Source organism: Amphiura filiformis, chromosome 15, assembly GCF_039555335.1.
Source record: "Amphiura filiformis chromosome 15, Afil_fr2py, whole genome shotgun sequence".
Lineage (NCBI taxonomy): Eukaryota > Metazoa > Echinodermata > Ophiuroidea > Amphilepidida > Amphiuridae > Amphiura > Amphiura filiformis.
Window position 1 is genome coordinate 53,139,015 of NC_092642.1, and position 110,351 is coordinate 53,249,365.

General features: G+C 37.5%; 1 protein-coding gene and 2 long non-coding RNA genes across 3 annotated transcripts; 2 read left to right on the plus strand and 1 right to left on the minus strand.

Annotated features, from left to right (window-relative positions):
• The first annotated feature begins 8,712 nt into the window (after positions 1-8,712).
• Positions 8,713-71,230, plus strand: LOC140171041 (protocadherin-15-like). Its single transcript, XM_072194221.1, has 13 exons — positions 8,713-8,769; positions 9,787-9,897; positions 11,115-11,201; positions 11,500-11,616; positions 15,262-15,417; positions 20,237-20,462; positions 27,822-27,943; positions 30,846-31,043; positions 55,436-55,591; positions 67,070-67,225; positions 69,281-69,477; positions 70,670-70,832; positions 71,108-71,230. Exons 1-13 carry the CDS (start codon positions 8,713-8,715, stop codon positions 71,228-71,230), a joined length of 1,869 nt encoding a protein of 622 aa, XP_072050322.1.
• On the plus strand, positions 35,876-39,089 carry LOC140170660 (uncharacterized). The gene is made up of 3 exons (XR_011861559.1): positions 35,876-36,019; positions 38,173-38,285; positions 38,813-39,089. It is a non-coding gene; the product is annotated as an uncharacterized lncRNA (long non-coding RNA).
• Positions 44,615-50,381, minus strand: LOC140170661 (uncharacterized). Its single transcript, XR_011861560.1, has 3 exons — positions 50,224-50,381; positions 46,906-47,118; positions 44,615-46,049 (listed from the first exon to the last, which is right to left on the minus strand). It is a non-coding gene; the product is annotated as an uncharacterized lncRNA (long non-coding RNA).
• Positions 71,231-110,351: the final 39,121 nt, after the last annotated feature.

The following is a 110,351-nucleotide window of genomic DNA, read 5'->3' on the forward strand; positions in this document are numbered from 1 at the left end:
ATATGGGCCCCAGGGCCCCAAACTCTAAAACATAGGGCCGGCCGTTACTCTGTAAATAAAGCAGCTTTAGGGCTCAGAGTTAGTACACAGATTGCACCTGAAAATCACATTGTTATATGTACATGTGAGCCCCATATATTACATTATATGGGCCCCAGGGCCTAAAACGCTAAAACATAGGGCCGGCCGTTACTCAGTAAATAAAGCAGCTACAGTGCCCAGCTTGAGTCTACTGATAGCACTAGAGAATTAAACTTCAACATAATGTCCATGGGCCTCATAAGTCAAATATTATGGGCCCCATGGCCCCAAATGTTAAAACAAAGGGCCGGCCGTTTCTCATCAAATAAAGCAGCTTCCGGGCTCAGAATTTGTACACAGTAGCACTTGAGAGTTATATTGTTATTAACACCCACATACCCCCCACCCTACACATGTAGGACTAAACAGACATATCCGTATTATAATTATTAATATAATAATTAGAAATACCAGCGTGAAGCGTTAAGGCTGTTCCAGTTAAATTACATACCCATTGGCTGTTCCATTTAATTTACATACTCCCTCTGAAATGGCCCCAAAAAAGGCTGTTCCGTTTAATTTATATACTCCCTCTGAAATGGCTGTTCCGTTTAATTTACATACTCCCTCTGGAATAGTTTCCCCTAATCATATTGTATAGCCTTGCTGTGACTAAGAGAGACTGACAACAGCAACATATGGAGAGTAAGAGAGCGACTCCCTGGGAGGGACTTTTTACTATTTCTTTATTTTAAGTGCTACGACAGTGCAACCTACATTCAATTAAAGCTTGTGACTTGGACTTTCACTTTTTACACATTTTCTGCCCAATTGGGCGACTTTTTACAATTTCTTTATTTTAAGTCCTCAGCAAATAAGGACTGTAAGTTTGGGTACACCGATAACATGCGGGTATAGCCGTATTTGTGTACAAATATATAGCCTTCTAGTTCTTCTTGCCGCCCTTCTGCCACAGCTTTTTTCTTTAATAATTCTTCTTGCCGCCCCTTCATCTTCAGCCCCACCCTTCTTCGCCCGTTGCTTTTAACCCGGGGAGGGAGGCCCGCGCACCCAAAGCTCTCCCCAAAATATGTGCATGGTATGTATGTATAACTGTATTACTACATAGACATTACATTGTGTCAGAAATCCAGGTTGTGCCTACATGTACCATTGTTACAAATTATTCACTGTGTACATTGATTCTTGGAACAACCTATATGGGAATTAGATATTTAAAGCCATATTATAACATTTGCTGATGAGGACGCCCTCAATATTTTTCAAAATTCTGTTTTTTTAAACGATTTTTATGTACTATTAATGATTAACTATTAACATACCCTGCATAAATCAAGACTTTAGGTGCTGTAGTTTTGTCAAAATTCAAGATTTTGAATAAACCACATGCAGGAACCGTCATTTTATTATTACGATGGAAATATTAGTCGAACGCATACACGATGTGCATAACACCGTGCATACATGGTGTTCGGGCAGTCATGACATATCAAAAGAGTCAACACTACTCATGTTCGAATGAGTGGTTCATATTGGCGACATATGCGGTGGTATAATAGTGATTTTCTTTGTATTGCCTCGTGTTTGGGCCCAAATTAAAAGAGAACATATCTGACCTGACAGTGAAAACATTTTGTACCAATAAAATACATTGCTATTTCTTATGGAAATTTTATAATATGGCTTTAAATGTGATACTATATATGAAGAGCTTTGTTGCAAAACCCCTTACATCCACTTGAGTAATTTTGAGAATACATAAAAAAATCACCAAAAAAAGTACTGATACACGTATATGGGGGTTTGCAACAAAAGCAGTTTTGGGCGGAATGCTTGGGTAGGGTGAGAAAATGATGTTTTACGAGCAAAGCGAAAGGAAAACAAATTTACCCATGGCGAGAAATGGACGATCCCTATTGTGTTTGTCGATCCGGGTATGGTCATGCTAGCTCCCATGCTGTGTGTGTTGTGGTGTTGGCATGGGGATCAATAGGTGACATCGATTTTGTAAACATCAACATGTAGTGCGCGATTGAGTTTGTGAGTCATTTATGAATGTCTCTCCATCAAGTAAACATCGGAAAGAAATTTCCCCACCCACCACTCCCAATAAGGGTAGGGGGGCAATGAAAAGTATATATTATAAACCAAATTTAGTTTCTAAGGATTTAAATCATGTTTAAAGATTTTATTTTACTTTTAATATTCACTTGTATATATATTTATTTGTATGTTTTTATATGTATGTATGCCTTTTGCCCTTCAATGTATAAAGGACCCCTTCGGAAATAAGCCTTTGGGCTTAAAGGGCTATCCTGTGATATCTCCTTGCTTTGTTTTTTGTGTATTATATGTTATTTATCTTAATGCATTTTATATCTATTTACCTTGTATTGTTGTATGTGCAATATGGAGATACCGAATAAAATCAAATCAAATCAAATCAAATTAGTGAACACATAATTAAGAGTGATAATTCACTCTCATGAAGTAAAGGGAATAGAGAGAAGTTAACAGCTCAATAACAAACAAAGGAAATGTATTATGATATGTCAATTATGTTGCATTAGCAGGGTTATTTATAATTGTCCTTAGGTGATTTAAGGGCTTAAATCAGCACATGCGAAGAGGGAATCCTTTACAGAAATAGCTGCAAGTAAAGTAGTGAGGACATTATCGTTAAATGTTATATAAATTATGTTATTGCAATATAGAGAAATACTGGATAAGCAGAAAGTCTCAATAGATCAGTAGTACAAGCAAAATGGTACAAATTTTCAGAATGATATTTTAAATTAACCAGCCTGTAAGTTCCAAATGTGTTTATCACAGATGCCATAGGTAACAGAGAGAAAGGCTTTCAGAGATCTTCAAATAAGCACAAGATCTTCAAAGATAAGGGTCACAATATAATATTGTTCCCCTTCTATAAATTATATATATATCAGTTCTAGAAAATGGAGAGCTGTCAATAATCAGTACATGTTAAAAGAGTTATATGTGCAAAAATTTGGTTGTTGCTCGAGTATAGTACATTAGTAATTGTTGAAGATTGGGATTTTTAGATATTCTTTTTGTAAATTATAATGATACACATGCACAGGTAGACGAGTATGTCACAATAATCCTTTTATCCATTGTAACCTTCAGGTCAATTACACACCTGTTGGTGGAATCCCAGGGACAGCCACCCTCGGAGATCTTGAATTGTTGTATGCACCAGTAGTATATATACCTTGTGTGGGTCTCAGCCATGATATGTTATGTTAATCAACGGTTTCAGAGTTGTACACTCGGGAATTTAATTCTAGGGGGGTAGGTCTACCCTAGGATAGGTTTTGATCTGATTTCAATAGTACAAAGTGTAACACTTTACTCCAGTCGGGGTCACTGGGGTAAGGGAATTCGATGGCGGCTGTCGTGTTCCAAATGTGTCCAATAACGTTTTCTCTATGAGAATATTATATATTTTGTTAATTTTATTTTGGCTGAGATCAAAGGTAATTGGTGTGAATTCTGAAACAAATTCAAACGCTCAATAAAAGGCAACTTGATGGAGTGCCATCCATGATTAGCAAAATCTTTGTGTCCTTGTCCTTTTTGGCCTTCTCGGTCTGAGGGTAAATAACAATTGCTTGATTTATTGTTGTTAATGGGTTATGTACGTTTTACAAAAGTGTTGTTGTTTCAGCCCTCTTTACAACATAACTCAAGAACCACAGGACCTACAAAAGTATATATATGTGATATTTGAATTGTTCTACACACTCGCTATGAAATGATCAATGCAATTGTTGCCAAAGCTCACTACCCTCGCAAGATGCTGTCAAATACCAAACCGCAACAGTTTAAAATAGTTGCTAACCTTAAGCTCAGATCATACAATGTAACTGCATGGGTCCCTGAATTGTTTCCTTTAAATTTTTAATTGAAAAACATAATTAAGGTCAGAGTAATGGAGAACATGGACCTTTTCGAGCATCATTATGTCTTAATTGTATGTCCAAAATATATAAAACTATACATTTTTGGAAAGGAAATGAGCCAAGGAATCTCATGGTGACCTCAGATTTGTTCAAAAATCTTGAGTTTTTGAAAAAATCACAAAAATTCACTTTTTTACCCCAATTTTTTTGTGACAACTTAGAAAAAAATCCGTTCGAGTAAAAAAAAATTCAGTTAGCTTTTCATGAAGAAGAGATATGAACTTAGGGAAGGTTTTTTTAATTTTTTGAAATTTGTCTCTTTTTTAAAAATAAAAAAAAAAACATGTGAAAAAAGCAATTTTGTCACTCTATTAAGCTAAAAATTAGAGAATAAGCGATAGGAATTTTTATTTTGCCTATCCTCTACCGTGTGATAGGCGACAGGCAGGTCCAATATTTTGAGTAGTGGATGCCGGCGCAGCCGGTATCCACTACGATAAAAATATTGGACCTGCCTGTCGTCTATCACACGGTAGAGGATAGGCAAAATAAAAATTCCTATCTTTTATTCTCATTTAAATATTATTTTAATAACTGTAAACAATTTTTAAGCAAAAACTAAGTTACCGTCATAAAACTCCCTCATTATAAAATGAACGAAACTTGTTTACAACTTCACGTATTCTGTTGCACGTACTGCTAAGCGCGTTCGCGTATTCCGCACTAGTCTACGCATCCAGCGCGATACATACTCGCACCTCTACACGCGTGTTACGATTATCAAGACGCATGATGGCGTGGGGTCGTCTACGGCCTGATAGACGGCACCGAAATCATGCGATTGTCCAATCAGAAATGTGTCTACGAACTAGACCACTCCCACTGACTAAGAATTGCACATAATGGTGTATATTTTTGTTTAAAACAAATATTTTGAAAAAATGAGAAAACCTTCCCTAGACTTTGATGTACTCTAAACGATAGCACAATAAGATTATCTTTTGCTTGCATATTTTCGAGTTATCTTGTCACAAAAATCGTGCAATATTGTCAAAAGTGAACTCTGAGAAATTGATGTTTTAGTAAAAAAATGTCAAAATTATGCACAAAACGTCCTTATATTTTAAAACAGTAAGACTTTCACGCTTGTAAAAGCTGTATCTGGTTCATGGTCTAAATATGCATCTTTTTGCACCAATGAATCTATAATGTTTGCTTTCAGTGCGCCAAAATTCAAAATAATTAAAAAATCTAGGTGGCATTTTGACTGCAAATTTTTGTTTTGTTTACACCACATTTGCTGGCTTTAACAACATACCGAATGCGCCTGGACTGCGTTGGACATACGCGCAGAGTTGCATCACGTCACGTGACACGAATCGTGCGCGTAATCACAATATTTCGCAGTCGCGCATTTCTGACTCATTATTTCCGCCAATTTACTAAGCTGTCTTGAGCCATGTGACTTTTTAGAGTTGAAAAGAGTGAAATAAATCAAGCAAAAATACGAGTAAATATTAGCAAGTTGTATTTTATCAGTTTCAAGTGAAAGAATACATCTTAGTGTTGATAAATATCAAGAAATCTCAAATTCGGGCATGGACGAATGTGTCTTCCATTACTCTGGCCTTAAGGGAGCATTTAGTAGAGGGGTATCACTACTGCAAAATATACATTATGTGAAGGTTTTTGACCATTCAAATGGTTTCTTTGCCTACATGTAAAAGTAACTTCAACTTTGTTTTCTCTTGTTTTAATAGGTGAACCTCTCGTAAATATCAAACTTTATCCACCAGACAGCACACTAACTTATTCTTGCCAGACAGGTGATCCCAATCCAGAGATATGTCAGTATGCCATATTATCTGACATAGTAGATGTAGACGGCACAACAAGTTTGGTGCTAAAAAAAAAGATAAACATCGAGGCAAGTATTTCCACCTGTCTTTACTGACTGCCTGTTTACTGTGGTAATTATAATTCAAACTTTTGCTGACAACTTACAAAACTTTTAAAGGTGGGTGGTACAATTGCAACAAATCGAAGGTTGAGAGCCAGAAAGCCTTAACTCCCAATCACCTGCTCCCACAAAATGAGGATTTATTAAGTCACCAGGGCACTATAGAAGATACAGTTCATTAATCATGACAAAATTCTACAGAAAACAGAAGAACATTATGGAGGAAATATTGATTTTTGAAGACCAAAGTAAGAAGCCAACTTTATACTCATTTTGTGAGAGCTGGTCATAGTGAGTTACGACTTTTTGGTTCTGATCCCTCAAAATTATTGATGTTTTGTGCCACGCTCACATTTTCATTAAGCATTTTGCTGAAGGGGTATATTCATATTTGATTATTTGGGAAATTTTCTTTGTATAACACATTTCCCAGGGTATTAAAAAATTGTTTTTGAAGGCCTTTTTAACAATGTGTATCACAATAGTCATGTTCACATTTTCAGCCATTTAGTTTAGATTTGGGGTGCATTTTCAGCCATTTTGGTTTATTGATGATCCTTTTTTTCATGAAAAGAAAGGTTGTTTTTGTTTCAAAATTTGCTCAAAAAAGAGCCAATTTAACCAAATGTAGGGAAATCCTGCAAAAATCCCCCCCAAAAAAACCTTTGTATAATTTTGGGTCCTTTTGTCTTTAATTTTGGTTTAAATTCTGGGTAAGTTTCTATAGTCTCTGCAGAATCCCCACCAAAACCAAAGTTGAGACCGCTTCTCTGGGCATCAACTCTGCATTGGCAGTTCATTAAGGAATGGTGTATGAACGTTTGGACAGTATTTATTGTGGGACATTAGAGCACATCAGACATATATCGAATTGCATTCTGAATATGAAGAATGTGTTTCTGATATCACATAATTTTGATTTTTTTGATATCAGAAAGACATTCTTCGTATTCAGAATGCAATTCGATATGTCTGATGTGCTCTCATGTTCCACAAAAAATACTGTCTAAACGCTCAAAACGCTCATTCCAGATTCTTAAGCTTCTTTATTTGTTTTTTCCCCAGGGGCTGTTTCCCTGATCTCAGACTCTGTATTTGCACAATGGCCCATAGAGCAGTACATAACTTCTGGCTAAATCCCATCATGGAAATAGTATACAAATATATACTGCCATGAGAGGTTCTGGTTAAAACTATGGGCCCGAGGTGAGATCAATAGTACTATTGATCTCAGCGAGGGACCATAGTTTTAACCAGTACCTTGAATGAAGGCAGTATTTGTTTTATATCCTTCATTCATAGATTTTTTGTTCATTGATTGGTTAAAAGATTACATTAAATCTCCACCATGCTGCGAGAAAGGCCTAGGTAGGACCTATGCACGGTAGGCCGGTTTAGGCGGTCCAAGGACTCCCACTGTAATGTCATGCATGTTCATGTGTTCATGGTTTGTTAAGCTTACTCATTGTCAGTGAATATTTGTTCAAGTTGTATCTTCATTCCACTTTGCCTTCATTCATAGATTATTTGTACAAAGATTAGTGAAAAGATTTACATGTAAAAAGATTTACATGTAAACTCGAAAGCCATCATGCATCGGGATAGGCCTCCGTACGCACGGCACTAGGCCGGCGCCGGCGGTCCAAGACTGGTCTCGCACTGTCAGTGTTTGTTTTTAAGCTTACCGTGTCTGTATCGCTCTGAATATCACTGTGTTGGTCTGAAAACATATTCCTGCACTAGAATTGGTAACAATTCAAATTAAACAGCTGAAATCGTGAATCTTCTTCAGCAGTAGCAGCCCACTTCAGCTTGATTTAGTATTTCGCCATTTTTGTGTTGTTGTTTCTCGGCAGTGACAAAATACTCTCATAGTCAATGTCGACGTTCAATGTTATTGTCATGCTTTATGGACTGCGACGTAGGTAGGCCTATGCTGCTATTCGTAAATAGTAAATATCCAGAAGTACTATTTACGGCTTGGAGGTACTATTTACGGACGTAAATAGTACTTTTTGCACTTCCTCACAGAATAGTGTGTTTATTTTTGATCATGTGACACACTTTTAACCAATCAATGAACAAGAATCTATTAATGAAGGATATAATATCTATTATATACTTCATTAATATATTCTTGTTCATTGATTGGTTAAAAGTGGATCACATGACCAAAAATAGTTCTACCATCAGTACTCCTATCCGTAAATAGTACCTCTAAGCCGTAAATAGTATTTTCAATGTCCCGGATGAGCCGTAAATAGTACCTCCAAGCCGTAAATAGTATTTTTGACCATGCCTTCGCGCGTTGGCGCATTCGATGCGACGGAACGGTTCACGACGCCTTGAAACTGCCATAGCGTGATTTCGGCGCTGCTGTAATTGGTTAGCCCGATTTTAGCCTATTCGATTTTTTTGAAGGGCAAAATATAGGTTGTGCTTAAATTGGTCGTGCTGTTCACTCAGGATAGAAGCTGGAGAGTCCAAACGTCAAATAATTTTCTTTTAACCAATCAATAAACAAAGAATATATTAATGAAGTATATAAAACAAATATATACTGCCTTTATTCGAAGTTCTGGTTAAAACTATGGTCCTCGTTGAGATCAATTAATACTATTTTCCTTCTGGGCTGCGCCCTCAGGAAAATAGTACTATTGATCTCACCTCGGGCCCATAGTTTTAACAAGAACCTCTCATGGCAGTATATATTTGTATACTATTTCCATGATCCCATAGAGTTTTGCTATACTTTGCTGATGATAGAATGGTCATATCTGATACATGATCAAATTTTTTGAATTGATTGAATGTGTCTGCAAGTTCTTAGAATTAAAGGAGGTTGGTTCAGTAATCAAATTGGAGATGTGTATAACCATATTTGTCTCATTGAAAACTTGGGCTGAAAGATGATTTATTTGGATTTTTCTTAGCCAGGGGGGCATTCCAGTTGAAATCCATACACTCCCTATGGAAGACATGGGCTCTTTTACGCAAGGAGTGTGAAATTCAAACAGGGTTACCTGAATGGGTGACTCCATTTGAAATTGACACCCCTAGTGTGGGAGAGTCATATATTTTCTTCCATAGGGGTGGGTTGTAATTGGAATAGCCCACAATTAAGAATCCTGCCAAGGGGGTGGGGATCGTATAGCATGCCACACACCGACATCGCCCGGTTAATAATTACATTATACAGCCAGAGACACTGAAATGAATACCCGGGATCGATACACGTGAATGTGCTATGCACGATTGGTATTCAGACGATAAATCTTTGGATACCAGGGTAGAAAATGATGAATATCTCCCGTAAATGATTTCGTATAAAGAAACCAGATTTGGTTCCTTGCACTTGAACATATATGTTCAACGGATATTATCGTCGTTAGCTAGCGTCTTGAGAAAGAAGCGTGCGTCTTGAACTCAAAATCTGACAGAAATATTCTGATTTTCTGATGTGAGCGCTCGATCACTCTCATGGCGTATACACACAGAGGTCACACACAGCGTAGGCCTAGTGTGAGCACCCCTTCACATGGCATATACAAGCTAGGTCACTTACACACAGAGAAGTCAATTACCGAGCTATTGTCAGTAGCCTAGCTTAGTCGGGATGTCCCTCGGCTCATTATATGCGTCTCAAAGGTCGGAACAAAATGGCCATGCATGGCTGTGGATTCAACCTACCATGGCGATTTCTGCCATGAAGATATCGGGGCGATGACACTGTGTGCCACTATGTAGATCTGCCACTGGTGTTGCACATCACACTTCCTTTAAAATGAAACTGGTGGTATATATAAATGCTGCTGTCATCAGTTAATTGATAACAAATATTTTGTCTATATTTTACAGAGTCCTGAACTCAGTAATCCACTAAAAGATGATTATAAAGGTAGAGAGGGATTTATCATATATCAATTTTCAAGTTCAACTACAATTACCTGCCAGGACGGAAGTGACACGGTGAGTTCTTTTTTTATGATTTCTTCCTTTATAGAAAATGTAAATAAGGTATACTATAAAACACAGAAACAAAAATAACTAGACATTGTGCTCACAGAGCACGGCCCGTAATAGCCAGCAATCTATTGAAAACTATTTCAAAAGGGCCCATTTATGTCCATTTATGTCACTGGGACTTAGTGCAAAAGAGCCACAAAAAATCCCTTCTACTATAGGCCTATGGCAAAATGATTTTCTGCATGTAAAGAACTGTATAATGTCAATTAGTCTTAAATGCAAGTTCAGCTGGATATTCAATGTACACGACCTCACTTAGAAATGTAGTTATAAATGTACTATAAACTTCCAGTCCATATTGCAGAAAATTTCAATCGTGGACCGGTCACATTATATCTCCTACAAACACCCTAGTTAGCTTACATGTAGCATTAAAGAATTAAAGTAATAATCATGCTGTACATGCAGAGCAATGGTATAGTGCTACCAGTGAGAGTTATATTTATTAGTATGTGATATGTCAATAGTATTACAAAGTAGTATTTACTATTTGTCCTTGTAAAAGTTAAATGTGGATTGGGGAGACCAATTATTTACTTACTGCAAATACAGCAAGCAAAACATCATTTCCCAAAATCATGCAGACGCGCAGGACGTGAGACGCATCGTTGTTAATCGGTGATGTACAATGGTGAAACATGATTGAATCCGTAAACATATCGCGATTAGACAGCAAGTTGATAAGGATGCCAACAGTGGGCTGTTAGTTACTCTCTAGGTGAAGGTGATATAGGGGTGGGGTAGGGTGAGATTAGGGGTGGGTGGGTGGAGCAAGGGGTGTCAGAGAGGGCCAAGTGGTGTCAGGGTGGGGTCAAGAGGTGTTGTGGTGGGTCAAGGGGTGTCAGGGTAGGTAAAGGAGTGTCAATGTGGGTTAAGGGGTGTCATGGTGGGTCAAGGGGTGTCATGGTAGGACAAGGGGTGTCATGTTGGGTCAAGTGGTGTCAGGTTGGATCAACAGGTGTCAGTAAGGGTCAAGTGGAGGTGGAATAGGGTGAGACTAGGGGTTGGTGGAACAAGGGGTGTCAGGGAGGACCATGTGGTATTAGGGTGGGGTCAAGAGGTGTCATGGTGGGTTAAGGGGTGTTATGATGGGTCAAGGGTTGTCAGGGTTGGTCATTGTTTGTCAATATTATTTCACCCTATTGTATTATTTGTAACAGCAAACCCGTACAATTCTCGGACCAGTCATAGATAATATAAATGAGCCTATGACAATGCAAAGAGAGTTCACCACATCCATTGCTGAGGTAAGTTTGCTATCAATTGGTTTTTTTCAATATGGACACAAGAATGGCCCCTAATTTATTCAATTTTGGATTTTCAGTTAATTCTTATGATTTATATTGACTAATACAATTTTGCTTGTTTGCAGGAAAGACTTACTTAGTTTGTGTGAGAAGTAGCATTTAAAATTTGGTAAATGACCGGAAATGACCCCTTAAATGACCTTTGACCCCAAATTTAACTAAATTTCAGAGGTGATTTGAAGTTGTTTGCACCACAAATATTAATTGCAAGTTAATATTCATTTAATTTTTGTTTCAGCTTGCTTTAGCGTATACCGATGTTGTGTTCAATTATGACATCGTCACTAATGATCAAGATGCCAACGTGGATCGCAATCCAACTAAACAGGCTTTTACCTGTACTATCATTACCAAGGTAAGTAGACTTCTCCGTAGTCCACTTGCCCATTTTGCATACTCTGGCCATTACATTTAAGCATAAAACTCTGATTTATATTGATTTGTGTGCAACTGATAGATTTTCACATCTGTTTCTGATCTTTTCAGTCACCGCACTCCCTCTGTTTGTTAGCTTCCCAAGTAGACTACTGACTTTGCCTTGCGGCTAAGATTTTTGGCCCCCACATATATGTGGGGCTTATGTTATCATCCAGATGGTTGTTTGTTCCCTTGCCTGTTTGTTTGTTTCTTTATTTGTATCTTTGTTTGTTTGTCCGGGCGGAAGCAAATTCATTAATCCACTCTGCAGCTCAAACGCCATGGCTGATCAACTTCATTATTATGTCTTCAGAATCTTGCATCCTATACCTTTGTACATAACCTAGCTGTCCGATAAATTTGTGCATCGGTCGCCTGGAGATACAGGGTTTTTTCATATCTGTAGCCTCTTCATAGAGTGCATAGTTCATATACTTTATGTGCTAAAGGCACCATGTATGTCTCTTTTGGTGTGATTAAAATTTTTGTTGTTGTAAATATGACATGCCAATTGACAAAAATCACATTTTTGACCAAAAATTTTATTTTTGACCAAAAATAAGATTTTTGACCAAAAGTCACATTTTGACCAAAAATCACGCTTTTTGACTAAAAATCATGTTTTGACCAAAAATATCATTTTTGACCAAAAATCACAATTTCACATTTTTTACAAAAAAATCCCATTTGACCAAAATCAAATTTTGAGCAGAAATCACAATAAAGCAAAGTCACGTTTTTTACCAAAAATCATGTTTTCTACTAAAAATCATGTTTTTTTTACTTAAAATTATGTTATTGACCAAAAAAGATTCTGAAGACATAATGACAAAATTGGACCTATACTTTCGCATGATACCTGAATTTATCCATCTCGCTAGAGTTTTCAAATATCACGCTCGACTTTGTCTCGTGTGATATTTGAAAACTCAAGCTCGACCGATAAATTCAGGTATCACACATCAATCCGTTCAATTTTATATCAAACTTGGTACAGGGATAGGGTATGGTGGCCTCATGTGCTGTATAGTTTTGTGCCGCATTATTTGCATATTTATGAATATTAATGAGCTCATTAGCATATTTTGCCTACATTGTCATTAATCCACTCTGCAGCACAAACGCAATCACCGATCAATTTCATTATTAAGTTTTCAGGGTTATTAGGAGTTAAGAAAACCTAATAATGATAATATTGGATGGCTTATTTCGCATGATACCATAACATATCGGATTCGTCATACAAATATCGAACTCGCCGTTGGCTCGTCCGATATTTTTATGACTCATCCGATATGTTATGGTATCATGCTCAGCCATCCAATATTATATCAAACTTGGTTCGGTGATAGTATATGGTGGCCTCATGTGCTGTATACTTTTGTGTCGCATTAGTTGCATATTTATGAATATTAATGAGCTCATTAGTATATTTTGCCTACATTGTCATTAATCCACTCTGCTATGGTATCATGCTCAGCCATCCAATATTATATCAAACTTGGTATTGTGATAGTATATGCTGGCCTCATGTGGTGTATAGTTATGTGGGGGCCACCTTAATTACGAACCGCGTAATTCTAGTTAACACAGGACTCTAGATGGAGAGTTAGGCCAATTTCTGGCCTTACTAAAATTGGCCATGATGTAATGCATCTTTAAATGGATCTGTCTTGTGATTGGTCGCCCACATCTCGCTATGGTTTAAATCTTCCGGGCTCCAGCGCCATTACCATTAACTACACCGTACACAACTATCTGTGGTATTTTCGGCGATTTCGAAAGTTAATCTCTCATCAAACATCTAGCGCGTCTTGTACTATACCATGCTTAGTACTTGTGGTTAATGGACTGATAAACAAGTATGCTTGACAGTGTGTTTTTAGAGAGCAAAGTCCCGGGCAAAGTTCTGCTTAAAATTCAAAGTCCATAGTCGGATTTTCGTGGTTCGCTATCAATAAACTGGTAGATTCCAAAATCAGAATTGTTCAGTATTAAAGTGAGCCATTATAATTATGCAAGATAGTGTTGCCTTCAGTTACTTTTATTGTCACTAATTATCTGATATTTTTAACTCTTTATGACCATTTTACTATTGAATACTTTAATTTTAATAAACATCAGTATATAAATTTTGAGTTCAACGAAATGGGTTCATCATGACTAATAATAACATATTTTTAATAAAATTCGACTATGGCATAGTCTACCCGGTAAGGGACATTTTATCGATACCAAATTTGGGATTAGTGCAAAAAAGATGTATTTGCAGTTTTGTCATTTTGCAGGAGAAGTGTTTTGTGTTTTAGTTTATTGTTCTTAAACCTTTTAATTATTATATCAATAAAGTACAATTTTAACAAAGTTCTCACAACTTACATTGTCGAGGTTGGTGGCCTGCGACCAGCATCCACTGGTCGATCTTCAATGCCGACTGATGTTGGTTTTGATGGTAGCGGGAGGTTATCTGACTGGAAGTAGCAACGGATGTTGACCTCTGACGGTCAGATGAATGGATGACCGAGTCTTACATGAAAGCTTTGTGTGTAAATCAATATCATGATATGGCATGTAATAGAGCAAAACTGCAACTTTTTAATTTACATCTTCCTTGGGATTTGGATCATTATGGCTTTATTTCTTGACCAATTTTAACGAATGAGGTATAAATCCGAGCTAAAAGATGCAGCTGATGGCTTCTGGTTCTAATAACGACATATATGCCTTTGTTTAGGCTATAAAATAACTGGTACCTTAATTGTTTTGCAGACTGTATAAGTGCAGTCACTTTGCATGCATTGCGCTACAGATGCATCACCTTTAATTTGATCTCACTTATGAATTTCAGTAGGTCATAGGTCAAAAATCATAGGTCAAAGAAAAATGTTGTGATTGACTTTTTTGATCTAAACATTAATAAATTGATACACTTTCCCACTTTCCATGACACTGGGTAAGTCATGTTTCAAAAATTTCCCTTGTAAAAATTACTTTTTTGGGTCCAAACTGTAAAGCCACGATTTCTCTGTGTTACAAAATTTAAAATCTGTGTTACAAATTGTATGATTTCTGTGATTTTCCGTTTTTCACTATAAAGCACTGAAAAGTGAAAACAAACATGTAAAAGACTTAGTGTACTTTGTCTTACATGCACTTTTTTACTGTAGTCTCCCCTCAACATTGCCATTAAAATTGAGCATCATTAATGGTTGATTACTGCTAAATAATCACTTTTCTTTGTTTTATGTTGCAAATCAACACTCCACACGGAGCAACCGTTTAAACAAACAGTTCGACATTTTACACAGTTTTTCACTATTTTGTGGCATTTTCAAATTTCCGTGAGCAAACCCTGAATTCTGTGAATTTTTCTGTTTTTTTGTATCACGGAGCGGAGAAATCGTGGCTTTACCAAACTGCACAAAAACCACCAAAAATTTTACATACTTTTTTGATGTACCTTTTTCCTGTTACAGTCATTTGTTACTCTGTACGTTGTAAGTACATGTGTTCAAAACAATGTGAATTGAATTTTTGTTTGTACACGTTTTCTCTCCACTTATCTTATTTCCTATATGACAAGGATGTGCCATTCTGTGTGTCTTCGTGTGTAACAACATACGGTGCAGTCCCGCCATATACTGCCTCGAACACAGCTAGAATTCAGGTTAGCCCACCACCTGCTGAAACACTAGATTATGAAAGAGAGAACTTCTACGAAATCACTCTACAAATTAGTGTAAGTACTGATGAGGTCTGCATTGCAGTTGTTCCTAATTAAAGCAATCCAGTTTGGTGGGAGAAATATTTTTTTTATTAAATCTATTTTTTAAGGTCATTTAATAGAAATTAGGGGTTTGAATCACAATGTATCTTTGGGCAAATCAAACTATAATATAGCAGCTGTTCCTCACCCATTGTTTGGGAAGGGGTGTGACCTGATCAACAGCCTCATCCCCCATTTTCCATTACAAGAAAACTCATATTTTGCTCATAACGCCAATAAGATATGTTTCATTTAGAAAGTGTGAACAAAAACATGGGAAATTGTGGTAACCAATGTACAGTACTATCCTATGGGGCATTGTTATTCACATTTTTGCTTCACATATCAAAACCCCTGGAGCAATACTATTTACACTATGAAATTTTTACACTGAAAATCACACTGATATCTGTAATGGACACTGAAAATTTAACACAATGAACAGCACCACTGAAAATAACACTGAAATAGTTCTTTTGTTATTCTGTATGCAAATAACCATTGTCCAAACACACTGAAAAATGGACTGAAACACCTCTGAAAATCATTGGCCAGTCATTAATCCCACTGAAATTTATTTAATCCCACTGAAATTTATTTAATCCCACTAAAATGGATTTAATCACACTGAAATGAGCTGGCCTGTTCTATTGTTATGGAAATTAGTGCCCTAGATCATTGCTCATTATAGCAGACAATAACCACTTGATATACCACTGAAAAATACACTGAAATACCACTGAAAACAATTTCAGTCTTTTGTTCTGATGATTTTCAGTGATACCCTGTCATTTTCAGTGTGATTTTCAGTGTAAAAGTTTCATAGTGTTAGAGGTTAATAACTGCGCATCGGTTATTTGGAGGGCATTGTGAAAAATCTAAATATTTTGCCTTTGAGCCGAGGAATATCCCTAGGGCGCAGGCCCGAGGGATATTCAAGGTCCAAAGCAAAATGTTTAGATTTTTCACAATGCCCGACATATTACCGATGCAAAGTTATTTAACCTCATTCATAACCGTCACTTTAATCTCTTCACCTTACAAAATAACACAAAATTTTGCTCAAAAGTTTATAAAAATAGATGATTTTTACATCTTCCCTTTCCAAAAATCGATTAGGCTAAAACAGGACGACCAATAACAAAAGTGCGTATCACAATCTGTGCAAATATGGTAGCGCATAATCCAAATACAGCAGCCAGCGCCAGCAGACAGTTTTTTTTTTTGATGCACAACAACATAAACGCCGGTCAATTGTGTGCGACATTGGAACAATTACGCATTTTGCGGTCAATTGTGAGATATTAATGACCTCGATTTGCGTTCGCGTTCTCACAAATAACTAAATTTAATTGGATTGCACGCATCGCGTTTATTAATGAGGTTATGAATTAGAGGTTAATAACTGCGCATCGGTTATTTGGAGGGCATTGTGAAAAATCTAAACATTTTGCCTTTGGAACCGAGGAATATCCCGAGGGCCTCGGGGCTACATTCCGAGGTCCAAAGCAAAATGTTTAGATTTTTCACAATGCCCGACATATTACCGATGCAAAGTTATTAACCTCATTCATAACCGCTACTTTAATCTCTTCACCTTACAAAATAACACAAAATTTTGCTCAAAAGTTTATAAAAATAGATGATTTTTACATCTTCCCTTTCCCAAAATCGATCAGGCTAAAACATGACGACCAATAACAAAAAAGTGCGTATCACAATCTGTGCAAATATGGTAGCGCGCAATCCAAATACGGCAGCCAGCGCGCACGCAGTTTGTTTGACGCACAACAACACGCAAACGCCGGTCAATTGTGTGCAACATTGGAACAATTACGCATTTTGCGGTCAATTGTGAGATATTAACGCTGCTGTGTACTCTAGACATTGTTTCTTTCGCGAAATTTAGTTTTTTTGATATGTTTGTACTTTGTTATGTTTTTTATAAATACAAGGAATGAAAATCCAGATTTGTAAACTCCAACTGCAATATTTTAAGGATTTTATTTCACTATTCCACTCATGTTTGAAATTGAAAAGGAAAGAAAATCTTTGTTGTACCAGCAGGGTACACGCGCGCAACAACGCATTGCGTTGCGTATTGCGCAATTTGTTAACGCACAAATACGCTACGCATACATGACGCTTATCTGCATGCGCGGCGCATCTTATGGAAAAGCACTAATTTCACAAAAACCTGGTGGTTAAATGGCTCTGTTTTAGCTGATAAAATGTGGGTTTTTTCAAGTTCTTTCCCCCGATTTAAATATCAAGTTATGAATGGATTTCGCTCAAACTTCTCAAGGGGCCGTGGATTTACCCGATGTTCATGTAATGTAAGGTAGAAAACGAAAACTGCCGATTCTCCTGTGAGATTCGATGAAAGTGCAAAATGTGACCACTTTAAACTTCAACGGCCATTATTTCAATGTTCATTTTCTCGGTAAAATGACGATTTAGGTACGATAACTCAATAAATACATCCTCTATATGTAAGCAAATATGATCATCGTAAGAAGCATGATCGACTCGAGAAACGGTTTTCCCATTTTTTATATTTTGGTCTATTTCGATTTTAGGCATCATTTTGTGCAAATAGGCGTTTGTGAATTTTAAAAGTTCATTTTGATGCCTTATATGGTCAATTTCTCAAAAAATAAGGCCAATATCAAAAAACTAAAAAAACCGTTTCTGGAATGGAGCCTCAAGATTAAGATAAAAACAAAATAAAATATTTTGGAAAGAGTGTTTTTTTGTTATAATGTACCAAACAAATATTGCCACAAACTCACTTTTTTGTGATTTTCTTCATAATTTTTGTTTTTACACCAAATCTATATTTATATTAAGATTCATTGATGTCTTCCCTTTATAAAAATGTATACTTTTATATGTCTTGCGCGAATAATTACAACGTTATTGCACTTTTACTACATGCATGTCTGAGAGTACACAGCTGCCTTAATGACCTCGATTTGCGTTCGCGTTTTCACAAATAACTAAATGTAATTGGATCGCACACATCGCGTTTATCGCGGTTATGAATAGTTATTAGGTGAGGTTTGGGGGTGATACAGACTCCGAGACTAGATATAATCCATATCACCCCTAAACCGAACCTAATAACGATTTTTTCATACCGTATAGATAATCTCACATAATAAAAAAAATATTCACGGGCGTAATTCTTGGCTGGAACAATTTTACTCAAACCCGTCTGCACGATAATCTTCGTAAAGTGGGCCTAATTCTCAACCAGCACTGTCATCTTCCACACCAACTCAACTCTGCTGAGACCACTGAAACCCACTTTTCACTGCAAATTTTGTTCAGAAAAGCTCTCTGTATTATTTGGAGTGGCAAATTTCAGTGAAATCTGTGTTTCAATACGGACACACCGGCTTTGTAGCAAATTATTGAAGCGACATGATTGTTATGAAACAATTGTTGCTGTGCGAGTTGTCATGCAGAGTTGCGCATGCATATGTCCTTACTAACATGATACGGTGCGTCGATACGCGCATGTGACGCACTAACTATGCATGCGCTGTTTTCTATTGACCTGATACAGCGCATTTGGACGCACTCAGGAGGTATGATACAAGAAGTATCATGTCAGTAAATTGGGTACTTATCTAATGAAAACATGGGAAACTACTTGATGGTATGATAAAACTCAAAATTTGGACACATATTAGGGTACAATTGCGGAATACCCACCGCGCTGTCTGTAAAAGAGAGAACCATATGGGTGTGATGCCTCGTAACTATTGGGTACAGCGGACAGTGCGGAGGGTAATCCGTAATTATGCCACATACTGATTAAATATAGTAGGCCTCAATGTAAGATAGAAAGCTGGACATGACAAGGACGGACCCGCTCCTTTGTAAAGCCACCATGTTTGTTTTTCACCTTTTTTTTAAATATAGCTAGACCAAAATAATGTATGTACATTGTACTGCCTGCATCTATCAGCAAAACCCAACATTAAACGATAATTTGCGTCTCTAACCTTTATAGTATTACAAAGAATTGTCCACATGTACAGCACTTAACCCTAACCCTCCTGAATACTACAAAATACTGCTTGATATATGCGCTGTTCGTGCATGCATCCCACGTGGTGTGATGACGCAATCGCCCTATAAAGTGATATATAGGCACGGTTTCGCTGGCCAGCGAAGCCCAAGACCCGTGGCAAAGTGTCGCCGATCGAGTGCTTGGCATGCGAGGGGTCTCGGTTCAATCCCACCCAGAGCAAACAACTTCTTTCCTTCTTTTCTCTCTTTATTCTTTCCTTCTTTCCCTTCCGTCGCCAAAAAGCCCTTAGGCGGTTAGGGTTAATGTGCATTATCAGCACAATGCATTACTATAGTTTTCAGCACAGTTCTTCAGGGGTCTGACAATTTGGCGCAATTTATGGCGTATATTGAAGTCATGGAAGTAGGGTTTTGATTGGCTAATAATTTGAATCAAGTCATCATCACATTGGCACCTCATTCGCTGGTCAAGCCGCGTGACCTAGTTCTTTTTTACACAGTAATCAAACAGAGCAGACAGACACACTGCTGAAGTAATTTGCTGAATAGTATAGCAGAACACAAAATTAAACATGCTCTTTAAATTAAATAATACCATGGTGAAATTATCTCAAGGTACACAATAATTTGACCTCTTTGAGCAGCATGCAAACATTGCAGAACAGGTTCTCTTTTAAAAAGTCTATTTTCTTTGGTTTCAACTTCTATCAATGCATTTTTGTTGTTGTTTTTTGGGTTTTTTTTTTTTCAGGACGAGCCAGCTGCAGACATCTATGGAGGGTTTAATACTATTACAACTTCCTTGCTCATATCCATTGATGATTTAGATGATCAAGACCCATTGTTTACATGTAATTGCATGTCATATACTGCAGAAGTGAATGAAACTGACTTCACAGGAATAATATCAGTCAAACCACCTATTGTAGCTGTAGATCAAGATACAATGAAAGAAGTAATAGCATATGAACTCGTGGGTAAGTCTATGATATACTCTGTTCGACTTGAAAGTGGCAAGACTCATAACATCATTGCACTCTTGGCTGGTACTCTGCATAGCGTCATCATTATAGGCCTGTTATCGACTGTCGTATGTGTCGTATTTTCGTCGATATCGCTCATTCTACAAAATCCGGTGCCAATCCACAATAAAAATTGAAAATATAAAAGTTGTTCAAAAAGACCTGCTTTTTGTGTTTTTTAAGAGTAAATGTATCACTACTTTCAGATGTAAAAAATTGCCAACACCACTTGCATATTTTTCTTTCAGGAAGTCATGATGTTTTTTAACACTAAAACTCAATGTAATGTGAGCTACGTTACCGACTACAAAATGGGCTGGTTTTACTCAATCCAAGGTCATAAAAAGCAAACTTAAGATCACTTGAGTGAAATGTAAAACAGATTTCACCATTTCATAGAAGTTTTGAAGATGCGTAAATGAGTGTGTAATAACGTAGCTCACAGTAACGTAGTTCACTGGTTTTTAATGTTTTTAATGTGATTTGCAAACGTTAGAATGTTATGTCGGTTAATTCTAATATAAATGGGGTTCGACCACTGGTAGCTTTCACATATTATTAGGAAGTACATGTAATACAAGTGCATACTATAGAATCCTGGTAACGTAGCTCACCAATCTTAACATGGTCGGTCGAAATTTCAATGTTTTCAACATTTCTATGCCAAAAATGCTACAGCATCACAATTTTTACTGTGATTTAAAAAAAATTACATTGATACCTCTGTTTTACTTCTTTCCAATAACGTGTGTTAAAAGGGGTAACGTAGCTCACAGCGTTTTGGTGGAAAGTGCAATTTATTTTAGAATTACACAAAGACGCTTTTAATCACTAAAAAATAATGTTGATAAACAATATGATGGTGCGTTATCTAATTAAAAAACAACAAATATGTAAAGAAATCACATTTATTCAAAAAAAATATTCAGGGTTATACATGTGACACTTGAGCAGTGGAAACGCATTTTTAGCAATTTTTGAGCCTTTAATTGCAAGGGTTAATCAGGCTGAAGAAAGCATTTAAAGTATGGAAAACTATATATGTCCGTGTAGATCTCGTTGAGTTCTACCAGAAAAACAACATATTATGCCCTATATGCTCGGCAAAGTGTTTGTGGACCAAAGAATGGAAAAAAGGCTATTGGCACCGGATTTTGTAGAATGAGCGATATGACCCTAAATTCGACATGTCAAAATAAATTGTCCTTTTTCGACACTTTACGACACATATCAAAAAGAAAAAAAAGAAATTTCCATGCTATTTGGTCAGAATGAGCTTACCGTACGATCATGTTTTCATTGGAAAGTCGAAAATTACCTCCCCAAGTTGACCTGAGCCTGGAAGTAGAAGCGATCCAGGAAGTAATCAGGATCGATACAAAGGATGGGCATCCTAGTATTACGAACAAACCGGAAGATGTAGTTTAAGTCTAGACAATAGGCGGATTAGCGGCCATTTTGTCTTCGACATGATTTTATTCACGTGTCCTTATACTTTAGTACACAAATATATAAGTTAACATGTTTACAGTATTAAAATTATATTTTGAATAATCAATTATATTCTGTAGTAAATCGATCAAATGACGGTGATTGTTTAGGTATTTTCTGCTTGATAAAATTAAACTGTCTGACCAGCTAGTATTCTCCTCCGCCGTCAGTGTGATTCCAGACATTCCAATACCATGTTGAGAAGGTGGAGGAGACTAAAGCTGTATTAACGAACACGCATGCGTTAAAAATGATGTAGTTTAAGTCGAACAATAGAGTGACGTAGTTTTCGGCATTGTTCCTATGCACTTTCACCCTCCTGAAGTAATATGTTTACACCGGAAGTTGGCAATCGTAACTCATATCGTGATTTTAAGCTTATCTATTGACTTTTTTCAGCATTTTAAAATCTCATTACGAGTTTCGACACGTGTTGATTGTTGTATTTTTTCCCCAGATGAAGTGTTGAATTAGAAATCATGTGTCGATAACAGGCCTAGTCATCATCCCTATATCTTCGTGTCAAAAATTGCTGTGTACGGCGAATCTTTTCATTTTTCAACAGCTACGCATGGCGATTTTGTTCGAGATAGGCCAAGCGACTCAGGCTAAGCATACCATTTACAGATATGAGATACCGCCACAGAGTTTCTATTCTACGTTTTTACGATTCGCGCGGCCTGATCAGTACCTCATATGATATTGCCATATACAAGAAAATTTGATTTGTTGTCAGGTAAAATCCAGGTTTTGTTTCCAATACACTAACTGAAAATGCAATACACTAAATTGCTGTTTGCTGCGGATATATTTTACTGCATTTTATCCGTAACGATTTTCAAATCGTTCATCAAAATTGTGATATATTTTTTTTTGAGAATTACAATTATATAAAGGAACATGTGTAGGTGCTGTATAGAATATTAAATCAGAAGTCTATAACACATAATGTACATATATATAGACACACTATGCCACTTTCTTTATCTGTGTCAATAATAGAATATTGATTTGGTCTATTGCCATTTGGTCTAATACCATTTGGTCTAATTCCCGTTTAGTCTATATTCAATTGGTCTATTACCAGAATTACCAAATGGCTATTAGACCTATTGGTTATAGACCAAATGAGTATTAGACTAAATGGTTGTTAGACTAAATGGTTTTAGACTTATTGGTTATTAGACTAAATGGTTATCGGACCAAATGGTTATCGGACCAAATGGTTAACGGACCAAATGATTATTGGACGTAGTGGATATAGACCTAATGGGTTTAGATGAAATGGATGTAGACGAAATGGATATTAGACCAAATGGTATTAGACCAAATGGCAAATCCCCATTGATTTCAATCGAATTGAATACATCTCTCCATTTTGAGTTTGTACTTTACCACTGAGCGATCTAGCGATCGATTTCTAGCCAATCAGATAGGACTCCTTTTCTTGCGTTCAGTGAAATACCAATCGCCCGTCGCTCACCAACGGAGTATTAAGTTTATATTTATAATACAGGGTGTCGACACTGTGCTCTGGGTAATGTGTGACTGGCGCACGTTTTTGTGAAGTTTGCCATTTGTAAGTTGAGAAAAAGTATAGTGATGTATTTAGCAAAAGTATAGTGATGTATAGAGCATACAGGGGGATTACAGGGTATATGTTACCCTGTGGTTTCTTCTTCTTTTTCTCCTCCTCCTTATTCAATCTCCATCAAACACATCATTCTTTCAAGGCTAGCACTAAAACTACAAAGCCCCTATAGTCCGGCTGCAAACACCATATTTTAGGGGTTGGCAGTTAAAGTTTGTTTTTTGCTGATTATTGATCTTTGAGATGTGTAGAAACCCTAGCAGAAATTCTATACAGCAAGAAGTGTATCAAAAGTGTATCAAAGTGTATTAAAACTGTATCAAACGGCAATTTGATACAGTTTTGATATACAAAGCGCATGTATTGAAAATGTATCAACTGAAAATATAGGGTATCAAAACTGTATCAAATACCACCTAACTGTATCAAAATGTATCAAAAGTGTATCAATTTGAACTTAGTTAATTTTGGCCATGCTTGTGGTGTATCAAGTGTATCAAATTGGACTTTGCAGTTTTTTAGTGTATGTAAAGTGTATCAAAATGAATTTGTTGGTGCTAGATGTATATCAAAAGTGTATCAAATTGGACTTAGTCAAATTCTGGCTGCATACAGTGTATCAAAAGTGTATTAAATTGGACTTTGCCTGTTTTTTAGTGTATGTAAAGTGTATCAAATTGAACTTAGTTAATTTTTGGTGGCTAGAGGTATATCAAAAGTGTATCAAATTGGACTTAGTCAAATTCTGGCTGCCTACAGTGTATCAAAAGCGTATTAAATTGGACTTGGTTTATATTGGGTGGCTAGAGGTATATCAAAAGTGTATCAAATTGGGCTTTCATAAACTGACCTTTTGTAGTGTATCAAAACTGTATCAATAACTGATCATATGTCTAGATAATGACTCATCATTTTCAAATTTGCCCATGTGGCATGCATGCAGTTAACACCAGGATTTGCATTTGGAAATGTACTGTATTTTAGAGCAAATTATGGTGTGTTTTTTTATCATGATGAAGTTACAAACATGCTTGTAGACTGCACATTAGGTTACAATGTAGTTGTAATCAGGGACTGTGATTAAAGAGGATATTTGATTGACTTTGTTCTGATAAGGTAAGCTTATATTAGAGATGTATATGTATTAGCATGAATATAGCACATGCCTGTATAGTAAAAAACCCTGCTGAATCTTTTTGTTATTGGTAGCCTTTTTGTCTCTTTATTGAGGGTAACAACTTCAGTGACAAGCACTGCTTTCCAAGCAGGCCCTCTGATGTATGTATGTTCCATTTTGGTTGGGTTTTGCTTCTTTTTTGCAATACTTTCTCACACATTTGTCCTATTGCGTTATAATTTTGAACGTTGATAGGGGAAAGTGCATTGAGCTGCTCCGTGATGGGGGAAAGTGCTAGAGGTCAGCATTGGCAGTAGAGGGCAGTGTTGAATTTGAACTTGATTAGACTAATTTCAAAATTTGACCTTTGACCCTTCACTTTGAGCTTTGGGGTTATTAATGTTTGCAAATATGTTTAGATCATGTAAGGATAATTATTGTTGAATTTGAGTATCAAAAGTTTTTAAAAAAAAACTGTATCAAAAGTGTATAAAAACTGTATCAAAAGTGTATAAAAAACTGTATCAAAAGTGTATCAAAAAAACTATCAAAAGTGTATCAACAAAACTATCAAAAGTGTATCAAAAAAACTGTATCAAAAGTGTATCAAAAAACTATATCAAAAGTGTATCAAATGGCATGTATCAAAAATAGGGAGGTCCCGCTGGCCAGCATTAGAATTGGAACCCTGATTTGATACAGTGACATATTTGATACACTTTTGATATAATTATGTATAAAATATGTATAAAATGAAAGGATAAGAATTTCAATGCTAATTTGATACAGTTTAAATTGGAACGCTGATTTGATACAGTAACATATTCGATACACTTTTGATATAAATTATGTATGAAATGAAAGGATAAAAATTTCAACGCTAATTTGATACAGTTTAAATTGGAACCCTGATTTGATACAGTAACATATTTCATACACTTTTGATATAATTATGTATGAAATGTGTATGAAATGAAAGGATACAATTTGAACGCTAATTTGATACAGTTTAAATTGGAACCCTGATTTGATACAGTTACATATTTCATACACTTTTGATATAATTATGTATGAAATATGTATGAAACGAAAGGATAAAAATTTCAATGCTAATTTGATACAATTTAAATTGGAACACTGATTTGATACAGTAACATATTCGATACACTTTTGATATAATTATGTATGAAATGTGTATGAAATGAAAGGATAAAAATTTCAACGCTAATTTGATACAGTTTAAATTGGAACCCTGATTTGATACAGTAACATATTTCATACACTTTTGATATAATTATTTATGAAATGTGTCTGAAATGAAAGGATAAAATTTGAATGCTAATTTGATACAGTTTAAATTGGAACGCTGATTTGATACAGTAACATATTCGATACACTTTTGATATAAATTATGTATGAAATGTGTATGAAATGAAAGGATAAAAATTTCAATGCTAATTTGATACAGTTTAAATTGGAACCCTGATTTGATACAGTTACATATTTCATACACTTTTGATATGATTATGTATGAAATGTGTATGAAATGAAAGGATAAAATTTGAACGCTAATTTGATACAGTTTAAATTGGAACCCTGATTTGATACAGTTACATATTTCATACACTTTTGATATAATTATGTATGAAATGTGTATGAAATGAAAGGATAAAAATTTCAATGCTAATTTGATACAGTTTAAATTGGAACCCTCATTTGATACAGTTACATATTTGATACACTTTTGATATAATTATGTATCAAATATGTATGAAATGAAAGGATACATTTCATTTGATACTTTTTTGATACATTATCTTGGCATTTGATACACTTTTGATATGTATAAAATGTGTATGCAATGTTAATTTGATACAGTTTTGATACATAAAAGTGTATGAAATGAGGGTTCCAATTCAAATACTTTTTATTTCATACATTTTTCATACGTATCAAAAGTGGTGTATCAAAAGTGTATCAAATTTCAGCCAGGGAAAAGATTCTGTGGGGTGTAAGATCGTCACCCTTTGGCAATCCGAGATATTCAAGATCCAAATAACAAATCCTGTTGAAGGGGATAAGCTTAAAATTTAAAAAACTGTATTTTGATTGATTACTCAGATGATTATATCATGTAATTAGTTTGCTTCATTCCATAGTGGCGTAAAGTGATTTTTGGTCATATTTTTTTTAATTGGCAAATATGTTTTCAATGATGTTCTCTCTCATTTTTCTAAGTATCAGCAGCCAAAATTAGCTGATTAATAAATAACTAAGTGAAAGTGTGTGTTTCTTAAAGTGGGCTATCTACCTTACACTATTTTTATATACGTTTTATAATAGTAAAGAAACTAAGAACAAGCCTTGAAACAAGCAGACTGGAACCAGGAGCAATTTGTTTTTGAATATTGCTCCTGGTTCACTGCAATCACAGGGATTTTACAAGAACCAGGAGCAATTTGAAGAACGAGGAGCAATTTTCAAATAGTGAATGCTGTTCTGCATATACAATACAGCATATCTGCATCAAGTACAAAAGTGGAACCAGGAGCAATTTGTTTTAGAAAATTGCTCCTGGTTCATGTGAATTTTACAAGGACCAGAAGCAATTGGTGGCTTTATGAGGGCAAATTTGCTCCCCGCACCTGCTTATTTCAAGACTTTGCTATTAAAAAATATTGGTAAAATGATAAACATTGCACTGCATACTGGCATATCACCTTACGCCACTATGGAATGAAGTTGGCGTAAAGTAACGTCATAGGGATAACACGGTGCCGAAGTGGCGCTAGGTGGACATGTGTTTTGTGTGTTTTCCATACTGATGTACTTATTGTTTTCAATTTGCCAGTAATAATGTCTATTTATCTTACTACAGAAATTTTGCATCAAGTACAAAATATAGGCCCCTAATGAATGTCTGATTTACACAACTCAATTTTATATTGATGTTTCTTCAAACCCGATTTTCTCGAAAAGTTGTTTATTCACTGTGCCCCATCTTACGCCACTATGGAATGAAGCCAACAAATTAACCTATCAGAGGCACTGTAAAAAATGCAGTAATGCTCAAGGGGTTAACTCATTCTGTTTCACTGTTTATTTTGCTTTTCAGAGGACATACAAAATCATACGTGTTTTCATCATCTGAGCATTGATACTAACTCAGGAAATGTTTCAGTAGTTAAACCCTTTGATAGAGAAAACCATGGGGATGAGTGCGAGGTGGTGGTTAAGGTAAGTGTAAGGATTTGTATGGACGTCGTGTCTTGTTAATTCTCTTATCACGTCTCGCCTTGATTTCTGTAATTCTGCTTTGGTTGGTATCACTTCTGATCAAATTCTTCGCCTCCAGATGATCCAAAACTCTGCCGCCCGGCTCATTGTTAAAAAACGTAAATATGATCATATCACCCCCATACTTTATGAGCTTCATTGGCTACCCATAAAATTCCGGATTCAGTTTAAATTATGTGTGTTTGCTTACCGGCACTTTGAGGGTACCCTTCCATCTTACCTCTCCTCGGTACTCTGTACTTATGTTCCTCAACGCTCCCTCAGTTCATCATCTGAAAAACTTCTCAGGACCCCACATGTTAATTTATCATCTGCCGGTATGCATTCCTTTCGTTACGCTGCCCCTGTAGCTTGGAATTCCCTTCCCAACACCATCCGCAATATCACTTCTCTCGCTCAATTCAAATGTAGTCTTAAAACTCATTTTTTCCAACATGCTTTCCCTGATTCTTAAGGTTTTTTGTGTTTCACTGTGTGTCCTTGTTTTTTGTTTTCGCGCCCTGAGATCTTTTTTGATGATTTTTGCGCGGTAGAAATACGCTCCATTATTATTATTATCAGATCCTGTATGTAAACTTTTTTGCAGGAGTGTGGCATTTCCAAAATATGAACCTTTTTCCCCCAAAGAAATTGACTTTTGGGACAGTGGCAGCACCAGGGGGTCATGGGGGGGGAATGCCCCCTGTCAGAACTCTTGCCTGCGGGATTCACTTGTATACTTAGGTGGTACCCATGCTTGTCACAGCATCTCAAAATTTGACCCTAAATGGCATATTCAGGGGTAGCAAATTTCACCAATTATTGGTGTAAGATATTAGACATTTTACCCCCTAAATGGTGTAAGACACTAAAACGGACCCCTAAATGGCGTAATGTGTAATGACAATTTTCTCACTTAATTAAAAGAGAATACAGTGGAACTACATTGATTCACTCTTTTTGTTTTGGTTTATTACTTGTGTACCTGAGTACCATCTCCTCCAGAATCATCTATTTCACCAGATGACAAACGTTCTGCAAATAAGTGACCCTTAAAGTGAAGATGGGTTGAAATTACAACCCTAAATGTGGAACATTACCCTCAAAAGTACCCCTTTTCCTAAAGACGTCGTTGACGCCAGCAGGTCAAAATTCAACCCTTTTTTGATGTTTTTTGTAACAAGCATGCGTACCAAATAATATCCCAAGTGAACCCCCCGGGTTGCCCCCCAGTTGCCTGCCCAGTAAAAACCCAAAATTACGAAAATTTCCACTTTCTGCGGCAATTTTGAGCAAAACTTGTTGATTTTTCCCCACCTGAAATTCTCTTTGCCCCCCCATGCCCCCCTGAAAAGTAAAATCAATTGAAAAAATCAGAAGAAAAAGTGTCAAAAAATTATTTTTATGTGGTAAGATTCTGCAAACATACTAATGATAAAATTGGATGGATTCTCTTTGCACAATGTATTGAACTAGAGTTTAAAAAATATTGGGTATGCGACTTTTGTAAAAACTCATGGGTGGATCAATATATCGGTGCATTGTACTCAATACATCCAATTTTATATCAAACTAGGTCATATTATATTAGCTGCATGCAATATGTATTCACTCTTCTGACTAGTTTCCACCCCAGAGAGGGCACTCAAGTTTGCTTTGAGTAGGGGTGTGCCGGTGAAAATTTCAAAGTGGACCATCAATATACCAATTTTTCAAGAAATTTTGACCCATCGATAAACAAAATTTTTGGCCAAATTTAAAATTAAATTGTTTTAATTTTTACAACTTTTCCCCAAATTTTGGGGAAATTTCAAAAATTTTGGCTACAGCACAACTTCCAACAAGGTTTTCAATATTAATGGATGTAAGCTTACCTTTATAACTTTCATGGCTACATGTATCATTCAAATGTGCCCATGGACCAGTTTCTCATAATACCGCTTGTGCGTGGTAAAAATATTCACACTGTGAAAATTGTTGTGCTGTACAGCAATGCTAAACTCTATAATACCGGTGCATGGGTTTTCGATCCAGGAGTTCATCCCAGAGGTCAATCATGTTCCCGGATCCAACATTTTCAACCTTTGTTATAATTGTTGCGAAACCCCTTACATGTATATCCACTTGAGCATTTTTGAGAACACATAAAAAAATCATCAAAAAAATCACTGATATAAGGGGTTTTCAACAAAAGCAGTTTTTGGCGGGATGCTCATCCTACCCAAGCATCCCATCAAAACTATTTTTGTTGCAAACCCCCATATATCAGTACTTTTTTTGATGATTTTTTGATGTTTTCTCAAAATTGCTCAAGTGGATATAAGGGGTTTTGCAACAAACAGTGCCGCCGAGAGTCATTACGGGCCCGGGGATAAAATGAACGTCAGGGCCCCCTTTTTAACGGTCCCCCAGAGGTCTCTTTTCTTAGGTTTTATGAACCCATTAAGGTATGTTTTCTTTATTTTTAGGGGCCCCTAGGACTCCAGGCCTGGGGGTAATGCACCCCCTTAACCCCCCTTGTCGACGGCACTGGCAACAAAGCTCTTTATATAGACTTTACATAGTCATCCTTTTAGCCAATCATTGGCAGACTGTTTGTGTGGAAGGAGTGGAACTAAACTCCCAAACAAGTGGAACCCATTTGGGACTGCTGTACCTTCTTTCATTATGCAAGTAGCCTTCCAAATTGTATGTGGTGAGGCAGCTAGTTTACATACATAAGACTATATACATATATAATTATAATAGCATTAAAGTATAATTTTAGTGCCTGTTTTGCAAAAAAAAACAGCTGGCCAGCTAGTGAAGGGGACCATTTCCTACACTGCTTATAAATGATTTTACTTTTGTGTAATTTGTCTAGGCATATCAGAGGTTCAATCCTGTACGGTTTTCGACAGCACCATTGGTTATTAACATCATCGATATAAATGATCACTGCCCAACATTTGGTAAAGATAAATACAGCGGTATCATCAGCGTGGAGGATTTATATGTGATGAGTACTGAAACTGGCCAGGAGAGGTTGGCCATTAATGTTACAGATGAGGACGTAGCATTGGTAAGGCAAAAACCCTGTTGAATTCTGCACCTTAAAGATGAATCTTTAGCAATTCACGGTCGAAGTGACGTAATAATCGGATTAATTCATAGCAATAGATGAATACAACATTCACACGCTACCCATGCATTGAACCATGGATGTTAAAGAATTAATGCTAATCACTCGCACCTGTAAGTTAAGTATCTTTGAAAAGAGCGGTATTGTATTCAATCTATGATTGCAGACATACACAGGTATTGAGTGCAACCTGCTTGTAGTACAGGGCAATCTATTAAAAAACTGTATTCATCTATTAATGGTACTTAATCTGATTATTACATCACTTCAACGGCGAATAGATGAAATGACATGGAGGTATTTTAATTGTATCCAAAAGGTGTAGAAGCATTAGAAATGAAGTAAAACTAGGCATAAATAAAGTAACAATGCTGGTGGAAAATAACTACCACCACTGTAAAGAACACACTTGCCGAAACTCAAAACAGTTTAAATTTTTCAAATCGGCCGAGTCATTTTGATGTAGTGGTTGACTTTGTGACGCAAATGTGGCCAAAAATGGGGAACGATTTTGAAAATAATTTCTTACAAGCCGACGTCAAACGTCGGCTTGTGCTGTCTCTTTCCAATTCTTCTTTCTTCTTCTTTCTTCTGGCAACCGCAATCAACTGCATCTAGCTTCGCAAGGGATTGACAGATTTCAACCACTGACATCAAAAGACCACTGGGCTAGGCCAAACCTTCCAGTTGACTTTGACCTTGCTGTGACGTTAAACCTAGCTATAATGGTCAAAAATGTGATTTCACAAAAAATGCTACTCCTTCCACAAATTTCATGCGATGAGGACATGGTTATATCATGTGACTCGACTTTAGTCGGTGTCTATAGGGTGTGCTCAGATAAGGGGTCAAAGGTCATTAAGGGGTCATTTCCGGTCAAAGTCTAAAAATATTCAAAAAATCACTGTCTTTACAAATTACATAGCAGAGAGTCGCCATTAGCACACATGCATCGCTACTAGCCAGGGTCTTTAGGATGCCTACAGTTTTGGGGTCAAAGGTCATTAAAGGGTTACTTCCGGTCAAAAACCAAAATTATCAAAAATGTTCAAAAATTTTTATCTCAAAATGTAAACAGACCAGAATAATATAACCATCATACATGAATCAGTGTTCCCTGATGTATGCATGGTATTTTTAATTAAAACTGGAACAATGCATTTTGTCAGTGTACATAAGGTTTTTTTTTCCATTGAGGTCAAAGGTCATTAAGGGGGTCAAAAGGTCAATCAAAAATTTTAAAAAATCACAATCCATTTTTAAGTTCCGATTAAGCTGAAATTCACCAGGAATATTTCTTATGACATCCTAAGCACAATGTAAGAGCAGTTGACCCCATCCGTGACCCAGGGGTCAAGTTATAGGGGTCAAAGGTCAAATTGCGGCTTGTACTCAGCGTCTGTTGACTCTAGTTTTTATTTTCTTTATTTTCTAATGGCACCATCAAACTGATAGAAAAATTCAAAGGTTTATTTTTTTTCTAATTTAATAAACAAATTATCATGCCATAGTATATATCAATATGTTCAATCTTTTCCAACATTTTTTTAAGTAGTGTTTTAATTAGCTAATTTTGCATAATTAACCCCAGACAAAATAATGAAATTGGAAGCAATGATTTGCGTCTTTGTCAGACGTTCAACAGACGTATATGATTTATTTGCAATAAGTATGTAACACAAATATATAGCATGCATATAAGGAATCAGCACCCAAAACCTGGACTTATTAGCAAAACGATATTTAGATTTACAAAGGACCCTGATGAACTATCAAAAGTCACCACCCCAGTGACCTACACAGTAAGGGCTTATAAATATCTTAAAATAAACAAGAATATTTTAGAGGACCTAGATGAAACCTATCTTAAGTCACCACCCTCGTGACCCCTACAGAGGAGCTGAATAATATCTTGTTAATAGAAAATATAAATATAAAATAAGGAATATTTAATATAGCACCCCAGATGACCTATCTGAAATCACATCCCCAGTGAACTACAAAAGGGAGATTATAAATATCCAAAACAAAGAGCACAGCCAGTAATATAAAATGATATGTGCTGAAACCTTTAACAATATTTGTGCATGCAAAATATATAATATATATTCCTGTAAGATGGTTTCCAGGAATCGTACATTCATATATATAGGGAAATCCCTGACAGGTTAAATTGGATACTTGATCCATACTAAAATGTCTACATACTTTAATTTGTGTGCATTTCTTATCCATACTTAAATAGATATATGTTTCAAATTAGAAAATCTCTGCCAAAGAAGTTAATGGATCATGCAAGAACTGAATGAGAAATAAACTTCCCAATCCCCCCCCCCCAGATTTTTAAACATATTCTATTTATTCTTTAATTTTCATCAGTTAAGCCTGGGGGATATGGGAAGCTCTCTGGATGTTCTTTTGCCTGATATATAGGGGACCAAACGGTGACTGTGAGTGTAATCCCCTACCCATAGTGGTTTTGTCAATATTACGCATATCTGGATGAACTATATCTGTGGGTAATGACACGATAACTCTGCTCTACTAATTTTGTGTGCCACTTGTTTATATTTCTGGTACATCTAAGCCCCGCACCATGTTTGTTATCATCAAACGAGAAGTGTGCCATGCTATAAAAGTGTACAGAGAACTAGGATAACATGCCTATTCTATAATACAATAGGTCAACACACTTCTTGAATCAACGTGATAACTAGGCGGCTGCGCAACCTCACGAAAAAACTTGAACACAATTTTTTGATTTTGAATTTTGTTGAACAAGAAAAATTTGAGGGCATAGTACTTGGCCCCTGCCTAGGCTATCCCATGCCAACCTGGAGTTGATTCCTTCCTTAGTATTAACAAACTTAATCGATCAAATCCCACATGCTAGACCGGCTTTCAATAAATATTTATTAAATAAAATACAATAGGGCAATTCATGGTTCTGAACAAGATGATCGTTTAAAACAATACAAAACAAAACAAAAAACAAACATTCATGCTTCTGAAGCAGAGCTTCTGAAGCAGCAACTTGACACGTTCCTTGCTTATTAACTTATACCAATCTGACAACCTAACAACTGAAAGTATAATTGATGACGCTGTACAAGTGTACATACCTGTCAAATGTTCAGAATGTCAGAAGATTGATTGCAGCAACTGCAGGACTTTGGGGACAGAGGTCTATTGGTCAGATGACATTCAAAAGCCAAATAGACTGTCCCTTGTGAATGCTCAACATGCAACATCTTGGATTGGACAGGCAGAGTTGAAACATCACTCTTACAATCACAATACCAGGTCAGTCATATTACTTATGACCCACAAGACAACGACGACGTACAATTGTATGTGATTTGTGATTCTTACCATTGTACACCATTTTATGTTTTTCAAAGCACTTGACATGATTCTTCCATTTTACGTAGTTTGTAGATAAAAAGCAACGTGCAACATTCAGTGTTAATTCAAAATGTGCAAATATAAGTCATTGATTGCTGCAATGTAGCTGCTACGTGGCTCCATGTCTAACTGAAGTAAACCCATTATCATGATTATAGGTAAATGCTTGATGAAGAGATCACCGTCAAATATTATTGTGGTCATAAACAAATCTCCAGTCTCACGACAAGCAAGTTGAAACAACACGTATTCCCTCCTGTTACCCAGGATATAATCTGCAATGAAGAAAACAGAAAAGGGAAGCAAATTGTGCAAGCAAAGGCTTTTGCATATATACAAGCCTGATTATTAATAAAACTTCCTTACTATATACTAAGGAGTTGAAAATTGAATTGATCTTGAACATGATTATTTTTCCATTTATTTTGTTTATTTATTTACCTCTTTATTTACTTTTCAACTTTTTAAATATGCCAGAAGGTCCAAGTGGAAAGGCAGTGTGCTCTGTTCCCACTATCTAGGCGAGCTTCACAAAGATGCTGCCAAGTAGAGTAAAACCAAATCTAGTAAAAACTATGCCGAAGTTAATTTGGGCAAGTAAAAAGGAATCGCACCAAGATCTACCAAACTTGTTTTACATCAGATGACTCTACAATTTTGCTTTCCTGATGATACATCTTCTATGAATTCCTTAAATGCCAACACCTATGCATATGTCAGAAAACCCATAAAACGATCTTCCAATTGTTAAATTATAGGGCTGCTACTCACTGTTAATATTTTCTGTAATTTACGTACGAAGGACTCTTAACTTTGACCTTCACCGATTGCCTTGAATGACCAAAATCCAACAACCTTTGCATATGTCCGAAAAACGACCTCCAAAATTGTTAAATTATAATGCTGCCCTTCGATGTTAGTATTTTATGCCAGAAAGGAAATCTGTTCACATATCCTAACCCTTACCGATTGCTTAAACAATTTTCCAGGAATTTTCATGAAAATCCAACCAAAATTTGACTTCCAGTAATTCAAGCTTTTCCAAGAGCCACTAACATTCTTTAATCAGACTAAATGATTCACGAATATATCCCACTTGTAATATCAGGATATCATATACCGCGCATCACTAATGCACCGCAAGCGATGTTACTATATTGCATATCGCCCAACACTTGTTTACGATCTCTTCACAGACGTTAAAAGATCACAGACGTTAAAAGATCTAGACTGCCCTCAAGCGTTAGAGTTCGACGAGCTAGCTGGCGGAATGGCGGCTGTAAGGTCATCGCGCACGCGCAACAGATGCCATAATTACCAGCCACCAGCTCAACAGATGGAGATGGCGCGAGATCAATTGACACTTCAAACTTTTTATCCTGTATACTACTTCATATTATTTAAAACCAATATCCCTTGTAACTTTCACTAAAAAACTGCAGACAATATTGCAGAATGCATGAATATCGAATGGCAACTCCACCGTCACTGCCAATGCAACGCCGCCGCCGGTGAGTATCTCACGTCGATAAGCTTATAAAAACTTATTATTTTTTACATGTTTATATTTGTTTACATGGTTTATCATGTTCATTAATGTTTATTAGTGCTAGCATTCCGAACATGAGTTCGCCTACATGTAATAGCTTCAAGCTTATAAACTATTCAGAAGCAGAAGTAAATCGTCATCGTGTCAGTTAATAGCCTATGATGAGTCATTGTCAGGTTCGTTTCAGTTGATTTAGTGGCTGGGCGAGGGAAAAAAAGGAACAAAAATTGCTTCTTTAAATTTTGGTATCGGCAGTGCAGTCAGTGAGTGGCAGTAGAATTCATGTGAATTCATTGGAATTAGGTAGTCTTTGTTTGTATAATTGCACACGAAAGTCATGAAAGTGGCGATTCAAGCTAGGGTTTACAGCCATCAAATGTGTGTCACTCGACTGCGCCCATGGAACGGTCCCAAAATCTTGATGTATTCACCTAAAGTTTGGTACCGGTAGTCATGGTAGTGATGTTCATGTAGGCCTGTAATAAATTACAGTGATATCTGACCAGCTCGTAACAGAATCGCATTAATACCGAATGGCCTACACAGTTTATACACAGCCTGGGTGCAGCACATACACCTACGTGAACTGTGCTTTGCGTACAAAAACCAAATAAGTCTTGCCTTTTCGCCGATATCCGATCGCACTGTCATCTCAAAACTATATTCTACCCACAAAGTATGTGCTGTGTGTGCCTATGCGTGTCACCGCGTACACTTTGCAAAAGCCTTCTGGTACCAGCGTTGAATTTACAACATGGATTTGCATTGCAATAAAAAATGCTCCACACTTTCAAATATTTGCTAATTAATCATTTCGCTAATACATGGGTGCAGGGCGTTAGTCCGACATGCCGCTACTCCGACAATGCTGCTAGTCCGAATCTAGATAAGCATATACACTCTGCCAGTCCAACACGCCTCTAGTCCGAAACTGAAAACCACTGCGCTAGTCCGAAACTGAAAACCACTGCGCTAGTCCGAATCTGGAAAACACTCCTTCAGTCTGACATTGCGCTAGTCCAAATCTAAAAAATACCGCGCTAGTCTGAAACTGAAAACCGGCTGAAAACCATTGCGCTAGTTCGAATTTGCTTTTGCGCATGCTTTTTCAAACTAGCACAGTGTTTTTCATTTTTCGGACCGACACACCCCTGAGTAAAGGGAATTTGTGTAGTCAGACTAGCGGCGTGTCAGACTAGAGGCAGGTAAGATTAACAGCCAGCGATCGAATTCAACGGTATCGCATCGCAAAATGCGATGCAATTTCCATCAACTGCTATGCACTTTTCCAAAATGATGGCAGATCTGTGCAAAGAGTACATTACGAGCTGAGAAAAGCAGCTCCCTGGTTGCAAGTAAAAAGAGTGATTTATAGCTCACACCAAAAGCCAGCTCTCCTCAAAGCAAAAGACCTGCCCGATTGACAGTCTCGTCTCCCATTTTTCTTCACAAAATTGAGATTTTTGAACAAAGCTTCTGATGGTGTTAAAATTTATCTACACACTATGATTTTAACATTTTACCCGGGATATTTGTAAATAATTTACCTTGAAACTAAATTAAAGGTAGAAAGTGATCACTGATCAGATTTTTCCGTAAATATTGTGTTTTGTACCTCGCATTGAGGCCACTTCAAATTTTGAGGCAAAGTGCAATAGCCGTTTTGATGTTAACAGTTCAAATGTGTTTCACAACAGCCCATTGTGTGGTACATGTAGTAGCTGGTAGTATACCACAATTGGGGATGAGGCTATCACTTTTCCGTTCATAACATCTAAACGGAATATATTTCTGGCCTAAAATTTCACTGGGATTATGAGAAAAATATGAGCTTTCTTCTGATGCCAAAATCTCAATTTTGATAGGAAAAAAGTGGGGGATGATACTGTCGATCAGGTCACCTAAGTATGAAATTTTATTTGCTATGGAGAATACATGTCACATGTATGTACATTCAATATTTGTTAATCAAAAAATTGAATCGTTATATCTTGGTGAAATATTAGGGAGGAAATTAGGTATTTTGGTGATTTTGTTCAATTTTGTTCATTTGATATTTATAACTGATTAATGATTATGCTAATTATGTTTTTTTTGTGTATGTTTGATTTGCAGTTGACCCAGCTTATCAATGTATGGAGATGTAAATGGATTGATTAAATCTATGAAGAGTCTGTTACTGGGGTCTTTGAAGACACAATTGATCTGTTGTTGGGTACTCGGCGACGGTAAGTAGAGTCATGACAACAACACAACTGTTATCATGCATCATGAATTGGGGGCAAAATATGTTACATACTCAAAATTAGAAATACATATGGCCATGCATCACCATGGTTCAAAAATATAGTTTTATTCCTCTCTAATTTACTAACTTTCCAGATGTGCTAATAAATTATTGCAGCCGATCAAAAAAAGCAAACCTGTTTTATGACATTATCAATCAAAAAATTTTCCTTCATGTCCTACATCAAATTTCCTCATCAAATTTTCATTAAATGATTTTGAACTTTTACAACAGTAGGGTAAATCCTTCAAGAAATCTGACCTTTGGAACATTTTGGAGCATAAATGAATTAATGCTTAGTACATTTTAAACATACCGTATAGGAAAAGCCTAGACCCATGGCACAGAATACAGTGACACTTGCAACAAATCCATCAGTGCATTGCATAAAATAACATATTGATCATACATCAAATTGTTTTTTTAATTCAAGCTTTTTAAACATGTTCTTATTGTCTTGTTTCACAGGGGCATGATGATTTGAAAAAGGGACCTCACTCACCTCTGGACATCAATCTACAATGTACTTCATGAGAGCTGCCATCGTTACAGGAAAAAAACATGCTTTTAGAATGGAGCGCACATATTCTTGTTGTTTATTCAACCTTCACATTTGTCACACAATTCTATAAAGTACCGTAGCAGCATTCAGCAAAAATCAGTTGTGCTGAATTAAATCACCTTTGGTAGTAAGTGACATTAATCAGACTATCTTTAAAGATCTGAAGATGGACTAAGATGGACTTTACATACTGAATGACACTTTATGTGTCGTGGTTGAAAACTTGTGGAAGAGGTAGCTCAGTCAAATTAAGGTAACTAAGGGCTTGACCCATCACTAATTGCAAGTTTGCAACACCTCTCAAACTTGAGACGAGACATGATATAGCTGTTATCTTCAGTAGATGGCACTATGCACTGAATAAGGCCAAGAAAAAATGTTTGCTTGCCCTCCAGTGGGACTTTTATGTGGGTTGGTCAGTTGGAAAAATATTTTTATTTTTTAATGACTCGCTACTGTATAGGCCTGTAGGCAATGAACATTGGTCATGTGGAAAGATTACATCAATACTTTAGTCTCAGATATTGAAGGTCTGAAGTGATTTTTAAAATCACTTCAGACCTTCAATATGCAAGATACACCATAGAAATTGATTCAATTAGAGCGACTGCACATTGATGCATGAATGGATAGTTATTAAATTATCAGTAGATAGTACTATACACTGTAATCAGCAGATCAGTTATCTTCAGTAGATAGCACTATGCACTGTAATCAGTTATCTTCAGTCGATGGCACTAATATGCACTGTATGATCAGCTGTGCGAGTTTAAAGTAATGATTTTCTTGTCTTCAATAGATGGCACTATGCACTGTAATAATTTGATCTGTTATCTTCAGTAGATAGCACTATCCACTGTAATCAGTGGATCTGTTATCTTCAGTAGATAGCACTATGCACTGCATAATCAGTATAGTATTTGAGTGTTACTTTCAATAGATAGTACTTTACACTGCATGATTAGTGGTGTATTTGTCTCCTATCATCAGTTGATTGGTTCCATTTTTGTATCGCCTGAACTTCAGGATGGGACTTAGTAATCACTATTTCTGTCTGTCCGTGTGGATGGATTGATGGATGTGGGGGGGTGTGTGTGTATGTCCGAGCTGTATCTAGGGAACCGTAAGACCTACGGGGACGCTACTAGGTGAGAGGAAGGACATCTGAGTTTGCTCCGCAACATATGTTTTCGGTAAAAATATGCAAATTAACATAGCTAATTTGCATCATTTATGCGAAAATCAGCGTAAATTGATAGCGGCGTTTAGGACAGACTACTTCAAGATCTGTCGGGTAACGTAAACCTGGTGACAGAAATGATACACACCTGTTAATCGCATGATTAGTTTTTCGGCGGAAAGTATGTGTATTTAGTTGTTAATTTACATAATTTATGCGGAACGCTTTTACAAATATGGTAGGATATCTGAAGAAATTCGCCTTCTGGAGCTGTATCTGGGGATCCGTAAGAACCCTAAGCGCTATGATGATGAAACTTGGTAGGGGGTAGCATGACCAGAGGATCTTGACCTGATTCGGTTTTCTGCACAAAATATGGTAATTAAGTGCCTAATTAGCATAATTTATGCGTACAATGCAAAAACCTATTTTCTCCGAGACTAAGTGTCGCACATTCTTCAAACTTGGTGGGTGGGTGCATCTTGACCCCAGAAAAAACAAGTTTGTATTGGTTAGTGGGTCAAGGTCACCCAAGGTCATCCAGGGGTTATCCGAGGTCAAATTACTAAAAACTGTCGTATGGGCACGAAACTTGGTGGGTAGTCAACATTTATGGACCGTGCATTCACAAACACTTGTAAGGGGGGCCTGATGCAAAAAAGGGGGCCCTGAAAATTTTTGACTCTCCTAAGGGGGGGCCCTGAAAAAAATGACCACAAATTTTCCTGGAAAATTGAGTTTATATGCTTTTCTATGGGGGTGACCCATAATTTTCATGTCAAAAAGGGGGCCCTGAAATTTTTGAGGTCTGAATTGAAAAGGGGGGCCCCCAAAAAAATTTTCGCAATGAATTTTTTTTGCATCAGGCCCCCTTACAAGTGTTTGAATGGTCCCTTATAGTCAAATTTTTAAAGGTAATTTCAGGGTCATCCCAGGGGTCATGTGAGGTCAAATTACTAAAAACTTGTATGGGCATGAAACTTGGTGGGTACAGTCAACATTTAGAGCAAAATTTTCAAAAGGTCATTCCGAGGTCATCCAAGGTCACCCAGGGGTCACCTGAGGTCAAATTACTACAAACTGTTGTATCATGGGCATGAAACTTGGTGGGTTCAGTCAACATCTAGAGCCAAATTTTTGGAAGGTCATTTCGGGTCATCTAAGGTCATGCATGGGTCATCTGAGGTCAAATTAATAAAAAATGTTGTATGGGCATGAAACTTGGTGGGTACAGTCAACATTTAGAGTCAAATTTTGGAAGGTCATTTCAGGGTCATTTGAGGTCACCCAGGGGTCATCTGAGGTCAAATTACCAAAAACTCATATGGCCATGAAACTTGGTGGGTACAGTCAACATTTAGAGCCAAATTTTTGGAAGGTCATTTCAGGGTCATCTGTGGTCAAATTAGTAAAAACTGTCAAATGGGCATGAGACTTTGTTGGTACAGTCACCATCAGCCAGGTAATTGTGCCCAACTGAGAACCACCAAAATTTAGGTGTCAAAGGTCAAATTTCAATATTGGTCCAATCAAGCTCATATTGAACAGGCCAATACCAAAAGTAATCGCAAAGGCAGGTGGACGCGAAAGCAGGCGAGACTTGTGGTTCGAGAACCGCCTTGTTTTCTATGCCCCTGTGGTATCCACGAGGGGTCGAAGGTCACAGTGGGACCAAAACTGAAAAACAGTCCCATCATGTTGTAATGTATCTCATATTGTTCCTCTTATCACCAATGATCACGGGGAATAAAAAATTGTATTGTCATATTTTTCTACAGTGCTTAGTTCAGAAGTTAAATAGGTCAAATGTCAAAACTTTTTTCAGTGTTGCTAGTCTTCAGGAAATTTCCTGATTACAGGAAATTTTACTTGGGTGATCCTGTAAAAATGTATAGGCAATGCACATTTTCAGGATATTTTTGCCATTTCAGGATTTTTGACATCACTGACTGGCACAGAGGTCAAATTTTAAAAATGGTCAGATTTCATCGAAACTGGTGTCATATTACTCCCCTTAACAGAAGAAATCTAAAGTCAAACATGTACTTAAGTTACAATTTTGGTGTAATTTGTATTGTTCTGTCCCCTTGGCCTTGAGAGTTAATGTAGCCAAAGTCCAATATAGAAATGTGTACTGAATATGCATAACCTTTGACCCATGATTTCATCCGATTCTGAGATTATAAATATTTCTCAAACAAATTATTTTCCAATTTCGGTTGTAGAGAGGAGTAATTTGAGACAAAACACGATTGAATCGGTGCATTTTGAAAATTTGACCACTATGCAATGAGGTATTTGATATTTGACCTAATACCACATGAACTAAACACCAAGACTACTCTCTAAATTCCTAGGATTTAAAAATAAGTCTAAGAGACTTGTTAAATGACAAAACTTTTGACAGACTTGAAATTCAAATCTTTATTAGAGTATAATTTAAATCCATTAAATTTGAATTTTAAGTCTTTTCAAGGTTTTGTCATTTTAAGTCCCTGGAATTTAGAGAGTACTAAAATTAGAATAATTGTATCTCGCTGGCACATAACTAATAGTAAGTAACCTTCATGTAGATAGGTCAAAGCCTGGGATATTAAAATTATTTTGAAGATGTTAATTGTGTGTACTGTGTATGCAAAAGTCAAAATGTTGTGTATGCAATAAATAAAATGACTCCCCAAATTTGCTTATGTTTTGAAACTGTGCTTTTGTTTGATGTATTTAGTGGTTTTTCTTATAAGGCTGTATCAAAATGATTGTTACCTAACAGTTTCCAGTACAAGTATATAATATTATGTACAAGACTGCAACACAAAATCACATATTAAATTTGGGGATTAATATATAATTTTTTGACATTTCAAGAGAATTCTATGTGGCTAATGTCACAACTAATGTGTATCAATCACTTTGATGCAGCCTGTAATATAGCCTCCCATATATTTTTTGTGTGCCAGAAATTAATTCTTGCTCAATTTTACCCTCCCCCAGGACACATGAATACTGTAAAAGTGGATATTTTCACAGAATATTAATTATGCTTTTCCTGCTTAACTCAGATACCACAAAAATAATAATGCTCAATTGAGAATTATATTCTTTCATGTTTAGGACTGTGAAAATACTCACAAATTTAAAGAACCAGAGTTGATAATTGGCAAAGCACACAAAATTACATACTGCGTGAAATTTCCACTTTTCATATCAAAATTTTTTGTCACAGGCCAGAGGTTTGGGAAATTTGGTAAATATCTGCTGTGCAACGAAGACCGATAATTCTCTGGCCATGGTTAGTGATGGCTGGCAAAAGGAGGGAAACAGTGCTATACCCTTAGGTGACGTAAAAAGAAACCCCTGTTCTACCTGCCCGACCGACCCTGATTTTCCAAAATTTGGGAAACAAATTTTTCCTGTACAAATGATGAAATGAATGCCGAATATATCAGGAAAAATTGTATTTTTGTATTTCCCCAAATTGCAAAATATTACAGATTTTGTTGATTTTTAGGCCCAACTTTAAAAGGTATGTCCGCCCGTAGAACAAGGTTTTTTTTGTCGCCTTTAATATCTACATGTATGAGGCTAAATCAATTCACACCAAAAACCAGATTCTTGTTCAGCAACTTATTTCTTATATTATTTAATAAATAAACTTTGTAAAGAAGTGAAGCTCAGACAAACTGGCACTCTAATAGAGAAGAGAATATATTATATATCAGACAGGTCGATTCGATTGATAGTACTTTACACTGCATGATCAACAGTTTCCATGCCCCTTCAGTGAACATTTACCTATCTTCAGTAGATACCACAATATACTGTGTATAATCAGCTCCAACAAAATATTTTACAGGGTCCTATGGGTTTGGGATTTTCTTTTGCTACATTAGTGGAACTATCACGATCACACATTGAGGGAAAATGCATTAGTTCGGTGATTTTGTTTAATTTTGACCAAAACAGGTGAATTTTACATGAAAAAAAACTAAAATTTAAGATATTGGAAATAAAAAGTATACCAATGTATTGATATGAATGTGCACATCAAAGAAGTGAATTATGGCAACTTCCTAAAAAGGAAGGTTTTTGACCTATGACCTCTTGAAAATCATAGGTAAGCATAAAATGCTTGTTTTTGGCTTAAAAAATGCAATTTTGTGCTAAAAAATGGTAATTTTTTTCAAAATTTTTATTGTTTACTTGCTATACACAAGTTTTTATTGCAACTAATATTATTTATATGAACTAGTACCACAATTTTAGGATAGTTGCAGGAGTCACGGGTTGGTCAGTTATCATAGCAACCATATTTCTCGCCATTTTCAGTCGATTTTGGTGGCAAAACTGTCAAAAAACGATCATTTTATGTTGATCTTCGATTTTCAAGAGGTCACCTTGGTAAAAAACCTCTGGTTTCAGGAAGCTCTTATGATTGACTTTTTTGATGTGCACATTCATATCACTGCTTTGGTATACTTTTTTATTTCAAATATTTTACATTTTAAAAAAAAAATTTATTTTTTACAATGTAAAATTAACTTTTTTTGGTCAAAATTGAACAAAATCATCAAAATAAGGGCACAAACCAAAAGATCGATGACGTCCTATAAACGTAACTAGTTTCGTTTCTCAGCCGACCCCCTCCCTCCCTGCCAGAAACGTAATAATGAAATGTTGAAAATTTCGACATAATAATAATAATGACACATTCTTCACACCGATGTTTTTATACAAACGTAATCGAGTATTTTTACCCCCTCCCCCCTAAACGAAACTAGTTTTGTTTATAGGACGTCATCAATCTTTTGGTTTGTTCCCTAATGCATTTCACCCAAAATATTGCATGAAGATATAAAGACAAAATTGTTTGTCAACAAATATTTAATACACATGTGACATGTATTCTCCACAGCAAATATGAAGTTCATACCATATTTACTTTCAAAGTTATATCTGTTTTAGTAATTGGCATTTTCGGTAAAAAAAGGGAAAAAAATCACAAAAACTGCACTTTCAACCCAAATAATTCAGCTCACATCACTTTTTAGAAATGCCAGCCGGGTTAATCAGAAAGACGAGACTCTTATGGTTAAGGTTTACCCGACTGGCACCTTTGTCCAAAAATTGAGCACGAAATGGTGCCCGAAAACCTGAACTAGAGTTTGAAGTTGATCGGTTATTGCGCTGAAGCTGCACAGTGGATTTATGAATTTGCTTCCACCCAGACAGCCAAACAACCAGACAGGCAACCATCTGGATGATAACATAAGCCCCACATATGTGTGTGTGTCCCCCACACAATAAAATACAATAAAAATAAAATAATGAAATAAATATTAGAATTTCTGTGAGGTGAGCCAAATCCACAGACATTTTTCAGGAATATCTTGGGGATGGCAAAGAGTAAAATGACAATAAAATGACTAAAAACATAAAATTGACAAATGTGGTCAAAAATTGGGCTTTGCCCCCACTAAAATTCTGGCTATGCCACTGGATTAGGATTAGTGCTGTATTTTTATGGAATTGGGAGTAATTCCAACAGGATCCATTTCACATGCATCCATCCCACAAAAGCTAGCTCACATGAAAACATCAAAAGTCTATGAAATTCCGAGGTTGACAGATTTTGAGTTTCCACTGTTTTTCCCAATAACACTGGCTCAGTTCCTGGACTGGGGTAGGGCAATTGGTTAGTGCTAGGGAGGGTCCGTGTCTGTGACATCAGCACTGGACAGGTCTACTTCATCAGCATCAGAAGCTTCCTTCCAAATCATTGATGGCCAACATGATCAAAAGGCTCTGCATTTTAAGTCATCCTGGCTGATGTTGAAAAGAATGCAGCAAACAACAATGCATCACAGGACTTCTCCGTACCATCATAGCAGGGGAACTTGCTCTTGAGCTGGCCATTCGGGTGTTCAATCAGAACTTAGATGGATATCCGGGTAGATCTATGAGCTCTGAAAAACAGTGAGAGAGAAAGAGATCAAGAGAGAAAATTATAATCTATGTGCAGAATGTATTGATTTTTTTTCAAATTTTCAGTTAAAACATTCATGTAATTATTTCGTGTAATCTAATCCTAACTCTAACCCTAATCCTAACCCTAAGCCTAATCCTAATCATAACCCTAATGCTAACCCTAACCCTAATCCTAACCCTAAACTAACCCTAACTCTAACCCTAACCCTAATTTTGTGTAAAATTACATGAAGGAATAACCAAAAATGCACAAACAAGTTGACCATCAAGTAGTGCATTTTCTGATTCACAACTAGCTTCCCATAACTTCAAATACTGACCTATCTCAGCTACACCTATAAGGAACAACAAAAAAGGCAGTGACATACATATGAATGTATTGCATGGTTTGGAGCCCACAAAAGAGGGTCTGGACTCACAACGACTCACTGCTGAAAACCCCCCAAGTTTTATACCCCTAAAAAAGTTGTTCAATTTTTTCAATGACTATTCATGGCCATCTTTTTGCAACATGTTGCCAGTACTTGTAACAAACAAGGTGGTTCTAAAACAGTTAAATATAGTGGGTGATGCTAAGGAGTTGGAGGTACCGCTTGGGGGGGTTAACATAGCAAATAAGTCCTCATCGAGGCCTATTCTAAAACAGTCAAATACAGTTGTGTTCACATTTTGAGTTACACCCAGTGTAAACTTATGCTAACATTGATGAAAATTCAACAAAATCAACAAAGGTTCAAACTTACACCAGTTCTGCTGGGTGTACGTCGAACAATGTGAACACAACTGTCATGCCTGCATGCTCCCTTTCAAAAAAATCATAAATAAATAAATTACCTGTTACATTGTATTCTTCCTCTGCTTCTGTGCTTAAATGTCATCATTCAAAGTTTTAAAGCATAGCCAGAATCTCTGAGAAGTCCCTGCAGCTGTTCATTCTCAAAAGCCCAGCTGAGATGCAATATATATACAACTGTCATCATGTTGCTTGATCAAGATTGTGCCATTAATTTGAGGATTCTGCACCTGGCGTTGATGATACTAAGTTACCTGTATTCATGAAATTAACAGGAGATTAAATATTAAACACATGATGGAAGTACACTGCATTGTTATAATTAAATATAATTATAAATGCATGATCAACTGTGATGAGTTTAAAAACCTGAATATCAATTTTGGGTTTTTACACCTAAAATACACAGCAGACGGTACAAAAACTCAACTGGTAATGATAGTAGAATACTATTCCATAAAAAAAAATTCAGTAGTACATGAAGTGCCTATTTAAAAATAGATAATAATTTGTACATATTCCACCATGCCTATTTCATACTTGCAACACATTTTCAAATGTTTATAATGGCTTTCCAAGCATCAACTGGCATTCAATTTCAATCTCGCTTGTTAAACATGGTGGTGTGTATAAAAATACAAATAAATAATGGATGAATGAGCCTTGCAGTTAAATATGCTTGGACCTGGCCCAAGAATCATTCCAGTCCTGCTCCTGATACCTGATAATTCGAGGGCTGATCATAGTATAGTGACATACCGTATTTCGTCAAATAGTCCCCCCTCAAATAATTCCCCACCACTTTTTTTCAATCAAGATGTTTCAAAATTCGATATTTCCATGCTATCTTGTGTAGTAAGCTTACCAAGTTGCTCACATGGTCGGTAATAGCAGCAATAAATGGCGAAAATCTACACATGTGCACGCTGGTTTTACAATAATTGTGCTTTTTGCCCCGGTATGATATCAGCCTGACAAAGAGAAGAGCATAGACATGCACCACCACAAAAATAAATTGACATCAATACCAAAGTTGAGGTAGACCAAAGGTATAGGCCTAGTTATAGTATAGCTGTAGCATAATTAATTTATGCAAGCTGATTGTTTAGGCCTTGCATGACCATCTGCATTTACAATAAAATAGGTCTACAGTACATGTACATGTATATAGCCAGGGGCGATTAAGTTATGCCGGTGAAAAGAATCAAATCCTTGTGAAAATGATATGCACAAATCAATTTAAAAAAACTACTGCACATTGTGTCGACTACTGCGCATCATGTGTGTGATACCTACGCTGAATGCGTGCATGGAATATTTTTATTTTGACTCACTTGTTACTAGAGAATTTAGCTTAATTTGTTGCTAAGCACCCGGATGTCCGCGCCCACATGTACAGTCTGTCCACTTAGAAGTACAAAGTAAATAGACTTCGGCAACTGCAGGTATGAGAATATATTCTTCAGTGCAATGCGCCTGCTTCTTTGGCGCGCCAACTGTTGCGCGATTTGTACTTGCCGAGCGCACCACGCGTCACGTTTTGCAAAGCATCGACCCCAGGTGCCACAAATTTGGTTTGTACTTCTATGTGGACAGTCACTGTAGTCATGTACAGAGCTAGATTGCAAGTACGGTACATGCTAAATGCAATGTTCAAAAGATGACCGAAAAAATATGGAAATGAGTAGGCCTAATTAAAATCAAAATTGTAAGTAATTTTGTTCCAAACAAGTTTACCAAGTCAACAACAGCCCGTTCTTGAAGAAAATGATAATACATTGTTGTACTTCTAAATCTAAGCCAAGCCAGTGGTGTAGCGTGGGTCATCACATTCACCATGATTGGGGGGCACAAGCCGTTTTCCGGCAATTTTCCTATGGGATTTTTTTAATTTTCAGATCGATTGGGTCAGATCGATTGCCCCCATGCTCCTATGAAGCTACGCCACTGAACAAAGCAATCGATTTAAATCATTATTTATGATAATCGATCAATGCACTGACTTCATAGCACATAAAAATAAGTATGCCGACATATCATGCGAGCCTTGCTCGATAAGCCTAGCCACGAAATTTGCTCACCGATAGCTTCACATTTGAGGTTAGAGACCTTTGCATTTAAAATCTAGTCGGATTTGCTGAAGCATGACACCGAATAGCAATGGAAGTTCAGAACACAGCTGATGGCGATGGGCGATCGCATCAAAAATGTTGCTTGTTCAAAATACATGAATAGGCAAATTTTAAAAGATACCGTACAGTTGACGGATCAAAATAACTTTAATCCAAATTTCAACATTAACAGAATAAAAATGTCAACGATGTCTGACTGAAAAACGATAGCAACATACTCTATATATCCAACTCGAGTCACCGGCACTAGCTTTGAAGTTCATCGTGTTCTTCATTTACAGCGTTACTTGCAGTGCGTGTACATTATACTTTTACGTGTGTAATCAATGTGCCGCAGAAATGTACACGCAAGAAACCACGCTAAGCCAACGCTATAGTACAGGGATATGATGATTTTTATTTTTGGGTGGATCATTATAGGCAAATGATGTAGAAAATACATGTCACCCAATGCACCACGCAATTGAATAGCAGACCGGCTCTGCACAGTACCAGCTTTTGGCTGGTTACCAGTTGTACTTGTCTATGTAATCCACAATGAATCGGCAATCAGAGCCTACAAAACGTGGCGCATATATCATGACATTGGGAATTGACGCAAATTTTACGGTACAATCAGTCATACCTAGAAAGGATCAAATTCAAATTATTCCAAAATATTCTATAGTGGGAATTCCAATTGAATGAACGCAGCTTTCGATAGCGTGACGATTTTTTTTTTTTTTGCGCGATGCACGCCAGCGTGGGCGACTGTGCGTGAGTAACGCGGAAGTGAATCCAACCATGCCAACGCACTCGTGATTGGATAGCATTGTATCCAAGGTCGTGCGTTCGCGTTATAGTTTGAAATACGCAATATACGATCGCGGTTGATCGAGTGCAGCTGTTAAAAGCTGCGCTCATTCAATTGGAATTCTTACTATAGGTATGACTTGTTGTACTAACGCAGCACGCTCACGCTGAACTTCCATGACTTCAAAGTCAAACCTTTTGCCGGCCGAGGTAGATATACAGACTATATAGCCTCGAATGCGTGTCATGATTGTGTGCAAATTCAAAGCTGGAGTTCTCGAGTGAGGCACAGTGCAGTACATGCAGTAAATAGTCGGCAATTCGGCACAGTACAGAGTATCAGTATACTCATGTACTGAGTATACATACAGACTCAGTTGACTGCCACTGCATGACTGTGACCGTGCCGGACTGGCCCTTAAAGCTTAAACTTACCGCTGAAAACTTAATTTGTGGACTTGATGTTCCATGTCGTTTAGTCTCTAATGGAGCAGAACAATTCTGCACCATTCTGGCGTGCCTTTGTTTACTTTTTAATGAATTATAATCAAAAGATCAGCTCGCACCACAGTGGCTCGCATGCAATCAGTTGAAATTTGTAACCGGAAGCAGCCGGAAGTTGATGCGAACGTCGTGACCTTTAAAGACATCATAAATAGTACACATGGTTCACTCTTCTTCGCTACAAGTGAACTTCGACGTAGGAGACTGCGAAAATTACCTGCCACCAGTCGCCAAGTTTTGTGACGGTGATTCCCGATTCTTCTGATCATGTGCTTAAGCAATGGTAGAGCGGTAATTAAACACGGCACCATGGCACTCGCTTAACCGGCTTGGATCTCTTGGCCATATCTTGGCTAGATTTTATGTTATTTTATTATTATTTTCCACTTCGGATGGGAATACAAACTGCTTGTAAATTTTCCCAACACTAATTACCGAAAATACGCCAACGCCCCAAAAGCACGGCCTGTGAATGACTCCTGTCCCACGATTGGACAAAGCAGGGGCATATTATGCAAAGCAGGAGTCACAGCACATCTCGCTAAATCAGTGATGCCAACGCCGCGCCTTAGGCGCACAATTGGGCTACTTGGCGATCACTTGCCGCTACTCAAAAAAGCATGCCGCTACTTGTCTAAAATTGGGCTACTTTTGCCAGTCTCAGGCCGCGGCACTAATTTGATGTATTTTCCTTTCAATTTAGCCGATTTATAAAGGTTTTGAGTCTTTGAAGCTCCAAATTGAAATTACAATGGCTTTTGTGACCATTTATTGATCGGTCAGTAACTTCTCAGTAAGTACCGGAAGTTTCAAAGTCAAGTGCTTTTCCGCCCAATTGGGTGTTTTGCGTTCTAAATTCGGGTAAATCCGCCCAAATATCCAGTATTGGGCGCTTTTTTGGAAGCTTAAAAAATTGGGCTACTTGAGAATCCTTTACCGCGGCCTAGCGAGTCAATGCGCCGCGCCTTGACGCTGAAAAGTTTTGGCAACACTGGATGTGATAAACATTTTAATCATAACTGCTCCTTATTGGCACTCAAATTTCGTTCCCTTTCGTTTCGGACACAACTTGATATCGCAATTTCAACAATGTAAATATCTTTGTTTTATATGTGATACATGTTCGAATGACGTCATATCATTAATAAATAGCTTATGTAATTTCTCGTAAATGGGTTGATCAATAATCTGTTGATAGCAGGCCACAGAAATTGGCTATTTGCAAAATCCCCAGGACTGATTGACGGTAAACAATTTACGCAATCATCGAGACCGCCATTTAGTATTGCCAAACCCGCGATTTGGTAGCCCAAATGGGCGAATTTCGATTTTTATTTATTTATTATTATTTTATTTTTTTGCGACTTTTGACAATTTCCTGGCCTCAAAAAACCAATGATTAGGCCTAAGGAAAATTTTTGCGACTTTTTAACATTTGGCTCCCATAAAGTTAAACCAAATTAAAACATTTTTGGAGACTTTTTGATTATTTGGCCAGCACTTCAAGCATAAATTTTTTGGCAACCTGGTTTTGCGTTCTGCTTGTGTGAATATCACAGTTTGAAAAACTTAAAAACCGTGTCAAGTGAATATAAAATAAATCGCACTCGACCCAATGTTATTTATACTTCCAATGCCCATTTTTTACAAATGTGTTCTACCTTTAGGCCTAGGCCTGCTACTAAAACCCGGGATTGATTATAAAAGCAAATTTCTCACCGAATCAACTCATCATCTTGACTGCTCTCAACACCGCTGCCGGATAACGCCCGACGCTGGGTGACCCGTTCACGTAAAATTGCCACATTCCGCATTTAAAATACCAGCAACTTCGCTCTCTATCATCACTCGGGTTAGTTTTGTCCAACTATTTGTATTATTATATAAAAATATTTAAGAGAATCCCAGACAATGTCACAATTTCCACTTGCCGCAGTACCATCACTATGATAATATTGACGACTTTACTTGATTGCTGCAGCTAGTTGGTTCGTGCGTAAATTCAACAACGATTTTCCGTTTCATGTAAAAAAAGACTTTGGAATCGTAAGGGAACCAAACTGGACTATATCATTAGCCTATGATCGCACTTGTACTTTCATAACTGATGAATTATCAGCCATGCACCTGGCGAGATGCTCTCGGTGATAGCGCAAATAGACATAAAATTCAATCCAGCTGGTGGTAGGCCTATAGGCTCCTTTTCTCCCAATGTTCCACTCAAAGTTCTTGAAATTCCAAACCGCCGCACATATTTTGTTGTATTTTTCCGACGAAAACCATCAATGAAAACACGGTCCACGCCACGAAATATTGTTGTAAATACACTTCCAAATTAATATATAAAGCTACTGGGATTACTACTTATGAACGATAAATTGTAAAATATGCAAACTAAAAAACTTCCGAAAGAAAATTTTTTAAACACAACCTAGTCTTGTTGAATCTGACAAAATAATGACGAAACAAGAAATGATCGGAATGCAAAACATCGCCTGTGTACCACGTGACTTGGCAACAGTACACAAATTCACACAATAGGCCTTACCAACGGGGACCACAGCATTTATTCTGCAGGGGTTAAATTGGTTTTCAATTGATGGGATTGAAAACGTTATTATTACTGTAAATTTGACGAGAATTCGCCATTTAGATATTTCTTATCATTTCTACCATTTTCTTTCAAAATTCAAACTGGATTTAGACAGAAAACAAAATTAAAAGCATGAAATTACATTAATATGCATTTATTAAGAAAATAAAAATGCAAATTGGCAACACTGGTCATGCTTTGGGCCCAAAGTACACTGCAAAAAAGAAGTTTCTTTCAATTGGAGAGCTATCCTCTGATGAATTGTCTTCAATTTTTGGTATTTAAATATTAAACTATATACTAACAATGATATTTATTTATACTGCAAAGCTTTCATTTATAAAATTCCGGTGCAAATTTGGATCTGGTAATATCTTTGGATCCTAATATCCGATTTCCAAATATCAAATATCTCAGTAAAGCTTGTTATTCCCTCTCTCATAAAATCAATGACTAAAAGTAACATTTCTCCCCAGAGCTGACCTGTTTAGCTAAAATAATGAATGCAGTACTGGTTTTATGGCAACACTGAGCTACACTGCTCAGTGCTGTGGTCAATGGAGTAGCTTTTTCCCCCAAGGTCATAATAGGACTGAAGTGCCTAGTAAAACAGTTAATTTAAGAAAGAAATTAACTTAAATTGATCAAAAATAGTAAATATTGAAAAAGTTGATTTAAATCAGTGATTAAAAAAACCGATTTGATTTAAATCATGATTTAAATTGTGATTTAAATCATGATTTTTGATTTAAATCATGTGAACCCTGAATATAATGTAGAAATGATGATGATATTGTCCAAATCAGCATTTAGTAATTTGGCGAATTTGTAACACTACAAACTTTTACTGTCTACAATTAATTTGGGAAATGGTTTTTGTGATGTGAATAATTGCGTTGTCCACACCCCAATAAAACTGATTTGTTTTTGTTTACGTTAAGGGTGTCAAACTAAGTTAATTAGTTTCAAAAGCACTGAAAAGTCCCTGCGTGCTAAACACTGAGTAAACAGTCACAATACACTACAATGCAACAATCTGTCTGAGAATCACAGCCTGTAGTCTAGTATCCAGGCATATTTATTTGTTTCAGCATGACTACTGGAAAAGTGTGAATGTTCTTTTTGGAGATCCAGACTCAGGGTTGCCAAAATGTTTTAGTCAGAATCGTGTTTCAAATCATCGGAAGTCACCCAATTTTTCTCTTATAAAGCAGCCCTCTCACTAAATGACCTGTGGGAGCCAATGTGGAAAAGTGGCCCAATTTTTGTTTTCTTAACAATTATATAGTATGCCTAAGGGGGGGATGCAATTTTTGGCAGGTCAAAGGGGGGGGGGGGCAAATAATTTTTGCCGCACATTCTTGGGGGCCCCTTTTAAATAAACGCTCTTCAAAGGCTTCGGAAAGGAGTACAGAAACTTAATTTCCTGCCCACTACGCATGCATTATAATTATATATCTACATCATTTTAAAGCCATAATGTACAATCTTATAATATGAAATTGGTTAATTTTTTTCAAACCTGATTTTTTTGCATATTTGTAATGTTTACACATGTCCCAACTTGCACCTAAATGGAATCAGCCAAATTTATGGTGTCTTAGTAGGTCAACAGAGCAAAGTTCGACATATTATTATAATTTAAAAATTATGATAATATATCCTCCCATAGAACTGCATGTCAAATGGCCAAAATAACCAGTGGGGTTTCTTTCACTTTACCTTGTTATTTCAACTTAAAATGGATAGCAACCCTTCCCAGCAGTTATTACTAATATTATTTCAACATTTTGAATGAAGAATAAAAAAATTAAAATTTGATGAAAATCGTACATTAAAGGAGGATTTCGTGATCCTAGCATCCTCTTTTTATGACATGTTTCAGTACATATCCACGAAAAAAGCCTATTCCCAAAATTTCAGTTGATTCCGATTTTATGCTTGTGAGTTATGCATGATTATGTGTATTACACTGCTCCATAGACAATGCGTTGTAATTTTGTTCTGGTGCACCAGAACGAAATTCAAATTTCACGATATCTTAGCTAAACTAATTAATCTGCAAGAGAAATTTTGTACATAAACATTATGTAGCCAGAGGTTTCCAGCGATATAAAAATCTCAACTTTTTTTGAGAAAAGTGGGGGGATGAGGCTGTGGATCACGAAATGCCCCTTTAAGGCTTTAAGGTTTGCAAATTGGGTGTTTGGAAATGTGGATTAAAGCTGAGTGTACAATCCACCTCTCAAAGTACAATTCATTACATAACATTTACCAACCACGAAAGACGGTGACCATGAAACACTCAAATTTGAATTTTGCTACTGGTTGTTGTTACACATGGCTGCATGCTATACACAGTCAAGCCTATGGCTGTTTGAACCATTCCGATTGAGTTTTATCCCCGGTTGAAAAAATGACCGCATTAGATTTTTAACATCAGAAGAGCTTTGAGTAAAAGGATTAATTTTGTTTGGTCTTGGTGTAAAACAACATTTTGTAAGGTGTATTATTTTGGTAACATATTTTATTTATGTTGCTCTATTTCAGCCATTTGATGGGGAATTCACATATGATTATGGTGATGCTACAGGTATATTTAAGGCAACAGAAGAACTAATAATGCCAGGGAATAATACCAAGGAGATATACATCATGCTATCATCTCCAGGATCACTGGACATGTCTAAAATATACAGTATAAAGGTAATATGACAATCATATCAATACAAGTTGATAAAAGGTTATTTAAGGCACAATCAGGGGCGGCGGAACGATTTTTAAAGTGTGGGGGCCAGTCAGGGTGATGTAAAATCAAAATAATGGCCGCTGAAAGCGCTCATCGTCAAGGCTTTGCTCGATTTAGGGGTGTCTGAGGGGATGTGCCCCCCCTCATAAGTGAGAAACTTGTGCAAAATGAAGGCCCAATTTAAGCCATTTGGTGGACCATTCTGGCACTATTATTGTGTACAATTTTAGTTTGAAAAATCCGAAAATGGGTTAAATGAAGGCCCAAATTGAAGCCATTCGTGGATAAGTTTTCACTATAATTGTATAAATTATTGCTTTTAGTGTTGGGTGTCCTAATACAGGGGAGTTGGAAAATTTTGCAAAATGAAGGTCCAATTGAAGCCATTTTGTGCATAATTTTTACACTTTCTTTAAGCATGTTAAGGTCTAGAATAGAGATTTGATTATTTATGTTCACCCAGACATGTTACACACAGCACATTATGGGTTAAAAGTGGGGAGGTCCCCCCAGTCAAAAAAGTGGAGGGGCCACTGGCCCCCCTGGCCCCCCGGTTCCGCCGCCCTTGGGCACAATTCATGACTGCTGCACACCGACATTGCCTGGTTAATAATTACATTGTACAGCAGAGACACTAAAATCAATACCCGGGATCGATACATATGTGAATATGCTATGCACGATTTGATATTCGGACGATAAATCTTTGTATACCGGGGTAGAAAATAATGAATATCTCCCGTAATTTTTTTATTCTAAAGAAGCCATATTTTTGTGCTTGCACTTGAATATATGTGTTGAAAGGATATGATAGTCATTAGCTTGTGTATTGAGAAAGAACTGTGCTTATTGAGCCCAAAAACTGACAAAAATGCTGATTTTATATGTGCCGAACTATAGCGCAGCGTAGGCCACTCGTGGAGGCAGTCTAAAAGCAGATGACCTCATGTCGTATACCATGCTCACTGACCATACAGAGGCTATTGTCAATAGCCTTAGTCGGGTGTCACTCGGCCCATTATGCGTCTCACAACTATTAACCAGGTCGGAACAAAATGGCCATGTGTGGCTGTGGATTCAACCTACCATGGCGATTTCTGCCATGAAGATATCGGGGCGATGACACTGTGTGCTGGCTCCACGCATGATGTTGTATGTACTTCCCAATCAAATTGCTTGATAGTTGATCACACACGAACAAATGCAAAATTTGATATCCAACAATGTGAAGTAGTGAGGGATTACACGGTACACCGAATTCTGTGTGCATTCACCATTCATCCTTATAATGGTTATTGTAGCTCTCAGTCTCACTGGCCATCCCAGGAGCCTACCAGTAAAAAAACATAAAAAACATCTAAAAACTTTTACTTTGTTTATTTTTATGTTTGAAATCCAATAAAAATGAATGGTTTGCCCCTGAAATTTTATACTAGAATGTGAGGAAGTTTATGCTCATTTGATATAATCCGGTTTAATCTACCTGTTTGTTTAACAATTGGAATCCTTCACATATGTCATCATCATCATCATCATCATCATCATCAGTCGTATTCAGCCCACTGCAGGGCGAAAGCATCCCCAAGTTGGCACCAAAGATTCCTGTCATTTGCTTTGGCCATCCACCTGATCCCTATGAAACTGGATGCTTCCAGATTAAGTACAGGTATATGAACCACAATGAGGAGATTGATGTCCCCTTGGAAGCTAACAGTTGTGACCTTTTGGAGCTGAGATCAATGAATTGTGACGAAGTGGCTGATCTTATTAAAAAACTGTCAAATAAGTCGTGCCTTCTTGATCAAATACCGACTTGGCTTCTTAAGGAGAACTCAACTCTCTTCATTCCGGTTCTGACTAATATGATTAATGTGTCTTTTACGGCTGGAGTGTTTCCGACTTCCCTTAACGTGGCTGTGTACTCTAGACATTGTTTCTTTTCGCGAAATTGAGTTTTTTGATATGTTTGTACTTTGTTATGTTTTTTATAAATACAAGGAATGAAAATCCAGATTTGTAAACTCCAACTGCAATATTTTAAGGATTTTATTTCACTATTCCACTCGTGCTTGAAATTGAAAAGGAAAGAAAATATTTGTTGTATCAGCAGGGTACACGCGCGAAACAACGCATCGCGTCGCGTATCACGCAATTTGTTAACGCACAAACGCTACGCACACGCGACGCTTATCTGCATGCGCGTGGCGCATCTTATGGAAACACCACGGAAGCGCTGATTTCACAAAAACCTAGTGGTCAAATGGCTCCGTTTTAGCTGATAAAATGTGGGTTTTTTAAAGTTCTTTCTCCCGATTTAAATATCAAGTTATGAATGGATTTCGCTCAAACTTCTCAAGGGGCCGTGGATTTACCCGATGTTCATGTAATGTAAGGTAGAAAAACGGAAACTGCCGCATTCTCCTGTGAGATTTGATGAAAGTGCAAAATGTGACCACTTTAAACTTCAACGGACATTATTTCAATGTTCATTTTCTCGGTAAAACGACGATTTAGGTACACGATAACTCAATAAATACAGCATCTATAGGTAAGCACATATGATCATCATAAAAAGCATGATCGACTTAAGAAACGGTTTTCTCATTTTTTTATATTTTGGTCTATTTCCGATTTTAGGCATCATTTTGTGCAAATAGGCGTTTATGAATTTAAAAAGTTCATTTTGATGCCTTATATGGTCAATATCTCAAAAATAAGGCCAATATCAAAAACTAAAAAAAACGTTTTTGGAATGGAGCCTCAAGATTGAGATAAAAACAAAATAAAATATTTTGGAAAGAGTGTTTTTTTGTTATGATGTACCAAACAAATATTGCCAAAAACTTACTTTTTTGTGATTTTCTTCATAACTGTTGTTTTTACACCAAATCTATATTTATATTAAGATTCATTGATGTCTTGCCTTTATAAAATGTATACTTTTATATGTCTTATGCGAATAATTACAAAGTTATTGCACTTTTACTACATGCATGTCTGAGAGTACACAGCTACCTTAAACAGGCGATTATTTCTCCAATAATAAAGAAACCAACATTGGACGCAAATACATTACAGAACTATCGGCCAGTGTCGAACATAAAAGCTGTGGCAAAAATCATGGAAACGGCAGCGGCAACTCGCTTAAGGTGGCACACAGGATCACTAATTATCCATTATCACCTCATAACTCGAAATCTATTTATGTAAAGTATATAAAAGTATACATTTTTTGAAAGGAAATGAGCTCATAAATCCATTTAAAATGTCAGTTTTTGGTCAAAAAGTACAATTTTCGAAAAAATCCAAGAAAGCTTTTTTGACCAACATTTTTTGGTCCGCCATAAAAAATTTATTTGAAAATCAAAAACTGTAAAACATGAATTTTATTAATTTGGATAAATAAATCTAGAAAGTGTTTTTTTATTTTTTCAAAATTTTGCTTAGTTTTTAAAATATAGGCAAAAAATTAGTAAAAACGTGAGACCCGTGTTCAAATTTTTGAATCATGGGTGATGAAAAAAGTTCTAGGCCCTAATTTAAAAAAATGAAAAAACACTATCTAGAATTTGGCCATATCTAAACGTTTGACTTAAAAACTTACCTCAGTGATGCTTCATTCAGACGCTATGACGGACCAAAAATGGTTAAAAGTGGTCAAAAATGAACTTGTCGAAAATCGCGATTTAGAAAAACTAGCGGGAGATGGGAGCGTTCACCATAACAGGAATAATTACTGAACAGGTAGAATCATTGAAAAGGTACATTTTATTTTTCTAAACCTGTCTCTTCTTACACTTTCTTTTTTAGTTTCTTTTGCTTAGCTTGTGATTTTCCGCTTCCATGTTATTTATTTATTTAACCTCGTTCCCATTATTTTCTAAATCTGTTCTTTCTTACATTTCCTTTAGCTTCTTCTGCTGCAGTTTATTTGCTGCTTGTGATTTCCGCTTCCATGTTTTTTATTTAATTCTGTTCTCATTATTTTAGCTTCTTTTTTCTTAGATTTCCTGATTAGTTTTTTTCTTTTTTTTTTTTGTTCTCGTATCATTTATTTATTTTAACCTGTTGGCCTATTATTCGTATTTTTTTTGTCCTCATTTTAATTTTATTTTTCTTTATAGTACGCTTCATGTTGTTTATACAACAAACATCTTTTTCCCTTATTTATTACGTCTTCTCATATAACGTGTCTGCTGACGTGTTTACCCGTTATCATAATCCCGTGACCCGTCCATATGTACCTTTTTGTCCTTTATTTTTCCTTCTTTCCGTATTATCATGTCCACTGGTCTCTGGCTCGCAGTCGCGTGGGTTCTGCGCCGTTACTGCGCCCATTGGCGTAGTGCGTTACGCATGACGATGCGCCGACGCCGCTGCCGGCCAGCTGCATTGACGCGTGAGGCTGACAACCGATTTTCATAACAAAAACCCGTTTTACCCATATTTTCACTGTTTTTGCAGCCAATTCTTGACCGCTTTCAACCAAATAAAGTTTAAACACGTTCTCGTATATTCATCGATCTCCGTATGAATTTGGCAACATTTGGATCGAAACTGACGGAGCCTTTATAGCGATACATACATAGATAGATACATACAACATTCCCCTATTTATAGTAAGACTAGCGGGACACCAGGCTTACGCTGGTCCCCGCTAGATGAGTAAATGGGAGCGTTCACTAAAACAGGAGGAATTACTGAACAGGTAGAATCATTGAAAAGGTAAATTTTATTTATCTGAACCTGACCATCTTTAAGCCTACGTTTCCATTTTAACTTCTTTTCTTTCTTTTTAGTTTTTTCTACATGGGCCAATTTTGTTCCATTAAAAAAAAAAATCTGCTGCTAAGCTTCCGATTTTCCGCTACCATGTTTTTTTATTTCCGCTCCCGTTATTTTCTAAATCTGTCCTTTTACATTTCCATTTTAGCTTCTATTTTATTTGCTGCATAGCTTGTGATTTCCGCTTTCATGTTATTTATTTAATTCTGTCCTCAGTTTAATAGCTTTTTTATTTAAACTTCCTGATTTTATTATAGCTTTTTTTCCCCTTACATTTCCTGAAGAGTTTCTTTCTTTCCTTCTTTAGCCTATTTTTTTCCCGGTTTCATTTTGTGACTTAGTATAATAACCCACATACTCGTACAGCCTGTGTGTGTATCCTCATTTTGTTTTCTTTTTTATTTATAGTAGGCCTACCTCTTCATGTTGTTTGTACTTTTTAACACACATCTGTTTCCCGTATTTATTACGCTACGGTCGTTCACCCGTAATATCATTCATTACGTGACTCTGCGCCGCTTACGCTGTCATGGCGTAGTGCTGCGTTATTCGCTGGGTATCGCAGAGCTTACGCGAGCAAGCTTGGCATTAGATACGCCTGCGCGACGTGCAGGCCTAGCTTAGTAACTGACCTCTTTTGTTTACCTTGAATAGCAACGGACCACATTTTCACTGATTTTGAGGCCAATTCTTGACCGCTTTCAACCAAATAAAGTTTAAACACGTTCCCGTATATTCCTCGATCTCCCGTATGAATTTGGCGACATTTGGATCGAAACTGACGGAGCCTTTATAGCGATACATACATAGATACATACAACATTCCCTATTTATAGTAAGACTAGCGGGATACCAAGCGCTTCGCTGGGTCCCCGCTAGATGAGTAAATGGGAGCGCTCACTATAACAGGAAAAATTACTAAACAGGTAGAATCATTGAAAAGGTACATTTTTATTTATCTAAATCTGTCTCTTCTTACATTTTCTTTTTTTAGTTTCTTCTGCTTAGCTTGTGATTTTCCGTTTCCATATTATTTATTTATTTATTTATTTATTTATTTATTTATTTATTTATTTATTTATTTATTTATTTATTTAACTCTGTTCTCATTATTTTAGCTTCTTTTTTCTTACATTTCCTGATTAGTTTCTTTCCTTCTTTGTTTCGTCCCCGCTTTCATTTAGTTACTTTTAACCCGCTGGCCTATTGGGCCTACTCATACCTTTTTTGTCCTCTTTTTAATTTTATTTTTCTTTATAGTACCGCTTCATGTTGTTTATACAACACACATCTTTTTCCCGTATTTATTACGTCCTCATAGCGTGTCTATGTCTGCGGACGTGTTCACTATGTTTACCCGTTACCCCGTGACCAGTCCATGCAACTTTTTGTCCTTTATTTTTCCTTCTTCCCGTATTATCATGTCCACTGGTCTCTGGCTCGCAAGTCGCGTGGCTCTGCGCCGCTTATCGCAAGCATTGGCGTAATCCGCGATACAGACGCTGGGCCGACGACGCTGCCGCCAGCTGCAGTGACGCGTAGGCTGGTAACTGATTTTCATAACAAAACCCCGCTTTTTACCCATATTTTCACTGTTTTTGCAGCCAATTTTGACCGCTTTTCAACCAAATAAAGTTTAAACACGCTCCCAGATATTCCCCGATCTCCGTATGAATTTGGCGACATTTGGATCGAAACTGACGGAGCCTATACACGATACATAGATAGATACATACAACATTCCCCTATTTATAGTAAGATATAGCAGATTTTAGGTCCATTTTTGAAGATTATTCCATACATATATAATCCGGTGATTTGTGGTCAAGTTAGAAAATGAGAAGGGGCATTTTTTTGGTGATTTAGAAGGTAAAATATACAATATGACAAAATTATCCGTGCACATTCGGCAGATGTTTATCCACATGGAGTAGCCATTTTATTTACTGCAGTCTTGTTTCCATGGTGCAGCAGAGCTGTCCGCAAGGCCGCTGAGCGTGCAAGGTCGGCGCTTGAGGAGCGACTGGGCGCATGGACAGACAGACAGGTTACGCGAATACGCTGTACAGTGCATGGTCGTGTTGCCGCGAACTAAACCATGTTTATTTAAGCACAATTTGGTCCTGTTCCGTATAAAAAAAGATCATGCTCTGTATTAAAATTTGCGGACATCATTAAAAATAGCATAGAATAACTGACAAGCAATTATTTTATGTCCATTGTCCTTTTCTGAACCGCAAACATGATGTTGTTACTAGGCCTACTCGTTGCTTTTTCTTTTTAATAATAAACTTTCTTAAATGGCTTTTTTTGCATTGGTGCTTGAGAGGCACCACAGCGGCCCGTCCGCGCTAAAGTTTGGCATTTTAACGCCTCGTTAGGCCTACACCTTTTACGGAATATCAAACACGCATAAAAAAAGTCATAGGCCTATTATAGGCCTAAAGCCACAATAAAGTTGTAAAATATTTTGTACCGCATAAAAAGTGAATAAAAATACAACAAAAAAAATCAAAAAAGTGTGTCTGTTGTTGTTTTTAATCAAATAAACGTGTAAAAAGTGGGGTAAAAGTTGTAATATGTCTTGAATAAACGTCTTGTAAAATGGACAAAAAGTATGCCTAGGCCTATATGTTACACGGGCAAAACACGGAGAGGTCACAAGAAAACAAAAAAAAACACGGAAATTGACATATAGCCTAACAAAACCGAATTTCAAAAGTAGAAAACAGAAAACTTCTGGAAAATTTATGGCTTTAAATTAGAGTGTGGTTTTCAACGACCCTGTATGATTCGGGTATGATTATGCAGTAGGCCTATATATAGGCATCATGCTGTAAAGAGCGTTTTAAAACACTGCATGAAAACATTCACGAAAAATGCTTTAAAGCAGTTTACCTTTTAAAGTAGGCCTATGCAGAAAACATTATAAACGTGAAAGTTAAAGCCAGACAAACATTGCAAATAAAAAGGCATTCGGCCAAAACATTCGCAAAAAGTGTTGTAAAACCAAAAGCTTTTATCGCAATCATGGCATGGTAGACCTAATAGGCCTACTAATAGAAATGTAGTTGAAATGGGTTATGAAAAAGCATGAATTTGCGCTTTTCAATTATATTTTCGCTTGAAATTAATTAGCATTAAAACATTCACGAAAATGCTTTCATAAACGCGTGCTCGCTATGCCGATCAAATATCGACATTTTTGACATAGAGTTGTAGGCCTGTGCCCAGATGGTCGATATGATTGTATTGAAATGTCAACGTTTTTGACATTGCATTAACGGTCAATCAGGAGTAGAGATCGTTTGAAAACGAATCTAAAATCCGTGTTTTAATAACACTTTGAAACATTATTCAGGGCCTTAGGTATCTAATATAGGCCTACCAGTAGTAACTGCTTTTTTTATGGTCTTCAAAATTAAGACGAGACTGAACGACCGCAGAGGCCCCCTAACCAAGGCTGGGACTGCATAAAATATATAGCTAGGCCTATCGTTTCTTGTCCAACTACACCAACTTGGTAAATCAAATAATAACAATGAAATGAATGAATGAAATGAATGAATGAATGAATGAATGAATGAATGAATGAATGAATGAAATAAAACAAATTTTTTAAACATAAAATAATAAGCCTAATGATGTATTAGGCCAAAAAAAAAGGTTTGTCTCAAAGCTCACGAGAAATTTAAAAACAAATGCGAAATGCGATTTTTTTTTTTTTTTTTTTGTATTTTGAGAAAAAGTCTGATTTTCAAGCCATTTTTTCTGAAAAAACTAAAATTTTTTTTTTTTTTTTTAAATAAAAAAATTTCAAGATTTGTTTTTTTGTCAAATCGTTGGGATTTTACAAACGCGCTTGCGAGCTTTGAGACTTAACCTTTTATTTTTTGGCCTCATACGGGCTATAAGTCTAGCCTACTAGCAAAATATTTAGGGCCTACGTTTTCTATCGTATCTACCAGATTGCATCATCATTACAGGGCTTCTTTACGGGTAACTACTTCTTACAGAAAAATTTCATCTTTTCAAGTTCAGAATGAAACTTGAAAAAAAACCAAAAAAACACATTCACTATTTATGTTCATATAAAAAAGACTGTAAAATTTATACCACTACCACAGCACTTTTTTTTTTGGCGAAATTTATCGACTAGGCCTACTGATTCTGGGCCGGGGACGGTGGTGGTCTGTCGGCACGCAGTTTCGTAATGCAATGGTGCAAGCTTTACCAATATCTTGGAAGAGATCAATACGATAAAATACGGTAGTGATCGCGATTGGCGACTCCAGCGCCTCAATTAGCAATCACCCCGCCCATCCAGTTTACCATGTGTGCATGTTTTTGCTAGCTGTACGTCGCAGTACGTGTTACGCGAATGCGATCTATTGCGGGAAAACAATGATTTATTTGCTTTTGCATTTTGACGAATTTTTAAGATTTCTTTAAAATCTATTAATGACAAGATAAAATAGGGTTTGAAGATGACATTAGTGATGAAAACTCAATTTTGGCCATGTAACACTTCAGTGATCCTGTGTGCCTCCTTAAATGAACATATCAACAGAAACAATCTTTCTGAAAAGTTTCAGTCGGCTTATAAACCAACTCATTCAACTGAAACCGCTCTCCTCCGGTAAAAAGCGACATAGCGTCTGCTATTGACAAACAGCATGCCGTTCTTCTTGTAATGCTCGACCTTTCGGCGGCGTTTGACACGCTTGATCATGTCATTTTTATCAATAGACTTCGTGAGACCTTTCATATCAAAGGTAACGCCTTGAACTGGTTTGATACATATCTCAGGAATCGCTCAAGCAGAGTTTGCTTATCTGGTACATTTTCTGACAATCATATCATGGAATTTGGAGTGCCACAGGATCCATATTGGGACCGTTGGGATACAATGCCTACACTCACCCGATTGGAAAACTTTTTCGTGCAAACGGTGTCTGCTTTCACATTTACGCCGACGACACACAAATTTACATAAGCTTTGATCCGAGAGTAGACGGAGCGTGTCAACTTGCCTTGAAGACACTACAATCCTGCGTTTCTGAAATCAAACAGTGGATGACTTTAAACAAATTGCAGCTAAACGAGGCTAAAACCGAGTTCTTTGTTGCTGTTTCTTCAGGGTTTGCTGCCCGACTCAATAACATCACTCTGACTCTTGGTAATGTAACAATAACACCTACTAAGTCTCTGCGGAACCTTGGCATCGTATTCGATCCTCCGTTGAGTATGAAAATCCAAATTTCTTCCATCATTAAATGTGTTAGCTATCATCTCAGGAATTTGTCACGCATCCGCCGTTACTTAACACAAGATGCTTGTAAACTTGCTGTTCAGTCGCTCATTTTCTCCCGGATTGACTATGGTAATGCTTTGCTCTATGGTGCCAATGAAGGTGACTTAACGCGTTTGCAACGCCTTCAGAACAGGGCCGCCAGATTGATTATGCTTGTTGGCCGAGACCATCCCAGTGCTCCTTTACTACGTCTCCTTCATTGGCTACCAATTCGTGAACGTATCAAGTTTAAACTACTGGTCTACGTGTTCAAATGCCTCCATTCACAGTCTCCATCATATCTTCAAGAACTGATCTCGGTTAAAACATCTGTTTATGCCACTCGTTCGTCAAAGGACAAAACACTTCTATCTCAACCAAAAACCAAGACACGTGCCGGTGATCATTCATTTGAATCATGTGCACCCCGGATATGGAACACTCTACCTTGTGACATCAGGGAAGCTGGTACACTCCAGCTTTTCAAAGCAAATCTGAAAACCTACCTGTTCAAGTAGTTTTTATCATGCTCTTATCCAATTGTCATGACATATAGTATGCTTTGTATTGTTTGTATTAATTAGTTTATGGTTCATGTAGCTGTATATATTCTTTTGTAAAGCGCTCCGTTCTTTGTGGGGCGCTCAATAAATGCCTATTATGTTATATCTCATCCCTCCATCTGACTTTCTGTCTGCCTTGGTGTCTTGAGCCCAGCCAAGGCCTCCATTATGACATTCTTTGTCCATCTATTATCTGTTGATCTTGCAAGATGGCCAGCCCAATGCCACTTCTTCATCTTTATTGTGTGGATTATGTCTGTAACTTCGATTCTGTTTGGCTCCTGATCCATGCCACTGTTTTCCTGTCCCTTTTGGTGTAGCCCAGCATACATCTTTCCATGCTATGCCGTGCAGTTTTCAGTTTTTGCTCCAATATCCTCTTAGTAAGTGACCATGTTTCAGCTCCATAGGTCATGGCTGGTAGTACACATCGGTTGAAAACCTTTCGTTTCAGACAAGTTGGCATCTTACTTCTCATGATGTCACATATGTAAACACATCAATACTATGCTAATGTATATGATCACTAATATGTGAGTTGTGTGTTCCTGCGCATAACTTGCCATTGCAGTGTTGCGTCTCTCACATTGTAAATCACAGTCGCCTTGACAACATGTTGAGTAGTTCTGGTCAAACTCTTCTTTTTGTCTGATAGAACATGGCTCAGACAGAATCCAATCAGGTTGGCAAGATTATTTATAATAGCTGTTTAAGAATAACTTGTAAAATTGGCACCATTTTGGCAGAGTTTGTATTAATCGCCATATATAATCCTTTCCTTTTATTTTGTATAGGCCTCGGTCACTGATGACACTATAACATGTGAAACAGGTAGGCACTATCAAACTACTATTGACATCAAACCAAAGGACCTGTCACCCATATTTCAACCAGCTGTTTACAACGTCAGCATTCCAGAAGGGACTAAAGCGGGGACCATTGTCATCACGGTAAGATTTGTGTTTTTTTTTGTTTGTGATATTGAAATCGGACCATTAGTCAGATGAAAATGAAAATTGCCTCACAGATGAGTAAAAATATGGCACTGAAGGCGGTGAAAAAAAAAAATTCTGCCTGACTCAAATTCCAATACCACCCCTGAGAATCTAATGGTTTTTCCCTAAATGGTACCAACTTATATGCCCTAAAAACATTGAGGTAATGGGTAGGGTAATTTTGACCTTCACTTTCTACTTTTAAGGGAATCTTGTCACATAAAGATAATATATTGTAAAACAACAAACTTACGCTCCTCGCGACACATTTATGATTTATATACTAATCATAAATGTATAAATGGTATCAACTTTGAACTTTAATGTCTCAAACTCCTGTGGCGCGAGGGGCATAAGTTTGTTATTTTACAATATATTACCTATAAGGGGTACTACACGCCTGTGATAAATTTGTGACTATTTTTGTATTTTTTTCAAAAAATAATAACACAATGGTAACAAAAGTTATGTATATTATTGGGGCAAGGAATCCAATTACTAGACTGAAATTTCAGTGACTCAAGACAAGCGGTTCAGTATATATGATAGGAAGCGAGGTACATCCTAGCGGTACCTTATTTCTTATCATAAATAACGAACCACTTGTCTTGGGTCACTGAAATTCCAGTGTAGTAATTGGATTCCTTGTCCCTATAATATAATTAACTTTTGTTACCACTTTGGGTGCAGTACCCCTTTAATGTGACAAGATTCCCTTAAAAGTAGAAAGTGAAGGTCAAAATTACCCTACCCCCATTGTATGTCGTTTTTGGCCAACACCAACTAATTTTCCAACCAATTTGTTTTTAAAAGGTGTCAAATGCTCAGGAGAATCAGCTGCTTCAAATAAGACCCTCCCCTAAACTACTGCAACATCAACATTTTATAGCCTACCACTATTATTAAGGATACGATACATGATTTACTGACAAGTGACTCATTTCGGAATGCGATCATGAATTAAAAAAAAAAGTTTCCACAGGCTTCGTTGGGACTCGAACCAGCGATTCTAAACTTCCTTCGATTACGCGTCTAGCGCTTTACCGATCGGCCACCGTGGCAGTTGAGCGGATGAGTGTAATGATAAAAGATAAATCTCATAATGCCATCTTTAGCCTTTTGTTTACTAAAAAAAAGATGCGTTTTGTAAAGATAGATTAGCCGTTTTATGCATAAATAGCACCGAACGTTTGGGAAAGGTTTCAAACAAATAATAAAGACACTGATGTGATGATGAAATTGCGTAAGTCGGGAATTATCTGCGTCGCAATGTTTTGTTTTGGTTTTAGGAATTTGACCTTGAAATTTACGACTTCATGACATTATAATTCGAAATCAACAATAGATATTTCAACACTATATATCCTCATTCTTTCTCTAGAATGTTTTGTACATGTATGTGAAATAGCTTCAACAATGGTTCGTTGCATAATGGTAAAAATAGCCTTGACCTAAAAAAGGGCCAGAGGTACCATATTTACGGATTCAGGCTAAATTTAAAATTGATATAAAACGTTTGTTTTTGATCAATTACAAAATTAATTTTTGTCGTATAAAGAAATTGTATCTGGCGTGAATTACACTACAGTTTTTATTCCTAGGGCTCTTTGACTTCTTCAAATAATTTTTTTAATGATAGAGTGAATCCCCTGGCCCTCTATAATTACGCACAAAAGATCGAGTCCCCTTAAAAGGACAATCTGAGCAACTTGAATTTGCCTATCCATCTACCATAAGGTGATGATAAAAAAACTCCTGTTCTACATGGTGGACAGACCTTTCATGTAGGGTCGATTGGGCCTGTTGAACAGGACTTTTTTTTGTTGCCTAGGAGTTTCATTCAAAACAGTATCTTGTATATTTATATTTCAATCCTCTCAAACTCATCAACAGTAAGTTGGGAGAGTCAAATATTGTTCCTTTGGCATGTTTTAAAATTTAAAATTGTATATTAATGCAGAGAATACTTTTAATATGATTATTGTTATTATCATTTAATTACATTCATAGGTGTCGGCAACAACACATGACGGAGAAGAGGGCATCATGTATCTGTTGATAAATGCCACCAAAAATGGGACAGAATTCTTTACAGTGAATGACGAGAATGGGAAAGTCACAGTGATATCAGAAATAACAGATGCTGTTAGAACACCAGAATATATCCTGTTTGTTGAAGCTCAGGATAGGAGGAGTCAACCAACGAGGTATTAACCCCCATGGGTACTACTGCTTTTCTTACAAGGCCCCTGATTGGTTAATTATATGATATAATCATCTGACTAACCAATCAAAATAGAGTGTTTAGATCTCTTGGCACTTTTAACTCCTTCAGCCCTACTGATTATACTTAAGATGTCTCTGATTGGCTCAATACATGATATAGCCCTATTGGTAACCAATCAAAATTGTTCTTAGATGCTGATAATTCAGCCGATAGTACTCATGGGGTAAAACTGTTCACCAAAATAGTATTATACTAGAAATTTGGGCATGGTGGTACATTGGTAAATGTGTTGACTCATAATCAGGGACAGGCGATTTGTGTGGAAAAAATAGCAAATTGCACGGAATTGCGCGGAACTTTTTTTTCAGTGCAAATCATGTATCCCTGCCCATAGGAAAAAAAATAGCCAATTGCGGCGAATTGCGCGGAAAAAAAGTTCCGCGCAAATCGCCTGTCCCTGCTCATAATGGTGAACCAGCATGTGGTTGTGGGTTCCAATCCCTGCAGCTTAAACAGTTGTCTACTTGGGCAAGGTGCTTCACCTTGCTTGTCTCATATACCCCACCCAGGTGCAGGCCGTATGGAGAGCAGTGCCTTAACATGTAGCTGGTAGTCACTTTCAAAAAGAGTAGGGTGTTAAACCCTGGCTGCCCTAATCCTCTTGGTTATGGGGAGAGCGTGGCGCAATGGTTAGAGTACTTGCCTTTAGTGCATGAGGTCCCGGGTTCAATTCCCGGTGGTGGCAATTTGCTGGGATATTGACTTTGAAAAAAGTCTGAAATTATTTGGCAACCTCTGTAGATTAAGTTCAGACTTCCGCTCTCCCCATGGTTCATTTAGAATTGGGTAAATGAATCATGAAAGTACTCTGTCCTTCGGAGGGGACGTTAAGCCGTCTTTCCCGTGTACAGAGAGTCATACCTGTACATGTATCTCGCAGCCAGTTTCGAAAAGAGTAGGGTGTTAACCCCTGACTGTTCCCAACCCGTCCCAGTGTTCAAATGGACCCCAATGGAAATACGCTTCAATAGAGGCTTTCTTGGGTTATCCAGGGTTGTCAAAACCCGAACAAATCAAAACAAATCAAATAAAAAAATCCATTGTTTGTAGCTTAGCAATCCAAGAAAACTTAATTAAAACTAAACTTAATTACACAATTTTTTCTGTTGCAGGACTCGCCATACTGTTGTCACCATATCTGTCACTGATACCAATAATCAATGTCCAGAATTCACCAAGAAGAACTATACTGGTGAGATCTCGGCATCAGATCTGTATGCAGTGGAATTGGGCACACTTACTCAGCTATTTATTGTTGCCATTGATACTGACTTGGTAAGTCTAGTCAAATAGCTTTAGACTATGATCGATTGGAAATCACACTATACTTTGATTCACTTCAAGTTTGGCAGTAATGTAAATGCTTTTTTGCGGTTGCGCCGCAAGCGTACTGACAAATTGCCCTTGTACGCGTGGGAGTACGCTCTGTACAATTAACTTTACGTTCCCCATTCTAAACTGCTACAGCGAAATATGCACATACGTCACTACCGACTTTGAGGTGAATCAAATTATATCAAATTCATTTTTGGTGACTTACCTTGTTATAGTTTTATGCTACTACACAGCACTTCATCATGCAGACTGGCAACCTTGCTTCTTCTTTCCTGAAGGTGCTGCCGTTGGCATTGATAGAAGATGAAAGACAATTTGGATCAGGTGAACAGAGATGAAGGGAACTATTTCTTGCCAAATATTTCAACCAGCTTAAGTGCACCCAACTTCAGCAACTTCAGGAAAGAAAAAGAAGCAAGGTTGCCATTCTAATGAAGTGCTGCATCTACAATCCTCATCAAAATGTGTTGGGACACCTACAGGGTGTCCCAATAAAAACAGAACCCTCATTGCTTCCTCTTTTTCTCCTATTTCTGAAAAAGTTGATCAAAGGTATTTTGGGATGCAAAGAAACCCTAAATCGTTATCATATCATTTTGGAAGATATGCCCTCTTTAAGAAATGTACACGTTTTTCACTCTGTCCACGGATGAGGTTTGGCTAAATCAAAGATTAAAACGAAACACACGGTTAATGACATGGATAGATAATAGCATTAGGCTTTGGAACGCAATGATTATGAGCGAGGATCACCAGCTAGCCTCCAACATCTTCGCAACCGTATTACTGCTGCATTCGCAAGTATACGGTGTTCAAGGAGGGTACGCAATGCATTTGATGCAATGAGGACCAGGGCTGAAACCTGTATTCGTCAAGGAGGCAACCTTGTAGAGGGAAAAGCTGCACAGTAAACTCACTTCAGAAGAACCAAGGACATACCAAACAGCCCTTTTCAGGCTACATTTTATTCGTAAAAGAGAAAATGACATGTTGTAAGTAAAAAGAAAGCAAGAAACATCAAAGTAAGAAAGTAAGAAAGTAAGAAACGTAATAAAACAAAGAGGCATAAATAACCAAAAAAAAAATAAGTTTAATTAAGTCGGTCGCAACACATGGTGGCGACGTGCAGGAAAAACGCATAAAATACATTTCCGAGAAAAACGCGTTTGAAGGATAGGCTACTAATAACATAGTCAGTACTCCAGTGAATAGATTCATCAGGTTTGTAAGACATATCAATTAGAAATTTTCGCTTGACAAAACCAGTAAGTTTTTACTTACTCTCTAATATTTCGTCCTACACGTCGGAGGACTTCTTCAGATGTGAAACATCTGATCCACTTTCCGGAAACTGACTTCCGGTTGTGATTGGTTTGGTTCCAGTCTTCAAAAGTGGGTCATATACGTGACTTAGGAAATAAGTGCCTTCCTCTCTATTCATGGTCTTTGTCCCCCTCTTTCTGATCTCCATCGCTTCTCGTACTTCTCTGGATCTTCTGATATGTTCTTTGCCAAGTATCTTGGAGCTCAATTTCGCGGTAAGTTGCGATCATATTCCCAATGAAGAATTTATTGTTGCCACGGAAAAAGCTTGCAGTTTCATCCCTGCCGATGAAAGACCGGCGCTTAGAGCTGAAATAGTAGGTGTACTGAGAAATGCAAAGCCTCCTCAGTCTAATATCACGAAAGAGGAGAGGCTAGCCATCAATTCCCTCAAGAAAAATGACTCGATCTTGATAATGGGCGCAGACAAGGGTAGGTCAACTGTAGTCTTAGATAAAGGAAATTATGAAGAGAAGGTGCATGAAATGCTGAAAGATGAAAGAACTTATGAAAAACTGGGGGCTGACCCCACCCCAAAGTACAAGCGAGAGTTAACTGCCATCCTCGCTAGACTTAAGAAAGAGAACAAAATTGATGAGAAGCAATATAAGCTTCTGTACCCTACTACAGCAAATACTCCTAGACTTTATTGCACTTTAAAATCCACAAGCAAGGCAACCCTATACGACCAATCCTCGACTATACCGATTCCCTCCGCTATGAGACATCAAAAGCCCTTGCCGATTTGCTCAATCCATTGGTCGGTACCACGGAACACCACGTGAAAAATTCAAAAGAATTAGCGGAGGACTTAAGTGGAGTATGTATCGAGGAAAATGAAATATTTAACTCGCACAACGTGGTATCCTTGTTTACCAATACCCCAATAAACGAGGCTTTAGATGTGGTTAAACAAAGACTGGTAGATGACAAAGATCTCAAAAAGCGCACCAAACTTGAAGTTGAAGATATTATCGAACTCCTTGAATTTATTCTCACCACCACATATTTTGAATTTAGAGGTGCCATATATAGGCAACGGTTTGGCGCAGCGATGGGCAGCCCAGTCAGCCCCATAATAGCGAATTTATTTATGGAATTCCTGGAACGGCAAGCAATCGCGATTGATTGTAAGCCACGGTATTGGCGTCGTTATGTGGATGACGTGCTTGAAATCATAAAACAGGTGAAGTCCAGAATTTAACTGATCACTTAAACCAAGTTGACAAAACGGACAGTGTAAAATTCACGTACGAGGAAGAGAAAGAAGGGCAAATACCATTTCTCGACACGCTTATTGTTCGGAAACCTGATGGTACAGTAAAGCTCCTGGTATATAGGAAACCAACCCACACTGACCAATATCTCAGTTTTAAGTCAGAACACCCTCTCCATCAGAAAATGGGTGTGGTCCGAACTCTATTTGACCGTATGTACAGCGTGGTCACGGAAGAAACGGATAGAGAAAATGAAGAAAAACATGTGCGTGGAGCCCTTAAGAACTGTGGCTATCCTAAATGGGCAGTAGACCAAGTCAAAGAAAAAATGAAACAAAAATCTAAAGCGACTGTGAAACCTAGCGCTAAGAAAGATCAAAAGTTTGAGGACAAAAGCAAGGGGATGGTAGTGCTCCCTTATGTCAATGGAATCTCTGAACGAGTTCAAAGAATTTTCAAAAAACACAAAGTAGACACTGCAATGAAGCCCCACCAAACCCTCAAAAAGATTTTGGTCCATCCAAAGGACAAGAGAGACAAACTTAAGACAGGCAATTGTATTTATGAGATCGGCTGCCAAAATTGTGATCTTAGTTACGTTGGTGAAACCTCTCGGTTGTTCGGGATTAGGCTCGCAGAACATCAAGCGGAGGTTAAGAAAGCGAATGACAAAAGGTTCACTCGGTCAGAGCGAAGGACATCGGAGCAAGAACAAACGAAGTCAGCCATATCTGATCATGTCGCTAGAGCAAATCACGTTGTCAACTGGGAGGACTCCAAGATACTTGGCAAAGAACATATCAGAAGATCCAGAGAAGTACGAGAAGCGATGGAGATCAGAAAGAGGGGACAAAGACCATGAATAGAGAGGAAGGCACTTATTTCCTAAGTCACGTATATGACCCACTTTTGAAGACTGGAAACAAGACCAATCACAACCGGAAGTCAGTTTCGGGAAAGTGGATCAGATGTTTCACATCTGAAGAAGTCCTCCGACGTGTAGGACGAAATATTAGAGAGTAAGTAAAAACTTACTGGTTTTGTCAAGCGAAAATTTCTAATTGATAGTCAGTACTTCTCCAATATTATCTCTCAGTGGGCCGATTACATTTGAAATTGAAGTTAAAGGATTAAACTATTAAACTGTAACTTAAATAGTTAAAAAGGAATACCTTTTACATGATATATCTAGCTCTAAACTTATACGCCACTATGTGAAACGGAAGATTTGGGGGTTTCGGCGGATTTTTGAAGCGTAAGTCGCATCGCACGCCACTATGTGAAACGGAAGATTTGGGGGTTTCAGCAGGTTTTTGAAGCGTAAGTCGCACGCACGCCACTATGTGAAACGGAAGATTTGGGGTTTTCGGGTTGGTTTCTGAAGCGCACGCCACATTATTGACGGATGATGTACCTAAATGTCATCAAATCCGATTTTCGCCGTTTCACATAATGGCGTATGTTGATCGTACGTCAGTTTGTGAAACGGAAGATATTGGATTCTTACGGGATTGTTAACGTAAGTCAATTAATGAATTAACGTTATTACTAAGTATAGTTGAGCTTTCTTACTTGGTATACTTGAAGAACTTGATATATAAAACCCTTGGGCCAAATTTCATAAAATTGACCCAAATCACCGTACGCCACTATGTGTTGCGACCGACGAATTGCAAGTATAGCAAGAGAAGTCCCATCCCTTATCAATTTTGCCGACAAGTTAATGACACTTAACACAATCCATAGCCCATAGGCCCACCGGTAAAGCCCATTCCCTAAAAAAAGTTTGTTATTTTATAAAATTATCATTGAAAAATGCTTAATATTCATGCATGGTAGTTGTATTCCTTTTTTATCTTTGAAATAACCAAACCTCCTCCGTGGACAGAGTGAAAAACGGGTACATTTCTTTAGAAGAGCATATCTTCAAAGGTTGTAAGCCGATTGAAATATTTCTTTTGGTTTATTAAAGCTAACGATTAAAGGTTTCTTTACATATATTTGATTAACTTTTCAGAAATAGGAGAAAAAGAGGGTGCAATGAGGGTTCTGTTTTTTATTGGGACACCCTGTATGAAACAATCATAGCCTACTTTCCAATATTTTAATTTGTAACTGAAACTGAAATGCCACCTTTTTGGTGTCAAGCCTAAACCCCTCCTTAATGTCCCAAACATCTAGGCATGTATCAGCAACATTGCATAATTCAAAATTGTTGGGGGTAATGGGGTGGGGGATAGGCTCATTTACATTACCCCGGGACATTACCCTTTTGCAAGTGTCCCCACACATTCGGCGAGCATTGTAGGTATCAATTTACATTTACTCCTCATTTCTTGCAGACATTTGAATATACTGGTATATCAATATCCTTTGGAGATGATGACAACATATTTGCATTGGATCCATCAGACACATCTAATCCCCAATCAAACCAGTGGTCCATCAAGCTGGAGAAACCTTCGTTAATCAAAGATGGCCAGACATACGACCTAGAGGTAAGATTGATAGCTGTGTTCAGATGATTGTAGGTAATCCACATTCAGACCACTGTGTTCAGGTTATTGTAGGTAATCCACATTCAGGCCAGTGGTCCATCAAGCTAGTGGAACCTTGGTTAATCAAAGATGGCCAGACATACGACCTAGAGGTAAGATTGATAGTGCTGTAATCGATAAGCTTTCTGGGTATCGATATGTCGGGAGGCAAACATCCGACATGTCGATACTATTATCGATACTCACGCAGTTTGAAACACGGATTTGAGTTTACCAATTTTATTATCAGTAAGTTCCAGAAACAAGTTAACAACAAGTGTATTGAAGCCTAACAGCTAAAACTACATGGATCATGCATGGGAGACGGTAATTTGAGTATTTGACGGTAATTTGAGACCTGATTTGAGATAATCTAAGCATGAGGGCCATGTTGTTTGTGTATCGATACTGACATTGAGTGTTTCGACATGTCGGAAGTCTATGTATTTTCCGACTATCGATACTTTTACGACAATCGATTACAGCACTAAAGATTGATAGCTGTGTTCAGATGAATGTAGGTAATCCACATTCAGACCACTGTGTTCAGGTTATTGTAGGTAATCCACATTCAGGCCAGTGGTCCATCAAGCTAGTGGAACCTTGGTTAATCAAAGATGGCCAGACATACGACATAAGATTGATAGCTGTGTTCAGATGAATGTAGGTAATCCACATTCAGACCACTGTGTTCAGGTTATTGTAGGTAATCCACATTCAGGCCAGTGGTCCATCAAGCTAGTGGAACCTTGGTTAATCAAAGATGGCCAGACATACGACCTAGAGGTAAGATTGATAGTGCTGTAATCGATAAGCTTTCTGGGTATCGATATGTCGGGAGGCAAACATCCGACATGTCGATACTATTATCGATACTCACGCAGTTTGAAACACGGATTTGAGTTTACCAATTTTATTATCAGTAAGTTCCAGAAACAAGTTAACAACAAGTGTATTGAAGCCTAACAGCTAAAACTACATGGATCATGCATGGGAGACGGTAATTTGAGTATTTGACGGTAATTTGAGACCTGATTTGAGATAATCTAAGCATGAGGGCCATGTTGTTTGTGTATCGATACTGACATTGAGTGTTTCGACATGTCGGAAGTCTATGTATTTTCCGACTATCGATACTTACGACAATCGATTACAGCACTAAAGATTGATAGCTGTGTTCAGATGAATGTAGGTAATCCACATTCAGACCACTGTGTTCAGGTTATTGTAGGTAATCCACATTCAGGCCAGTGGTCCATCAAGCTAGTGGAACCTTGGTTAATCAAAGATGGCCAGACATACGACATAAGATTGATAGCTGTGTTCAGATGAATGTAGGTAATCCACATTCAGACCACTGTGTTCAGGTTATTGTAGGTAATCCACATTCAGGCCAGTGGTCCATCAAGCTAGTGGAACCTTGGTTAATCAAAGATGGCCAGACATACGACCTAGAGGTAAGATTGATAGCTGTGTTCAGATGAATGTAGGTAATCCACATTCAGACCACTGTGTTCAGGTTATTGTAGGTAATCCACATTCAGGCCAGTGGTCCATCAAGCTAGTGGAACCTTGGTTAATCAAAGATGGCCAGACATACGACATAAGATTGATAGCTGTGTTCAGATGAATGTAGGTAATCCACATTCAGACCACTGTATTCAGGTTATTGTAGGTAATCCACATTCAGGCCAGTGGTCCATCAAGCTAGTGGAACCTTCGTTAATCAAAGATGGCCAGACATACGACATAAGATTGATAGATGTGTTCAGATGATTGTAGGTAATCCACATTCAGACCAGTGGTCCATTAACCTTTGCTAATCCAAGATGGCCAGACATACAACCTAACGATAACATTGACAGCTGTGCTCAGATGATTGTAGGTAATCCACATTCAGACCAGTGGTCCATCAACCTTTGCTATAAATCCAAGATGGCCAGACATACGACCTAACAGCAAGATCAATTTCTAGTACAGTCCAACCACACTTATTCAACCATGATGGGACCAAATAACCCTTAAAAATCACCAAAATCTGTAAAAAAAGTTCCACATTCAAACTCAATCCACAGCAAAAAAAAAGAAGAAAAAAACCCATCCAAACAGAAAATCTTGGTCGGTCGGGCCTATAGAATAAACAAATTAATAAAACAACTTTTATGTAGTGCAAATTCCCAATGCAGTAAAACAATAATAACCGACTTACAAAATACAGAACTAAAACAATGAAAAACTGAAAACCTAAACTACAGTACAAATAAGGTCATATAAAATGCATGAGAAATTATCAATAACATAGTTGGAAAAAATTGTATTTTTTTACATTATATACATTAATTATTTGTTTGTTTGTTGCATATTTTGAATGCATTTACAGGTGACCATGAAAGATAACATAACAACTGGGCCTTGTACACCACAAGAAGTTGATGTGACCATCACAGCTGCAGATTTGTCTCCAATATTTCATTTACCTGAATACACAGCAGCTATCTATGAGAGGGCTGATATTGGTACATTTGTTGTTCAGGTAAGTCCTATTCAGCCCTCACAGCAGATATTGATGAGAGGGTTGGTATTGCTACATTCGTATTCCCTGGGCCTCAAGGAAGAACAGATGATAATTGGGGTTTCAACTGATTGAGTGTCCCAGGTTAAAGAAAAATTTAAACACCCAATCAAGCACACATTTGTTGTGCAGGTATTTCGGCCAGGGAAAACTTGCCCCCCCCCACCGTTTCCTGGTCAATAGGCCTATAAAGTATCTCATTTGTTAATAACTTGCAGAATGTGATATTTTTCTGATTCAAATACTGTATTTCCTGTAATAAATGCCCTCATAATTTTTTCCATGGAAAAGTGACTGAAAAGCATGACCATGCCATATCATGTGAGCTTAAATTCCATTACAATAGTGGAATTGCATGGACAAAACCTTGTAAACTTCAACTTCCATCTAGTTCATTGCCAAATTATAATAGTTCATTTTAGTGAAAAAAGTACGAGATGTTGAAATCCTTTCCTGTGTACCATTAGTTTAATATTTGCTATGCAATTAAATTATTGACACAGGATATTTTGCTTGGACTATATTCTTTATTCTATTACCTCCACGATCCATTATTCAAAATCGCGCACTGTGATTAGTTGAACCGCGTCACGTGAAAGCCCATTAATTAGCAATAAAGTGGCCAGGGCAACAAACTTTATGTTCTTCTCGCATCACAGCGCACAGCAAAGCGTGATGCAGTATATTAGCGTCGTTACGCATTCTTCGCAAAGCATTACGCTGGGTTACACGTTCTGCAGTACTCGCTATCACTTACGCTTTGGCTACGCGTAGGCTCTCCACCTTGAGGTAAACAACTTGAAATATTTGGGCAAAAAATGTGATATTTTCTCTTTAAATCGCACTATTTTGTGGTAATAGAATAGAAATAAAGGGTGCAGCATTATCCTTTACGCAAATAATGTGTCCTCGGCAGTAAAACATTTAAATAATGGGTTCGGCTGCGCCTCACCCATTATTTACGCTTTTACTGTCTCGACACATTATTTTCGTGATAAAGGATAATGCATTACCCTTTATTTCTTAATCATTTGTTTGCAGCCTATTTGTTTACTCTCTCATGGAAATCAGTAGTGTATAAATGGTACAGACTTTGAACTTGCATGTCTCAAGCCCCTGTGTCTTGATGAGGGGTGTAATTTTTTTTTAACGTTCTTACTTTCATGTGACATTTACACCCTTAAATAATGCACAAAAGAGACTGAATTCAATTATTATTTTTAACAGAGTCGTTTATAAAATGCATATGCCTGATGTTTCAGAAAGGTTAGGGGAGGGTCTTATTTTTAAGCAGCTCATCCTGAGCATTTTGACACCTTGATTGAAAAAGGAAATGGTGCGGGTCAAAAATAACATAAAGGGGTTTGTGTTGAGCCCACCAACGGGGTTCACTGTCCAAAATGACAACGTCGTCAATGTCAAAGCTGTGACCACTGCCCTCGGTGTATTTGTAGACAGCTGAATCGTTGCCACTTGAACTAGCGCATCTATGTTGGGACATGCGATTCTGCAGTGGTTGGCAATGGCGAAACCGGCCAACCTACGTTGTCATTTTGGACCGTGAACCCTGTTGGTTTGAACGGGGAGTCAAAGAAGCAGTGTGGGTACGAGCTGAACAACCATCCCTCAACAGGAGCGGGGGGTGTTAGAGTTAATCTGTCACATGGTTAGGATCGGGTCATCAAGCAACTTCCTCATCGATTGACCTCGGATGACCCTAAATCATCCACCCAGCTGAAAGCCAAAGGTTTTGTCCGAAATGTCGGTGATTCCATCTAATCAAAAGTGAGTTTTTCTGGTTGACCAGATTTAATTATCAACTTATCAACAATTATTATACACAGTGTTATCAAACCTGGTACAGTGATTAGATATGGTAGCCTGATGTGCTGTATAGTTTTGTGTCATGTTATTTGCATATTTCTGAATATTAATGAGCTTATTTGTTTATTGCATATTATTTGTATTTACAAACCTTTGTTATTTACACCTTTTGTGGGGGCCACCTTAATTACAAACTGTATAATTCTAGTTCAACCAATTTGTGTGTCAAAATGCTCAATAGGATCAGCTGCTTCAAATAAGACCCTCCCCAAAAGCTATCTGGAAAATCAACATTTTATAGCCTTTATCTAACCTGGTCTCTCTAATATTCAGGCGATATCGCACTGAATCACATTCGATATTCAGTCTGTATCTCACTGAATATACTGCATAAATAGCACCCTCTATTGATACCTAGAGTGGTTTACCGCACCATAGCTTCAGCATAGGTTCAGCTGTTGGTCAATGTTACATTAAGGTTACACTTGCTTTGTTGCCCTGCGGGCCCTTATATTGGGGTCCTGCTTGGAGTGTTGAGTCGTCGTATGGGAGTCGCCGGCCTCTGGTCTGCCGGCCCTGATGCATTTTGTTGATACTGGGCCCAAGTATTAACAAAAAAACATGCAGGGCTGACAGGCCCAAGGCGGCGACTCCCATACGACGTCTAAACACTCCTGGGCGGACCCCAATAGGGAATTGCTCTAGGTATAAACAGAGGGCGCTATTTATGCTGTATATTCAGTGCAATATCAAATGTGATTCAGTGTGATTATAGACTGAATATGACAGGTTGAACTTATCACTATTATTAAAAGCAAAATCTGAGCAACTTGAATTTGCATATCAATCCACCATAAGAGTTGTTCCTTTTAAAACAGTAGCTCATCAACACTAAGCTGTGAGAGTCAAATATTGTTCCTTTGGCATGTTTTAAAGTTGTATACTAATGCAGACAATAATTTGATATGATTTTGTCATTTAATTATGTTGATAGGTGTCAGCAACAACACATGACGGTAAAGAGGACATTGTGTACCTGTTGACAAAGGCCACTGAAGATGGAGACAAAATCTTTAAAGTGAATGACAAGAGTGGGGTTATTACAGTGATATCTGACAAAACTGATGCTGTAACAACACCAGTGTATGTCGTGTTCGTTGAAGCACAGGATAGGAGGTTTCAACCAACAAGGTATTCTCATGGGCACTACTCTCTTTCTTACAGAGCCCCTGATTGGTTAATTTACATGAGATAATCATCTGATCAACCAATCAAAATAGAGTGTTTAGATCTCTCGGCACTTTTAAGTCCTTCAGCCCTACTGATTATACTTAACATGTCTCTGATTGGCTCAATACATGATATAGCCCTATTGGTAACCAATCAAAATTGTTCTTAGATGCTGATAATTCAGCCGGTAGTACCCAAGGGTACTGCTCACAAATATATTAGGGCCTGTGCAATAATTATGAGCCCCCAGGGGGGTAAAATTTCCAAATGGCTTACCAAAAATTGCTTGTCCCCCTCCTTTGCACATCCCAATTTGCAAACTTTAAATGGTCTAGATATATATTGTGTGCAGCAAGCAGGAGAATCTGCATATTTAAGTGTTTCTGTACTGTTTTCCTAAGCCTTTTTAGAGCGTTTTATTTAAAAGGCACCCCATGAATGTGTGCCAAACATTGCTTGCCCCCCAGCTTGCCAAAAATTGCTTGCACCCTCTTTTGGCTTGCCAAATATATCTTTCCCCCCCCCCCCCAATTTTACCTTCCCCAGGGATCATAATTATTACATAGCCCTTTATTATACATGAAAGGGAGAGACAATTCAATTGTTAACATCTGTAGATTAAATCCAGAATTCTTCTTTCCCCATGGTACATTTAGAATCCAGTGAATAGACTATGCGAGTATTCTTTGGAAGAGGCATGAAGCTGTCGGTCTGCAGTATGTAGAACAGTGCCTTAACATGTAGCTGGTATGCCTTAACATGTAGCTGGTAGTCACTTAAAAAAAAGTAGGGTGTTAAACCCTGGTTGTCCCAGTCCATCCCTGCTGTTTGGATTCTTATATCCATATTATACAAATTATCATGGATCCCAAAGGAAAGAAGATCAGCCACAATTTTAAGACTTCTTTGTTTATCCAGGGTTTGTAGCTTAGCATTACCACTTAAATTAATAGAACACACTATAATACTTTACACAACCAATTTTTTTTCCTGTTGCAGGACAGGCAATACTGTTGTCACCATTTATATCAATGACACCAATAATCAATGTCCAGAGTTCAGCAAGGACACATATTCTGGTGACATCTCCGCATCAGATCTGTATGCAGTGGAATCAGGCACAGGTGCTCAGCTATTAATTGTCGCCAATGATGATGACTTGGTTAGTCTAATCAAATAGTTACAATCTACGAAAAAAGTTCTTGGAACGCTTGGCACACTCTGTCGAAATTCCGTCCTGAATTTATTATGATCATGGAAATGAGGTATATTGTGTTTGGGAACAAACATGACATCTACAACAATGATTTACCCTTCCCCTCTCTCCATCAATCAATGTTGGAACATCGGGAAACCGCTGAACACATTGGCATTTTTCAACATTGCACGGGGGAGAGGGGGTGTCAGTTTTCTGTTATTTACAAGCAAGCGTTCCAAGACTTTTTTGATGATTGTAGTACCAGGCTCGTAACCAGGATTTATTTGGGGGGGGGGGCTGATTTTGAAAAAGTTGACCTTTTTTTCAAAATTTTGACCTTTTTGGACTGGGGGGATTTTAAAAAGTGGACTTTTTTCCAAATTTTTGACCTTTTTTGGACCAAAAAGGCATAAAAAAACCCTATTTTTTCACTCGCTTTTAGGGCATGGGAGGGGGGGTGCCAGGCTAGTACTGAAGTTTTGTTTTGGTAGGGTTGTGCCTTGAAGAATCTGAAAGCGAACCCATATGCAAAATTTTACCCATTTTTATAACCAAGCCCCAAATTGTGACAAATTTAACACAATTGTCAGAAATTTCACTAAAATAAAAAAAAACCAAATTGTTCTCCAATTAGGTGAAAATTTATGTAGTTATGTAATTTTATGTAAATTACCCATTTTAATGACAAAATTAACCTAACAAAGGGGCCATTCTGCAAATCATTTCATCAAGTGCTTTTTTCAGTGAAAAAATGGCAATATTTGATGAGTAATGTTATAATCCTTATTTTGTAATCAAATTCAGGTCAAGTCAAGTCACATTTTATTTCCACAATTAGAAACAGTCAGAATACATAAATTCACTTATCATGCATAGCTATTATAACAAATTCATACATTCTTAGATAGCGAGAACCAATCAGAGGAAACATTAGAAAAATGTGAACCATTCATTGATTGTGTATAATGTGTCCATTTTTCTTACGGGTTGATGCATTTTTATTTGCTTGTATTTTTCAACATTTTTAGTTACAATTTTGTTATAAAAGAATCATGGAATTTTTTCTTGTGTATGAAATAGGTAAGTAAATGCATATCACTTGTTACTCGAGAAATTGTACAAAACAGTGCACTTGTACTGAGATGTTGATGCGTCTAATGCACTCCCCCTGCAGCGCTACAAAACAGTGCACTTGTACTGAGATGTTGATGCGTCTAATGCATTCCCCCTGCAGCGCTACAAAACAGTGCACTTGTACTGAGATGTTGATGCGTCTAATGCACTCCCCCCTGCAGCGCTACAAAACAGTGCACTTGTACTGAGATGTTGATGCATCTAATGCACTCCCCCTGCAGCGCTACAAAACTGTGCACTTGTACTGAGATGTTGATGTGTCTAATGCACTCCCCCCTGCAGTGCTACAAAACAGTGCACTTGTACTGAGATATTGATGCATCTAATGCACTCCCCCCTGCAGTGCTACAAAACAGTGCACTTGTACTGAGATGTTGATGTGTCTAATGCACTCCCCCTGCAGTGCTACAAAACAGTGCACTTGTACTGAGATGTTGATGGCGTCTAATGCACTCCCCCCTGCAGTGCTACAAAACAGTGCACTTGTACTGAGATGTTGATACGTCTAATACACTCTCCCCTGCAGTGCTACAAAACAGTGCACTTGTACTGAGATGTTGATGCGTCTAATGCACTCCCCCCTGCAGTGCTACAAAACAGTGCACTTGTACTGAGATATTGATGTGTCTAATGCACTCCCCTCTGCAGCGCTACAAAACAGTGCACTTGTACTGAGATGTTGATGCGTCTAATGCACTCCCCCCTGCAGTGCTACAAAACTGCACTTGTACTGAGATGTTGATGCGTCTAGTGCACTCCCCCTGCAGCGCTACAAAACAGTGCACTTGTACTGAGATGTTGACGCATCTAATGCACTCCCCCCGCAGTGCTACAAAACAGTGCACTTGTACTGAGATGTTGATGCGTCTAATGCACTCCCCCCTGCAGTGCTACAAAACAGTGCACTTGTACTGAGATGTTGATGCGTCTAATGCACTCCCCCCTGCAGTGCTACAAAACAGTGCACTTGCACTGAAATGATGATGTGTCTAATGCACTCCCCCTGCAGTGCTACAAAACAGTGCACTTGTACTGAGATGTTGATGCGTCTAATGCACTCCCCCTGCAGTGCTACAAAACAGTGCACTTGTACTGAGATGTTGATGCGTCTAATGCACTCCCCCTGCAGCGCTACAAAACTGCACTTGTACTGAGATGTTGATGCGTCTAATGCACTCCCCCTGCAGTGCTACAAAACAGTGCACTTGTACTGAGATGTTGATGTGTCTAATGCACTCCCCCCTGCAGTGCTACAAAACAGTGCACTTGTACTGAGATGTTGATGCGTCTAATGCACTCCCCCTGCAGTGCTACAAAACAGTGCACTTGTACTGAGATGTTGATGCGTCTAATGCACTCCCCCTGCAGTGCTACAAAACAGTGCACTTGTACTGAGATGTTGATGCGTCTAATGCACTCCCCTGCAGCGCTACAAAACAGTGCACTTGTACTGAGATGTTGATGCGTCTAATGCACTCCCCCTGCAGCGCTATAAAACAGTGCACTTGTACTGAGATGTTGATGCGTCTAATGCACTCCCCCCTGCAGCGCTACAAAACAGTGCACTTGTACTGAGATGATGATGCATCTAATGCACTCCCCCCTGGAGCGCTTGTGCATTAGACGCATCAACATCTCAGTATGCGTGCATTATTTTGTACAATTTCACTCCCAACAATTGATACACATTTATTAACCTATAAATGGGAATGTGAAAGGCCTAGTATAAGACCAGCATTGACCTTTCCATTTCAGAAGACAAGATATAGGTCTTGCGAAAGTTTTGGACAATTTCCCCCTCTTGAAAAAATTCATACATACATACATGTAGTGTAGAAATGACATCCTTTATATGAAGCTTTGGGATCTCCTTTTATAGAACCCATACCATTCCTCTTGTGTGTCAGCTTTATTTGTCTCAATGTTTGAGTGCAAACACCACTAGGTCTCAATATTGATAATTTTAATACAAAGAAACATAAGAAAAGATTTCTCAATCCATTCGTTTTCCACTTAACACACAAAAGTTGAGTCTGATTTTTTCAGAATACCATGGAATACCAATGTGATTTTCCTATTGCCAATTATGTTATAACCTAAAAGCTGGAAATAAAGTTTTGAAGACATAAACTTAGAACCTATACATTGATATGGTCTAAATTATTGCAATGATCAAGTTACAGGGAATAGTTCAATTGGTAGAGCATGTACCATACAAACAGGCAAATTGTGAGCATACAGGTTTGAATTCCACATGGTCGCTTTATATGTTTTGGATTTAAAGTTTTCCTTCTATATAGTTTAGAAGCTCCCCTTTCACCACCAGTCAGTGTTGGGTACTACTAGGCATGTATGAGCAACATTGCATGATTCAGCGATGGGGTGGGGGGGGGCTCATTTATATTACCCTGTTCAAAGTGTCCCAACACTTATTGCAAGCATAATTGTAATTATCAATTCACATTTACTCCTCATTTCTTGCAGATAATTGAATATACTGGTATATCAATATCCTCTGGAGATGATGACAACATATTTGCATTGGATCCATCAGACACATTTAATCCCCAATCAAACCAGTGGCTCATCATGCTGGTGGAACCTTCGTTAATCAAAGATGGCCTGACATACAACCTAACGGTAAGATTGATAGCTGTGTTCAGATGATGTAGGTAATCCATATTCAGGCCAGTGGTCCATCGAGGTAGTGAAACCCTTGTTGATTCAAGATGGCTTGACATACAACCTAACGGTAAGATTGATAGCTGTGTTCAGATGATGTAGGTAATCCATATTCAGGCCAGTGGTCCATCAAGGTTGTGAAACCCTTGTTGATTCAAGATGGCTTGACATACAACCTAACGGTAAGATTGATAGCTGTGTTCAGATGATGGTAGGTAATCCACATTCAGACCAGTAATCCATAAACTGTAACGGTAACATCAATTTCTAGTACAGTCAAACCACTCTTATTTGACCATGATGGGACCAAGCACCAAAACTTTAAAATAGTGGCTGCCAACTTGCTGTCCCAATTCTAATTCTAGCCCTTAAACTTGACCCTAACCCTAAGGTGACTGAAAAACCCTCTGTTCTGTTGGCGGGCAGGCCTTTCAAGTAGGGTCTGTTTGTTGGCCATATTTCTTTATCTGAAATGACCCTTAAAAGTCACAAAAATCTGTAAAAAAAAGTTCATATTCAAGCTTGACCACACCAAAAAAAATGAATGAAATTACTTTTATATAGTGCAAATTACAATTACGGTAAGTCCCAATGCGCTAAAACAACAATAACCAACTCACAGATTACAATTCTAAAACAAAGAAAAACAGAAAATCTAAACTACAGTACAAATAATGTCATATAAAATGCATGAGAAATGTTTTGTTTTACTGTAATTGTGTAATTATTTGTTTGTTTTGTCGCATATTTTGTATGTGTTTACAGGTGACTATGACAGATACCATAACAACTGGGCCTTGTGCACCACAAGTAGTTGATGTGACCATAAAAGCTGCAGATTTGTCACCAAGATTTACATTGCCTGAATACACGGCAGCTATTGATGAGAGGGCTCCTATTGGTACATTTGTTGTGCAGGTAAGTCCTATATGTCCCTCAGAGCAGCTATTGATGAGAGGGCTGATATTGGTACAATACAAAGGTGGAATTGCCTGGGCAAAACCTTGTAAACTCATCTAGTTCATTGCCAAATTACAAAAGATATTTTTGCATGAAATGCACTTACATAATTATGCAATTTTGTGGTGATAATGTTCCGATAAGGTGACGAAAAAAGAAAACCCTGTTCCTGTACAAATGAATACCGACCCGAATTTGGACAATTTCGGGAACAATTTTTTTTTTTTTCCCAAATTTATTTACAGATTTTGGTGATTTTTTGGGTCATTTCCAAAAAAAAAAAAAAAAAAAAAAAAGCCAGACCGACCGACCCTACTTGAAAGGTCCGTTCGCCCGCAGAACAGGTTTTCTTTTTTTCGTCGCCTAATCGCAAAAGAATTTGATTGTGCAATATAGTTGACATTCATCACATAATGTACTCATAATCTTGAACCGGTAGAGGCACATGGCTATGATGATCAAACAGCTGAGATCTTCTATAGCTTGAAGTCTGGCAACAACAATGGCTTGGCAATATTTGCTATACTAGACAGAAAAACTGGAGTGATTACAGTCATTGATGGTACAACTGATGCAGAGACTGTGACTGAGTTTACTTTAGTGGTGGTTGCTGAAGATAGAGCCTTTCAGCCTACAAGGTAAAGTGCAATGACTGATACAGAGACTGTTTTATAGGACAAGAATATGGTTATTAGAATACATTCCATATCACATTGGAGCAATGGGAAAAGGTTAAATGACATTGACCTCTACCATTGACCCATACAGGGGATGGCTAGTCTAAAAAACTTGCCTTGAAAAGGGCCACTAGAAAAGAAAACTATGTTGTTCATACAATCAACTGTAATTTTCTTTTCCAATTTCTCCTTTTCAAAAAATGTCTTGACACTTGAACATTTGTTGTACTTTCATTTACGTTGTGGAGCTATGATGGAGATGAGATGATGGTATTTGCTTTAGACACTATAGAGGCCTGTAATGTACTGAGTACAGGCCAAGCTTACACAAAAAAAGCTATGTTATTTGATAGAAGTTTGGGGTCCATTTGTCAATTCTTCCAACGATAAGTCCAGAGCCCAAATATCTCGAGTTAAATAAAACATGCTTCAATTCTGTAAACTCCAAGTTAAAGTGTACCTCAGTTCTGTGGATTCTAAACTGAGCTCAAAAAGAAACTTATAATTTTTGACAAGGTCATATCTTGAAATCCTGTCCATCAAATTGAACCAAAATTACACACAGGTTTACTTCAATACTCTACTCTTAACACATGTCAGTAACCAAGCAGTTATCCAACTGACACAACAGCAAAATACACTGACATGGAAGAATACAAAAGAGAGCTTGTAAGACCATAGTGGGCTTCAATAATTACAAATCATATTGTGATGCATTAAATACATGTGGGCTTAATTCTTTGCAAGAAAGAAGGAGGATCACTGCCTTAAATTTGCCAAAAGCCTTGGTGACAATGAAAGAACAAATCATTTATTGCCGCCCACCAGATTTGCCATCCATGGTAGAAACTTGAGAAATAGCAAAAATATTTCTCAATTGGCTTCAAAAACAAACCGTTTTCAGCAAAGCCCTGTGCCTTATTTTGTGAATCTTTTGAATGCTAACTAAAAGGTGCTTTTTTTCTGGCCGCTTTCACTTAAAGGAAGTGTCCGGCAATCACAACATTGGGTCTTGTATGTTGGAAAAATAATTATCAAGCACGAATCACATGGTTTTATTTCAGTCAAACTCATATTGACCATGAAAACTAATGAAAGCAGCCATCTCTCAACACGCGATGTTCAGGGTTCCCGCGCCGAGATGTTCTGGAGCAGTGACGTCATGGTTATTTGTGCTCATTTGTCGACAGGCTTCATTGGGCTATGTGGACGTCGCTGCTCTGGACGGTTTCGGCGCGGGAGTTTTGAATGTCGCGTGTTGAGCGATGGCTGTTTTTGTTCGTTTTTATGATTGATATGAGTTTGTTTGGGATAAGGCCATGTGATTCGTGCTTGATAATTATTTTTCTAACATATAAGGTTTAATGTTGTGATTGCCGGACACTTCCTTTAAATTGCTCCTGTTTCCTTGGCTTTTGAGTAATAATTTTGGTTTTATTTAAAAATTTTCCTTTTAAGTTTGTTTTCAGGATATATATTTTTTTCCTTGTATTTAATGTGTATTTCTAAGTGTTTAGCAGTCTTTAAAGTGCAATATATATTCATGTTCCAGAGAGGCTGATGGGAAGTGAGTGTAATGTTTCTGTGCATGTGAGTATGTTGGGGTGTGTGTATTTTAGGAGTGCCCATGTATTGTTGCTTCAATGATTGTGAGAGTAATTTTGTATGTTGCTCTTTGCCTGTAAGTAGTAAGTGCTTGAGTTATATAAATGAGTGAGTGAGGATTTCTAATTTGGGTTTTTTGCGGCATGAATAATTTTAAATAAGTTTGGTGTGTTGTGGCAATATCAGTGCTTGATTCTTGTGCAATATTTGTTTTAAATATTTACTTTATTATTAAATGTTTTTTCTATTCCTGTTGTATTTTGATTTTAAAAGCATGTATTGATTTTGTACCTTTTATACCATGTAAAAAAATACGTAATTTGGCCTTAGGGCCACGAGGTTATTTTTTAATAAAATTGAATTGAATTGAATTGAATTGGAACAGCTTCCTGGACCACATTCACAGCCCAGCCCTGTTTCATGAAAAAAGTGTATGAAAAGCAGAAAGCAGCACCGTTTTATCATCTGTGCAAGGATCTTGTGTGCATTCTCACAGATTTTTTGTGCTGGGTGCCAAATGTTGGGCTGTGAAACTGGAGGAACTTCCAGGAAGCTGTCCCATGACAGTGCATTTTGCTGCTGTGTCAGTTGGACAACTGCTTGGTTACTGACATGTGTTTTGAATCCTGTGTGTAATTTTGGTTCATTTTGATTGACACTATTTTAAGATATGACCTTGTGATTCACAAGTTGTAAAAAATTATAAGTTTCTTTTTGAGCCCAGTTTAGTTGCAGCATTATGTATACACCCCAAATTGAAGCTTTTTTCAGTACAATTCCACTTTAAACACCTAATGTGTTATATATCCAGTTTGGAGCAAACACCAGTTCATAAAGCAATAATGTGTGATTTGCATAAAGAATAGATTCTTATTTAAATGTTTGTTTTCACTGATCACATTATCCCCTTTTTATTTCGAGCCAAACAAATGAGGTATAACGAAGAAAATTCTGATTCATTCCAACGCCTATAATGGGTGTACTACGCTCGACGATCGTATTACATGTACCTGCACAGAGTATCGCGCTCGACGTGTGTACATACAAGCTGACATTCACGGTACATGTTAGCAAGTACTCGATCATTAAACTCTGAATAAAACCGGGTCGACCCGGTCTTAATACAAAAAGTTAGATTTTACTGTTATTAAAGCACTTCAGACTTAGTCTTTTACGTGGTATTTTAGTATACCACTGGGCATTATAATTATGCAAAAAGTAGAAATCTAAGTAAAATTGAGGGCGTCGTTGTGAAGCAAATCACACATTATGGCTTTACGTACTTCCAATTGAAGCTTGCTCCAGTTCTTTAGACTCTAAATGGGATATTCTATTTGAAATCCATTACAACCTATATGGAAAAAAAAAAGCACATCAGTTCTTTTATTACTCCCCTTCCACTCTGTCATCCCGAATCTGATAGATCCTTCCTTCTTGCCTGGTAAGGGCTTTATAGCATTAGGTTTCACTGCCTGAACAGAATTGTTCATGTCTCACCTCCTTTTTCAACTATATGGACGGTAATAACTCTCGTAGTGAGGGATCAACATTTAACCACAAATTGCCTCAGACAAAACTCACTTCCTAGGAGCTAAATACCCTACAAGGTCATCTATGTCATATACTGCCTCTAGCTATAATGACAGCCTGGTGATCTGGTCACCTCATTGACAGATACCAACCCCAGGAGGAAATTCAGGTTGTGTTTAATTCTCTTCAGGCAGTGAAACCTAATGGTATGCATATTTCAGTTAATATTTGTTAATAATTCACAAAATGTTTTGTCCCTTATGATTCACAGGAGTTCAAGTGCACTTGTCATCATTACTCTAAATGACATTAATGACAACTGCCCAAGGTTTGATGACATATATTACCATGGAACGGTTACTCTACAAGACAAGTATGTAGTCAGAAATGATGGGAGTCTCAACAGACTTGTCTTGACTACAGTAGATAATGACAAGGTAAGATTACATGGAATGGGCTAAACAATTAACCCCATGGGAACTACCTGCCTGATTGGTCAAAATAAAGTTTTCATTATCAATTGGCCCAATCAGCAACATTGTTAGAATAATTTCACCACACAAAAAATTGGGGTGAATTATTTGCAAAGCTCCATTCTGATTGGTGATTAAAGTGAAAATATCGTGTAATTGACCAATCAGAGGCGATGTTAGATCAGCAGGTAGTGCTTAGAGGGTTAAGGGGTGCTTGCATTTTGCTTTAGGGAACAACTTTATTACCACAATTCATCAGTTCCAATCCAATTGTACACCAAACTTGATCCATAATTGCACTTTGGGAAATTTCATGTAATGGTTCTGTTCAAGATTACACGCTGAGGTTCAAGTTCAATTGAGGTCAAGTTGTAAAATAGGCTGAAAATGGAAAATAAGTCTTATATCTTAGATGACTATCTGTGACCGTCATCCCTATGCAGGGATGCCAACTAGTACGATTTTGATATAAAATTGGATCGGTTGAGCCCATATTTATTGGTCGAGCTATGAGTTTTAAAATATTGGACGAGACGTAGTCGAGTCCAATATTTTACAACTCATAGCGAGACCAATAAATATTGGGCGTAAAGCATCCAATTTTATCATTATTATGTTTTGGATTCAATATTATCACAACTTGGATCCATCAAAACATAATAATGCCGTATTTTGTACGATTTTTTGTTTAAAATACGATTTTACGTTTTCCCCTCAAAAAATACGATTTTCCGTTTAGCCTATCGAGAAAAAAAAAACGTAAACAACTGACGGCTGGTATATGAGACTACATACCAGGCATGAGAATTCTCAGGTTTGAGGGTAGATGTCAATTTCACTTACCAGAGTTAAAATAACTGATAATTTGAAGCCTTGCGTTGTATAAAAGTTGAAACAAAATCGGGCTTCGTTCCCACTCCACTGCCCGTTAATCACGCATTCTGCCGATGATGCATGCACATTAAAAATATTTAACATGTTTAGTAAGCCTACAAGATGGTTTCGGAAATAATTTTCTCTTCACTTTCAGATGGTTCATGCACATTAATATTTTTTATTAACTATAACTACTACCTATGTAATGTCTTCTGAAAGAACTTAGTAAACTATTTAGCTCTACTGGTGCAAAAGAATAGGCCTACAAGATGGATTCCTTGAGCGGTTTTCTGCCGACTTTCGGATGATGCATGCCCCCGGGATGCATGCACATTAAAAAATATTTAACATGTTTAATAGGCCTACAATATGGTTTCCGAAATAATTGTTTCTTGACTTTCAGATGGTTCATGCACATTAATATTTTTATTAACTATCTAACTGCTAGGCCTACATAATTATGCAATATGCAAGTATTTAGTCAACTATTTATTGGTGCAAAAGAATAGGCCTACAGAACTATTTTTTGGGACGCGGAATTGTGCTGCACACTTCCGTTTACAGTCCCGCATGCGGAACTGCACATCCCGACCTGCATTCCCGCACTGCAACATTTTTGGTGCATTTCCGCCAGGGGATGTGCAATATTTTTGGTGTTTTTCCGCATGGGGATGTGCAATATTTTTGGTGTATTTCCGCCAGAGATGTGCAATATTTTGGTGCATTTCCGTTAGGGGAACTGCAACATTTTTGGTGTTTTTCCGCATGGGGATGTGCAATATTTTTGGTGTATTTCCGCCAGGGGATGTGCAATGTTTTTGGTGTTTTTCCGCATGGGGATGTGCAATATTTTTGGTGCATTTCTGTTGGGATGTGCAATATTTTTGGTGCCACATTTCCGGCAGGGGATGTGCAATATTTTTGGTGTTTTTTCCGCATGGGGATGTGCAATATTTTTGGTGTATTTCGCATGAGGGGAACTGCAATATTTTGGTGCATTTCCGCTAGGATTTGCAATATTTTTGGTGTTTTTCCGCATGGGGATGTGCAATATTTAAATTATATTAAATTACTATCCTCCGTAAATTGATTGATAATCGATCCACTTGAGAAATTCTTCGTTGGAACTTTAATAGAAAGTGGTCACAATGTCAAGTTGAATATATAATAGTCATCATTAAAGAGGCGTGTGAATTTGATTTTAATAAAATTAATTTTATACAATAACTATTAGCTAGGTTTCTATACTATACCGACCTTTCGGACAAGACTCTCTTTTAAATACAAAAATGCGACATTAATTACATGCGACGATCATTGATTGTCTAAAACTAATTACTAAAAAAAGTAAAAACACCTAAGAGCCTGACGTATTTTTCACCACGAATGTAGGCGTACTAAATTTTTGTCATACCTATTTTGTTGCATGTCCGCATGCGGAACTGCAAAATATTTGGTGCAGTTCGAATGCGGTAATGAACATATCTTTTCGCATGCCAGCGTCTTGGAACTGTCAAATATTTGGTGTAGTTCGCATGCATTTAATGTGAATGTCGCGCTATGGAATGTAATATATTTGGTGCAGGTCCGCATGCGGATATACATGTTTTTTCGCATGTCCGCATGATGAGGGAATGCAAGATGCACAGTTCCGGATACGTAGGCCTACAGTATGTTGTACATGTTTCATTTATTGAAATTTTTAAAGAAGAAAGTCTTGTTCGAAATTTCTGCATATAGTTTCATTGTTGTAATTAAAAATAAAGTCTTCTCCAAAGGTCGGCAGAGTCAGGCCTAAAATATGTACACAATTTTATATTTTAACAGGTTAGGCCTATATTTTTGGGTTTTGGTGTTGGTAAAACGTTTTAATAACATAAATGTCGGGTTAAATAAAGGTCATGAAAACATTTAAAGCGTTTTGTATGTTTTCAAAATGTTATTGAAAATATTTTCTGCAAACATTTTTTGTCAAATATTTTGTCACCCTATGTTTGCGAATATTTGCAGTAAGTTATCAAAATGTTTAGCCCTAAGTTTGAGAATATTTGCAGTAAGTGATCAAAAATGTTTTTGAATATTCACCTCATAAAGTATTAAAGCGCGCCGCCATAGCTTAATTCCATGATCTTGATCCTATTTTTATCGATATACATCGATCATTTATATCGGATTAAGTATTGGACACAATAGATGAAGTATTTGATTGACAAGGTTACCCCTGCGTCCCCTAGCCGCTTGTCTATTAATGTGTGCATATTATAATTTATACCATTAGGCCTATATGATTATGAGAGCTTTAATGAGGGGTTATAGTTTTTAGTCTGGTATGTCTGCCTATGCATGTTATGTTTCCATTTGTAAATTCATGTTTAAATGTGCTAGTGTGCGATGCATAATTCTTCTTTGCCCTGTATATTATATAAAGAATAACGATTAAGCATCATTTAATAATTTGAAATGTTTGTAATGTTTCCATGTTCCGGTGTATGATTTGTTTAATATAGCTTTTACTATCCCTTACCTAAATCATTAGCCTTCAACTACCCTTCACAAAGCGGTCGTGAATAGCGGTCAGCTAGCGGTCGAATGCCATGTGACCGCTAGTTATTATAGCGGTCATATATAGTATTCTGTAGTGAAAAATTAGCCTTCCTATTCGACTACCCTTCGACTACCCTTCGTATGAGGCGAATTATGCAAATGAGCCACGCTAACTAAAATTTAATGGTCGACCACTAGTGGACCAGTAAGCCGACTGCTATACTAATGGTCGACCAGTAAGCGAATACTAGTAGTGACCAGTAGTATTAGCGATTCGACCACTAGTGGACCAGTAAGTCGAATGCTATACTAATGGTCGACCAGTAAGCGAATACTAGTAGTGACCAGTAGTATTAGCGGATCGACCACTAGTGGACCAGTAAGCCAAATGCTATACTAGTGGTCGACCAGTAAACCATAGTATTGACCAGTAGTGGTCGACCATTAACAGGACCATCCAGTATAGCAGAATGCTATACTACATGTACTTGTAGCATAGGATACATGTAAGCTGAATGGGGGTTGGGGTGTGTGTGATGTGGGGGGATGTGTGTGCATGACGGGGCACTTGAGGTATACTGATGGTCAAGGACTTTTTTCCCACCAACTGAGGACTTCCAAAAGCTGTGGACATCACTGGTGCTACTACACCTCTTCTGGCATAACAATAGGGGGCACCGTGGGGGCAGTAATTGATGACCCCGGTGTCCCCAGAATGTCCTTAGTCACAGTTTATATTTTCATGCAAAACAAACAGCTTGTAAACAGTAAACACAGATGAATGGGGACATTTTCCTGGTCTAAAATGCATCAACGGGGACATTTGAGCACCGGGATGTTCCCAGTTGTAGAGTTGTAGTGATAAAAATGACCAGTGTTAATTAAGATGTCCCCAGTTGTCTGGGGGTGTAGGATATACCCGATTGTAGGTTTCAGACATGTGTCCCCAATTTTACACACAAATGTCCCTAATTGATGCACAAATGTTCATAATTGGTGATTAGGCTAGAATTACATCTATCCCCTTTTGACAGTTTCAGGCACATGTTCCCAATTTACACATGTTACAAGACAGGGTGGTGGGGGCGTATGTGCAATTTACCGACAAACATAAGGACATGCACATGATATTTCACATTTAAACAATTGCAATGGGAGACCGTCTTCAGTTTCGGAGCACAAGCACAATTGCATGCATGTATCCGTAAGTCGTGCATTTGCAAGATACCTTTATCGTGCATTAAATATACTGTCCATGAGTCGCATTTCATACATGTAAAAGTGTCCTCAGTTTGTCAATTGAATGCAGTTTCAGGCGTCAGCGTTTGCATAGTCCTAAACTGTATGTGTCCACGTTTGGAATAACACTCGGGTGTGTGTGTATATTGATCAGGGTTTCCTTAATGCCAAATGAGGACACACACCAGATGTTTCCAAAAACAAGGATCTATACATATGCCACGAGGGATTGTATGACTGAAGGGGGCACATCCCCCAAATGCCGCCCTTCTGCATCGTGCAAGCATGACTGGCAGCGCTGATGCACCCTGTACTTTCTAATTTCTAATCTTTTGACAATATATCATTCCAAACAATTCAAAAAATGTTCCCAGCCGGAGGCCTGTATGATATATACATGCTTGTATAGTAGTATAATAGTACATCCCTCCATGAAAATCTTCAGCAAGTAGCCCGTTGGAAAAAAATAACTGCATATACGGGATACAGCATGTAATAATTATTAATAAATGCCTCAATATAATCTCCTCCTTGCACTAGACCATTCCCTATTTCAAGAAACTGCCAGCATAAAAACTTATACATACCAAATTTACTTCAAATATATTTTAAGCTTACCTACATACTACATTATCCATGCATGTAGCATTTTTGTTTGCACACAATTACTATATGGATCACATAATTCCATTGCCAAGCAACATCCCAATAATTTGTACAATTAATGCCTGTAATACAGCTAAAAACATCAAAAAACAAGAGTCCCATATCATGCCATGCGTTTTGAGTTGGGGGATTTTTGCCGGACATTGCATATTTTTGGGAAATCGCACCATTTTTCGTTTAGAATTAATTATTTCAGTACATGTACATGCTACTATAGGCAAAGTATACATATTCTGAAAGGAAATTTCATGAGGAATCCAAAAATGCAGTTATTTCTGATGTAGGAGGAGTACTAAGAAATATATATGAAGTTAAAAAGTGAAAAAATAAAAAAAAATTACCAAAGATCAAGTGGTCCTATTTTCAATATGCCTTACCCTACATCAAAACAGACTTCATTTTGCATTCCTCACATCAAATGCTTTCAGAAAACATATAGTTTTACTATGCTACCTGTTACGTGTTCAGATTTGCAAGGGTTAAAACATGCCATTCAAAAACAGAGCAGAATTTGATGAAATTAATAAAACATGTTCTATCTAGAAAAATTAACTTTTCTAAGTACAAGAATGTCATTTACATAAATTCAACATTACAACAAGTTATTCACCTGCTATATTTTGAAATATTTTCTTGTCCATAATATGAAGTATGCAGTTACATACATGTATGTACTAAGTTGCACGTGGCCACGTGATATCACAGTCATCAACAGGATTCAAAATAATAAGTTTGGTTGCTTTGTAGTTAATTGCAGATCTATGTTTGCAACTCATCAATCCCAACATACAAAACAGTTTCTTTTGGAATGACTGCCTCCTGGGAAGTGTCTTGTACAAAATTACTTAATGATAGAAAGGTACAGGTACCGGTACAAAGGATCATAAAAACTTAGATGAAGTCAGTGCTAATTAATACATAATCAAATGATGAACAAAGTTGACTTTAAATACATGTACATGTAGTCCTTTGAAATTGTGTGAATACCAAGGAAGTTAGGGGGGGTTGAACCCCACAATGATTTGGTTAGCTAACTCAACCCCCAGAAGAAAATTTCATGCTCCCCCCAAAAAAAAAAACCACACCAACTCCCTCCCTAAAGAAAATTTCACCCCCCCCAAATAGTGTAAAATTGAAAATTATCCTAGAAACACAAATTTTCACCTTAATTTTGGGCTTAAATGTAGAGTACAAAAGTGTACATTTTAGTGCACAATTATCACAGTAACACATGGTCAAAATGATGGCCACCAGGATTTTTTTTGTCTTTGCCCCTCGAACACCGTACTATGACACGTAACTGGACATGTAAAATACCTGGACCCCCCCCATTTTTTTACCAAGACCATGGACATGTGTAGAGGTTATGTTTGTATCTTAAATATTTAAATTTGACAATGTATATATCAAATCAGAAATGCAATCCTGATAAGTTTTCGTAAAATTCACGGAAAAGACCATATCCTGAGCGGCATTTATCAGGCAGGCATAATCGTAAGCCGACTCCACCCTTGCTAATTAATGTAATTAAAACCCTAAAACTCAGATGATTACACATTCAGAATACCTAACACTAGGAACCAATATAGTTAAGAAAAAGTTAAGAAACAGAAGTTTTGTTGATAAAAATGAACTAATATGGATTTTCTCTTGAGTTTTCCTAAATAGACCTCTGTGATTTGAAAGGTTACTATAATTAGTTCAGATCCATTCCACAAAAGTTAAGATTCTTGGTCCCAATGGTATTTTTTAAACTTCAACTGTAAATTGACCCAGAAAGTGGTTCACCTCAAAAGATGTTGGCAAACTTTGGTATGCTGTATGTGGGGGAAAAGGTCAAGCTGGGTTGAACTGTGCACTGCTGTGCAGTACTTTATGGTTTACACAAGTTTGTCTTTGTAGATTTAGTAATAGTGACAAACAGCAATACAGGCTACTATTTAGGCCAAAAAAAAGTTTGTCTCAAAGCTAGCTCGTGTGCACATTTGTAAAATTGCGTGATTTGAAAAAAAGTAAATGCGGAAATTTTTTTAAAAAAAATTTTTCCGGAAAAATTTGGCAAAAATCAGATTTTTTTTCTCAAAAGTCCGGAATAAAAAAAAAAATTGCATTTTGCATTTATTTTCTAACCACTTGTGAGACATACCTTTATATTTTTTTTTGCCTAACATGTGCAAACATCCCTTTTACATTCATTGCAACTGATGGATAACTTAAATTTATTCAGGTTAACTTTTTAATGCAGATACATGTAGAACACAATGTAGATCATTTAAATTAGTATGATAATTATGGTGTTAACCAAATGTTCTTTCAGTATTCTCAACTTATTTTATACTTATTTTCTATTAAAGTTTCATTCCTGTAATTTAGTTTTTAAGTTTTATATATATTTTTACAAGTAAAGTCAAGTTGCATTTGCAGCATGTCAGTCATTGTAACTGAAATAAAGTTAAAAACTAGCAAAGCTAACTAAATCAAATGTAAATTATGGGGACCCTTGCAATAGTAAATGTAAGGGATTTTCAGCCAGTTACAGGAATTTGTATAGTACTAGAGCCACATCCCGGTGATAGTCTACTGATAGACTGTAAATTAAGGTGGGGGAGGTGGACCCTTGACCTTTGACACGACTCCTGCTAAATGTTCCAAACTGTTCCCTGGTGATGAGATTTGTTGATCAGAGCAACTTAAAATTAGACTTTGACTTGACCTTTGACCTGGGATGACCTTTGCGGGTTTATACTCTCCGGGAGTCAGGGATTATTTTTCGCAAGTTACAGCCCAATTGGAACAACTTCAAATTTGACCTGATCTTTGACATCGGATGACCTTTGCGGTTTTAGACTCCCCGAGTGTTGAGGGTAGGCTAGCTCATATCACACACTATAGGTGGCGCTATTCGTCCATAGGGAAGTGGAATGTGCATGTACGGTCCAAAAATGGCTTTACTGTGGGGCTCAATGGAGAAAATCACTAAAAATTAATTTTGACAACCAAAACCTAAGTGATGTTGACTTATGTAGGTACTGGCATGATACTGGATTCATAAACTATCACATAGTGCAATCCATGTTCCACCAAGTGGACACTCGATTTAGCTCAAAAGCAATTTGTGTGTAAATCAAGACCATCCAAAACAGCTTTCTTATAAAGAATAGGAGGTCATCTGGGGTCACATACAGTAGTGTACATTGTACATGTGCCTGCTGTCACAATTTCACACACAAAATTTTGGGCAATTTGATGACACTGTTTTTGTATGTAACTTCAAAAGTATATGCACTAGAAACATGATTGACCCCTTATTGTTTAGGTAATTTAATTCTCTTTCAAATGAAAGAACTTTCAGCTAAAAATATTGAACTTCAAAATTTTATGAACATCCCTATTGAGGGTGATCATTTTCCCCGAGTTACAGCCCAATTGGAGTAGCTTCAAATTTGACCTGACCTTTGACCTCGGATGACCTTTGCAGTTTGGTAGGGATTATTTTACCCGAGTTAAAGCCAGATCAGAGGAACTTTAAATTTGACCTGACCTTTGACCTTAGATGACCTTTGTGGTTTTATACTCCCGAGTGTCTATCCCGAGTTACAACCCGATTGGAGCAACTTTACAAATTGCATTATGGGTAAACAACCACTTCACATTGCATTATGGGTAGGCTTACACAACCACTTCCATACCCTTACCAACAGACAGAAATGACAAATAAACAACCACTTCACATTGTATTATGGGTAGGCTTACACAACCACTTCCATACCCTTACCAACAGACAGAAATGACAAATCTGTACCATTTGCAGACCATTCGGACAAAGTTTGAAATTAAAAAATAATGTGCAGCAATGAATTCTGGGTAGACATTACGGTGCATGCATGTGTTACTTGAACTCTTTCTCTAGTGACTGCCAGAGGTATGTTTCCTCTACTACTGCAGTTGAACACATGTGTTAGTAGTTTGACTCTCCTGACCTTATATATAACCCACTTAGCCATATGAGATATCCACAGACCCACAGACCCACAGACCGAGAGCTCTGTGTTAGTAGTTTGATATGATATTCTACTTTCACTTTCTGAAGAGAATGTGCACTTTACTTTTTTGACTTTGTACTTTTTGACTTTGTACAAAAAATATGCATTTTACTTTTCAAGCAGCATAAAATAAACAGGTAAACAAACACACAAACAGATAAACAAGCAAATAAATATACACACAATAAACAAACATAAATCTATAGTAAATAAACAAGTACTTCGTCCTACATAGATCTGTATTATAAAAGTAAATATTGTGATTTTTTAATGTAAAATCTGATATGCCTGTGTAGTATGTGACCCAGTCATTGGGTCTACTGGGAGGCATTTGGGGTATCATTGCTGGGTCATTACTAGTGCACTGTCACATGTTGTGGTTTTTCTAACCATGCCCTGTCAAGTACACTAATATGTCTTTGACAGGTTAATGTATTTTACAAGCTACTACAACCATAATAATTTGTCAATGAATATTTCATAAAAGTTAAGAAATAGGTTTGAGTTGACCCCTAGCAATTCCCATAGCAAGACTAGTGGTGATTAAGATTAGTTCATTTTTATCAAGATTTATCAAGATAAGTTCCGTTTCTTAACTTTTTCTGAACTATATTGGTTCCTAGTGTAATAGTATTCAGGCTTGTCATAATTAGGCCATTTTACTCAATTTGGGCAAAAAAACAAATCAGAAACAACATGTAAATAAGCTGGAGCAAACATTAACACAAAAGTGCATATTATGGGCCAGCATATTATGGGCCGACTCCACCCTGGCATTTTTTTCGTTAAGCTGCTATAACTTTTGAAGTATATGTACTATATTAAAAGTTAAGGTACCAATTTGAAGCACTCACTAAGAGCTTTAATTTGGTATATAATTTACCTATATAGGTATCTACAGTAATTAAATAATTCAACATTTATGCAAAAAATTCTGCGCAAATGTCCGGGCTCCAGCCTATGAGACCCCCAACTCATAACGCATGGCCCTCTGCATTCACACCAATTCAAAATGGCAGTTATAAATATATTCCCATCATGCTCCAGTCCTTGACCCTGAGGTCGACCATTAAGGAATTTAGTTGAAGGGTAATATACTTAGAAAATTTTCCTTCTTGTTGAGAATACTAAGCCACTTGGTCTGAATGGTAGTTAAAAGCTATGAATAGTAAGAAGAAGGGTAGTTAGTGGTCCTTACTATTCAGGAAAATCTTACACTAATGGTCGTACTACTATTCGAGGGTCTTGAATAGTAGCGACCACTATCAATACAGTATTATTAGAGTTCGAATGGTAGATGAATAGTTATCGAAGGGTATCTTAGCCTTCCTGTTTGGTAAGGGATATCATGATATCGCATGTAAAGCTGCACCAAATATATTGCAGTTCCCCCTGCGGAAATGCGAACAAAAAACAGATTTTGCCATAAGCGTAGATCCCGGGGGATGAGGGGCTAAGGCTAAACCCCCTAATATTTTGCCAGGGTTCCATACAATCCCCCCCCCCAATGTTGACGCCTGTACGACCCCTGTTAGGTTTATCTTAATTTAGATATTTTAGATCCGAGACGAAAATACCTATTTCGTCTCAGTTTTAGATGTCCTTTTCGTAAACATCAAAAAAACCTTCTCTGATCTCGCCGCTGCTATTCATGGGCATCGTTTGAGATCTGCGTAAATTGATCCACTTGAGATATGTCCCCCTTGGGCAGCTTCTAACATGAATAAAATGGACACAATGTCAAGTTTATTACAATGGTCACTAAATAGATTCATCACAATAGCCACTTATCATTAAGGGACGTGCGATAATATTTTAATATAATAAAACTCGTAGAATACTCCCGGGAGAATACCATAGACTTTATAACACTTTCTTTTAATTACAGCAAATGAAGCAAAACTCACAATAGGCTAATAGTCAAAGTAAAACGATAGTAATATTAAAGAAATTTATATATGCATGTGATAATATTTTCTACGCCGCAGGGCCTACAAATAAAAAACAAAACAAATAAAACCAAAAACAAACAACCATGCAGAAAATACACCAAAAATATTGCACATCCCCTAACGGAAATGCACCAAAAATATTGCAGTTCCCCATGTGGAAAAACACCAAAAATATTGCACATCCCCATGCGGATAAACACCAAAAATATTGCATCCCCTAACAGAAATGCACCAAAAATATTGCAGTTCCCCATGCGGAAAAAACCCAAAAATATTGCACATACCCTAACGGAAATGCACCAAAAATATTGCACATCCCCATGCGGATAAAGACCAAAAATATTGCACATTCCCTAACGGAAATGCACCAAAAATATTGCAGTTCCCCATGCGGAAAACAAAACAAAAATATTGCACATGCCCTAACGGAAATGCACCAAAAATATTGCACATCCCCATGCGGATAAACACCAAAAATATTGTAGATCCCCTAACGGAAATGCACCAAAAATATTGCAGTTCCCCTAAAAACCCAAAAATATTGCACATCCCCTAACGGAAATGCACCAAAAATATTGCAGTTTCCCATGCGGGACTGCACATCCCGACCTGCATCACCGATGCGGACTGCACATCCCGACCTGCATCACCGATGCGGGAATGCACATCGGGATGTGCAGTCCCGCATGCGAAGTGTGTGACGGAAGGTGCAGTTCCGCATGCGGACTGTGAGCGGAAGTGTGCAGTACCGCACGCGGTACTGCACATATAGCAGTCGCTTTTAATACCTGGCCTACAAGATGGTTTCCTAACTGCCGACTTTCGGACGATGCATGCACATTAAAAAATTAATGTTGCAGGCAGTGGCACATTAATATTTTTCAAATATTGTCTTCAGCGTTTCAAGCATGTATCTATGATGTGAGGTAGGCCACACCGGTGACCCCCCCCCCCCAAGTGGGGGTGGGGGAGGTTCTGTTGGAATGATCCACTTGAATCAATGAATTATTAGTATGAAATTGTGCATCATATATGAAGGTTAGCCACGCCAATCATGAAATAAAGCCAGTGCAGCCGTTTCAAAAATGCCTTGTACATGGTTAAGTATAGGAAAGTGGACATTAAAAAGTGCTATAACTCCAAAATGGAGCCTCTTTGAAAGTTACATTTTAATTTTTTGTTGATTCATACCTTGTCCTTGTGAAAAATAGTAATCATCAGTAGCCCCCGGGTGGGGGTGGGGGAGGTGGGTGTTTGACTTCTGGTGGAATGTTCACTTGAATCAATGAATTATGAGTTTGTAATTGTGCACCATATATATGAAGGCCAGCCACGCAAATCATGTAATAAAGCCAGTGCAGCAGTTTCAAAAATGCCTTGTACGATACATGGTTAAGTATAGGATAGTGGACATTAAAAAGTGCTATAACTCCAAAATGGAGCCTCTTTGGAAATTGCATTAACTATCAAATTTGTCTTCTGTAAGGGGCTTAAAAGGGTTTTTACAGTGTAGAAACACTCTGACAAACTTGAAAACAAGTTAGTTTTTAATGTTTATAGCTAGTTACAAGTGATATTACACATGATCTCAAAAAATACAGTTTTGTATGGCAAAATACAGTTTTTGGGGTCTGGGATACAGTTTCTTGAGTTGCAAGGTTGGCATCCCTGCCTATGTTTTAGGGAAACAACTTTATCGTAGTTCATTTTTTACTTACACAGTGAAATCAGTCTACAATTTTTTCTAAAAGTTAAACAATTTTCATCAACCCTATATGTTGCAATTGATTGGATCAAAACATATTTGGGGATTTGAGACTAAATCCTGACAAAAAATAAGTAAAAAATGTATATCTCGCATCTTGGTTTTGGTATCAAACCTGTTATTTTTGTTATCACCCTCAGATTTATATTGGAAATATCGAGCAGGTATCAGGTCCAAATGATGAGATATTTGGGATAGAAGAGAATGTGGTATCAGATAGGTCTACAGAAGTCTATGTTACATTGGAAGACCCTACAAAACTAGGACTTGATTTCTATACTTTATTGGTAAGTGTGGAGGGATGGAGTTTGCGAGGATTGTGTGTGGGGTGGGTTGGTGTGTGTGTGGATGGGTGTGCTAAAGAAGTCTGTTACATTGGAAGATCCGCCAAAATAGAATTGGATTTCTATACTTTATTGGTAAGTGTGGGTAGGGAGTGAGTGTAGGTGTGGGGTGTATGATCGGAATAGAAGAGAACCTGGTATCAAATGGTAGGATTGGATTTCTATACTATATTTGTAAGTGTATGGAGTGGGGTGTGTGGGGGTTGTGTGTGGGATGGGGGGTATGTGGATGATAGTGCTAAAGAAGTCTATGTTACATTGGAAAACCCTACAAAACTAGAATTTGATTTGTATAGTTCATTGGTATGTATTTACGCTTTTGTATACATTGGCAAACAAGGACACGCATACATAAGAAATCTTTGCGGACGTATGCCTTTCCAGGATGATGGTACTACATTATATCAGAAACAGCATTTAAAAGCATTATATAAGTTGTGGGTATAGGTGATGAAGGTAATGAAAGCTAGTTCTATATCCATGGAAATGCGAAAGAAACTCGTAACATGTGTGTCTGCAGTTGGATAAACTCACTAGGGTGGTTTGACATCCGCCGTTGCCACTTTAGGGCTCATATTGAAATACCCTACCACGTTTTCACACAGAAAGAAGGCAGGATTCCCCTCGCTAAGCGCGCGCCTCAGGAAAGCTCAGTCATAAAACGGATAGATTATATGCATCAGTGATACGCCCTGCCCAGGATTTTAACAAAAGAAGGCTAGCACAGGAAAGCTGCAGGATGGCGCACACCTTCCTGTGTAAGGGAATTTCAATATGAGCCCTTACTCATTTGTATTTGGTTTGTATGTTTGTTTTTATGTGTGGTTATGTAAGTGGTGTTTGTATGTGTTTTGTTTGGTTGTGTATTGTCTATTTTACAATTCCAGTTTGAGTAAGTCGGCTTGTGTATTAAAATGTATTTTTACAAATTATCAAATATGATTGGGTGGCACACATCACATGCATTTATGACGTTGGGTTATAAATGCTGCTTAAATTACTGGGTTGTTTCTTCTACAGATCTCAGTAAATGATAATACCATGAATGTACCAGGCATCCCACCATGTCCCAGTAACACAGCCAGTGTCAGCATCAACATCACTGAAGATCTATCCCCAGTGTTTGATGGAGGATATATAGGATATCTGGTAGAGAATTCACCAGCTGGTACATTTATTATTACAGTAAGTAATTTGCTTGTTGATCCACAAGGGTAACTTTTAAAGATTTTTTTAGATTGTTTGGCATTCTATGTCTGTATCTGAAATGTTAGAATAATTAGTTTGAGGCACCAGGCATTTTCAGTCATTTTATAAGAAGAAAATACCACTTAAAAGAAAATTTTTTTTAAAAAAGCACAGTGATTTATAGTGTGCTACGCACAGGCACAACGCCTAGACATTGATCCACAAGCCTCAGCACACTTTACAGGTTGTCGCTGACCACTACGGCCCCACATCATTCCACAAACCATTAAACAACGAATCAGGGACTTTGCTGCTTCAAGAGCGCACACCCTAGACATTCCACAAATAACCATCCCAACCAGGATCAGCTCCCCGAGTTTCGTACGGGTTACAACGAGACAAATTAGCAGTGAGTTCCTTGTCCAAGGGAATTTCAAGCTAACTCAATTTTTTCATGTGAGCGTATAGGCACCGCGAGGGTTCGAACCCGCAACCTCTCGCACCATAGTCGAATGCCTTATCGATTGAGCTAACTTGACTTTAATGGAGTGGGGTTTGGCTAAAGCATTTTCCAACCTGATGTGGCAGTGACGTCAAAGCGTTGAGGCAGCTGTTTCATGCGCGCATCTGTACGGCGTCTTTTATCGCATGTGTGTGTGTATGCCAGCACTTTGAGCGAACACTAGCGATTTGTAGCTGCCACGTCACTGCCACATCAGGGTGGAAAATGCATTATATACCCCTTTTGCCCTTATAACATTATGCCTTTACAGAATGATGGTATTATGTCTAACTTTGGCATCAATGTACTGAGATAATTTAGGAAGCATTTACTGTTAAGAGATACAATTTTCATTTTATGGAGATACTAATTTTGTTTTAATTTACTTTTGTTCACAGGTTAAGGCAAGATCCCATGATGGAAGTACTGATAATATTAAATACCAATTGAAAGATGGCCAAGGATTGTTTGAGGTTGACCGTGATTCGGGTGATATAAGAACAATATCAGCTGATAGTGACTATGAAAAAATAAGGGAATACATATTGTTGGTGGAAGCACAGGATAGAGGCACAGAACCATTCAGGTAAGATAGCAGGGGTTCTCATCAACATGCGACCCGTGAACATACATACATATACATAACGCGTTATGCGACAATACTGCACGGGTAACGCAGCAATACGCATATGCGATACGCGCACACATGGGCGCATATGCATAGGTCAACTTCCAGAGATCAGAAAGGAGGACAAAAAAGGTAGGCCTACTATAGGTTACGGGTATAGGGTTGTGGCTTAGGGTACGGGGTGGGATTAAGAAATTAGCAAGATGATAAAAATCGTAAGGATACGAAAGTACGAAAGAAAGAAAGGAAGGAATTAATTAAAAGGAAGGAAGAACGAACAAATAACACTAGTGCACACAGGTAATCACGAGCTGAGCAGGAAATATAAAAATGGGAACAAAATATGTAAAAAGGAAAAAAGAAGCTAAAAGGAATGTAAGAAAGGGTAGATTTAACAAAAAAATAATGGGAATGGGTTAAATAAATCAATAACATGGAAACGGAAAATCACAAGCTAACTAAGCAGCATTTTTTTTAATGGGGAATAAAATAGGCCCATGTAGAAGAAACTGAAAAGAAAGAAGCTAAAAAGGAAATGCAAGAAGGGACAGGTTTATATAAATAAAAATTTACTTTTTCAATGAGCCTAATGCAAGAAGGGACAGGTTTATGTAAAAATTTACCTTTTCAATGAGCCTACCTGTTCAGTAATTCCCACTATTTTTAGTGAACGCTCCCATTTACTCATGTAGCAGGGACCCGCGCTTTGCGCGGGTGTCCCGCTAGTGCAAAAAATTGATCTAAACGCGCACAAGTACAATACCAACAACAACAAACAATAACCAGCTAGTGGAAAACTAGAAAAATTAATGCAAAGACAAAATGAAAAATACTAAGAATTGTACAAGTGAGTTTTCAGCAGCTTTTTAAATTGTGTGAGAGAAGAAGCTTCCCGTCTGTTCCGCTCCAGGATGTTCCAGATGGACGGTCCAGCAGCTGTAAATGACTTATCACAACAGGTTAACTTGCACATGGGAATGTTTAGGAGAGTTCTGTCCAGGGCAGTTCTTGTAACAGGGCCACAGGAAGGTGTTGGCTTAAGACTAATTGAACCAAATCCAGTGCTGATATTTAGCCACGGTCCAACTGTACAAATATACACGAACACATATAAAACTGGAGTGTATTTGGCCCACAAAAGCATGTATGTAACCCACCTTGTGGACCTTGAACAAAGAAAGCTGAAAACCCCTGAATATATATAGATAGGGCACACGTTGGTGGTTTACCAGATGAAACATAGCTCAATACTCTAGTAGGAATTTCAATTGAATGAATGCAGCTTTCAACATGTACATGCTCCAACTGGAATTGTATATTTTTATTTCTAATTAAAGGTAGGTGACCAAGTACCGTAAAGGTTCGCCTAATGGCGCACCTGGGCTCCTTTGCCTTAGAGTAAATTTCATGTACAAGAGCTCCCTGCTCTGAAAATCCCAAACAAGAATTAAGGGTACATGCCCTTATTTGCTGGTTGGATTTTTATGGGAGGGCACTTTTAGTTAGTGCCTAAAATTCCAATTAGGGAGCCAATGGGCTATTCCATATAAAATCCATACTCCCCCTGTGGAAGATTTTGGAAATATTTGCCGCAGGGGGAGTATGAATTTCAAAAGGAATGAGCACATTAGGCAGCTTCATTTGAATTTCTTACACCCTCTGAGAAAGATTCAACCTGAATCTTCCCCCTGAGGGAGAGTGACTTTCAAATGGAGCTGCTAATGTATTAATTCTTTTGAAATTCATACTCCCTCTGTGGAAGATATTTCCAAAATCTTCCACAGGGGGGAGTGTGGATTTTAAATGGAATAGCCCAATAGCGCCATTAGGCGGATCTTCAAAGTATATCCTCACATGGTATTTTCTACCTTTTTTTTTTGCCAAAGTCTGATGAGTGGGTGAATAAGGCTGCATGTTACCCATGTGTAGTTAACAAAGAATATCACCCAATCCTAACTTTAATTCTGACCCAAGTATTAGTGCCAATATAATGTGGGTCATCCACCATTTAAGTTGCAAAGAATCATGGGCAAATAATATCGCCCAACTCTGACCCAAGTCTAAATGCAACAGGGTACCGGTACTGTATTATACATGTGTTTGTCTTTCAGATCTTCAAGTGCTACAGTTACCATAAAGGTTACCAACACCAATGATGAATGTCCATTGTTTGAAAACCCATCCTATACTGGTAAAATTAGCATACAAGATCTGTTTGCAGCTGAAGAGGCTACATCGGATAGACTCATACTTGTGGCTTATGATAAGGATCCGGTGAGTAAATCACACATCCTACACTGTGCCCCCCCAACAAAAAAATGAAAGAAAATTAGGAAGGCAAAGAAAAGGAGAAAAGAGTATGTTTCCCACCAAAATAATACACCCCTGATCATGGGCCAAAATAGTGCAATATACCAAATTTTTTGTGCACTACGTGCCACATATTGTCACATTAAAGTCCTTTCATGGAAGCTCAAAGATTGAATTTTCATTTTGCTTCCTCGGCCAATAAAGCTGGCTACACCCCTGTGTATATAACAAGGATGTGTACAAAAATGTGTACAAAATGACTGATTTTGGCACTTCTCAAACCCCAAAATCCAGGAGCTTCCAGGACCGCTGGCCCCTGGAGCCCCACCGAGCCACTGCCCCTGAACCCCACCCATTACAGGCTTCACGTCAAGGCGCTCACCATTTTTTCAAGGGGTCATTTTTTTTCATTTCAATGTTGGCAGATATGATAATGCATG

Excerpts from the sequence above, each read along its gene's own strand:
- LOC140171041 (XM_072194221.1), top strand. The coding sequence starts at position 8,713 with ATGATCAAATTTTTTGAATTGATTGAATGTGTCTGCAAGTTCTTAGAA. Across the intron at positions 11,617-15,261 it reads CCTGTACTATCATTACCAAG|GATGTGCCATTCTGTGTGTC; the intron begins GTAAGTAGACTT and ends CTATATGACAAG. Across the intron at positions 55,592-67,069 it reads CTAAAATATACAGTATAAAG|GCCTCGGTCACTGATGACAC; the intron begins GTAATATGACAA and ends TATTTTGTATAG.